This window comes from Ranitomeya variabilis, chromosome 5, assembly GCF_051348905.1.
Source record: "Ranitomeya variabilis isolate aRanVar5 chromosome 5, aRanVar5.hap1, whole genome shotgun sequence".
NCBI lineage: Eukaryota > Metazoa > Chordata > Amphibia > Anura > Dendrobatidae > Ranitomeya > Ranitomeya variabilis.
Window position 1 is genome coordinate 545,290,926 of NC_135236.1, and position 144,179 is coordinate 545,435,104.

Sequence of the window (144,179 nt, forward strand, 5' to 3'; positions counted from 1 at the left end):
GTAATGAACCAGGCAGGGAGTTTTTAAAAGCCTCAGGTATCTTTTGCATGTGTTTAGAGTTAATTAGTTGATTCAGAAGATTAGGGTAATAGGTCGTTTAGAGAACCTTTTCTTGATATGCTAATTTATTGAGACAGGTTTTTTGGGTTATCAGGAGTTGTATGCCAAAATCATCAGTATTAAAACAATAAAAGACCTGACAAATTTCAGTTGGTGGATAATGAATCTATAATATATGAAAGTTTAATTGTAATCATTACATTATGGTAAATAATGAAATTTAACACTATATGCTAATTTTTTGAGAAGGACCTGTATAAGGCACAGAGAACCACACAGTAGATGCGGTAATAGGGACACACCCCAATGCTGAGCCGCTGCTGCTGCTGCCATATATTAGCAGGATGAGGAGCTTGTGCAGGGTGGGAAAAACCATTGGGGACAGTGCTGAAAATCTGAGGCGTGAAAGGTGTCTTTGTTGTAATCGCTGCAGCCGAGTCCTGGCTGGAAGAAGTTGTCATGTCGGTCTGGGCCAGATGGAAAAGACAGGAAAAGCGAACGACTCCATCAGGAAGAACATAATCTGTAAGTCACCATATATAATGGCTGTAATCACTTATATGTTCTATAGTACTGCTATTTACCACTGACCATAAGGTGGTAATATCAATATTGGTCTTTATATAGATTATTTTCAGTAACAGCGCGATCATCTGCTGTGGTTCTCCTACATCCACTATTAGGGGGAGCCACCCAGTTGTAATCAGGGTGACCTGGTTAGGGGCCCACTGGGAAGTTTCGCAACCCCCCCCCCCCCACACCCGAACCAAAACCCTAGCTACGCCTCTGCATTGAACACATGTGGAGAGATTTTAATGTTGGGAGAAGGCACCCTTCAAATATGAGAGACTTGGAGCAGTTTGTAAAAGTAGAATGGTCTAAGATTCCATTTGAGACATGTAAGAAACTTGTTGGTGGTTATAGGAAGCGATTGATTGCAGTTTTTATTCCTAAGAGTGTGCAACCAAATATTAGGTTAAGGGTGCCAACAATTTTGTGTGGCCCATTTTTGTGGTGTGGTGTGAAATTATGTCCAATTTGCCTTTTTTTATTTTTTTTTTGTATTGTTCCAGTACACACAAAGGAAATAGATGTGTGTATAACAAAACACGTGTAATTGCAGTAATTTTCTGGGAGAAACTTAATTTCTGGAACAATTTCAAGGGTGCCAACACTATTGCCCATAACTGTATAATTTTGTGAGCAAAGACTAAGTATAAAGGTGGAGTCAGACGGCTGTATAAATCGGACCGGAATGAATGGACTGGCCATCAGCTCTGCCGACCTGAGCGTGACCGTTTCATATATTTGTCACCGACCAGTCCATGCATTGCTGTCTGACTGCCCTTACTTGTATTTCATGCAATGAAGTCCCTGATCTTTCTGCAGACTCCGGTCCAATAAGCAACAGTTTTCCCTGTGTAAAGGTTTGTTACAAAACCTGGTTCTTGACAATGCAAGTCCTGTCTATCCCTTGGTCTCTTCTCAAATTGCCCCATTTATTCCCTTTTTTTCTTTCCTCTGCCCTCTTAATACACCTTATTGAATTCCCCTGACATCATCTACTGCCACCCTCTAATGTCCTCTATCGTGCCCCAGTGATTCAACATTAATCATCCCAATAAGCCACTATGCATGCACGGGCTTCCCCCGCAACCATGACACACTGTGCCAGCAGTCCCTCGAACGTCATGTCACCACCCGCGTGAAGCATCTTCCCGGAGTGAGGGAAGAGTCCCAGGTGACACCCTTCTGATCTGGTATCCACCGCTAACTTCACGACCCTGGAACATACCTCTATTCCCGCCTGACGCAACTGACTACACACAGGCAATTAGATACCCGGGCACTGCCATTTTTCTGTCTCACTACTATACCACATATCCCATGTGACTATGATTCTCCTGCTCAAACCCTGTGTACTCTATGTCTTGCATGTATTCCTTCTCCACACAACTTCTTGGTTCCTCGGTTAATGTATACTACGAGCTTAACCCTAAGCCCTTTTCCATGGCTATCTATACACTGTGATTGTAGACTGTAGATATTCCTACATTCTGCTTCCATTACAGGTGTGTAACCATGCTGTCTTACCATCATGGTGAGGTTGGCACACTTTGTAATTTTGGAAAACATACACCATGGACATATAACTATTGTTAACACTAAAAGGTAATCATAAAACAAGCCTTCCTAGTAATACTCAGTTGTGATTATTTTGCAGAATAATGGACCTTCAGTGTGCAGCCTGCTGTCAATCACTGATTAAGACCGCCCACTTGACCTGAGGAAGAGCAGGGATTTAATTGTATGAAGCACAGGTGATACTGAGTCTTTACCCACAAAATTAGACACTGCTCAAAAATATAAAGGAAACACTCAAATTACACACCCTAGATCTGAATTAATTAAATATTCTCATTGAATACTTTGTTCTGTACAAAGTTGAATGTGCTGACAACAAAATCATCAATGGAAATCAAAATGTATTAACCAATGAGGTCTGGATTTGGAATGATACTCAAAATCAAAGTGGAAAATCCAATTACAGGCTGATCCATCTTCAATGGAAATGCCTAATGCAAGGAAATGATGCTCAGAAGTGTGAGTGGCCTCCACGTGCCTGTATGACCTCCCTACAATGCCTGGGAATGCTCCTGATGAGGCGGTGGATGGTCTTCTGAGGGATCTCCTCCCAGATCTCTTTGTGCAGACACATGCACATTTGTGGCCTGCTGGAGGTCATTTTGCAGGGCTCTGCAGTGTTCCTCCTTGCACAAAGGCTGAGGTAGCGGTCCTGCTGCTGGGTGGTTGCCCTCCTATGGCCGCCTCCACGTCTCCTGGTAGCGCCTCCAGCCTCTGGCCACTACGCTGACAGACACAGCAAACCTTCTTGCCACAGCTCGCATTGATGTGCCATCCTGGATGAGCTGCACTACCTGAGCCACTTGTGTGGGTTGTAGAGTCCATCTCATGCTACCACGAGTGTGAAAGCACAACAAACATTCAAAAGTGACCAAAACATCAGCCAGAAAGAATTGGTACTGAGATGTGGCCTGTGGTCCCCACCTGCAGAACCACTGCTTGAGTGCGTCTTGATAATTGCCAATAATTTCCATCTCTTGTTTATTTCATTTGCACAACAGCAAGTGAAATTGTCAATCAGTGTTGATTCCTAAGTGGACAGCTTGATTTCACAGAAGTTTAGTTTACTTGGAGTTATATTCTGTTTAAGTGTTCCCTTTATTTTTTTGAGCAGTGTATATCACTCTGTTAGCTCAATCTGTGACTGGTAAGTGCTCTTTCAGCAAGGTAGGTTTTTTTTACTTGCCCACTACAGTTTAGCAAGTGGCAGACAGCCATCGTTGTTTTGGAACAGTTTTTTTTTAAATAATTCAACTCCACTCCAATAAATTGACCCCTATCTATTCTTTACCTTTATTTGCTTCCTTTTTAAACAAAAGGGTGGGAAACCTCGAGCCTGCACTGTCATTTTATCCGGCGCTCTGGCAGATGCCTTGACCCACCGGCCCTTTCATTTTTCTGTAGAGCGTACGCTCATGCATGTAGCGTTCACTAGTAAACACCATTGCGGCAGACGCAACCTTCAATTAAATCTGATGCTGGCTAGTACCACAACATTTTATGAGTTGAGGTAGGCTTTCCTGCGTTTTATGCAATGTATATACAGTCACAATGTTTCCTTTGCAAATTAAATGGTACAATCTAAGTCACCTATATTTTATGTAGACAGCAGGCTGTGTCTCCTTTGTGATAAATATACAATTTCAGTGCACACTACGTGATGTTCATCAGGTAGAAGTCAAACTGCTGTATATACATCAGGTAGGATACACAGACTGTTGTATATACATCATATAACAGATACAATCTCTGTTTCCTATGTGATGTATTTACAGCACAGTCTCAGTGTACCCTATGTGATGTACACACAGCGATCTCTGTGGGTCCTATATGATATACAGATGGGAAAATAAGTACGGTATTTGATACACTGCCAATTCAAAGTTTTCCACCTACAAAAAATGGAGAGGTCTGTAATTTTTATCATAGGTACACTTCAACTGTGAGAGACAATCTAAAAATAATCAGAAAATCACATTGTATGATTTTTAAATAATTACATTGCATTTTGTTGCATGAAATAAGTATTTGATCACCTGCCAACCAGCAAGAATTCAGGCTCTCTAAGACCTGTGTCTTTAATAAACCTTCCTTCTCTGCACTCATTACCTGTATTATTTGCACCTGTTTGAACTTAACTGTATAAAAGACATCTGTCCACACACTGAATCACACTCCAACCGCTAGACCATGGCCAAGACCAAAGAGCTGTCTAAGGACACCAGTCACAAAATTGTATACCTGCACAAGACTGGGATGGGTTACAGGACAATAGGCAAGCAAGCTTGGTGAGAAGGCAACAACTGGTGGCACAACTATTAGAAAATTGACAGTCATTTTGGGTTTCTTCTGTCTGGGGCTCCATGCAAGATCTCACCTTGTTGGGTAAGGAGGATTCTCAGAAAGGTCAGGATTTCACCCAGAGCTTCAAGGTAGGACCTGGTCAATAACCTATAGAGAGCTGGGACTACAGTCTCAAGTATTAGTAACACATTACGCAGTCATGGATTAAAATCATGCAGGGTATGCAAGGTCCACCTGCTCACGCCAGTACATGTCTAGGCCCGTTTGAAGTTAACTAATGGCCATCTGGATGATCCAGATGAGATTAAAATAGAACTTTCTGGTATCAACTCCACTCGCCGTGTTTGGAGGAAGAAGGAGTACAACCCAAAGAACACCATCCCAACCATGACCCATGGTGGGGGGAACATCATACTTTCAGGTTGCTTTTCTGCAAAATGGACAGGACGATTACACTGTGTTGAAGGAAGGATGGATGGGGTCATGTATCAAGAGATTTTGCCTAACAACCTCCTTCCCTCAGTAAGAGCATTGAAGACCCGTTGTGGCTGGGTGTTCCAGCATGACAATGATCCAAACCACATAGCCAGGGCTCCGTTAGAAGCATTTCAAGGTCCTGGAGTGGCGTAGCCAGTCTCCAGACGTGTGTAGAAAAGCCGCGGAGACACCATCACGTGTTTCTCAACGCAAGCAATGAATAGCCAGGTCTTTCACCGGGAAGGAACAACCACGGGAAGGGCAGCATCCAATAAAGGAAAACCACCTATGCCAAACCATGGTATCCATCCACAGACAGCTGTTTCAGGGTATTTCCCCTCATCAGTGTGGAGTAGGAAACTGGCTATTAGGAGCAGTGCCTGGTGAAAAGACTATAAACATAAGGATGAATGACCTCGGGGAGATCAAAACATCAACACCGCGGAGACACCATCACATGTTTCACAACGCAGTGATCACCCTTATGTTTATAGTCTTTTCACTAGGCACTGCTCCTAATAGCCAGTTTCCTACTCCCCACTGATGAGGGGCAAATACCCCGAAACAGCTGTCTGTGGATGGATACCATGTTTTGGCATAGGTGGTTTCCTTTATGGGATGCTGCCCTTCTCGTGGTTGTTCCTTCCCGGTGAAAGACCTGGCTATTCATTGCTTGCGTTGAGAAACACGTGATGGTGTCTCCGCAGCTTTTCTACACGCATTTGCATATTTCCCATAAGGGATGGGGGCAGTGTTCTGGATCACTGCGTTGAGAAACACGTGATGGGGTCTCCGCGGTGTTGGATGTTTTGATCTCCCCGAGGTCATTCATCCTTATGTTTATAGTCTCCAGACGTGAACCCAATAGAAAATCTTTGGAGGGAGCTGAAACTCAATGTTGCCCAGAATATTTTTTAATATTCTTTTACAATTGAAGTGTACTTACGATAACAATTACAGACCTCCCCATTCTTTGTAGGTGGGAAAACTTGCAAAATCAGCAGTGTATCAAATACTTATTTTCCCCACTGTATACTGAAAACCTCCACCTGCTTAAGTTCTATATATGTTACGTAATAAGTGATGAATTTCCCACTTTGAGGAGACCGGCATAGAAATACATCTGTGTTAGGAATTAGTCAGCAGCCACTAGAGGGAGCTTGCAGCACTATCACTGTGTATGCAGTATGCGGATAGCAGCTGCAAGTATCTGCGTTCTCACGTGTCGGAATGGCTTTCAATGCGTGCACTCTAACACATTGACTACAATGATGGTGCGAATATGTGCAATCAGTGTGAATGCAGATTCACTATCCCTTGCCTTACGGATTTAACTACTTGACCCAATAAAAGGTGACCTGGGTCATTGGGATAAAATCAGCAGAGTGTTTCTACTAAGTGACAAATAAATGTATGGAGCCAAGCGTGCCCGAAAGAAACCTAACTTATACCAGAAAAGTGGTGTAAATGTCAAACTGTAATGAAAGATGCACCAGATTCACTAAAGAGAATGAATTAGGCACATCCTCATAAGCAGAAATGACAAGTCCGGAGGCGCTCACCGCCAACTCTTCACAGCAGGTCTCTCGGCACGTAAATAGGAGGGACTGACCTGTCAATCACCTGTCGCTGGGCAGAGCCCGACGGAGGTGGCACTGGAATAGTCTGGTCCCCGGCCAGATCTGATAACTAGATTCTCTCTGAAATGGCAGGCAGCTCAGAGAAAATAAATGAGCAGCCAGGCTGCGATTCATGCTCCTGTGCTTAGGGCAACCTGAATCGGATAACAGGTTGCCTCTAGGCTGGTGTACAAGAAGCCAGTCTTCGTGTATCAGGGTCTATAGGTCTCCGCAAAGATGGCCACAAACCACTCATTATGAAAGCAGCAGCTATAAAACATAACCTAGCCACCAGTCTAGATTCTGGCCAGCAGAGAGCATAGCTGTGCCAGTGGTCACTGCATGGGCAAAATGTCTGCTATAAGTGGGAATAAACCACTTAATGGTGGTCTAGATAGATGGAAAACAAGGAGGTGGTGACGGTGTATATAAATGACGGCCCCCGCCACCGAGTGCATTACTATGTCGGCACAGAATGACTTGTCCCTTGAAGGCATGGCTGCGCCGACGGGGCCTGTGGCTTCTTTATGTAGCTGGTTTTCACTTACAAACATCAACCCTTTGAATCTTAGGATTCCTCAAACCACTCCTGAAAACTTCTGATGGTGTGGCAGTCACTGCCATTAGGGGTACAGTTGCAATGGGTGTTATCTGCAACCAACTATAGGTAGGTGATGTATACCAGAGGAAAACCCACACGTGCAAGGAAATGTCATGTCAAATCCTGTTCTGATGCTGATGTGCCCAGTGCAGAACGGCAGTACAGGAGTCAGCGTGGGAACGGACCCATCCGCAGTGACACCGCTAGCGTGCTTACAACTACCATTGCCAGCATTACCCACATGCCATGGGACCACACGGGATGGGTCAGTCTTTGCCTTCAACATTGTCTGCTCATCTAGAGCGTTTCCTTGGACCACTTTATGTTGGTTCTAACCATCGCATACAGGGACCACCCAATGAGATCCCAGCCTAGTCAGGCTGCAGGGTATTTAATCATTAGGTTTCTGGCTTTGTTTTTTGTTTTTCAGTTAGCGTGCATGTAGCCAAGGTGTACGTAGCATTAATGTGAATACTATGGAGTTATTCTGTCCAGCCATTCAGAGTCATGACAGTCTATTCACAAACACTATATGAATGAATTTAAATAAAACACAAACACAATGCAAAATAAAAGTGACATTTAATAAAAAGAAACAAACAAAAAAAAAAGTACAAGGAGAGGTGAATCTCCAAAAATAAAATACAAATTCACAATGGCAATAATAACAAAGCAAACCTTAATGTATTGTCTTACAAGTGAGGTTTGGCCACTGTAAAGTGAGTAAAACAATGTTATATAACACAATATACACCTCAATAAACACAAGTAAGGAAGAAAGTTGTCAACGGATCCAGCACCATAAATTGCAAGATAGACAAACTGGATGGGAAGAAGTACCTTAAGCTACAGGAACAATGTGCAGGAAATTATTGACCCAGTAAAAGGGGAATAAAACAAACAAAAAAAAAAAACACCGAAAAGTAAAATTATATCATTGTGTCTGGATGTGGCAGTGTTTGTTGTGGTTGCTTTGAGTATAGTGTATGTAATTCAGGCCCATCTGCAGTTTAAATTGTTCACCATAGGCTCCATCTTGGCCTAGTAGAACTATAGGGTGTTGCATCCTAAATATACAGTTAAAGGGAGCAAAAAAAAAAAAAAAATGTAAATTACCTGCATCCATAGTGGTAATCTGCAGGTAAATGACGTTTTAAACTTGTGCCACAGTTTAATTGGAAACGCAGCTGTAGGGAGAAAAGGAAGTGATATTCTCCCTGCAGCTGTTCAGAGTCATCAGGGCGGAGCTTCACATAGTACACTTTAACCACGCCCACCGCTCTGTGACTGACAGCCTGCTCTGCAGTTTTCATTTCTTGAAGACAGTGCCTTTATGTGCAGTGCCTTGGGCTCCCCGCAGTGAGCATATTCCATGCCCTCTTCTCTGATCTGTGGCCTGGGGTCCTACACATGAAGGGGCCACTTTTCGGGCACTTGCAACCACTGTGATTTGGACTGAAACAACAACGTCTTAGTCTTGCTGATGCTAAATATACACAAAAGGGATCTAGATTAGTGAAGAGAGAATGTGCTCGGATAACGAGCGTCTTCGGCGTGCTTGAATAATATGTTCAAGTCCTCTCGGCTGCATGTCTCACTGCTGTTAGACTGCTGCAACACATTGTCTAGCAAACAGGCTATCCCTGCATGTGCTGTGGCTGTCTAACAGCTGCTGTGGGGACTCGAACATTTTTCAAGCACGCCAAAGGCACTCAGCATGCTTAGATAATACCTTATCAGAGCACATTCACTCATCACTAATCCTTACCCTGTTTTGTGGGTCTACTAACTAGTATAGTCCGGCAGATTTGACCCTGCAAAACTACTATGTGTTGTCCAGGACCAAAAAAATCTTAAGATTTTTTTTGGGGTTTTAAATTAAAAAAAAATAAAAAAATTGTCAACTGTTTTTTTTCCAAATCCAACACAAGTGGTTTGTGGTACTGTATCTGCTGTAGTAGAATGTAGTCAAGCTGTAGTACAAGACAAACCATGCAGTGATGTGGCGCTATTTTTCAGGAAAAAAAAAAAAAAAAAAAGAAAAGCAGCCAGCCTTTGTAACCCTGGACAACGCCTTCAACATGGGAACAATACGTCCAGTATAAATGAGGTCTTAGGCCTCTTTCACACTTCAGTTGTTTGGCGTCAGTCTAAAACCGCCATTTTCCTCAAATAGCGGATCCGTCATTTTTTTTGGGCGGATCCGCTATTTTCCCATAGACTTGCATTAGCGACGGATTGTGGCGGATGGTCGTCCGTTCCATCCGCCATGCGACGGATCCGTCGAAATTTGGCGGACGTTGTCTAGACATAGACAGACATTGAAACTTTTTTTTGTCAACGCCGAAATGGCGGTTCGCGGCGGATCCGTCGCGTCCGCCATTCCATAGAATGGCCGCCTATGGGCGACGGATCCGTCGCGACCGTCATTTCGGCGGATCCGTCACCCCAATCCGCTTTTTCAATTGCGCATGCTCCAAAAAGTAGATAATTTTCCTAGACAACCCCCAACTAACGGATCCGTCAAAAAAACGGATCCGTTAGAACCGTTTTCTCAACAATTGTGACGGATTCGTCACTAGGTCGGAAGTGACTGACGCCAAACAACTGAAGTGTGAAAGAAGCCTTACTTGAAAGCGATCTGTTAAGCATAGAAACTTGGCAGCAAGAAAATCAAAGCCATTAGCAGGCAATGTATATATATTTTTGGGGGTTGGGTTTACTTTATTTGCGTGGCCAAGCCGAAAAATATTTATTTTACTGTCATTTTGTTGCTCCGTTATAACAGCATGATCCAAGTGATATTTCAGACATTTCCAGATAAAATTGCTGCTGTCTCAGTCTGGCATTTAAGGGTCTATAAACATTTGACAGACACAGATTAGATATGGAGTAGAAGTCTCTTTAAATTAAAAGATACAAGCAGTAAAAAGATTCCAACCTTAGATATACATCAGCTGATGTTATCACACATGGTATCTAAGGGTACCGTCACACAGTGAAATTTCCATCGCTGCGACAGCACGATTCGTGACGTCGCAGCGTCGTATGAATATCGCTCCAGCGTCGTAGACTGCGGTCACACGTTGCAATCACGGCGCTGGAGCGATGCCGAAGTCCCCGGGTAACCAGGGTAAACATCGGGTAACTAAGCGCAGGGCCGCGCTTAGTAACCCGATGTTTACCCTGGTTACAAGCGTAAACGTAAAAAAAACAAACAGTACATACTTACATTCCGGTGTCTGTCCCCGGCGTCTCAGCTTCTCTGCACTGTGTAAGCGCCATAGCCGGAAAGCAGAGCGGTGACGTCACCGCGTCACCGCTGTGCTCGCTTTCCGGCCAGCAGGCGCTCACACAGTGCAGAGAAGCTGAGACGCCGGAGGACAGACACCGGAATGTGAGTATGTACTGTAAGTTTTTTTAACGTTTACGCTGGTAACCAGGGTAAACATCGGGTTACTAAGCGCGGCCCTGCGCTTAGTTACCCGATGTTTACCCTGGTTACAAGCGAACACATCGCTGGATCGCTGTCACACACAACGATCCAGCGATGTCAGCGGGTGATCAAGCGACGAAAGAAAGTTCCAAACGATGTGCTACGACGTACGATTCTCAGCAGGGTCCCTGATCGCTGCTGCGTGTCAGACACTGCGATATCGTAACGATATCGCTAGAACGTCACGAATCGTACCGTCGTAGCGATGGAAATTTCACTGTGTGACGGTACCCTAAGCACGGACTAATCAGGCAATCGCAGTAACCATCGTTCTTTGCCCAAACAGTCGTCATCCTGTATGAACTGGATCATAAACGATCGCCAATCAAATAGCAGGTCAAAGCTCATTTACGGGCAGAAATCAGCCTGTCTAAATAGGTATTTATACAGCCAGTGAAATCGCTTTTCTGTACATTCTGGTTGCTAATGTGTGTACTTTCCCCTCGTCTCTGATCATGTATGCTCTGCCTTCCCTTAAGATTGAATGCTTTCCTCCCTCTCCGCACTCTGATCTGCCATGTATCTGCCTGTAGCCTTAATATCAGTGGGATCTGCCTGCTTAGGTGTTTGGACACTAAAATAATCATTTGCAATTTAGGGAAATAACAATGCAACCATGTTGAAGGTTGTTGATAATTCTCTATTGTTTCCTGCTGGAAGGAAATGTGCTTAACAACGGTTAAGGTACCGTCACATTAAGCGACGCTGCAGCGATAGCGACAACGATGCCGATCGCTGCAGCGTCGCTGTTTGATCGCTGGAGAGCTGTCACACAGACTGCTCTCCAGCGACCAACGATGCCGAGGTCCCCGGGTAACCAGGGTAAACATCGGGTTGCTAAGCGCAGGGCCGCGCTTAGTAACCCGATGTTTACCCTGGTTACCAGCGTAAAAGTAAAAAAAACAAACAGTACATGCTCACCTGCGCGTCCCCCAGCGTCTGCTTCCTGACACTGACTGAGCTCCGGCCCTAACAGCACAGCGGTGACGTCACCGCTGTGCTTTCACTTTCACTTTAGGGCCGGATCTCAGTCAGAGCAGGAAGCAGACGCTGGGGGACGCGCAGGTGAGTATGTGCTGTTTGTTTTTTTTACTTTTACGCTGGTAACCAGGGTAAACATCGGGTTACTAAGCGCGGCCCTGCGCTTAGTAACCCGATGTTTACCCTGGTTACCAGTGTAAAATATCGCTGGTATCGTTGCTTTTGGTGTCAAACACAACGATACACGGCGATCGGACGACCAAATAAAGTTCTGGACTTTATTCAGCGACCAGCGACATCACAGCAGGATCCTGATCGCTGCTGCGTGTCAAACTAAACGATATCGCTAGCGAGGACGCTGCAACGTCACGGATCGCTAGCGATGTCGTTTCGTGTGACGGTACCTTTAGTCACTACTACCTACCTTTAAATAAATGCCCTTAGTGGATGGTAACAAATAGAAGAGAAACTCTGCTGCCTTCCTCGTAAATAATTACAGAAGGTAACAGCATAAAAAAGCAGTCATGTATCACGTACAGGACTAGAAGCTTTACAAAAAAATGTATTTACCCCGACACTGGAGTGGCATTGGATGCAAAATGTATAAAATACATTACTTACAAAAAAAAGAAAGAAAAAAAAAAAAAAAAGTTTTTTGTACCCCCCTCTAAATTATAGCAAATGTCACAAGATAACTACTGTCCATGGAAATGTATATATTATAAAATAGTATAAATGTCAGCCAAAATATATAAAACTAAAAAGTTATACAGGATTAATTTAGTCACTAAGAGCTTAAATATTTTATACAATTAATGTATAGAAGCATAGATTAAAAAAAACAACAAACATCTCGATAGTTCTGTACACGGTGACATCAACTGCAGCTGATGTATTCTTCCGATTGTCGTCGTTTATAGAGAAGTGTTTTGGGGAGAAACGTAGAATGTGTGACTATTGGGGGTCTGAGCACCACTGTACCTACAGATAGGCAAAACCACTTAAAGGGAATCTGTCAGCAGATTTTTGCCATGTAATCTGAAACCAGCAGGAGCTAGTGGTTAAAACACAGATTTCAGGGATGCCTCACTTATCAAGCTCAGTGGTTTTGTTTGCTTACAATGATTGCTTATCACTGCTGGGACCGAGCAGTGCCTCCTGGTCTAGCCACACCCCCTCCTGTGATGAGCACCTCACTGCCTACAGACAAAAGTACAAGCAGAGCCTGGCGTGGGCGGGGTTAGCTGTGGTGTGGGTGGGGTTAGCTTTCTCAGCTATGCTTCATTACCAAATCAAAAAACTGATTGTGTGAGAATGGCTGCACCCAGTAAACTAAATGACACATCGTTGGATTCAGCGTCTCTTTGCCTACATCATGCTGCTCTCAGAGGAGTTAGCCAAAACCTGCTGACAAATTCCCTTTAATGGGGCCGAGTTGGAGTACCATGCACAGTCGCAGGTAGATGAAAGAAGAGGGCTGTGACATTCCCTTTTTTATTGCTAAACTCAAGGTCTTAAGGGTCATATGCCCATTAATCAACATTTGACTCCCTATAACAAAAGAAACCATCGATTTTCTTTCCCAGAATACCGCTTTTAAAATACATGTTTTGCTCATAATAGCGAAATTATCCCTCATCAAAAAAATACATAAAATGTTAATAATAGTGGGTGAATGCAACTTGTCACAATCACATCAGAAGTTGGCGATGAGGAGTTAAGCACGGTGTTCTAGACACTTCAGGATCTTTTTTTTTGGTATGAATACAGAATCACAGTATATAGACTGCCAAATGAGCTCACTGTAAATCAGTCAGTAAGCTCTGAGAAAGGGTTACAAAGCAAAACCTTCTCTTTCTTCCAAACTTTGTTCTACTGGATTATAACCATATGCATGTTTAACATGTGTTCATAAATCAGCAAAGAAACTTCAAAGTGTTACATACCCTTGCCATCAGAACGAGCTCCCTGACACATTCACAGTTAACTCATTATGGGACACAGAGACTAATTATTTTCTGATCATGTTAGCTTCCAAAATATTCGTATGTGATACAACATGAACCATTTTAGAGATTCCTTGCACTCATTTTTAGTTACAATATCCGGTCAATAGGTTTATTATGGATAAGGGGAGTAAAACACTTACTATTACTTACCAGGCAGGTAAAGGCTCTCAGAATTCAAGGTTTATACTCAAATATTGCTTTCTCAGGAATGGTCACGATAACAATATAAAAGGAAATTTCTACCCTCTGTGAATATTATCTACAGCCAGACATGAGTAGAGTAACACATCCCAGAGGTCTCGTATTATGCACATAGTAGACGGGCAGGTGAGACCTTTAAATACACTTTCGGTGTTGCATAGATATTAGAAAGCTTCAAGCTTCTAGAATTCATAGGACTCACATTATTCCTGCACATATTACAATGACTGGGTGCGATGTAAACTGCAGTATCCAGGTAGTCTGTCTGCTTTGGTCCACTCATACAATGTTAGGATGGATGGGAAGAATTCATGCAATGTAATGACATGAAACCTGTAAGTCCAATCTTGACATGTAAGTCTGTGCGTCTCAACTGAAAAGAAGAAAATGAAAGCAAAATAAATATAGGAGGAAACAGTCAATGTCAAAACTGAACAAAAAACAAAAAGGAATCAAAAGGAAGTGGCCAACTCATAAAAGCAAATGGTAATGTAATATTGGACCTGATGGCAAAGACTAATGGGTTTCTGTCTTGTTGCCTACGTGTACTGCACATTTAGTAGGCATGTTCTAGTTTTAAATTAAAAGAAAAAAACCTGCCTGTCCTGCCCGACATCGATCTCTACTGACCGCTCCTGCCAGTGATTCAGCTGCTCCCTGCTGCCTAAGGCTAAGTGCACACGTCGCAGAATTGCCGCGGAAATTTCCGAGGCAATTCTGCAACTCCTGCCGTGGGTATTATCGCATGCGGAATTGGCATGCATATTCCTGCTAAAAACTAGCATTTTACAAGCATAATTAGCTTGCAGAATGCTAGCGTTTTCCAAGCAATCTGTAGCATTGCTTGGAAAACTGATTGACAGGTTGGTCACACTTGTCAAACATAGTGTTTGACAAGTGTGACCAACTTTTTACTATTGATCCTGCCTATGCAGCATCAATAGTAAAAGATATCATGTTAAAAATAATAAAAAAAAATAAAAATATATGGTTATTCTCATCTTCCGAAGGCAGCCGATCTCCTCAGCGGCTTCCGTTCCTATAGATGCTTTGTGTGCAGGACCTGCGATGACGTCACGGTCACGTATGTAATCGCAGGTCCTTCACACAAAGCATCCATGGGAACGGAAGCGGCCGCGTGCAGCGCTGAGGCGCGGGAAGACTCCGGGGCCATCTGAAGGTGAGTATATCACGATTTTTTATTTTAATTCTTTTTTTTTTTTTTTTAACAATTATATGGTGCCCAGTCCGTGGAGGAGAGTCTCCTCTCCTCCACCCTGGTACCAACCGCACATGATCCGCTTACTTCCCGCATGGTGTGCATAGCCCCATGCGGGAAGTAAGCAGATCAATGCATTCCTAGGTGTGCGGAATCCCCATGATTCCGCAAATTTAATGAACATGCTGCGTTTTTTTCTGGAATGCGATTCCGCTCAGGAAAACAACACAGCATGTGCACAAAAAATGCAGATTGCATTCTTTTAAATAGGATGCTTAATGTGAGCGTTTTTTTTGCGGTTTTATAGTGCAAAATCTGCTACGTGTGCACACAGCCTTACTGCGGGGATCCAACAGTCAATCAGCATGATGTCGGCAGTGATGCCCGGTCAACAGAGAATAGTGGAACAGAAGAGTTCCTCTGCTGATAAGAGGTAATTAGAAACTACCAAGAGCTTGTAAGGTCTAAAGGTACCTTCACACTGACCAACTTTCCAACGATAACGATAGCGATCCGTGACGTTGCAGCGTCCTGGATAGCGATATCGTTGTGTTTGACACGCAGCAGCGATCTGGATCCTGCTGTGATATCGCTGGTCGTTGCTGAAAATCCAGAACTTTATTTGGTCGTCAGATCTGCGTGTATCGTCGTGTTTGACAGCAAAAGCAACGATGCCAGCAATGTTTTACAATGGTAACTAGGGTAAATATCGGGTTACTAAGCGCAGGGCCGCGCTTAGTAACCCGATATTTACCCTGGTTACCATTGTAAAAGTAAAAAAAAAAAAAACAGTACATACTCACCCTCTGCTGTCTGTCACGTCCCCCGGCGTCCGCGCTGCTGCTCAGAGCTTCCTGCACTGAGTGTGTCAGTGCCGGTCGTAAAGCAGAGCACAGAAGTGACGTCACCGCTCTGCTTTAGGGCCGGCGCTTACACAGTGCAGGGAAGCGGACGCCGGGGGACGCGACAGGCACCGAAATGTAAGTATGTACTGTTTGGTTTTTTTTACATTTACACTGGTAACCAGGGTAAATATCGGGTTACTAAGCGCGGCCCTGCGCTTAGTAACCCGATGTTTACCCTGGTTACCCGGGGACTTCGGCATCGTTATTCGCTCTCCAGCGACCACACAACGATGAAACAGCGACGCTGCAGGGATCGGCATCGTTGTCTATATCGCTGCAGCGTCGCTAAATGTGATGGTACCTTTAGCCTCATAGAAAAAAAATAAACAAATTCCTGAATAACCCCCCTCTAAGCCAGTGACCTGGATTCCCCTTTTTCTCTCCATTCATTTACCTGAACGATCGAAAAATTGCAGATCAAGCGCTCACGAAAACATGACAAAAATATACTGTGGCATGTTGCATGCAGAATGGAGATATAAAAACGTGAGATTACAAGCTAGGCTCACATCAGCCCTCATATTTCTAGTTTACTGCTCTGAGATGGGAACAAAAAGAAAAAACTCAAATCATGACGCACATGAGAAGCGAGATCCTGATGGCCATTAGGAAGCGAGACCTAAAGATCTGGAGAAACCACCTCCTTGTGGTGAAATCTGGCCCATCAGCACCTATAAAGCATGCCGTACACTATGTATACAAGTGAACATCATTCCCATCAAAACTTCTGGAGGAGTAAGAAAAAGTTTAAAACCCACATAGACATCTGCACCTCGACCGCTTCGAATACGGACACCGTAATGCTTATACAGCATACAGGCTTATAGGTATGGTCTTATTAGTAAAATATCATTTGGGCCAAGTGAATTGTGGAGAACTTTAATCTGAGCAGAAGGCACAAAATTCCACCACAGCCCCATAAAGCTGATAAAAGGGTTTACCTCCAATCTGAGAGTACATTCCCCAGAACAGGAGAGTTTAGATCTGACCGTGAGGACCATGTGGTTACTGAGTATACCACAATGTGCACAGAAAAGACCCCTATGAAGTCGGAGGCTTACAGGGGTACAGTGAGGCTGCGTGCACTTATATAGCAGCCCCATCCCAGTCACTGACAACATGTGATACCGCTGTGTGAAGGAGGCCCAAGTCGTAGAAATGCTTTGGCTTCAAGCACTCCTGTAGGCCAGTGCTCCTCACCTCCAGTCCTCAAGACCCACCAGCAGGTCATGTATTCAGGATTTCCTTAGTACTGCACAGGTGATAATTTCATTACCTGCTCAAGCATGAATTCCATCAGCTGTCCAATACTAAGGAAATCCTGAGAACATGAGCTGTTGGTGGCTCTTGGGTTGGGAAACACTGCTGTAGAGGATTCTGTATGAGACCACCACGAGATGATGTTTGTTAGCAGCTTTTAAGAACATCTTAAAAATTGTCAATTTTATTAGATATATTTAAAAATGGAAATAAATGCAAAGTAAACCCACAAACACCACATTGAGTTCCTCCTGGATTAAGAGGAAGTCACCTTCTATCCCCCTTCTTCTATTTAGTATGCAGGGCAGCCCTGATGTATTGAATGACCGATTTTTTCCCTGCTATCTCCAACCCCAATGACTCACAGGGACACACGGGGACTGCCGTCGCGGAGCGGGGGCGCCATTTCTAGCTATATTTAGGGTGCCAACCTCCGCTGCAAGGTAGACCCAGTTAGAGGGTCACTTAGGGCATCTGTAGGGTGGGTATTAGTGATCTACTATAGCTTGCTGCTGTTTTGTGGGTTTACTTTGGATTTATTTCCATTTTTAAATATATCTAATTAAATAGACAAGTTTTAAGGTTTCTTGATATTTGATGACCTTCCATTACATATAAAATATATTTTTGTTAGCAGCTTTCGTCTCATTGAGGAGGGTCCCCAAAAAGGTGACCCTTAGTAGTGTCCAGTGGTCATCTTTAACCCTTTTATGAACAGGGCTGTGTTGCTGAGCAGCTTCCCTACACACAATGGAGAACAGAACATGCTTATAGCCAGAAGGGCGGGCGGAGGTTCATTACAGGCACTTACTTTTTCCTGTCCTTGTCCTTCTTTAGAGGCTGCTGAGAAGTTGCTTGGAATGACTGGGACTGCAGCGACTCCACGGCCATTTTCCGTCTGTTGAATGAATTCATCTCTTCTTCTAAATCCTTCCTTTTATCTTCCAGCTTTTTGTTCTCATCATGGTGGATCTTCTTTAGATGTGCAAACTTCTCTTGTAGCTGGAAGAGTTGTGTTTATTACAATTAGATCACACTTTTCCCATTGATTTATTAAGTATTGACCAATCAAGGGGAAAACATGAGGCTAAAATCCACAGCGATTCATGGTAGGGCCAGATGGCATCACCTCTACACATAAAGCAATCAAATTATACAGCTTCTCATTTTTTGTCAAGTTACCATTTTTTAAAGGGAATCTTTCATCAGGTCAGGCAATGTAATCAGAGCAATATGATGTAGGGGTAGAGACCCAGATTCCAGCAACGAGCCACTTACTGGACTTTAGTGTAGTATTTATAAAACCATTTTATTAGCAGCTTACTAGTAAACCTTCGACCATGTAGTCCTACATATTGAAAAGCTATGTAAGCCCTAGCAATGATTGACAACTTCTTGCCTATGCACAGCGTACACTGAAAGCTGTCAATTAGTGGTGTCGGTGGGGTTATACACAGCTCAGCATAAAGGCGCAGTCAGAAGGACGTATAACATGGATGACGATCGTATCACAATGCTCGGACTGGCCGGCGGCTCTCCTGAGCCTGTATTTCTATGTAGCTGTCACGCTCTGTCAGGAGAGCTGCCGGCCAGTCCAAGCATTGCGATGCGATCGTCATCCATGTTATCTGACTGCGCCCTTAAAAAACTGGTAGATCTACAGTAGATTAAAAGGGATTTTATCAACACTGCAGCAAGCAGCCGCGTACCGGAATCAGGGTTTCTGCCTCTATATTATGCTGCTCTCAGATGGCGTAGCAAAAACCTGCTGACAGATTCCATCTAACCTCCGTTTTTAATGTTTAGAAATACTGGCATTAGATTGACAAAGTAAAAAATTTAAGGCTGTCCACTACTAGGACAACCATTTCTGAATCCCCATGTTTCAGCCAGAAAAATACTTAAAGTCCCCGCCGGAGCCAGCGCTAAACTTCTAAACTTTTCCAAAATTCCTATCAGCCGCTAATAAATTAATCCTACAATATTAATAACATGTAACATGGAAATGCGCCTTTGGAGACTTCCCCCAGTCAGGGACAATACGTTTCTAAATGTCTAAATTCTTCATACACATTGTACCCACAAGGATGGAAGTAGGAAGACGGTCACCAACCTCACGCTCCTTCTCCTTTAGTTCGGCCTCCGTTTCCTTGACTCTGTTCACAAACATCTGCCGCATTTCTTCCTCTTTCCGATGCAGGTCCTCAAGAAATTCTTTCCTTTTGGCTTCATACGTCTCTTGCAGACTAACCACAGCAGACAGAACAGTATTTCATGTGACTGCGGTTGGTAAAGCCTCATTACGTCATTATACCGCTATACTACACGAGACTGGGGCGGCCACAGTTTACATGGCGGCACCCCTGCAGTTACACGGAGATCTCTGCAGAAAACCAGCTAAAGAGGGCAGAAGTGTACAGTCTCTGCTCTCGCTTCATTCCTCCGGCTTCCCGCAGTATTGGGTTTTTTTTTCTTTAAATCTGCCATATGGTTACACAGATCTAGACTTTTATTTAGTGCCAATTTTAATGTTCTTTGCCAAAGGGGCGTGGCTCACCATATTCTCTGGTGGCTTCTTTTGTCTGATCTGCATTACCCCCCTGTATTACTCCCCCCATACCAACCTGAATGGCTGACTGTCGGGGTCCGTGTCTTTGAAGCCCATCTCTTCCAGCTTGCAGCGCCTGTACAGCTCATAGTGGCGAGTGTGCGTCTGCTCTCTCAGGTCCTCCATGTTCACCCGGATCAGCATTTCTCGCAGTTTTACAAAGTCACAGTGGCTCTCGTTTTCAACTATAGATCAACAGGAAGAGACATTTTTAAGATTTCTATCAATAACCTTCAAAGAGAAGCAAAGATGGCGTAAAATATACCGGAGGAGCTCCAGCTTGTACTACGGTAGAAGGATTATTTCTTAAAGACGACCTGCCGCTTGCTCCAAAAAAGTTGAGTTAAATCCGAGACCGCCAAATCAGATGCTGAGCTGTGATGGGCAGCGGTGAAAGCACACGCCCCCAGAGAAGATTGGAAGGTAACGCCCAGTTAGACTGGAAAGCAGAGATTTCCCATACTGCTCTCCAGAAAAAAAAAACAAAAACAAATGGCGATGACTATTTTAAGTCATGTTATAACACCCACAGGGACGTGATAACTTGATAAGTGGGCCGACTAGTCTGGGGACACTAACGCCCCATAGACTAGCAGGGGATTTATATATGCAAACAACTCCTGGTGGTTCTGGGGCCACGGGGGGCCTGACAGGTTTCCTATAAGACAATATTAGACAGATAAACCAATAAACACAACTGGTTACATACCTTGTACAACGCCCCATGGGTACTGTCTGGCCCTAACCAGCTTATTCCCAACTTTCACCTCCTCTGTGCTCCCCACTACCGCAAAGGGAAGGTGAGCCTAAGAACACAAAGGAAAATGAGACCTCCATGAGTGAGCAGTCAGTTAGTAGCGCCAGTGTTAAAGGGAAACTATCAGCAGGATCAACACTCCTAAGCCGTCTATATGGGCATGTAGGTCATAGGGGGCTGAATAACATGATAAATTGATATCTGCAATCCCAAGTCTTATTCCAGAGAAACCCGATCTGCATGACAATCTGCCAGACCGGATTTTAAATGTTTTTGTGAGATATGTAGATCAGGAGAGCAGACTGTCAGTAACTACATGTCTCACACTGGTAACGTTCCTTCCATTTAAAATAAGCTCTGGAGGCAGATTCTCAGGGAGATCTATGTACAGCCCATAGAGCTTACATTTTGAAAAAAACATCTTATTCCAGAGAAATCCACATCAGATCACAAATATCAAGATATACCTTTATTAAAATTCCTAGGACCTACATGGCCAAATACACTGCTCAAAAAAATAAAGGGGACACAAACAACAGAATATAACTCCAAGTAAATCAAACTTCTGTGAAATCAAACTGTCCACTTAGGAAGCAACACTGATTGAAAATCAATTTCACATGCTGTTGTGCAAATGGAATAGACAACAGATGGAAATTATTGGCAATTATCAAGACACCGTCAATAAAGGAGTGGTTCTGCAGGTGGGGGCCACAGACCACATCTCAGTACCAATGCTTTCTGGCTGATGTTTTGGTCACTTTTGAATGTTGGTTGTGCTTTCACACTCGTGGTAGCATGAGACGGACTCTACAACCCACACAAGTGGCTCAGGTAGTGCAGCTCATCCAGGATGGCACATCAATGCGAGCGGTGGCAAGAAGGTTTGCCATGTCTGTCAGTGTAGTGTCCAGAGGCTGGAGAAGCTACCAGGAGACAGGCCAGTACACCAGGAGACATGGAGGGGGCCGTAGGAGGGCAACAACCCGGCAGCAGGACCGCTACCTCAGCCTTTGTGCAAGGAGGAACAGGAGGAGCACTACCAGAGCCCTGCAAAATGACCTCCAGCAGGCCACAAATGTGCATGTGTCTGCACAAACTGTTAGAAACAGACTCCATGAGGATGGTCTGAGTGCCCGACATCCACAGATGGGGGTTGTGCTCACAGCCCAACACCATGCAGGACGCTTGGCATTTGCCACAGAACACCAGGATTGGCAAATTCACCACTGCCGCCCTGTGCTCTTCACAGATAAAAGCAGGTTCACACTGAGCACATGTGACAGACGTGACAGAGTCTAGAGACGCCGTGGAGAGCTATCTGCTGCCTGCAAAATCCTTCAGCATGACCGGTTTTGGCAGTGGGTCAGTAATGGTGTGGGGTGGCATTTCTTTGGAGGGCTGCACAGCCCTCCATGTGCTCGCCAGAGGTAGCCTGACTGCCAATAGGTACAGAGATGAGATTCTCAGACCCTTGTGAGACCATATGCTGGTGCGGTTGGCCCTGGGTTCCTCCTAATGCAGGTCAATGCCAGACCTCATGTGGCTTGGAGTGCGTCAGCAGTTCCTGCAATATGAAGGTATTGAAGCTATGGACTGGCCCGCCCGTTCCCCAGACCTGAATCCGATTGAACACATCTGGGACATCATGTCTCAAACCATCCACCAACGTCACGTTGCACCACAGACTGTCCAGGAGTTGGTAGATGCTTTAGTCCAGGTCTGGGAGGAGATCCCTTAGGAGACCATCCTCCACCTCATCAGGAGCATGCCCAAGTGTTGCAGGGAGGTCATACAGGCACGTGGAGGCCACACACACTACTGAACCTCATTTCCTTGTCTTGAGGCATTTCCACTGAAGTTGGATCAGCCTGTAACTTCCATTTTCCACTTTGATTTTAAGCATCATTCCAACTCCAGACCTCTGTGGGATATTAGTTGTGATTTACGTTGATAGTTTTTAGGTTTTATTGTTCTCAACACATTCCACTATGTAATGAATACAACCGAAATATTTCATTCAGTGATATCTAGGATGTGGGATTTTAGTGTTCCCTTTATTTTTTTGAGCAGTGTATATAAAGCTTAGGAGGTTTGATCCTACTGACAAGATTCCCTTTAAATAAATAAAACTGTTTTGCCCCATGAGAGCACAATAAATGGTGTCGTAATTACCAATATACAGATAGCTTTTCATAGCGAGTGCTTACCTATGCTCACACTTCACACGATGACGATAAGTGGCGAATAGAGGGGTTAGATCTCACAATCAGATGATCAACTAATATTGTCCATTACAACAAAGGTGATCATGCTCGATTTTAGAAATTGGATGCTATGTGGAGATGGGCCAATAGCAATTACATCAGGAATTACTGGGAATCTGCAAATATTACACCAGGTAGATAAGTGGTATTGGAAACTTTCATTCCTTGGCGGAAGGGGGGGGGGGGGGCAGGGAATGCAGAAACATAACCAGTAGATGGCACCAGAGAGATGCAGGAGAAATGCACTGGGAGATACAAGAGGTCCAGCTAAGAAAGTCCATCACTGGGGATTGTAAGGAAGTGGGACATGCTATCTGGACTTGATTAATGTCGGTCGCAATTTACTATTTAAAGTCCAAGCTTCAAATTTCTGTTGGGCAAGTGCCGTCATGAAGACCTTGTATGCGTCCCCACATACACACCCAAAACTACTATGTATGGAGAAGATATAGGTGTATCAGAGGCACTGAACACAAACATTTTGTGCTAAAGCAGCACCAAATTGCGAGAATCAGGGAAAGTTGTCAATCGGTACATGACTACTGGTATGCAAATAGCATATGTGCCATATGGAACTAACAAAGGAGCAGAATCCTGACAGTGTGCATATTGCAGTGAGGATTCAGCTGTCTGCAGTTATCTAGAGGCACAGCACAAATTTACATTTAGCCCAGAATATCCCTTTAACTTCATACACAATGAACAAGACAAGTCACCTCAGCAGTGTCAAACACTGACCCATTCAGGATCATTAGTGGGGGATACAGATGTATAAAATGAAAAACGTCACATCCAGGCATTATGACAAGTGCAGTGTTAATCACATCCAGGCTGTTTTTCACGATACTCACGTTCATCACAGAGTTAATCTCGGCCACAGCATCATCATCGGTTGGAAACTGGTAGATCTGGACCCCATTGCTGACGAGCTCGCTCATGATTTTGATCTTGAACTTGTGGAGCTCACTCTTGGAAATGGTGTCAGCTTTAGCGATTATTGGAATGATATTAACCTGAAGAGAGAGAAGAGTGGCATCTAAAGTTTTGATCTAGAAATTAGGAAACAAAGTTCTGACTTTTTGCCACCTTTTACTGTTGACGTGCCACAATGAAAGGTTTCGGATGTTGGAGGATCTGACAATGAGAGTTTAATTTTTTTTTTACCATCACTTATAGAGGGTGCCATGGACTAGAGGGTCAGACCTCTTATCATTAGTATTATTTCAGGCTTTTCTGGTCCCTCAGACCTGGATGCTATTGGATACAAGCGATTAGCGAGGGTTTGAGCTGTCCGCCCTAAAGAGCTAACATTTATCTCAAATCCTAAGACTGGATTCACACAGCTGTGGTCCGAGTGCGGACTTGCCTCATATTTCCCAACCAGAACTCAGCAGCTTCATATATGACTATGAAGATGTCGAGTTTGGGTCAGAAGACCGGCATCCAGTGAGTGCTCTCATCGCAAACTGGAAATGCAGCCTAAATATGTGAAAATACCTTAAAAGTTACAATTCCCATCTCAAACACTTATGGCATAGCCACAGTACATCTGATAGAGGCAGGCGTCCTCTCCAGAACGTGGGCAGCCATTTCCAGAACTCCGATAGAAGTGATGTGGACAGCAACCGTTCCATTCACTTTCTTTCTGGGAGCAACAGGCACCTCACCAAGTGAGGGGTGGAAGCGTGGCTAGAGATGGTGGTCCTAGAGGTGGGACTTGAAGACATTTAGTGCATATCCATAAATGTCTAGGGTGGAAACACCACCTTTAGCTGCTGATGAACTTTGCCCGACTTATGATTGGTTGTTATGGGGAACAGTTTTTTTTTTAGACTGTTTTGATAAATGAGGCCCATATGTGTTTGGACATAGATATTGCCCACCCTTTAGATTATTTGAGGTGTTGCTGCCGCACGCTGTCAGTGTTCTCCTAACAATCCCTTTAAATTTTGGCCATACACAAAGAATAAAAAAAAATGCACATGGCTGGATGGCTAAATATCAGCTGCTGGTGTAATAGATGGTTCTGTACAGCCGTGGGTTAGTCATGTGAAGGCAATGTGACTGTGGAGACTGGTCAGGCAAGATCTTCACATTCCAACTAAATCCACAAGAGTTCATGAAGAAAATGAAATATCATCAAGAATGATCAGAAACAACTTTTAGAATGGATGATGAAACTTACACCAGAAATCTTACTCCAGTCAGGGAGTGGGGCAAGATCTGTCACATGTGGTTTATTCATGAAGAAGTCAGTGCCTTTTTAAATGAATCTGGTGCATGTGCCTCCACCATATTTATCAAGACTGGGAAGAACATGGCTGCTTGCTTGCAGAAACCACATGACATTGGTCTACGAGCTGTGTCTGGTATTGTGGGTCAGGTCTACTTTAAGGAGCTTAGTTGCAATGCCACACACAACCAGAGCACAGCTGTGGCGCTGTTTTTGGAAGAAAGCAGCCATCTCCTTTCAATCCTATGGAACCCCTCTATTGCTTGCAGCTCCTGGAGTTTACAGAACTGTGCAAGAACCTGACTCCGATCTCGGAATACCGGGGCTATTACATTCCTGTGGTTTGCACGAGTGGTTCGCTACAGGTGCTTACTGGATCTTCTATTACCTGGTCTGTGTACTTCAGAACTGCTTGGCTTTAGATCCTACTATGGCTCCCCACAATGTAATCTGGGGATCATTAATTGTAGATGCTAGTGCTCCATTGTCTCCACAGTACATAATTGCCAGCTCCCATCAGCAGAAGTACAGGGTAAGGGGCGCACTCATGTGCAATAAGGAATGGACATGTGAGAATCCGCCCCATGCCAGCTGCTCTCTAATGCTACAATGCATCATTCTTTCTAGCACAATAAGCGCTCACTGTTAGACTGTTTATCTTATGCATGCTTCCACTAGACACCTCCTCACCCCAATATGTTGTGGGTCCGATCACAAATTGACCCAGATCTCCGTATGGATCAAATTAATGGCAGGGGAGTTGGATAAATGTGTCACTGCCACAGAGGCTAAAAAATAACCCAGAAGTAAAACATTTACACAGCTCCAAATGTCCTATCTCCCGGCCCTCTCCTTATTTGAGGCAACCATTAAACTGTCCGTACACATCAGCTGATAGCCCTCTCTCCTGCCCTCATTACATGCACATTTACATGCACACTGAGCATGCATATGTTCTGAATGGGGAGATGAGAGTAAGTCACTGCCCGACATCTCTGAACAGAAGGATTGTCAGCAAAATTCAATTCTGCCCTGGACATCTATTGGAGAACTGTTGAAAGTTCTGGGAGATTAGAGAAAAGATGTACAACACCTTCCAGTTAGTCAGTCAATTTAGGGAGGGGGAGAGGCAATACAGCAGAGCTGACAGTGCTATAAAAGGAAGGAAATGTGATAGATGGGTTTGTAATGTGACACAACTAAACTCAGCTGTCCTTTCCAACCATGCAGAAGGTTAGACTAGGAGATCAGAGCTGAATTCTTACAGTTCACACACTGAGAAACGTAAGCCATTATGGGGGATTATTCTTTTCCTGTTGTGTTACTGTCGACTTCTGATTGGGCAACCAATACAGGGAGAATTACACGCCCCCAATCAAAAACAATCTGATAAAACTCACTTGGACTTAACAAAAGTTATGCCATTAGGTTCCAAATACTTGGTAGTATCTCCGCAACAGAGGCAATTTTTTTTTTTTTTAAAGAAGGTTTTGTTCCACCCTCCAGCCACCATTATATAGCGTGCCCAATTCAACATGAAAATTTTGCTGTACGGTTATCTTCAACTAACACAGCTATAGCTGTATAAGTGCAATGTTTCAAGCAGAGCTTCAGGAAAATAGTTTTGTTTGTAGTTCTTTTTCTAGATTCACAAAAGCGTATGTTGTACCAGTCTGATTAGTGCCAAGTGATCTATTTAATAATGCAGTTTGAATAGTAAAAAGCGGTGACAGATCCACAGTATGGGGTACTCTGGGGAGAGAAAACAAAATGTTTGTACAGTGCCTGCCCTTAAACCATAAAGATGAGATGCCCAGTGCACTTCCAATATCTTTTGGAACACTTCCAAATTCAGTGTGACAGGAGCTGCCCCTCACTGCTAACCCCTCCCGTCTGGGACGTTACATCACACAGCAGTGTGAAGCGCTGTGCTGTAACTGCCAGTCCGATAACGCGGGGGGGGGGGGGGGGAGCTGTGGCCTGCTTCTGGCTTTTAGTGGCAGACGCCAACCCCCTGATGTCTCCTTCACTGCAGCAGTAGGTGAAGGGCTGTGACAGGGGCGTGACCTGCCACTGGCTTCTAGTCTTAGCCATTCCCCATCACCTCAGACTACAGTCAGGGAGACATTATCAGGGGGCTGGCATGACAGGAAGTTCTATGTGGTTACTATCAGCCAGTCTCCAGATAGTGGTGTCTCTGCAGATACCAAGGGGTATGGCCAAACCCACACTTCTCAAACTCAAGGTTACTCACGGTGGGGAGCTTCACGCTGCTGTGTGATCCAACACTAGACATGAGGGGGTGGGGGAGCAGTGAGGAGCAGCTCCTGTCTCACTTAATTACAATTGTTCTCAAGATAATTGAAGTGCTATGGGCATCTCATCATTATAATTTATGAGGGCAGGGACAGTAAAACTATTTTTTTTTAATCTCCCCACAGTTCCCTTTTAAAAACCTCAAATTGCAAAATCACTTCTAGCCAACATTATAGGATACTAATCTAATGAAGTGTTATCTATTACTGAGTCATTTATGTCTTTTCAACATCTAAAAGCATCATCAGAAGTGAGGTGTGGGTCGTCACAGCTGCCCGCTGAACATTCAATACACATTTTAGTAAATTATTAAGCAGAACTGACATTTAGAGCAAACATTAAAAAGAAACCTTCAGTTATTATCAGGAACAGCTGTACAGTACAGCCCATCCAGTCTCTTAGGCAATAAAGGCTAAGGTATACCGCCATAACACAGATTCATCCTGCCCATGCATATTAGCTGAATGTTGGCCAAAGTCAAACTATTTAGTGTATGGGGGTGTACCTGCTCCTAACATTGGAGAATTTAACTAGGGAGATTATAAAACTGCGCTGCAAATGGTCCAAAGTGTGATGAGAGACCGAAATGGTGTAGATGCGGTTTTTGTCAACGCGTTTCGAGGTGTTTAAACCTTTTTATCAGGACAAACCACAATGATCACTGCGATTTGTCCTGATGAAGAGAAATTAACACCTCGAAACACGGGCAAATAAAAACTGCATCCAAACCAATTCTGTCTCTCATCGTACTTTGGACCACTGGCAGAGCAGTTTTATACCCACTTCTGTTGCAGATTCACCTTTTTTTTTTTTTAGGTTAGTGAGGGAGGAGGCAACTATTTTATTTCAACAGAGACGTTTCCAAAAATATACTATACGCAGAGCGGTCACATCTATAATGGACGCCACAGCCTTTATGAAAGCTTCCTCTTTTTAAAGACTAATTTGTGTTACTAAGCAAAAAGCAAAAACTTCCTTTCAGAAGATAAAGAAAACGAAGGAAATGGTTAAGTAAATGTAAGGTGTCTAATGTTTCTCTTTTACCTTACTGTCCAGCTTCTTCATGGTCACCAGATCCAGGGATTTCAGGGAGTGACCCGTTGGGGTGATAAAGTATAGGCAGACATGTATCCTGGAGTCATGAAAGTTGAAGAGGGAACGTCGGATTTTCAGTTCTTCTTGTAGATAATTCTCAAACTGAGTATCAATATAGTCAACGACTGACCTGTAACTGCACAAAAATACCATGTAAATGGTGGTTACTCTACCATTACAGAAAGTGACAGAATCAGGGGATAAATGTTCACTGAAAAAGATGAATTGTTGTCATCTGGCACAACAAAGCCACAAGTCCCAAGAGGTGGAGTGGGCCAGATTGTTCTCCACCGCTGGACAAAGCCACGTCTGTCTTCTAACCAGAAGCACTCAGTCGGAGCTGTCCTCCAGAGGCGTGATAGGAGTAAGAATGGCAGCCGGCACACGCATGGACGAGTTCAGCCAAGGTTGTGCTTTGAAGGAACATAGTGGTGTTGAAAGATGAAAGTTTCACAGAACGCTGCAAGGACAAACTGCAGTTTTCTGGTTTCTAAGCTATGACAATTCCATATCAGTTATTCTGTCCTTTATTTAACCCGTCATAATAAACATATGGTCACCAGGACCCCCACTGATCACAAGAACAGCCCCCAAAGCTCCCTAGTAAGTATCTGCGACCACTGCTCCAGTAACAGTCTACAGCTATATAGCATAAATCTGCTCCCTGCACTTGTAACTTCCCAAAGGCGTTAATTTAAAAAACGGACTAAAATCTATATTGTTCAGAGCATAACTCCAATCATGAGTACAGCCACGACTGCTATTGGAAAAGTGACAGAGGGAGAAGTAGTCAGGCGGACCGGCTGCAGGGTAACCCTACAATGCTGGAACTAGCGTCACACAGAAGCCTGGGAGACCAGACCCCTCATGTTCTCCTCTTGGAGCCTCTGGCCAGACACGTACTCACAGAGGAACGTGTCATGGTTCCCAATGGCAGGGACATAGGCAAAAACAGGACTAGCTCTAGGAAGATGGAATCTAAGCTGACCGCGATGCTGAACCTCACGCACAACTACCAGTGGCCGGGGAACGTACCTGCGTTTTATCCCTAGACGTCTCGCACCAGCCGGAGATCTAGCTACCCCTAGTAGAGGAAACACAGACCTGGCTTGCCTCTAGAGAAAACCCCAAAGTGATAGTAGCCCCCAACATATAATGACGGTTAGTTAAGAAGAAAACACATACGTAGTATGAATACAGGTTCAGCAAAGAGAGGCCCACTAACTAGATAGCAGAAAATACAAAAGTGGACTGCGCGGTCAACTCAAAACCCTACAAAATACCATCCTGAAATAACTTTAAACTCCGGTATCAACTCATGACACCGGAGTGGTCATATCAGTTCACTAGAGCTTCCAGCAGCAAGATTCATATAAATGCACGCTGGACAAAAGATACAAATGATCCAAATAAGCGCTGGACAAAACTTTCACCAAAGGTACAGATGATCCAACTTATCTGAATCAGCAGACTTGGAGCAGGTAGCAAGTAACAGAGGAGCTCTGGTAACATTGATAGCCGGCAAGTAAATGACTGAGAAGCCAGACTATATAGGAAACTCCCATTTCCTGATGGGAACAGGTGTACTGGAGATAAAGGACAGAAGTCAACCAGTACCACCAGTCGCCACCAGGGGGAGCCCACAAACAGAATTCACAAAAGTACCCCCCCCTTGAGGAGGGGGCACCGAACCCTCATGAGAACCACCAGGGCTATCTGGATGAGCCCTATGAAAGGCGCGAACCAAATCAGAGGCATGAACATCAGAGGCAGTCACCCAAGAATTATCCTCCTGACCGTATCCCTTCCATTTAACCAAATATTGAAGTCTCCGTCTGGAAATGCGAGAGTCCAAAATCTTCTCCACAACATACTCCAATTCACCCTGCACCAGCACAGGAGCAGGAGGCTCAACAGAAGGAACAACCGGTATCTCGTACCTCCGCAACAAAGACCGATGGAAGACATTATGAATAGTGAAAGATGCTGGTAGGTCCAAACGAAACGATACAGGATTAAGAATCTCCAAAATCTTATAAGGACCTATGAACCGAGGTTTAAACTTAGGAGAAGAGACCTTCATAGGGACAAAACGAGAAGATAACCACACCAAGTCCCCAACACGAAGACGATTACCAGCACGACGACGACGACGACGATTAGCAAACTGCTGAGTCTTCTCCTGGGACAACTTCAAGTTGTCCACCACATTACTCCAAATCTGGTGCAATCTATCCACCATAGTGTCCACTCCAGGACAATCCGAAGATTCCACCTGGCCAGATGAAAAACGAGGGTGAAACCCCGAATTGCAAAAGAAAGGAGAAACCAGAGTGGCAGAACTAGCCCGATTATTAAGGGCAAACTCCGCCAACGGCAAAAAGGCGACCCAGTCATCCTGATCAGCAGACACAAAACACCTCAAATAAGTCTCCAAGGTCTGATTAGTTCGCTCTGTCTGGCCATTCGTCTGAGGATGGAAGGCAGACGAAAAAGACAAATCAATGCCCATCCTGGCACAGAACGCCCGCCAAAATCTAGACACAAATTGGGATCCCCTGTCAGAAACGATGTTTTCCGGGATACCATGTAAACGAACCACATTATGAAAAAACAGAGGAACCAACTCAGATGAAGAAGGCAACTTGGGCAAGGGTACCAAATGAACCATTTTAGAAAAACGGTCACACACCACCCAGATGACGGTCATTTTCTGAGAAACCGGGAGATCCGAAATAAAGTCCATAGAGATGTGCGTCCAAGGCCTCTTCGGAATAGGCAAGGGCAACAACAATCCACTAGCCCGAGAACAGCAAGGCTTGGCCCGAGCACAAACATCACAAGACTGTACAAAAGTACGCACATCCCGAGACAAGGAAGGCCACCAGAAGGACCTGGCCACCAAATCTCTGGTACCAAAGATTCCAGGGTGGCCTGCCAACACAGAAGAATGAACTTCCAAGATGACTCTACTGGTGCACTCATCTGGAACAAACAGTCTCCCAGGCGGACAACGATCAGGCCTATCCACTTGAAACTCCTGCAAAGCACGTCGCAAGTCTGGAGAGACAGCAGACAATATCACCCCATCCTTAAGGATACCCGTAGGCTCAGAATCACCAGGGGAGTCAGGCTCAAAACTCCTAGAAAGGGCATCTGCCTTCACATTTTTTGAACCCGGCAGATACGAGACTACGAAATTAAACCGGGAGAAAAACAACGACCAGCGCGCCTGTCTAGGATTCAGACGCCTGGCTGACTCAAGATAAATCAGATTCTTGTGATCAGTCAAGACCACCACCTGATGCCTAGCACCCTCAAGCCAATGACGCCACTCCTCAAAGGCCCACTTCGTAGCCAATAGCTCCCGATTACCAACATCATAATTTCGCTCGGCGGGCGAAAATTTTCGAGAAAAGAACGCACATGGTCTCATCACCGAGCAATCAGAACTTCTCTGCGACAAAACCGCCCCCGCTCCGATCTCTGAAGCATCAACTTCAACCTGAAAAGGAAGTGAAACATCAGGCTGGCGCAACACAGGAGCAGAAGAAAAGCGGCGCTTAAGCTCCCGAAAGGCCTCCACAGCCACTGAGGACCAATTGGAAACATCAGCACCCTTCTTAGTCAAATCCATTAGAGGCTTAACAACACTTGAAAAACCAGTTATAAATCGACGATAGAAATTAGCAAAGCCCAAGAATTTCTGAAGACTCTTAAGGGAAGTCGGTTGCGTCCAATCACAAATAGCCCGAACCTTGACAGGATCCATCTCAATAGAAGAAGGGGAAAAAATGTACCCCAAAAAAGATCTTCTGAACCCCAAAAATACACTTTGAACCCTTTACAAACAAAGAATTGGCCCGCAAAACCTGAAAAACCTTCCTGACCTGTTGAACATGCGACTCCCAGTCATCGGAAAAAATCAAAACATCATCCAAATACACAATCATAAAACCATCCAGATAATCACGGAAAATATTGTGCATAAAGGACTGAAAGACTGAAGGAGCATTAGAAAGACCAAAAGGCATTACCAGATACTCAAAATGGCCCTCGGGCGTATTAAATGCAGTTTTCCACTCATCTCCCTGCTTAATCCGCACCAAATTATACGCACCCCGAAGGTCAATCTTAGAGAACCACCTTGCCCCCTTAATACGAGCAAACAAATCAGTCAACAGTGGCAAAGGATACTGATATTTGACTGTAATCTTATTCAACAGCCGATAATCATACAAGGCCTCAGGGAACCATCTTTTTTACCCACGAAAAAAAAACCTGCTCCTAAAGGGGATGAGGATGGACGGATATGTCCCTTTTCCAAGGACTCCTTAATATACTCTCGCATAGCAGCATGCTCTGGCACAGACAGATTGAACAAACGACCTTTAGGAAACTTACTGCCAGGAATCAAATCTATAGCACAATCGCAATCCCTGTGAGGAGGGAGCGAACTAAGTTTAGGCTCCTCAAAAACATCACAGTAGTCAGACAAAAATGCCGGAACCTCAGAGGGAGTAGATGAAGCAATGGAAACCAAAAGGTACTTCCCCATGAGCCCCCTGACATCCCCAGCTTAATACGGACATTGTTTTCCAGTCAAGAACTGGGTTGTGAGTTTGTAACCATGGCAATCCAAGCACCAAGACATCATGCAAATTATGCAACACAAGGAATCGAATCACCTCCTGATGGTCTGGAGTCATACACATAGTCACTTGTGTCCAGTATTGAGGTTTATTCCTAGCCAATGGTGTGGAGTCAATACCCTTCAAAGGAATAGGGACCTCCAGAGACTCTAGACTAAACCCACAGCGCCTGGCAAAGGACCAATCCATAAGACTCAGGGCGGCGCCAGAGTCCACATAGGCATTCACGGTAATAGATGATAACGAACAAATCAAAGTCACAGACAAAAGGAACTTAGACTGCAAAGTGCTAACTGCAAAAGACTTAACCCTTTTTGTGCGTTTAGAGCATGCTGATATAACATGAGCAGAATCGCCACAATAGAAGCACAACCCATTTTTATGCCTATAATTCTGCCGTTCACTTCTGGACAGAATTCTATCACATTGCATATTCTCCGGTGCCTGCTCAGAAGACACCGCCAAATGGTGCACAGGTTTGCGCTCCCGTAAACGCCGGTCAATCTGAATAGCCATTGTCATGGACTCATTCAGACCTGTGGGCGTAGGAAACCCCACCATGACATCTTTAACGGCGTCAGAGAGACCCTCTCTGAAATTCGCCGCCAGGGCGCACTCATTCCACTGAGTAAGCACAGACCATTTTCGAAATTTTTGACAATATACTTCAGCTTCATCATGCCCTTGAGAGAGGGCTATCAAGGCTTTTTCAGCCTGAATCTCCAAATTAGGTTCCTCATAGAGCAACCCCAGCGCCAAAAAAAACGCATCCACATTGAGCAGCGCAGGGTCCCCTGGCGCCAATGCAAATGCCCAATTCTGGGGGTCACCCCGCAGCAAGGAAATAACAATCTTAACCTACTGAGCGGGGTCTCCAGCGGAGTAAGATCTCAGAGAAAGATACAATTTACAATTGTGCTTAAAATTCAAAAAACAAGATCTATCTCCAGAAAAAAACTCTGGTATAGGAATTTTAGGTTCAGACATAGGAGCATGTATGTCAAAGTCTTGTATATTTTGAACCTTAGAAGCCAGATTATTCAGATTTGAAGCTAAACTCTGGATATCCATTTCTCAGCAGCTGAGATCTGAGCCATTCAGGGATTAAGAGGAGGGGAAAGAAGCAGACTGCAATTATGGCTAGACAGACTTCAGAGTAAAAAAAAAAAAAAAAAGGTGTCAAAGACTTCTTTTCTCTCCTTCAGCCAATACTTAACACAGTGGGGCCGGCTATACTGTCATGGTTCCCAATGGCAGGGACATAGGCAAAAACAGGACTAGCTCTAGGAAGATGGAATCTAAGCTGACCGCGATGCTGAACCTCACGCACAACTACCAGTAGCCGGGGAACGTGCCTGCGTTTTATCCCTAGACGTCTCGCACCAGCCGGAGATCTAGCTACCCCTAATAGAGGAAACACAGACCTGGCTTGCCTCTAGAGAAAACCCCAAAGTGATAGTAGCACCCAACATATAATGACGGTTAGTTAAGAAGAAAACACATACGTAGTATGAATACAGGTTCAGCAAAGAGAGGCCCACTAACTAGATAGCAGAAAATACAAAAGTGGACTGCGCAGTCAACTCAAAACCCTACAAAATACCATCCTGAAATAACTTTAAACTCCGGTATCAACTCATGACACCGGAGTGGTCATATCAGTTCACTAGAGCTTCCAGCAGCAAGATTCATATAAATGCACGCTGGACAAAAGATACAAATGATCCAAATGAGCGCTGGACAAAACTTTCACCAAAGGTACAGATGATCCAACTTATCTGAATCAGCAGACTTGGAGCAGGTAGCAAGTAACAGAGGAGCTCTGGTAACATTGATAGCCGGCAAGTAAATGACTGAGAAGCCAGACTATATAGGAAACTCCCATTTCCTGATGGGAACAGGTGTACTGGAGATAAAAGACAGAAGTCAACCAGTACCACCAGTCGCCACCAGGGGGAGCCCACAAACAGAATTCACAACAGGAACGCTCTCTGTAATGGGCATGCCTCAGTGACGTCACCACCTGCATTCTCAGGATCTGCTAAATACAGCATATGGCCCCCATCGTTGTGCATTTTTGCACTCTCGATAATGATTCAAACAGCTTGTGGTGAAGGATCTGTGTTTGGAGAATATTTGATTCCAATATTTTCCACCTGCCAAGACCGTTTTGTTTAATTCAGCACTGCATGTCACCTGGAAATCAGCAGTGTTCTACTAAACCGGAGCAGCCAACAGATATAACATATAAACTTCAGAAAATAGATCTTACACCGGATAAGGCTGGTGTCCTTAGAGTAACAGCTTTATACGTTTTGAAAGTTTGAGCTTAATCTTCGCTCAGCTACTCTGATTGACAACTCCTCATGGTCACTCCTCCCTGCTGCTGCTGAATTTTTTCACCCACCTACCCTGATTGACTACTCCTCAGTTTTCCTTCTGCTGCTGAGATCTCACAATGCTCAGTACAAGCGGCCGCAGTCAGACAGGCTGAGAAGGACGAACACACGTGGACTCAAACAGCCGTGAGACATGCAGCCACGGCAACTCAAACATAGCATTCGAGCATGCCGAAATACTCTGCTCTCCAGCCTGCTTGGATAGCACCTTATGTGAGCACTCTCACTCATCACCATCTATGATGCATTATTGGACAGGTCCTCTAACGAACACTGTTCTGCCCTTCTGATCACATGATAACACATGTGCCGATTCCCACTGAAAAGTGGCAATGTTTTCCGTCATCCAGGGAGGAGATCACCACATCACAGAAACCTCCAGCTTCTTGGCCTGAAACATCAAGTAAGTAATTTCATGTATGCTAAATCTCTTTTAAAAATGTTATAGTTCTCCTTTAAAAGCTTCTTGAACATAAAAGAACGCCTGCCTACACCAACATGGAGGCCGTGAGCGAGCTCTGCAGCTGGCGGCCCAATTTACAGTAAATGCTCACTTCAGCACGCGGTCTACACTTTGCCTCCTGGCGCTGTCACGTCAGTTTGACAGCAGAATTATATGTACGAGTGCACTCCAAGTTGTTAATAAAAGGAGAAAACCACAGACTTATCGCCAATGCCAAGAGTTACTGGAAAGTGTGTGATACAGACGGGATCCATGATTTATGAAGCTGCTGTCGACTGATCATGTATTTCTGAAGCGGATGCTCCTCAATTACCTTAATTATAGGCTACGCCAGTAACTTGGGATATAGCGGTGTATGGAGGAGTCACCTGGTTTGCTAGACATATCATGGAGTCTGCACGAAGCAAAGTCATGACATACCAATATTTATGTTAAGGGGTCTTCACTGAATTGCTCCTGTGGGGGGTATTTAAAGGGATTGTCTGGTCTAAAATGAAAAGTCTGCAGACTTCTGAATCCCTGAGCGTACGCACTGTGTGCTGGAAGGATTCGCCGGGAATGGCGTCTGATGTATGCGATATGAATTCTCCTGGGCAGAAGCCGTCTACAGGGCACGACAAGTGTATAGAGGGAGGCCGGGCCCGCTAGATGATCATGCCCACTGGATGGCCGCCCCCTCGCACCATACACTTGCATGTAGTGAAGGTGCACCCACTAGATGGCTCCTGCTCGGGAGTATGCCACAGAGTGACTGCAAACTTCATTTTAGATCTGCATGTGGTCAAAAACCATTGCCACCTGTAAAGGCCAACAAGTGCAAAACTTATCAGCAACAACAAGGCGTTACCTCTGAAGTCGTGTGATCATTTACCCCCCCCTCTGCTAAAGGGCCTGGTCTTCATCAACCTACAGCAGCCCTCTTCTATATCTCCTCTCTGAGGGTAGGTGGTACTAATGGAAACTGCCCTGGTGGAAACAGCAATAAATGGTCATATTGGTTAGAACCTCTTCTGAGAAAGCTGAGAAATAACTAACTAAAATGGAAGACATTTATCTTTTAACGGTCCCATTTATGCTGTCTGTACAGGAGCATCATGAATCAGACAAGCTCACTAGTTACAAACACGTACATTTTATGCTTCGAAAAGCATAGATTAAAACTGGGCCAGAAAAGAGGGGACTAGGCACGGAGGAGTGTCCTCACCCGCTCAGGTCTCTCCCTGTGTGTACACGGTGACGCGACAGTCTAGCGGATGCATGGGGAGAACACAGCAGGGACCTGCCTTTTGGACTAGTCCCAGTTTTGAACAGTTTATCTCCGAAATGTGGCAGCATCTCAGGGCAACATGTACGTGTTAGTAATGCAGGAGCCGTCTCGGATTCATGCTGCCCGTGGACTGGGCAGGATGGATCACGTGACAGGCACTCTTTAAATCTTGAGAAAAAAAAACATATCGTTAAAACCCTCTCCTGATCAATGCAGTGTTCTAAGCATGTCCAAAGCCACCATGAAAGAAACCATCTGAGGACAGCACCCTATAATTAGGCAGTCACATTAGCATATATAAAGCCTCACAACAAAGCACTGATGTTAAGGTGTACAACATTGCGCCTGGGACCAAACACACTCGTAAATGGTTCTTTTAAATTTTGTACATGAATTTCAGAAATGCCATAGAAAAACCTGTGGAAAAAAAGCATGAAAAAAAAAGAAATCCAAAAGTAAAACAATTTGTATGTAGGCTTTAAAGAAGCAACAGGCCAGGCTTTTTAGAAGAAAAAACCCCATGGCAAAACGATCTATGTAGCCTAAAGACGCACTTCCAGCTATGAGACATGCAACACCCCATAATAAGTGTCTAGAAGACATTATGCCACATAAGATGATGGCACTATAAGCCTTGGTCGTGCTCCACCATCTGGGATTGCTCAGCACAGTATCCATAGACATTTGGCTGACCTCACGTAAGTTAAGCATTAATCCTCTGTGCCGCTGATCACCAGGATGGTCGCAAGGTTATCTATAGGTTTATTATCCATGTCTCAGAACATTCTCAGGAACACAGGGGCCAAAGCTTTTTCCTTTTAAGTGCAATGTTGCATAATTACCACCATAGGCAGGCAGTGATGTCATTTACTGTCATCACCCCATCAACGTAAGGATTGATGTGGGATTTCCCCTGAGGCCACCATAGTGTTAGGAGGTCCTTCACAGGTTCTATGACATGGTGCTGCTCACCAGAAGAGTCATCTTTCTTCAGTCACATCTATAAGATTTACACAGACAGCCTTGTAATCGTTCTTGACATAAGTGCAGGTTCTCGTACAAAACCAATAACCCCTGTAAAAGCACTTATTTCTCAGCAAGGGTACCTGGAGATCCTCTTTACCATGACCAAGGTGGTGCCACGACAAGTTCTGCCAGAGAGTGCAGTGGAGGACTGCGGCACAACCTAATAAGCGCGGGTTGTGTAGTAACCCACCCAAGAACCAGAGGAATTAAATAATTATAGCACGTGGTAATGCTTGCCTGTCATCTTTGTTGATCTGGTCTCCAAATCCGACTGTGTCCACAATTGTCAGTTTCAGGTGCACGCTGCTCTCTAGAAGCTCGTATGTTCTGGGTCTTAATCGCACGCCATTCTCATAATGGCTGGCCTCTTCGGTTTCAAATGTGGTGTTAAAGAGGGTGTTCATTAACGTAGACTTTCCAATACCAGTTTCACCTAGACGATAAATCACACCATTATATTAATGAGGAGCGCAGAATGCATTAGGGTATGGCCGAAAAATAACTTACTTTTATTTAATTAAAACGGAAAAAAAATATCTCAGACTGCAAATGAAAAATAAGATTTTCTAATGCAAACCTCTTACTGGGCAGGACTATGTTCTGACTGAAAAGGCCTAGAGGCTATGGCAAGCCCAGCACTATGTGATAAGACAAACCCCAGGATGTAAATTAATAGTGGATATGGGTAACTAAGAACAGTAATGTTTTTTACTGTATGCCTACTCAGCCATATTCCATGAGCAAACCTTCTCCTAGTACATAGACCAGTCTAAGGTAGGTATTTAGAAGGCAGTGCAGGCAGGCGATTGGCTAAACTCGTGTGGGGCAGTACAGGATTTCCAAAGCATTCCTTATTATTTCAGGGCATTATACATCAGCAATGACAAAACAGATTGGACCTATATTGCTTCTACCAGAATGGCTCTTTAGACTAAAGAGATTTACAAAAAAGAAGAAGTGGATTTGCAGCGCTCATGGGGCTACATTCACACTTCCTTTAACGCTTCCACTCTGTCCTGTTTTGAGGAAGAGAAAAAAACGGAATGTCAAAAAATGGATTGATACATACAGAAGTCAAGGGACCCCAATGATTATTATAGTGTCCGTCTGGGCTCCACTACAGGTATATTTTTTTTTCAGCAGTTCTAAGATGGAAACAACCCAGATGGATCCCATAATAATCAGAGGGCTCCTTCCATTATTCCTAAAGTAAGAAGTGTGAACATAGTCTAACTTTGTGAAAGACGAATAGGTCAACTGTAGATCATTGACAGATAAATGCAGTTCCTCCACACTTGTAACTGTGCCCCAACATCCAGAAGGGTGTCATGTGGCCACTGCAGCCAATCAAAAGTCAGATGTAATGCTAAGGCTGCATCCGATCAGCAGCCGGTAGAGGTCAGGAGAAACCCCTACAGATGTTGATAGGTGACACAGTAGTGAGGGCAGAGGAGTGGTGTTCGTATAGGTGAAATGTATAGGATTCCTTCCCACCCATACCTAACCCTGGACTTAGATACAATAACTTTTAAAGTTGGGGAGAAAACCCTCTTAAGTACTATAAGATTGAGTAGGTAGAGAATTATGGCTGGCACAATTTTATTGGCACTGCCGAGTGACACCCTTCGAGGGGTGGATAACACAACTTGCCATATCATACCATGGCCACTGTTATGTGAGCCAGCCATCAGATCTTGATAAACCTACAAACTCTCCAGGTTTGGAGATAAAAACCAAGTCTAAATGAGCTTGTGAAAATAGCTTCAAGGAAATATTTCAGACTTTGAGATTTGTTTAGGGCAGGTCTTAAATAAAAAAAAATATTCAGCACACGTCAAACAGTCATATATCATAAAGTAGGAAAGACACGTACAGCAATTGCATGCGAGTCACCCCAATGACCTGACATCTACATAGCAATCAGGCATTTACCAACATGTCTGACAGCTCAGGAAATGCCTTTGTTCTGCTGACAAGGAGATTCCCATCTCTGAACGAGCCAAATATACAGGTTGGATTTGCTAGTCTGCATTCCACGTCTTCTGCCGAGATCTTGTGTGAATAATACTAGCTCACCACCAATGTGATAGGACCTAATATGTCTGGCATAGGCGCTGTATACACAGAACCTTACAACTTATTTTATTGCTCCAGTGCATGGAAACTTTACAAATGATTTTGCTTTGCAAGGTCTATAGCCATGCACAAAGGTCACCAGCTCCCGTAGATTGGCCGTGAAGATCCTCGGCACAGAAAGTAAAAGCCCCTGCTTCGCTGGAGATGCAGACAAAGCAAATGAAATGGATATAAAACGCCACCAATTTATTAGTGCAGCATAAAAAGTTCCAGGTACATAAAAAATGGGCATCAAGGCAAAAACTGACGCGTTTCAGACTTTAGTCACGGTATGAGTACAGTGTTACAGACACAAGGCACCCAAATGACTGGGTAATTCGAAAACCAGCAAGTATGAACCGTTGACTAAAACATGAAGCACCACCTGAGTATGTTTCTTAAAGCACCACTCCGCGCTTTTTATTTTATTTTATTGCTGGAGTGGTGCAACTAATCAGTTTCCTGACCCTAGTGATATATTTTTTAGCCACCATGTTCATCTACAACTCCTGGCAAAAATTGTGGAATCACCGGCCTTGGAGGATGTTCATTCAGTTGTTTAATTTTGTAGAAAAAAAGCAGATCACAGACATGGCACAAAACTAAAGGCATTTCAAATGGCTACTTTCTGACTTTAAGAAACACTAAAAGAAATCAAGAACAAAAATGTGGTAGTCAGTAATGGTTACTTTTTTTAACCAAGCATAGGGTAAAATTATGTACAGTAATCACTCAATTATGAGGAAAAAATTATGTATTTACCCCGTAAATTTTCATATCCAAAAACAACACCTGCACCAAATTAGATCTGCTCATTAGTCTGCATCTAAAAAGGAGTGATCACACCTTGGAGAGCTGTTGCACCAAGTGGACTGACATGAATCATGGCTCCAACACGAGAGATGTCAATTGAAACAAAGGAGAGGATTATCAAAACTCTTAAAAGAGGGTAAATCACGCAATGTTGCAAAAGATGTTGGCTGTTCACAGTCAGCTGTATCTAAAATCTGGACCAAATACAAACAACATAGGATGGTTGTTAAAGGCAAACATACTGGTAGACCAAGGAAGACATCAAAGCGTCAAGACCAGAAACTTAAAGCAATAGGTCTCCAAAACAGGAAATGCACAAAAAAACAAATGAGGAACGAATGGGTGGAAACTGGAGTCAACGTCTGTGACCGAACTGTAAGAAACCGTCTAAAGGAAATGGGATTTACACACAGAAAAGCTAAATGAAAGCCATCATTAACACCTAAACAGAAAAAAACAAGGTTACAATGGGCTAAGGAAAAGCAATCGTGGACTGTGGATGACTGGATGAAAGTCATATTCAGTGATGAATCACAAATCTACATTGGACAAGGTGATGATGCTGGAACTTTTGTTTGGTGCCATTCCAATGAGATTTATAAAGATGACTGCCCGAAGAGAACATGCAAATTTCCACAGTCATTGATGATATGGGGCTGCATGTCAGGTAAAGGCACTGGGGAGATGGCTGTCATTATATCTTCAAAAAATGCACAAGTTTATGTTGATATTTTGGACACTTTTCTGATCCCATCAATTGAAAGGATGTTTGGGGATGATGAAATCATTTTTCAAGATGATACTTTGTTTCTCCTGCGGGGGATTTTTGTATGTACCTATTCTTTTATTGCTAATAAAAAGTTAATTGGTTAAAAAAAAAAAAAAAAAAAAAAAAATGATGATAATGCAACCTGCCATAGAGCAAAAACTGTGAAAACATTCCTTGAAAAAAGACACATAAGGTCAATGTCATGGCTGCAAATAGTCCGGATCTCAATCCAATTGAAAATCTTTGGTGGAAGTTGAAGAAAATGGTCCATGACAAGGATCCAACCTGCAAAGCTGATCTGGCAACAACAATCAGAGAAAGTTGGAGCCAGATTGAGAAGAGTACTGTTTGGCACTCATTAAGTTCCTGCCTCAGAGACTGCAAGCTGTTATAAAAGCCAGAGGTGGTGCAACAAAATGCTAGTGATGTTTTGGAGAGTTTTTTTGTTTGTTTTTCATGATTCCATAATTTTTTCCCTCCGCTTGGTTAGGAGAAGTAACCATTAATGACTACTACATTTTTTGTTCTTGATTTCTTTTACTGTTTCTTAAAGCCAGAAAGTTGCCATTCAAAGTGACTTTAGTTTGTGATCTGCTTTTTTTTCTACAAAATTAAATAACTGAATGAACATCCTCCAAGGCCGGTGATTCCATAATTTTTGCCAGGGGTTGTATCATCAGTGCTGCTCTTCTTCCGATCTTCCATCTTGTGATCACAACTTCTGATTGACCAGAAGTCAGAGGTAACAAATCACAAACTCTCCATGCAATCAAGAAAACATGGGCAGCTGGCAGCACTCAGTTTGGGGGGGGGGGGGGGGGGGGACGACGCACAGTCCAATTCCTAGAGGTACCCTCTTGGAAATAGTCCAAAGTATTCGCAATAGACAGCGTCCAAACCCAAGGGTTTCAATTAAAACATAATTTAATGTGCCATAAACTTGAACAACGTTTCGACCTACAATAGGCCTTTACCAAGTACCTCTAAGTAAGCATAAGAGGTTCTTTCTGAGTCTCATAGACTTACACCGAGCTGTGACCTCCAGCTCACCCCACAAACACTGGAGTGTTCCAGTAGGTCACAGCCTACAGAAGACGACCGGAACAGTGCAGATAAAAGATGAAGACGTCTGGTAGGTAACATGCTAAGGACAGGGATCTTAAATTAGTTGCAGCACTCCAGCGATACAATAAAAAAAACGAAAAAACAAAACAAAACCTGAAGTGGTGCTTTAACAGATGGTTATGTTAATGGTATATACACCATAGAAAAGGATAAAAAACTTATTTTATTTTAGATCTACAGGCTAGTCAATGAAGAACACCGCTCTCCATTATACTGGGCTGACAGTATACAACAGCAAATGAAGACCACCGATATAATTACTGCACGGATTAAAAAACACATTACTGTGTAACTTACCTACACATAGGATGTTGAAACAGAAACCTTGAGTAACCGATTTACTAACAAGCTGATCTGGAAGGCTGTCAAATCCCACATGGCCACCGAGCGAGAGGCTGCGCTTCTCTTCATTCTGTCACAAGAAAATAATAATTACGGTAGCTAGGAATTAATGCATCCCAGACTTATATTTGATTGCCAATTTATTAATATGACCATCCCAGAGATCTTGGAAAACACATCTAAAGACTTCTACTATAATAAATTAAAAAAAATATATATCTTTGCTCCTGATTCTGCTCTTCTTTTTAGTTCATTGCAGAGATATTCACATTTGTTGCTTTTGTATTGCATATGTGAAATCTCTTTTTGCAGACCAACTGGACTTTTCTTCCGTCTTTTCTGGGGGTGTGCGCTTTAACTCTTCCCAAGCGGAGATTGGCAGTGTCTGGGAGGGAGGGATGAACGTGCACGCCCCAGTGAAGACTATGAACAAACACCCAGTTTGTGTGCAAAAAGGAATTTCACATATTGTCCTCCTAAAGCAATAAATGTGAATATCTTTGCAGAGGACTGATGTAGCGCAAGATGAAAAAGAGCAGTAGAATCAGGAGAGCTCGGGATTTTTTACAAGATTTGTTTTTCCCTTTGGAGCAAGTGACAGGTTTTCAGTAATTCAATTTACAGATAGAAATGTACATTCAATACATAGCTACCTTACAGAACATTCAGAGAGATCAACAGAATATTTTACATGCCAAGAAAGTAAGAAAAAGAAGCCATGCATATAGGGCGCACACCCAAAATACAATTTGGTTACAAGATTGCAAAATTTATTGGAATAAAGACAGAAGACACAAATAAAACCGGATTAAAATACAACTAAACACACCACTGGTCCCATAATAAATGGAGATGTAAGAACGACCCAAGGTACAATAATGTATGACAGAAGGCACACAAATACCAATACGACCTAGGGTGCAAAAAGTCAAACTTCAAAAGCACTATAGGGGCGTGGCTATGTAAGCTGTGAGGGAAGACGCACCTTCTGGAGGCTCCTGCTATCCTGGTTCTAATCCTGCCTTTAATCCCCCTGATTTGTGGTCTGCACCGGCTGGAGCGGTGCCTCTGGACCTCGGGAGCCCGGTAACCCCCTTGAACGGCGACTTTGGAGCCCCAGGACGCCGGTGGCAGCGGCGCCCTGAACGAGCGACGGAGTCTCTGAGCTGCGGCGGCCATCTTTGAGTGCGGCTCCGGCGGGAAAGACACAGCGCCGGCGGGAGAGACACAGCGCCGGCGGCGGCTGTGGCCGGGTGCATTCCCCGAACATCAGCACACAGCGGGGACGCAGTGAGTCACTGAGGAGAAGAGCAGGTGCCGGGTCCGGGCGGCGGGCGGTCCCAAAAAAGGCTGCAGCCATTATTACAGCACGCACTCCAACAGCAAGGAGAGCGGCGCTACACTATACAGTTGCGGTGCAGCTCAGGAGGTGAGCTAACACCCTGCATTAATAGAGGGGTGGTGCGGCGTGTGCCCTGGAAAATTGGGCCCTGCACCCACCTTGTTGGACGAGCTCTTGTCTGCACCATAACTTTGGAGGGATTATCCCCCCTCCCTGCTGTTTTGCCTGTGGGGGCTGTGGGCTGCTCTGAGACTCTGTGCCTGATAAATTCTTAGCTGCTGCTCCTGTTCATACTTGGTGATTCCCTGCCTAGCTGCCTCTTTGAGGTATATCCTAGTTTGACTCTGCCCTGCTGTTGGGGAATAGACTGCCATAACCATAAGCTTGGTCCTTTTGTGGGGACCTTCTGTTAATCGCCATGCAATCTTCTAAAGGAGGGGGGGCTGCTGAAAAGTTAAAGAAATATGCCAGAGATGATACTCCTGACAGTGTACGTACCCTCAGAAATAACTCCTCACAGAATCAACGCAAAAATCGCCCTTCTGACAGTAATGAGGAAAGGGAACAAGGCGAACTAACTCTTAAGCAAGCATCTGAGCAATTGATGCAAGCTATATCCCTCACTAGGTCCTCTCTCACTGAGAAAATAGAAGACGTACATACTGAGGTGGGCCGCCTGCGACATGATATGCAGGCTATGAGAGGGCGTATCTCTGAGGTTGAAACAAGAGTGTCTCAGATAGAGGACACCATTACCCCAATGGAGGCTAAGCTCTCGAAAGCCGTCGGCTCTGTGAATGCTTGGAAGCAAAAAGCAGATGACCTGGAAAACAGACTGCGCCGCAATAACATTCGCATTATTGGCCTACCAGAACGCTCGGAGGGTCAGCAACCTGAGCAATTTATAGAGGACTGGCTTAGAACCTCTTTGGGAGATGGATTCTCCTCAACATTTTCCGTGGAGAGGGCCCATCGGGTCCCAACGAGACCTCTACCCCCCGGAACCCCACCTCGGCCCTTCTTGGCGCGTCTCCTCAACTGCAGAGACAGAGATGCGATCCTTCGCTTGGCGAGGCAGAAGAGCCCCATTAAATTTAATAATGCTACTATCTCAATCTTCCCGGACTTTTCTATGGAACTTCAAAAGCAGCGAGTCCGATTTGTGGAAGTTAAAAAGCAGCTCAGGGATAAGAACATCATCTACTCCATGCTTTATCCGGCTCGGCTCCGCATTGTCCATGAAGGCTCCTCCCTGTTCTTTACTGATCCGGCGGAGGCAGCCGAATGGTTGCGGTCATATAAGGGGTCCAGTGTGCCGAACTCCTAAGCTACTCTCCTTACTCCATGGCAACATAAATTGGAGCTCTCCGTATTGGTGCTGAGCTAATCTACAATACCGGACGCTGGTTCCAGTGAGGGTATCCCCTTTTCTATCTGACTGTAGGAGTGTAAGATTATACTCCTCCACTGTTCGAGTTTTGTTTTGTTTGAGTTTTTACACCAGTTTTGACTGTTTGATATGTTTGCTAGTCGCCAATGATAATTTTGTGCTCTACGTGATGTTCCTGATCCCTGCCCGAATTGCGATGTATGTTATTCTTTTTTTTAGGCGTGGATATGGGGTCTGAGATTATATTTATGACATGGAATATACGGGGTATTAAAACCCCCCGTAAGAAAATCAAGGTATTCTCTCAGATTAAAAAGTATCATCCCCATATTGTAGCCCTTGTAGAGACACATCTGACCAGGGACACAGTTAAATGTATACAAAAGCCGTGGGTGCAGTGGTCCCTTCATGCATTCCATACCAGTTACTCCAGAGGGGTCTCTCTGTTGATACATAGAAATGTTAGGTGGGAGGCTAGGGAAGCACGACGTGATCCCGAAGGTCGCTTTGTTTTGGACATGCCTTTATTAATACGCGAGAATATGTGATACTATGTGTTTATAACCCACCCCCGGCTAGTATATCGATTCTCCGCATGGCAATGGGTTTCTCCCTAAATTATCCTAATGCTAGTGTTATTTGTATGGGAGATTTTAACTTGGTTATGGATAATTTTAAAGACAGATTGAGACTAGACGGGGGGACGTTTGGAGGACCTTCTCCTCAATCCCCCTCTCAATTGGCGCTATTTATGAGTAATAGCGGATGGCTGGATTTATGGAGGGCACGCCACCCTGAAATAAAAGAATATACCTGTCATTCGTCAACTAGACAGTCTCTATCTCGCATAGATTACATATTTGGATCTAGTGACCTGGCACTGTGGGTAGATAGTATCGAACATGGTAATAGGGGGATATCAGATCATAGTCCAATCATTCTCAAATTTAAATACGGTCAGCCAAACAACTATATACCTTGGAAATTGAATCCCTTCTGGTTGAAGCTGATAGATTCTAGTGATAGAACGGTTGATCAGTTGAGCTGTTTTGTCTCTACTCACCCAGACCCCTCGAATCTTAATCTGTTCTGGGACACTCTAAAGGCATACTTACGGGGATGTCTGTCTTCCACAATTTCCTACATTAAAAGGGTGACGGCGGGGGAAGATGATGAGATGGAGCGGCGGCTGAGGGATACGGAGGCCGCCTATGTGGCCAATCAGACCAGTGGTAACAGGGTGGAATGGCTTACTTCCCAAAGATTATACACCCAACATATAGACACTAAATCGAAACGCAAACTATTTTTTACCCGTCAATCCTATTTCGAATTGGGGAATCAGGCCAGTACACTCCTAGCCTTTTTAGTACGCCAACATAATACCTCCAATACAGTATTACAGATTCGGGCACCTGATGGTTCGTTGGTATCCTCAACTGAAGAGATTCTTCAATGTTTTTGTAATTACTATAAGTCATTGTACAAATCTGATGGTGGTTTTGGTGTCCCTGAATGTGTGGACTATTTATCAGACATAGCGTTCCCCTCACTGAGTCCAACCCAACAGGCCTTTATGGAGGCCGAGTTTTCTCTAGAGGAAGTGGAACATGCTATAATGGACATGGCTTCCGGGAAGGCCCCTGGACCTGACGGGTTTCCCGCTGAGTTCTATAAAAAATATCGGAGCCATCTAGCACCACATTTATTGAAGGTGCTCCGGGGTATATGGGAGGGAGAGTTTATGCCTGAAACCTTTTACGATGCAAATATTATTGTACTTAAGAAGGAGGGAAAGGACCCCCTGGAATGTGGGTCATATCGCCCCATATCATTGGTGAATGTAGATTATAAGATCTTCACTAAAATCTTGGCCACCAGACTAAATACAATCATACTAGACCTTATACACCCAGATCAAACTGGCTTTATGCCCGGGAAGAGTACCTCCATCAATATTAGACGGGTCCAATCAGTGATTCAATATAGCTCTTTAGAATTGGACAATAACTGGGCATTGGCGTCACTAGATACAGCCAAAGCATTTGACTCTCTTGAATGGTCTTTCCTTTCCGCATGCCTACGGAGATACGGTTTTGGGGATAAATTTATTAGAGGGATAGATACACTATATAGGAATCCTAGGGCACGGGTAATTGTGAATAACTCTATCTCTGATTCTTTTACTTTGCACAGAGGAACCCGTCAAGGATGTCCTCTATCCCCGGCTCTCTTTGCCCTCGCGATAGAAGCGTTAGCAATACGTATAAGGTCCTCTATAGATATCAAAGGAATTAATATTGCGGATCGTGTGGATACCATTGGTCTTTATGCCGATGACATGATTATATTTATGGATAAAATAGAAGAAACGTTACCGCAAGTAATAACGACCATCGATAAATTTAGTAAAGTCTCTGGTCTCTATATAAATTGGGACAAATCTACCCTAATGCCTCTGTCTCATGCTCCGATGCCCTGTCTCGAAAACCTCTCATCGTTACCTGTAGTCTCCAGTTTCAAGTATCTAGGTATTCATATGTCCCAATATAGTCGGCTAGACCTACAACTTAACATTTATCCACTATTGGACCTGGTCAAATCTAAATTTATAGCCTGGAGCAAACTCCCCCTCTCTGTTGCAGGCCGCATTAATCTAATTAAAATGATATTACTCCCCAAACTTAATTATTGCTTCCAACACAGTGCAGTGCCAATACCCAAGTCTTTCTTCGCAAATTTAAATTCCCTAACCACATCCTTTATATGGGGAAAGACTAGACCCAAACTTAAACTATCTACTTTACAGAGACCAAAAAGGGGGGGTGGGGCGGCTTTACCAGACTTTTATCTGTACTATCTTGCCGGACAGGCCAGGGCATTAAGCAAATGGATGCCTAATAACTCTATACCTAATTCAGAGAGCCATTTACTTCACTCTGCCCGGATTGACTGTCCATTGGGATTTCTGGAAACAGAGAGAGTCAATGCTCCTCGTTTGCTGCCTTTGCTTCGACTGGCGAGATTGATATGGAGACAGATCAAAAAAGTTATCATATTTGCAGATGTAATAGCTGAAATGCCACTATGGCATAATAGTTATTTCCCAGAACTACTGAATCACCCATCTACTGAGTTCTGGATCTCATACGGTGTTCTTTCAGTGGGCAATGTACATGACCAAGGGGTTTTTGTATCTTTCGAACAATTACGGGATACTTACAATATTCCAAGATCCCAATTCTTCCGTTATTTACAGCTAAGGTCAGCTTTCCAATCACATATGCGAAATGTGGGTGCGGGTCAAGCGATCTCATCTCTACCTCTAATAGGCATTCTCAACTCACAAGGCCCTCAGGGACTCATTTCCTCTTTATATACATATTTGTTGTCCGTGGGAGATGGGTTCACTATTAGCTCTCTTAAAAAGAAATGGGAGGGACTTCTTCCCGATACAATGGGAGAGGAATGGGAAGATATTCTAGAATCTCCAACTAAAGTTTCTCCTTCAGTTAATAACAGGATGACCCAGCTATATATTATATATCAGACCTATTTGACCCCAACGCGGCTCTTTAAAATGGGTCGCCTCCATTCGTCAGATTGCTTGCGATGTCATGCACAAGATGCAGATTTTATCCATATGATTTGGAGGTGCCCGGTAATCTCGCACTATTGGAAAGAGGTCATGACATTATTAACATCTTTATTGTCAATCCCTGTTCCACTTGAGCCATTGACCTGCTTATTCGGGGTGTGGGATGCAGAGGCCTGGGATCACTATACTGGGATCTTTCTTAGAGAGACGCTCTTCTTGGCACGGAAGGTACTGGCGCTGAGATGGATGGGTGGTTCCTCCCCGTCTCTCAGAGCTTGGATCGATTTGGTGAACTCGGTCGTCCCATATGAGAAAACACTGTACCAAAATAGAGGATGCCGAGGTAAATTCGAAAAAATCTGGGGTAGATGGAACTCCTCTCATCATACTCTGTAGTCTGCGCTGATTAGATACATGCACGGGAGGATGGGCTTGTGGTTCTGGGACATCGCTGGTGGAGTAGGATTCAACTCTTTTTTTTTTTTTCCTTTTGGCGACTTACTGTTTAATGTTAACGGTTAAAGTTGTATAATAGGTAGATTTTAGATGCTAGTGATTTAACATGCACAGTTTATCACCTCTGTAAGTTCTGGATATGATGATATTCTATGACCTTTTATATCTGATGATGTAACTGATGATGATACATGCTAATGTGTGCATTATTTGTTTATTCTGAAATTAATAAACGAATTTAAAAAAAAAAAACTTCAAAAGCACTACACACGTAAGGGTAAGACATGGCTCAATTCAAATATGTATAAAACATGACATAATATATGAGCATACAAGTGAACTCTGGCCGTCCCCAGAGAACCAAGCAAGAAAAGGAGTGCCCCTATATGAATAAGGAGGCTAGTACTAGCTGTGGGGCCCCAATAAGCCTATACCAAAGCAGTAAGGGATGAGTATGATTTTCCCCAAAAAAGCATATATCGAACAAGAGCGCCTACTGATAGAAAGTAGCGCAACCAGAACAATAAAAGAGATGCATATATGAAGATTTTAGAGCCTCTTAAGTAATATCGACAACCTTAAGGGTACATGCGCCCATGCGTGCCAGTGAGGTAAAAGCTCATGGCACAGGGATAGGCCAAAGGGCTAAAGATATATCACCCAGTTAGGTCGTCCAGTGAGAGGCATCAGTCATCAGGAGGTCGACAGGGGGAGAAAATAGTCCCGGGACCATAAGAAGTGTGGGGAAGAGTCCCACGCGTATCGCTGCTGAAAGCAGCTTCGTCAGGGGAAGTATTTTGGGTGTGCGCCCTATATGCATAGCTTCTGTTTCTTACTTTCTTTACATGTCTCTCTGCTATGCACTGAGTGGCACCCCTGACCATATTTGTCGTCTTTGAATAGTTTTTTTTGCCCGGTTGTAGTGCTCCCTGGCTCAAATCCTCCCCTCACATAGTATTTTACACACCGACATTCCAGTAATCTTTTACAGGCTTTGTGTGATTCTTTGCCAAAGTGCATAGCACTGCAGGCCAAACAGTAAAAACCCTCACGATGAGGAGAACAAGCACAGCAGCCATCATCATATAGTAGACAATCCCATGAAAGCCAGTAACCTCCATTAGAAAGGCTAGTGGGAAACCGAAAGGTTGGCTGTAAAATGATCACGAAATGACAGCAAATCCAATCCAAATGTAAACATTTCAGACAACCCTCTAAGCTGGTCACAAGAAAAACCATTACTACCACTATTAAGCAGTGTGCCTACTGAGAAAACCATTAGATGCACAATTGACTATTAGTAATGTTGTCTGACAGTATTACCACTAGACAGACTAGGTGAAAATCATAGTTGACGACACCATCGTTGCAATCAGTGGAAATATATATAAAAAAGACAGAGCAAAAGGCGGACATTCGACATATGTTGCGAGAATTAAGAACAATACATGATTAACACAAAATCATGGCATGACTGCAGCCCCAGGGGGGCCAATTTGTGCCCATTGCTATAGCTGAAGCAGGGGACATATTTTAGAGGACACTTGCTGTAGAATTACTGTAAACTTGTGGAGGAGTACTTTAGTCACAGTTTTTGCACTTCCCCCACCCCTCCCTTCTTACCAGAATCACAAGTATTTTTTTTTTCTGTGAACAGAGACATCAGATTTATTTTTTGCGGGACAGAATGACATCATGCATCTTACAATACAATTTACTGAAAAAAAAAACAGGCAAAAAGAAACCCTAAACTCATACTGGGATGAAAAAAAAATGCAAATCTAAAGTTTTTGTTTTTATTTAGTTTTCATGGAGTTCATTAGGGTATGTGTCCACGTTCAGGAAACGCTGCATTTTTGATGCAGCGTTGAGCCGCAGCGTCAAAAACGCAGCGTCCAGATGTTACAGCATAGTGGAGGGGATTTAATGAAATCATGTATCCACTGTGCATTAAAAAAACGCATGCGTTTTTCCCGCAAAAACGCACATGCGGTGCGTTTTTTCAGAACGCAGCATGTTGCTACAATGAGCAAAACACGCAGGAACACCGCAGGTGACCTCAGGTGCATTTTTGGTCAGGATTTTACCTGCATAAAATCCTGACCAAAGCCTGAAGCAAACCTGAACGTGGACACATACCCTTAGATAGTAAAAATCCCTTACATATATTCAGAGTCCACTATGTAGGCTAGACGGCAGGTTGTGTGTGGCGTTTCCAATACAAAATGGTTAGCATCTACCAAAAACGCCCCAAAGAAGGACAAGTGGTGAACTGGCGATAGGATCTTGTGCTTACTTGGGAAGTGAGGTTCGACAAGCTGATTCAATCCAACTGAAGAGCTACTGGAATATAAATAGCCGTCTAACTTTTTCAGCAATAATAAAAAGGTGTGTAGTCAGAGTGGACAAAGGCCATGCTCTTCTCATCCACTGCCAAAAGAGCTTACGACGGGTATGTGACGAGAACTGATCCATGAAGCAAGAAGGTTGCAAGCTCTGGTAAAACCCATGTTCTTCATGTGGATGGCAGAGGGCGAGTGTCATTCACTAGTAAGGATATGGCACCAGGATGCACTACAGCAAGAAAGCAAGTCAGGACATGCTGTACGATGACCTGGGCAACGATTGCTGGTAAACCATAAGTCAAAATAGAAGAAAAGAGTGAATGGCACTGAGATTAGATGTAAAGAGTTACTTACTGGTATGGAGGGGTACACTCTGAATCATTGGCACATTGTGGGAGAGAAGTCACTAGGTGGAGGGTGCTTGCCAGGAATAAACATGTAGATAAATCCAAATGAAGATGAAAGCAGCAACACTTCCGTTATGTGACGAAGAAACCTTAGTCCTTTATTTCCAATATAAATTCATGGACAAGGTAATCCGAGCAGGGACAGTGCAAGTAAAAGGACGACGGCCGTTTCGCGTTAAACACGCTTCCACCTGCTTTAAAATTGTTGAAGTAAAAGCCCATCTCTTTATTGTAAATGCATTTAATAATGGCAGTGGCCTCTTTCAGCAGGATAGTGTGCCCCACCACACTGAAAAGGGTTAGGAATCTAACAAAACGTTAAAGAGTTCAAGTTGGTGACATGGCCTCAAAATTCCCCAGATCTCACTCCAATCAAGCATCTGTGGGACATGCTGGAAAAACAGGGGCCATCCAACTTACAAGGCTTGAAGCGGTTTTCCAGGATTTCGTTTTTTTTTTTTTTGTCTTGCCTACAGAGCGAATAATAAACTTTCAACTGCAGCTCAAGCACTGCCTCTCCGCTGTCGCTCCAGTCTTTGCTGACAATCTGGAGCTTTCCGAATACCACAAAACACCATAGATCAGTGCATCTCTAAAGATGTTCTTTGGGGTGGACCCCACTTAGCAGGGGTCCTCATCCACTTCCTAGGCTATGTGCCCACGATCAGGATCTAGCAGCATTTCAGATGCAGCGTATTTACCCTGCATCCAAAACGCTGCGTTCTAATCACGCAAGTAAATCAGCACGTGTCCAATGAACCGGATGTGTGATTACAGCATAACTCTTACTCCCACTTTATAATGTACCATTTCACGGTTCCAAACATCACAGAGGTGCCGCATTTCCATCACAACCACATCAGCATCACTGCTGAGCACACTGATTGACTGCAGTGTTCACAAGCACTATAGACTTTGTGTCAGTGCTTGTCAAAAAATACTGGGAGGTAGCAGCGGAGAGGCAACACTGGAGCTGATACTAAAGATTATTTTATTATTCTTAGAGGGCACGCCAATGAAATTGAAAAATAAATCCCTTTAAAAGATCTGCTGCTAACATCATGATAGCACAGAACACCTCCAGAGCTTTTGCTCGTGTCTCCACGAGTCAGCCATCTTGGTGGCACAATGTAATGGCCGATCAGCGTATGAGTCTCATTTCCGATTTACAATAAATCCTTAATAGACACAAAGTGTGATTTACCGCTATAAGAAAATCCTTTTCGATTCAAGATCTATGGGTTTAATCTCGAGGCATCATCGTCACTATTAGGTATAGAGTATACATTCTTTGCAAGGAATTTTAGTTTCCAAATAAAATCTCAACAAATCTGAAAATAATCACAAAGCGAGATGTAGAGAAGAGAAGGAAACTGCCGTTTTATATGGCTACGCTTTATCTCAAAATAGCTCAGTACATCATAATTCGACCAGAAAATGTGCAGCGTGAAAAAGTCACACGCAGCAGGACGTATGTGAATAAAGCCCAGAACTGGGACACGCTGAGCACAGCGCACGTACAAAGCCCATTTATCACCACACAAACGTATTAAATAGGAGGCATAAATATATAATTTTATGTGGTTATAGTAAAATATTTCCCTGGTTGTGCTGCTCATACCATCCAGATTTCAGATGGTGGGAGGACGTTGGAAGACATCTATGCAAGCACAGGGAGGGCTGCCCTTCATCAGATGTAACGGGATGGTGCCTGGGACGGGACAATGCTACTTCCATGTGTTTTCTAACGTTGAATGCATTGGAAGGTTTCCAATCCGTGCAATTCATGACGGCCCAATAAAATTACTCAAATGGCCTAAGACCTCCAACTCCTGAATTATTAAGGGAAAGGAGATACAAGGTTGTGACACAAATCCCAAGAGATTGTGTATAAATCTGCTTCACACTGTCCGTTTCCAATTAAGACGCCATGGATGTTTGGATTAGTTTTAATTGCTATGGCCAGATGTTCCACTATTACTACGTAAAAGATGGAAGTAGGGGCACTTCTGGCTTGTACCATTGTAGAGAGACATTGGAGAAGATAGTCGGATTCTTTCTTTGTAAATAGCTGCACGGAGATCGAGCAGCTGCAGGAGAGGGCTCTGACAGACACAACCAGACTCCCCATACGGAAGGCAAAGCTGGTGTACTACAATCTCTGTCTTCTTAAACTCTATGGTATACACAGCAATGAGCTAGCGCTTCCTCCTCCACACCAAGCGATCATGAGATCTCTAGGTGCAAGGGAATATGCAATAATAAAATGTAAATTTTTAAATGCCCAAATGTCTTTTATGAACTTAAGTGTGGCACATTGAAGTAAATAAAAAAAGGAAATAACTAGGAAAAAAATATCACAACCTTGAGATGTGAAAAAAAAAAATTGGCGCCGCTTCAAATTATTGTTTCCAGGGCTGTGGAGTTGGAGTCGTCATAAAATGAACCAACGCCTAAAATATATAATAAATTGGTATAGTAGTACAGTGCAGGATGTGCTTGAAAGGTTTCCATAATAATTTGGGAAAGTTATGCAATGTCCCATAAATGTCTGTTCTATTCCTGACAATGGGCCTGGTCAGAATGGGGGTAAATAACCCATTCTTGTCCTGGCTAAGGAAACCCCTGGCTGACAGCAGTGTTTCTACAAGCACAACTTTGCATGTAATTCTGCACAAGAGAATGAAGAAGGTATGTCTATATCACTTGTTTCTTGCCAAAGGATTGTACCCCTAATGTTTATATATGGTCGTATTGAATATCAGATTTCTTTCATCAAATTCCAGAACATGCTAAAATATGTGAAAAAAACACAAAGCCCAGCAAATTCACAAGCTTCCCAATTCCCATCTAAGCTGTTGACTTAGAAGCTGCCAGTGGATCGTGTGACAGGTCTAATCTGGATGCATGAGATCCCTATATAGGAGGTTTTATATATTCGGGCAGTACAGTGGCTCAGTGGTTAGCATTGTAGCCTTGCAGTGCTGGGGTCCTGGGTTTATAACCCATCAAGGACAAAATATGCAAGGAAATTGAATGTTCTCGTGTTTGCGTTGGTTTCCTCCAGGTTCTCTTCCACACTCACAGGACATCCCGATAGGGAATGTAGATTGTGAGCCCCACTGGGCTCCGTGATGTAGATTGTGAGCCCCAATGGGCACCGTGATGTAGATTGTGAGCCCCACTGGGCACCGTGATGTAGATGGTGAGCCCCACTGGGCACCGTGATGTAGATTGTGAGCCCCACTGGGCACCACGATGTAGATTGTGAGCCCCACTGGGCACCGTGATGTAGATGGTGAGCCCCACTGGGCACCGTGATGTAGATGGTGAGCCCCACTGGGCACCGTGATGTAGATGGTGAGCCCCACTGGGCACCGTGATGTAGATTGTGAGCCCCACTGGGCTCCGTGATGTAGATTGTGAGCCCCAATGGGCACCGTGATGTAGATTGTGAGCCCCACTGGGCACCGTGATGTAGATGGTGAGCCCCACTGGGCACCGTGATGTAGATTGTGAGCCCCACTGGGCACCATGATGTAGATTGTGAGCCCCACTGGGCACCGTGATGTAGATGGTGAGCCCCACTGGGCACCGTGATGTAGATGGTGAGCCCCACTGGGCACCGTGATGTAGATTGTGAGCCCCACTGGGCACCGTGATGTAGATTGTGAGCCCCACTGGGCACCGTGATGTAGATTGTGAGCCCCACTGGGCACCATGATGTAGATTGTAAGCCCCACTGGGCACCATGATGTAGATTGTAAGCCCCACTGGGCACCATGATGTAGATTGTGAGCCCCACTGGGCACCATGATGTAGATTGTGAGCCCCACTGGGCACCGTGATGACCATTTCCGTAAAGCGCTGTGGAATTAATGGTGCTATATTAGTAAAATTAATAAAATATATATACACCACTTTGCCTCTCACATTTTGCAGCATGTGAAGTAAATTCTGGGTCCCAAATAATGTTGGGTATGTTATCGGGTAACAGAAATTGTGCACAGCGCCAATATTTATATATAGGGCTATGTATAACTACATGCGTAAAGGTGAAAAGGGGTTAGGCTAAGTTCACACTTGTGTGTGGCTGGTCTGCGTCGTTCCTCCCTTAAGATCCACCTACTTCCGTATGCGTCGTCCTGCGTACCTATCTTTAACATTGGGTACGCAGGGACATGCGTTCTATGTGGATGCATTGTTTTGACGTTCCCGTGCGGACATCGGGCACGTCAAAACGCTGCATCCGCATACAATGCATGTCCCTGCGTACCCAATGTTAAAGATAGGTACGCAGGATGACATGCGGAAGTAGGCGGAGCTTAAGGGAGGATGTACGCAGCCATACGCAGACCAGCCACACGCAAAGTGTGAACCCAGCCTTAGACTGGCATACCTGCCAAAAGTAACAATCAAAGAGCTGAACTGCAGCAGCGGCAGGACATCTGCTACCCCTGTCCAAGTGTGTGCATTTCAGAGTTGTTCTTGGGTGGACCAGAATGTTGCCGCTTTGGGCAATAAAATGCTGGTGCTTACGGTTTGGTTTGGAGGAAACCTGTCTTATCAGGGTTATAGATGAGCAAATAAATACGCAGTAGCCAGTATTCCGTAGCCCCTGGCCGGGAGCCCTGCGGAACATCTTTTGATTACATGGGCTGATACGATGTATTGGTGTATGTCTCACACTGCCCTGGTGACCGCGCCAGCAATGATGAAATTGCACTATAGCAAAAGAGGAGCCAGGGATGTCAGTAGGTAGGAGGATGGTTACAACTACCGGTATATAGAATCGAACGGTAAGCTTTTTTCAGGTGGCTGCACAATTGAGTTTTCCAAGCTGAAGTCAGACAGTCTCATGTCTGCCAAACCAGACACCCATCTGTTGACCGCTCGGTACAAAGAAACTTTCATTCAGGCCACCCAGTATCTTACCATGTACTGATGAGGGGCAAAACCCTCATAACAGTGCCATCTACAGGTGGGTGCAAGTGCCAGCTTTAGCTGGCATGAATTGCTTGGCATTTTTATTTTGGTCTTAAAAAGTATTGCCTTCAAAATAAGTCTCCATACATAGATGAGCCCCCAATAAGAGACAGTGCCAGGTGAAGTAGCTGAAGCTCGGGATTGTAAAGGCATTGAACAAACACGTTTTTTTGGTGCAAGAGAAGAAACCTATACAAACTTTATAAAAGATGCCTCCAAGCTAAAACAAAACCACCACCCAACACCATACCAGAAAATGACTTGGACAAACATGTCAGTGAAAGGAATCCCTCATAATTATGGTAGAATGTAAGGATTTAGAAGGTTCTACCCTTCTGGTGGTCCTACAGCTCAGATTTCTTACTGCATCTTAGAAGAACACAAAAAACAAGTCCCCCATCCCAACATAGAAATGAAAAGTCAGAGACTGGAGAAAGACAGAAGGTTATGGGAATCAACTGCAGGAATGATAATACTGTTATCCCAGCTGGGAAGTTTCTTTTACTGGTCGAGGTCATTACTGGGATGCCGAGGAGGGAGCCAAAATTCAATGAGAAAATCCATGCTGGGGTTTAGAGTTAAATTAATAGGATCAGAAGGCAGAGGGTAAAATCCCTTTGAAATAACCCTTTGTGCTAGTAATAATACACTGAGAAGTATTAACCTACACTCAGCCATTCCCAGCATACAGAATGCTCCAGAGATCAGAGGCTGAAGAGTCAGAGGATTGCCTTATAGGCCATATCATGTTAATGTAGTACATTGCCATCACAAGTTATTGTCTCTGGTCGCCCCCACACTCAAGCAAAGGCATCACTGCTCACTGACTATAAAATGTGACAAGCTGCCAAAATGACTTACAACAAAATGTCTGCTTCTAACACAAAAATAGCAAATACACAAGTGCCCACCTCATACTGACCTGCAATGTTACAATGCACCAACAATGGATATTACTATTGTGGACTACAATGCACTAGGTTTAGGAAAGACAAAAATGAAGGAGGGGGGAGTCAAGATTAATCACAGCCCATGAAGGTCACGCAGAACCCCCTGTTCCGATCTTTGTTGCAAACAGCTCTTTGCTGCTCCCTATCATTAAAACAATTACACAACTGGCCAACAATTAACGCCTGTCGTTTCTTATTATACAAAGGCTGACTGAAGGCCTGGTATGGTTTTGAGGTGTGGCTTACAGAACAAAAGGAACAGAACTATTAAATTTTATATTTAATCCAAAGGGAGGCAGTGTTTATGAAAAATATACAAAAGATTTTACTTAGGGGACACTTGGTTTGGGGCCATTCAGTAAACAGGATTCATGCATGCACAATGTGCATCTCTCTACAGGAACCAAGATCATAATTTGGCTTGATCTTATATTAGCACTGAGTTATGTCCACATCCCCTTCGCCACCACGTGATGACCTCACGTGGGCTGGATTGTCAGACGTCCTCAGCTCTTCAGGAGTTTATGAAAAAGCCACCTTATGCGATAATTCCTCTCCGGGTGACCACAGAAGTTTGAGATCGCTGCCATATTATTTATTGGGATTTTACGGTTACCTGGACACCAAACATGACATGGCTGCTGTAAGTGATTTGAAAGTTATGGATTTGGGGCTTATAAGCTGGGGCTACAGTTATGAGAAAATATGCATTTTCTTCCCCTATCAGCCCTGAGGCTGAAAATGCATGTCCCATTACTATTGGATGCATAGAAACTTTGATATTCCATATTTTCCTTCAGAGACATGTCTGCCAAAGATGCAATATTTCCCTTGTAGGGACAAAAAGCGTCTAGTGTAAAGGTAGAACATTTCCTTTGAAGGGACATTGCATTTCTTGGGGACAAAAGGGGTCTTCCACTTTTATCTGTCCACTCTAACTCTCAATCTCTCTCACAAAAGGCACCTTCTTTCAGTCACCTGAGCTCCAAAAAGGATTTTCTGCATGCTAATTATGTATAGATGCTTCCCATATATACACACACATCACAGTCACTCATTTCCCATATGCTAAACTGTGTAATTCACAGAGGCAGCCAGATTGCTAGCTCTGGTCTCGTACTGCAACAGAGAGAATAGGAAGAGGGAGAATACCCCTTTAAGTCAGAGCTTTTAATACTTGTTCCTATGACAGGGGGGAATGTTGGATAAAAATCTATCTCACAATAAAGCTCCAAGAATCAGATTGGGCTGTGCCATGATGGGCCTAGTATCCAGCTGAAAAGGACAGTTAGCCGTGTTGCCTTTGCCATCTCCTTTGAACTCCATATCCAAGAACCAGAACTCCCAAACAAAAAGCTGACATTCAGCTGCATAGTAAAAAACAAAACAACTTATCAAACATGCTGGATGTCCTTTCGACACACATTTACTAGTTGATCACATTCCCTCCATTATACTGAAATGTATTAAACCATGAAATAAATGTGCAGGAACATGATCTGATCATAGCAGAGCTCCTCGGCAGGGGAGGGAAAAAAAAAAAAAAAGAGTTTACGGACAGGACAGCAGGGGATCACAGTGGATTTAGTCTTGGATGTAAAACATTGCTTAAAAACGAGTAGTGAAATGTTTCGCCTCACAAAAAATATAATTTGTGATCCAATGCTATAATATCTATATACTCTTACTTCCTTCCCTGCCCAAGAGCTGTGGTATGATGAGACCATGTTCCTGCACGGTCAGACACAGCCATTACAGTACACAGTAGGGGCACATTTATAAGATTATCTCAGCACAGGAACACAGCAACTAACAGAATGGTTTTTTAAACAGGGAAAAATGCAAAGTGCTACATCATGGCAAAAATGAAAAAAGCATATACAGAATGGGAGGAATAGGGCTAAGCAACAGAACATGTGAAAAAAAACTTGGTTATACTAATAGATCACAGACTGAACATGAGTCAACAGCGTGATGCAGCAGCAAAAAAGGCAAATACAATTCTGGGATGTATTAACTGAAGCTTAAAGTCTAGATCACATGAAGTCATTATTTCCCTCTACTCCTCTTTGGTCAGACCTCATCTGGAATACTGTGTCCAGTTTTGGGCACCACATTTAAAAAAACACACATCAACAAACTGGAGCAAGTTCAGAAAAGAGCTACCAGGATGGTGACCAGTCTGCAAACCATGTCCTATGAGGAACGGTTACAAGATTTGGGAATGTTCAGCTTGCAAAAAAGACGACAGAGGACACTTAATAGCTGTCTACAAATATCTCAAGGGTTGTCACATTGTACAAGGATCATCTTTATTCTTATTTGAACAAGGAAAGACTAGAAGCAATGGGATGAAACTGAAAGAGAGGAGACATATTAGAAAAAAAAAAAAACTTTTTGACAGTTAGGGTCATCAATGAGTGGAACAGGCTGCCATGAGAGGCGGTGAGTTCTCCTTCAATGCAAGTCTTCAAACAGAGGCTGGACAGACACCTGATGATTTAGCGAATCCTGCTTTGAGCAGGGGGTAGGACCAGATGACCCAGGAGGTCCCTTCTGACTCTACCATTCTATGATTTTATTTTTTGTAACACATCTCATCTACTTGCGGACATTTTAAATTCCAGCATCCATTAATTAAAAGGTACTTTGTGGGAAAACCCCTTTAACCCTCTTAGGCCATTAGGACATGCCTTTACAGCCTTTAGCAAAATTTAATAGGATCCAGAGGATATGAAATTCACACCAAAATCACGATATACATAAAAACCTAGCTAAAATAAATCAAGCAAAATCACACTTCTCACATTGTATGGATGAAAAAGAAAATTTACACACACACACACAAAAAAAAAAAAAAAAAACACGCACACAACACATTCCACACATGATCTGGCTATCCCAGTAATGAGTCCCCAAACCATGAAGCTTTATTTTGCTTTTCAGCTGATCACCCCCTCCAGCCATCCTAGTGGTTTACATTCTGAGAGTCATGCCAGCTTTCCCTCCATGCCACAAACTACATTGCCCAAAAGGGCAGCTGGGTCTGGCTTCTCTTTAAAAGCTGTAGCTTATCCACAGCTCACAGTGTCACCACCTTTAGTGCCCTTCCACTCCACCTAAAAAGCACCACTTTGAGACTCCCATACAGTCTCAGGATGGACACATTGCTGCATGGTCTCATAGCATGCCTGTCCGGAGACTTTTCGGCACTTAATAATGGGCTCAGTGTACTGCAGCGTAGCAGCGAGTCATAATGTATTTATTAAGTTATAAATCCGATCTTATTGCACACATTGCGATGCGGAATCATGATTGAAAATAAAAAGTCTTCTTTCGTTTATTGCTATCCCACTTGTTGTTCTTAGCAGCTCATGAAAGCTCATGGTTATCTGTTTAGTATGGCGTCTATCATAGACATCCAATAGACGCCGGACAGAATAGCACAGTCTATTACAGTGGCTTGTGAAATAATTCACCCCCTTTAAACCTGTGTTTAAATATTTTGTAATCCGATTTGTGTGTGATGCATGTGCTGTTAGTGAAGCGAGAAAAATATAGGCATAAATTAAATTTATGGGATCAAATAAAGACTAGCATGTGCATATTTATTCACCCTTTTGCTATTAAATCTCTAAAAATATCTGGTGCAATTACCTTCGTAAGTCACATCCTTAGTGAAAGGACGTCCCCCTGTGTGCAATCTAAGTGTCCCATGGTCTGTCAGTATCTACACACCTTTTCTGAAAGGCCACAAAAGGATACAACACTATTAAGCAAGAGGCACCACTACCGGGGGTAGCCGAGACCCCAGAGAACACGACCTGGCCGGACTATCTGGTCCTTAATCATGTGATCGTCGTCGTTAAATGAATAACGGTGATCAAGTAAAAAAAAAAAGAAAAAAGTGTGCCCGCTACGAAAATAATTTCTCTCTTTTGACATGATATACACATCAGAGGAGAGAGAAATTATGTCTCAACCTATCACAGTGATGAAAAGCCAATAATCAGTAAATCGTCCTCCAGTGTCGTCCACTTGGATTCATTATTTTTTTTATTATATAATTTTTTTTTTCCATTCTTTCCTGTAAGGGTAACGCTTTTTTCAAAAGTTAAGAGAAAAAAAAAAACAAAGTTGAATTTGCATCAGGTACCGTATTTTTCGGACTATAAAACGCACCATACCATAAGATGCACCCCAAATTTGGGGTGAAAATTGCTGAAAAAAGATTTTTATAAGATGGGGGTCCGTCTTATTCTCCGAATTTAAGATCTCTTACCTGAGGGCAGGCAGTGGCAGAGCAGGATCACAGGAGGCATGGTGTCTGCAGAGGTGCGGTGATGCTGAGGCGCAGTGGGCGGTACGGCGTGCACCTGAGCAGGGTCCCTTCCTGCTTAGGTGGGCAACGCCATGGCCTGGTGTCCATAGGGAGGTTGTGGCAGTGCTGTGGCGGCGGCAGATGTGCAGTCACTTCCTCAGGTGGCGGCGGCCAGGGTCCCTTCCACATTTGAGGTGACGCCACGGCGGTATTGAAGGAGAGCAGCAGAGCTGGGCGAGTCACGGTTTTCCTGGTGGCGGCGGCCATCTTCCTGAGGCCGTGCTTGCGCAGATTCAGTACTCTGCTTCCCAGGGCTTCAGGAAAATGGCCGCAGGAGGCCGCGCGTGCGCAGATGGAGATCGCGGTGGCCATTTTCCTGAAGCCGAGATCTCAATCTGCAAACTCGGCTTCAGGAAAATGGCTGCCGCGATCTCCATCTGCGCACGCGCGGCCTCAGGAAGATGGCCACCGCCACCGGGAAAGCCGTGACTCACCCAGCTCTGCTGCTCTCCTTCAATACCGGGCTGCGGCGTCACCTCAAATGTGGAAGGGACCCTGCTCACGCCATACTGCTCACCGTGCCACATCATCCCCGCACCTCTGCTGGCGCCACACTTCCGGTAAGCCTGCATTCCAACTTTAAGACGCACCCCCCATTTTTCTCACAATTTTTTTGGGGAAAGTGTGTCTTATAGTCAGAAAAATACGGTATGTAACGAGTAACACGGGTGCTCGAGTCCTGACATGCATATTTCGCGGCTGTTAAGAAAGCCCCAAAAAAGCCATGGGGAATTGCCTGCTATACACGGGCAATCCCTGGATGTTTTTTGTGTGTGTCTAACAGCCACAAAACATGCGAGGTGGGGACTCGAGCACCCACGATACTCTGAGCATATCCGAACACCCGATGCAAACTCGAGTGGCGAGCACTTGCACTCAACACTAACGATGTCGACCTAATGTTATCAAATTTTGTGTCCCGTCCTTGGGATCAAAATGATCAATACGAGTATACCTCTGGATAAAATCCTTGAGGGGGGCGAGTCCCAAACTGTGGTCAATTTTCAGGGGATGGGGATTTTTTAGAGGTGAAAATGTAAATATTCCTTTTTCACCCCCAAATTTCTGTGAGGCACATGTGGTGTCAACATGCTCACTGTAACCCTAGATGAATTCATTGAGTGGTGCATGGTGCCTCAAAAGTAGTTTTTGACCACATATGGCGCATCGGTGAACTGAAGAGAAATTGCACAACAAATTGTATGGCCATATTGCTCAGTTAACCTTGAGAAAATTAAAAATTTGGGGCAAAACCAACATTTTTGAGGGAATTTTTTTTTTTCATTTTCACAGTTCAACCTCAAACTTCTGTAAAGCAGCTATGGTTCAAGGGGCTCACCACACAGAAACATTTCTTGAGAGGTCTAGTTTCTAAAATGGGGTCCCTCGTGTGGGGAATCCCACTATTTAGGCACATCAGAGGCTCTCCAAACGAGACATGACATCCACTAATGATTCCAACCATTTTTGCGTTCTAAAAGTCAAATGGCACTGCATCCCTTCCGAGCGCCCAAATTGTTGTTTCTCCCCCCCCCCCCACCATACAGGGTATCTGTGTACTCAGGAGAAATGTCACTACAAATTTTAGGTTTAATTTTCTCCTTTTACCGTTGTGAAAGTAAGAAATTTGGGGCTAAAGTAAAATTTTTGTTAAAAAAAAGTTAATTTGTTCCTTACACATTCCATTCATTTCTGTGAACACCTGAAGGGTTAATAAACTTCTTGAATGTGGTTTTGAGCACCTTGAGGGGTGTAGTTTTTAGAATGGTGTCACTTTTGGGTATTTTCTGTCATATAAGCTCCCCAAAGTCACTTCAAATGGGAGGCAGTCCCTAAAAAAAATGGTTTTGCAAATTTTGTTGGAAAAATGAGAAATTGCTGATTAACTTTGAACCCTTCTAACTTCCTAATGAAAAAAAAAAACAGAACGTTTAAAAATAATGCAGATGTAAAATAGACATGTGAGAAATGTTATTTGTTAATTCTTTTGGTACAACTCTCCGATATATAAGCATAACAATTTAAAATTGCAAAATTTTCAAACTGTAAAAATGTTAGATATTTTTCATAAATATATGCAAATCATATGGAATCAAAATTTGCTACCAACATTAAGAACAATAGGTCACGGGAAAAACTATTTCAGAATCACTGGGATACGTTGTGTTCCAGAGTTATTACCACATAAAACGACACTGGTCAGATTTCTAAAATTTGGTCTGGTAATTAAGGTCAAAATTAGCTCCGTTGCTAAGGGGTTAAATAAACTAGAATAGATGCTCGGCTTTGATCTGATCTTTTGTAATTAGCCAATGAGCAGCCAGGGGGCTAGTGGGGCATCAGTGACCATTATATGGCGAGCTGCGAGTTGGTATTCAAGAGCAATACTCGCAGACATGAGGTACGTGCCTCTCATGTCAATGTACCGGGGGATCGTGGTTCGTCTACAGGAACAAGAATCTGAGAAATAAAGTGTTTATTTGAAGCTGCCAAGAGAAACCCAGATTATAAATGGAAACCTTCGGGTGGTTGGTGCCAATCATTAACTCATTCTTTTCAGCACTGTCAAGAGCGAGGAAACAAAAAAAAGCAGCAGCCAGGCCTCAAACAAGGCAACATATACAGCAACATATGCTGTAGAAAATAGAAAAGTGTAGCTTTAGCCAGACGACGCATCATGTAGGCCCAATAAGGGGTCAGACTAAACCAAACGGTTAGAAGATGAAAGTATCTGGTGAGCGCCATTCCATGAGGTGAGGAATGTGAGGAGGAAATGAAGCTTTGTTACTCCGCACCCTGCCCAGCAAGCGACACAAGCTCCCCCAGCCATGTTTAAAATGTTATTAAATTAAAGAAATAATCGAAATGTCAGTCATGAGGATCTGCAATGTGAGCCGCAGGCCTTGGGGAAAGAACAAGTAAATTGAAGCAGACATCTCCTAGATCGTAGTCAATACCACCCTGGGTGGGAGGGCTATTACATAAGGCTACACTGCTCTGAAGAGCAGCTGCAATGACCACAACTAGCTACTACCACATAGGGGGGAAAAGGGTTAATAATCCAGAGCTCCATAATTCATCAATACGGATACAGAGGGTAGCAGTAAGCACAATTATCATGCTAGGCTGCCTGCAATAACAGGCCAACTCACCCGATCCATGGAGTATTAGGTCCCATCTGACTCCAGAACTCCTGGGTGCCCGTGACTGCCCAGCGTGCCAATTACCTATTCTGCCACAACTGCTCTGCACTACATCTTGGTGAGGGGTCTGGTTCACTGTCTGAATTAATTTAGGATATGTGCACACATTGCAGATTTGCTGCGGATCCGCAGCGTTTTTTGAGGTGCAGAAACGCTGCAGATCCGCAATTGATTTACAGTACAACGTAAATCAATGAGAAAAAAAAAAAAAAGGTTGCGCACAAATCCGCAAGAAAACCGCAGCAAAAACGCACAAAAAAACGCAGGTGCGTTTTCTGCCAGGAGAGGCAGAATCCGCACCAGAAATTCCTAAGCCTAATCCGCAACGTGTGCACATAGCCTTAGAGGTCGGGTGTTCGGACTAATTTAGTTTGGTCCGTTAGAATTAAGACCCCCAGAACCAAATGCCTATATCACAGAATATGGGACCAACGATAAGAGCCAAGGATCTATCACTTAGAGGTGACATAGGCTCATCAAGTCTTGGTGAAGGGTGCAATTGTGTTGTACGTCAGAAACATACGTCAGCGATTGGCATAGACCTCTGCCATATTTGTGGCTTAAAGGCGAACAAAGTAGATTTTAATCAAAAGATCTTGGAATAATAATAAGTTCCACAATTGGATGTGTATAAATACAATGTTCCTGTGCTGAGATAATCTTATAAATGTGCCCCTGCTGTGTACTGTGTAATGGCCGTGTCTGACATGCAGGAACATGGTCTGATTAGGCAAGAAAACTTGCATAAACTACTTCATGAATCAGCCCCATATTGTAGCATTTAACACATACACTTCAGGAACATCTCATTCATACCTAGGAAGTTTTAGGAAGCTGAACAAATAAAAACACAAAATAAAAAGGAGTTTTCACCTATTGGATGAAAACACCATAAAACAAAAGAACATATCTCCCATCACGCGGTGCTCCACTCCAGTCACTGTTGACTGTGTTATCCACCAACGTCAAAGGCTGCTGCCAGTGATCGACGGTAGGGGCACTTTGGTAGATTGGCAACGTTGTAAACAAGAAGAGGCTTTGTCACATAATGTCTCTTATTGTAAGTCTTCTGTAGATTTACAGCACACAAGGTCTAAATGCTTTCAGGTTGACCAAGATGGAGAACAATTTATACTGAATTTGTGAGATAAATGGAAGGAGAGTGCGATAGACTAAGCCCTTACCCACGCGGGGTCTGAAGAGGTGGGCAATTCCCACGCAGCAGAATGAAGCCCTCATTAAAAATGAGGTGAGTAGTGAGATAGCTAGTCTATGGACCCCTCCACATGCCATGCAATGGCAGATGGCACTGAGGGCAGCTAGGTATTATGTTCTGAGATTAATAACGAGGGTCATATCTCCCCTAATTATTACATGCCAGTATCAGTGGTAGGAGGCCGGAACGGAAACCTGATAAATGAGCAGGTAGTCTGAGCCTGCAGGAAATGTAAAGTGTTCTGGCATGCTTCTCCCCCAGCAACAGATGTCTGCTCTGCGATAAGAGACCTCTCTGCTTCACTGTAAGCCCATTAATCAGTCTGGTCAGGAGCGCACTGCGCAGGGGAGCCTGGAATCAGTCTGGTCAGGAGCGCACTGCGCAGGGGAGCCTGGAGCTACAGTCCCTCTAATATCTACTGCCCAAAGATACCAAAGCCATACCTCCTGGCAAACCTCCCACGCACAGGCTGGCTGCCCATTGTACTATTCTTCTTTACCTCTATGGGCGTTAAAAGAAAACCACACACAAGGAATACATGTGTCTACATGTGTGAGGACTGTGCGCCCCGCCATCACCCCACCCTTGACACTAACACATAAAGGTGACCTTGCAGGCCGAGCAAGTTCCTTAGAGAATGCAGTCATTCTAGTTACACCGCGGCACAGGAACCATTATATAAGCAGAGGCAGCCAGACCACAAGTCAACTCTACCGACCACAACCGCTTATCTATAGGGCCTACAATAGCAATATTGTCACCTACAAGACACAAAATGGAACGTCTGGATTACAAAGATGTTGAGTAGGATTTGGCTCGTCTCCCGTCAGGACTGTTTTAGTAAATAATTGTATTCTCCATGATCTAACCATTCTGGATTATCTTTTCTTTTAACTATGATGTGCCGTTACCGTTATTCCTCCTAGAAATATAGGAACAAATTGATAACTAGATGATACGTCCATATATACCGGTAGGCCTGACACTACCCAATCAGTGCTGCCTGTCACACACTCCACTTTGCCTAGGAAGACATTGCCACCCAGTTGTCAAGTTATTCAAATATCAAAAGGAATGGCACAGCGCTGTAATAACATGCTTGAGTCTAGCAAGTTACACTTTAGGGCATACAAGCATTAACTAAGGCTATGTTCACACAGATTTTTGCTTCATTGAAAAAAAAACATGAGTTTTTTTTCAAGAGGAAACAGCTTGAGGAAACACCTTTTTGGGGGCTTTCAGAGGGGTTTTTCCTTTTCTGAAACCGTTTTGAAAGACTTTCTGGAAACACTCTACAGCCTTGGGATTGGACAGTACCCAATCTGCTGAGGTTTAATTCAGGACTTATTTCAGAGAAGGTGACATACTCCACCCACCAATCAGGTGTTTTTTGAAACTTTTTCAATAAAAATAAAAAAATATCGCCAAAGTAGTCCTTAAAAAGGAGTCTGTCAGGTGATTCCTTTTAACCGGCTGAAACACCATTTTTTTTGTAGCCACCGATTTCAGCTTTGATTGCGAGTGTGCACGAGTGACCAAAGGCCTTGAGAAGTTTCAGTAGCCCAAGGCACCATTCTCCAGCTGTCACTTTACTATGGTTGAAAGGTAAAAAATAAGAAAAACTCCCTAACAATCTATTCCAAAATTACGCATGCAGTGATATATCCACAGAAAAATAAGTGGCAGATGATTCCAGTGCCATAGATATTGTTCAACTTGAGCCAAGGATTGACCTCAATGTGCTGGTTAGGATAAGATATGGACGCACAAGATAGAGCTGTCAAGTTGTCACAGGACAGACAAGTCCCATCACAATCTAGCCACCGATGGGTCATATGGTCGGAAATACCATTCTGTCAAGTAGTAGATACAGTACGAAACAGAAAGGCTTAAGAGCAGAATTTTACAGTCATACACTCCCGGGGAAGAATTCTGCAAATGATGGGAAAATGGAAGCATTATTTGCAAAACATCTTGATTAATCCAAAGTATGAGTATTCACACACACAGTAATACACACTAAACCATTAATAACCAAGGAGTGAATCTGAGGAATGTTCCGCCATGCGAAATGCACTTGAGGACTCAAATCATCAAGATCCGCTGCAGGCAGCTCTCATCATTGGCCGGCCAATGACGTCTCAGATATGCTCGATGGGCCACACATGCTGCTCACATGTAGCAAGAGCATCATGTGGCCTGGTGTTTTGGGACACGGCGGGGAAATGACAGTACCATTATTTCTAGCACCAAATTAATATAAAGCTGAGGTGCACTGACCTCATCGCGCCCACTGCTGCACGACATAGAAGAGGAGAGGGACGGGGAGCTAAATTAGGCGAGTAAGCTTTTTTTCTTTTTTACTATGTATGGGGGGCTGTGGTGGTGACCATACTATATACACTGCTTAAAAAAAATAAAGGGAACACTTAAACAACAGAATATAACTCCAAGTAAATCAAACTTCTGTGAAATCAAACTGTCCACTTAGAAGCAACACTGATTGACAATCAATTTCACATGCTGTTGTGCAAATGGAATAGACAACAGATGGAAATTATTGGCAATTATCAAGACACACTCAATAAAAGGAGTGGTTCTGCAGGTGGGGACCACAGACCACATCTCAGTACCAATGCTTTTTGGCTGATGTTTTGGTTACTTTGAAAGTTGGTTATGCTTTCACACTCATGGATGGTAGCATGAGATGGAGTCTACAACCCACACAAGTGGCTCAGGCAGTGCAGCTCATTCAGGATGGCACATCAATGCGAGCTGTGGCAAGGTTTGCTGTGCCTGTCAGCGTAGTCTCAAGAGGATGGAGGCGCTACCAGGAGACAGGCCAGTACACCAGGAGACGTGGAGGGGGCCATAAGAGGACAACAACAGAACAGCAGGACCGCTACCTCAGCCTTTGTGTAAGGATGAACAGGAGGAGCACTGCCAGAGCCCTGCAAAATGACCTCCAGCAGGCCACAAATGTGCATGTGTCTGCACAAACAGTTAGAAACAGACTCCATTAGGATGGTCTGAGTGCCCGACGTCCACAGATGGGGGGTTGTGCTCAGAGCCCAACACCGTGTGCAGGACGATTGGCATTTGCCACAGAAAACCAGGATTGGCAAATTCACCACTGGTGCCCTGTGCTCTTCACAGATGAAAGCAGGTTCACACTGAGCACATGTGACAGACATGACAGAGTCTGGAGACGCCGTGGGGAGCGATCTGCTGCCTGCAACATCCTTCAGCATGACAGGTTTGGCAGTGGGTCAGTAATGGTGTGGGGTGGCATTTCTTTGGAGGGCCACACAGCCCTCCATGTGCTCACCAGAGGTAGCCTGACTGCCATTAGGTACTGAGATGAGATCCTCAGACCCCTTGTGAGACCATATGCTGGTGCGGTTGGCCCTGGGTTCCTCCTAATGCAGGACAATGCCAGACCTCATGTGGATGGAGTGTGTCAACATCCCTGCAAGATGAAGGCATTGAAGCTATGGACTGGCCCGCCCGTTGCCCAGACCTGAATCCGATTGAACACATCTGTGTCATCATGTCTCGCACCATTCACCAACGTCACGTTGCACCACAGACTGTCCAGGAGTTGGCGGATGCTTTAGTCCAGGTCTGGGAGGAGATCCCTCAGGAGACCATCGCCGCCTCATCAGGAGCATGCCCAGGCATTGCAGGGAGATCAGACAGGCATGTGGAGGCCACACACACTACTGAGCATCATTTCCTTGTTTTGAGGCATTTCCACTGAAGTTGGATCAGCCTGTAACTTCATTTTCCACTTTGATTTTGAGCATCATTCCAACTCCAGACTTCCGTGGGATATTAGTTGTGATTTACCTTGATAATTTTTAGGTTTTACTGTTCTCAACACATTCCACTATGTAATGAATAAAGATTTACAACTGGAATATTTAATTCAGTGATATCTAGGAAGTGGGATTTTAGTGTTCCCTTTATTTTTTTGAGCAGTGTATATTGGCAGCTTTCTGTGGTTTCTTATGGGTGCCTGTAGTGACTATCATGGTGTGCATGAGGACAGTGTGAGGAGTGGTTACAGTTTAAAGAGGGCAGCGTGGTGGGCAATTTGAGGGCATAGTGTGAATAGGGGGCACAGTATGGATATGGAGGGGACAGCGTGAAATGTGAGTACAATATGGAGAAGAGTTAGCATGGCAAGGTGACAGTGTGGAGATAAAGAAAGTGTTATTAAAAATTAGAGAAGATACAGCTATTGTATAGGCTGTGGTTTATAAGGGCAGATGGAGAGGCGGCTATAGCTGATAATGGTAGGCAGAGTGGAGGTCATAGTCTTATTTAGAGTACAGTACGGATGGACTTTATGCAGAGCATTTTAACAATACTTATTTTTAAGGGCACCGTGTTGGGATATGCTGCAAAAGATCAGAGAAGAGGGAGGTCTACAAAGACGAGCTGTGGACGTGAAAAGCCCTAATGGCATATACACAAGATGGAGATGAAAAGAAAAACAACTCCAGAGAAGAGGTCTTCTATAAGGTTAACTGGATGTAAATGTTTATTTATTTGTGATACTGACCATCTCATCAGTACTGTAGTTCTTGCATGGTCCGCAGTCTAATGATGGATGTTAACTCCCAGTATCTCATTACCATTGTTAAGGACATACTGGGAGTGTAGGTACAAGCAATACAATTGTTTATGGTGCTGACTTGACATTAAAATTGATTGCTGTACTAAGCGTGGTTCTTGTATTAAAGTACTTTTGGTTCTGTTGACACAGTCATGTACTGATAGTGGGTCTGGTGACCTATATTCATGTGCTATTGATCGTTCTGGTGCTCTAATTATGTACCGATTATGGTTCTGGTGATGAATATATTACCAGAATCATCAGCACTACATGTAAACAGCACCAGTACCGGAATATGTCATCAGAACCACTATCAGTACATGAATACATCACCAGAACTACCATCAGTTTTGTGCAAGCTGTATTTGTTGCATGACGGATGCAAAAACCTTCAGACTTAGCACTTTATCTAGAATGGGGGCTGTTTATTTTCCATTATGGTATCTGTCAAATGCTGAACACCTTAATTGAAACCAAAACGTCCCCATTATAGTTATGCTATATTAGTTTCCTTCCTTTGATTTGATAAAATATAGGACGTCAGGGATGAATATCACTATTTTTTCCCCTGTATTGTGTAAATGGTCCACCAAAAATGGTTGATTCTGTATGCAACTTTGAAATTGCACTCCCCGTTAAGTCACCTCCCTAAAGTAAACTACTATTTCTATTTTTGCTCATATTGTTTTGTGAAAAAGTTAACATTTCTAGTGGAAGTGGTCATCAGAGCTTGTTACCCAACACATCGGAGAGGGGGTTGCGGGCATTAAGGGTCCTGCTACCTTATCCTCTGACCCATTCTTTAGCTTCGGGTTGGGGAGGGCATTTGCCTCATCTACCTAGGGCACTAAAATACCCAAGCTGGCAGCAATAGATCTTGATGAATTTGGTGCCCAACTGCATTCAGCGAGGCATAAAATTCCTCAAAAACCACCATCAATTTACTATCTATTTTCATTCAGATATTGACTGCAAATTGCACAATTTCTTTTACACTGAACTCTGTGGTTTTTCATTTTTTTAAATTGTTGATCTGCATTGATATAAGTAACAAAATAAAATAAAAAATAAATAATCAGCTGTAAGACCGATCCTTTACTGATCATTCTGCAGAACAACTCAGAAGACAAGTGCACTGTAAATCTGCAGAGCCTTCTGTAATTCCCAGTACTCTGCAGAACGTTTGTCACAAAGGAATACCAAGATTTTTTACCTCATTCATGATACCCTAAATGATAAAAAAAAAAAAAATTGCGACATGTCGAGCATATGCTTCCTTGTATTCCAACGAGAAGAGAGACATTCAGTACAGTAGTCTAAGATCGTCAGGTCCCAAGTATTTGAGGGGTTGTTCAAGAAACCTGGAGAATATTACAAGAAGCTGGGGAAGGACATGCAGAAAGAGTGAAAGAATTGAATGGCACTGTTAGATTGATCGCACGAATGAAATCACCTGTTATCCCCGATCCTCAAACCGATAGACATTAAGATCGATCTCGAAGCCATGCCAAAAAGTCAGCTACCAGCAGCAAGTGTGTGCCCAGCTCCCGGGATCTGGTGTCTCCGCAGTAACATTTACTCTGGATGGAGCCTACGTCTGTGGAATGTACGGCTTTTTACAGCGTTCATAGGAATGTGTGAGTGCAGAAGGCGAAGCGCTTTACCCTACATTTCTAATGCCTAAGCTCCTCTTTATCATGGACGCAAAGCGTGACATAAAATCACTGCTCTAGGCAAATCTTTCCAGAACGAGAAATTCAGTTTACAATTTAAGCTACAATGGAAATGACACAGATACACGAAAATCACCCATCTGGGGCCTTAAGATGCAAAGCCATCAAGAACAATCATGTGAACGCAGTTTACCAGGAGCCCCGAGCAACGCAGCGCGGCCGACCAGAGCAGGGCGACGCGGCCGACCAGAGCAGGGCGACGCGGCCGACCAGAGCAGGGCGACGCGGCCGACCAGAGCAGGGCGACGCGGCCGACCAGAGCAGGGCGACGCGGCCGACCAGAGCAGGGCGACGCGGCCGACCAGAGCAGGGCGACGCGGCCGACCAGAGCAGGGCGACGCGGCCGACCAGAGCAGGGCGACGCGGCCGACCAGAGCAGGGCGACGCGGCCGACCAGAGCAGGGCGACGCGGCCGACCAGAGCAACGCAGCACCCATCATCATTAACTGGAAAGTGAAATGAGCATTATTTCTAATTTCATGGACAATGACCCGCATCCACATGTAAAGCAGTGATCCCCAGCCAGGGGCTCGCACCCTACATGCCGTCCTCAGGCACTTCTATTGTGGCTGTGAGGGCTTGTTCATACATGACATTTTCCATGGGTTTAAGAGAGTTTCCATGTGGACAAATACCCCAACTTACAGTAATAGCAAAATAAATGAGATTTCTAAAGTCTTTCACAATGGACATTATATTTTGCGGCACGTCACTTTTTTAGTGGAAGCAGTTTCTAGGGAAGCTTTATGAGTGGCCTATGGATCTTGAGGGTACGTGTCCACTTTCAGGAAACGCTGCGTGTTTGACGCAGATGTTACAGCATAGTGGAGGGGATTTTATCAAATCCCGTCTACCACGCACCCGGCGGCCCTGCGATTACGGACATGCTGCGCGTCTTTTTAGATCGCAGCATGTCCGTGTACCTTGCGGCGCCGCTGCGCCGCCGCAGGGTATATCACAGGGCACTATGTGTGGGGTGCGATGATGCCGGATGTGTGCAATGAACACATCCGGCATCATGGCGTCACAGAAGGGGACGGAGTTGAGGGCGGAGCGGGTTTGCCGCTCCGTCCAAACCGCCGGCCATCCTGAAAGTGGACACATACCCTAACAGCTCGGAAATAAGATATCAGATCGCAGATATCACTTTATTCAAATTTTTATGGCCTGCATGCCGGTTTATTGCCAGCTTTGAAGAAAGCTAGCCAAACATTAGGTATGAAAGCTTCACACCATGGCACAATGGCACTTTTGGAGCCAATTGGAACAATCCAGACACCTGTCTGACAAGACCTGGTACAAGATTCAGGGTCGTTGGCACCGGCTGCTGGACTAAATAAACATTATAAAGAGATTACAGGAGCCCAACCCCGATTATACTGATTCTTGTAACTCAGCCACAGGGCATTGTTATTTTATATCTGTTGCCTAATCCCATGAAACAAGGGCTTGTACCGACCACAGTACAAGGAGGTGACAGAGGAGCCATTGTTGTCATCGGCGGCTAGAAAGTAAAGTACATCTGTATGGAGCTCGCGTACAGCACGAACAATGTAGAACATGTGAATCTCTTGTTAAAAGGGTCCAACGCAGACATAGTCTGTAGTGCAGCCTCTCATTGGCTTCCTAACGCCTATAAAAACTTAAGAGGAGAATCTGTAAACTTAAATATCCCTCCCGAGTCAGCTGGCCCTGATCTAAGGAGCTGTCTGCACTGAAGGGCTGATTGTGGTTCAGGACAGTCCATCAATGCTCAATCTCTAGAGAACCTCCTTACACAGAATCTGTCAGCAGGAGGACCACATGAGGTAGGGGTTAAAAAAAAACAAACAGATTTCAATGATGTGTCACTTATAAGGCTGTGTGCTGCTTACTTACAATGAAGGTTTTATCACCTGGTGGTTATCCTAGTCTGGACCACAGCAGGGCGTGCATGCTAGTCCAACTCCGCCCCCTCCCGTGATAAGAAGCTCACTGTCTATAGCTATGTACATATGGAGCCTGGTGTGGGCAGGGGGAGCTTTCCCAGCTTTGCTAATTCTAAGACTGTGTCAGAACCCAGTAAAGTGATACCTTGTTGGATTCAGGGTGTCTTTGCCTATATCAGGCTGCTCTCAGATGAAGTAGCAAAAACCTGCTGACAGATTCCCTTCAAGGAAAACTTTCGCTCCCCCAATATGTCTAGTTTAGTACCGGTATTCCCCATAATAGAACATTCCTGGAGAATATTTCCTTGATACTATGTTGTGCTGTTCCTCCTAAAAATATATGAAGAAATAACTGGGCGTTACTATTTTCCTCAAAGGAGTGAATTGCAGATTTGGTCGTAAGTCTGCAATAAATCTGAATGTGCCACCTGTGAATTTGGATGTGGATTTTACCCTACTACATTACCAAGCATTGTAATCTGCAAGTCCTGAAATGGGGTAGACAGCCATAACGTAGACATTCTGAGTACAGACGGCCGTGGGCGTCCTGACCCGAACTCGACAGCCTCATAGGTATACGTTCAAGAGACCCCCAGCCGTGCACAACTCCACAATCTGCTTAAAGGGTGAATTGACAGATTTGTGTGAGGCCTTCTGCAGTTTCACGCATGAGAGCAGCGAGGTTCTGCAGCAGGTCCATGGAATTCTGCACAACATTCAGACACTGACCTGCCATCTATCATAAAGTAGTGCCCACATCTTCGCCACCTAATGGGGAGTGTACGGGGTCACAGACCAGAGATCTGCTGCGCAGAGGGTCCCACACCCACCACCAGTGCTGAGCACAGCAGGGGGGAGATTAGCGCCCATGGGCACAATAGGCAGCAGAGTTCAAACAGCTGGCGGGCACAGACACCCTGACATCCCCTGTGCATTAACCCTTCACAGTCATTATAAACTCCAAGCACAAAGTGTCCTCATACTCTCTGGATGGCCATAGGTAGCCAGTCAGACAAATCTGGAAGCCAGGGAAAGTCTAGGTGCAGCGGCAACCCAGAGTCCTGCCAGGGGCCATGTCTGTAGGATTTGCCCCTCCAAGCTCAATGCCAAGGAGCCCCCTGTAGGGCAGCCCGCCATGGGAACGGCTGGCCCGCTTCTCTATTACGCATTTTCTCATCTCCCCCCCATGGACGACCTATTAGGATAGACACTTGGCCACTGTGATTAATGGTTGCCCATTCATCTGACTGGTGCCTGGCAAACATGGCTCTGTAGGGTTTCTGCTGGCATATCTCTCGCTCGCGAAGAAAACCCAGGCCGCCAACAGTGCCAAATATACACTACAGCCCACCAGAGTGCCCGCTGCCAGCATGTCAGTCTCATTGACACCTATGGGGAGAAAGAAGCGGTGCCCAGAGGCTCACCATGCCAAGAAAGGTGCCCTGTGGCTCAGCACCAGCCTGTGTGCAATGACAGCCGTGGAACCTGCGTGCCCACACTGCACCCACTGTGCCCAGGACACAGCACCGAGTGCACAACTTGCGCCGGTGATGGAAACTTTCCACTGCTGGTGCCCAGCTGATCGCAGTGACTGGCACCCGTGCCCACGTACTCACATTTGCCCGCTCTACATCAGTGGCGGCCATGCTGGCTGTTCCCGGCGTCTCCCGAGCTCAGGTCGTCTGATTGATGCAATCCCAGCTCTCAATGGGATCCAATATGGCCACTGCACTTCCTGGAAACTCCCCTCTGCATTACAGACGGCTGTCACCTCCCCCGGGCCGCACACCAGCCGGGAGTCAGGCCGCCTGCTGCCCGCACAGCCGAGCCGAGCACAGCCTGGCGGGGCCCAGCACCGCCCTCTCTCCGCAAGGCATGCTGGCCCTTGTAGTCCCCGCAGAGGGCTGATACTGGGAGCCGGCGGTCGTGCACAGCACAGACTATGGTGGCAGGAATGCAATGCTGTCTGCATATATACATACATACTATGGACATATATAGCAGTAGGACTGCGAAACTATGTGGGACGCTACTATGGCGCCCTCTGTTGTACGACTGATGACATGATAGCTAAAAATAATCTCTACTTGTGGTGGTATACCACCCTCTATACACATGGGGTACACTTCACCCTGTACACATGGGGTACACCTCACCCTGTACACATGGGGTACCGTACACGACACCCTGTACACATGAGGTACACCACACCCTGTACACATGGGGTACCGTACACCACACCCTGTACACATGAGGTACACTTCACCCTCTATACACATGGGGTACACCACACCCTGTACACATGGGGTACCGTACACCACACCCTGTACACATGGGGTACACTTCACCCTCTATACACATGGGGTACACTTCACCCTGTACACATGGGGTTCCGTACACCACACCCTGTACACCACACCCTGTACACATGGGGTACCGTACACCACACCCTGTACACATGGGGTACACTTCACCCTCTATACACATGGGGTACACTTCACCCTGTACACATGGGGTACCGTACACCACACCCTGTACACCACACCCTGTACACATGGGGTACCGTACACCACACCCTGTACACATGGGGTACACTTCACCCTCTATACACATGGGGTACACTTCACCCTGTACACATGGGGTACACCTCACCCTGTACACATGGGGTACCGTACACCACACCCTGTACACATGGGGTACACTTCACCCTCTATACACATGGGGTACACCACACCCTGTACACATGGGGTACCGTACACCACACCCTGTACACATGGGGTACACTTCACCCTCTATACACATGGGGTACACTTCACCCTGTACACGTGGGGTACCGTACACCACACCCTGTACACATGGGGTACACTTCACCCTCTATACACATGGGGTACACCACACCCTGTACACATAGGGTACCGTACACCATACCTCCCAACTTTCGAGGAAGGGAAAGAGGGACAAAGTCAGCTGCGCGCATAGCGCGCCGCGGCAAATTTTAGGCCACACCACTGACCACACCCATTTCACAACTAGCCACGCCCAACCACACCCATTTAGCACTTCTGATCACAATGTTTCGTAAACAATAATTATAAACAAAAAAAATATGGCCACACACGACGCTCCATAGTGTACAATGGCCACACACGACGCTTCATACTGTATAATGGCCACACACGACGCTCCATAGTGTACAATGGCCACACACGACGCTCCATACTGTACAATGGCCACACACGACGCTCCATAGTGTACAATGGCCACACACGACGCTCCATACTGTATAATGGCCACACACGACGCTCCATAGTGTACAATGGCCACACACGACGCTCCATAGTGTACAATGGCCACACACGACGCTCCATACTGTAAAATGGCCACACACGACGCTCTATACTGTACAATGGCCACACACGACGCTCCATAGTGTACAATGGCCACACACGACGCTCCATACTGTACAATGGCCACACACGATGCTCCATACTGTACAATGGCCACACACGACGCTCCATACTGTACAATGGCCACACACGACACTCGATACCCTATAATGGCCACACACGACGCTCCATACCGTACAATGGCCACACACGACGCTCCATAGTGTACAATGGCCACACACGACGCTCCATACTGTACAATGGCCACACACGACGCTCCATAGTGTACAATGGCCACACACGACGCTCCATAGTGTACAATGGCCACACACGACGCTCCATACTGTATAATGGCCACACACGACGCTCCATACTGTACAATGGCCACCCACGACGCTCCATACTGTACAATGGCCACCCACGACGCTCCATACTGTACAATAGCCACCCACGACACTCCATTCTGTACAATGGCCACATACGACGCTCCATACTGTACAATGGCCACCCACGACGCTCCATACTGTACAATGGCCACCCACGACGCTCCATACTGTACAATGGCCACACACGACGCTCCATACTGCACAATGGCCACCCATGACGCTCCATACTGTACAATGGCCACACACGACGCTCCATACTGTACAATGGCCACACACGACGCTCCATACTGTACAATGGCCACACACGACGCTCCATACTGTATAATGGCCACACACGACGCTCCATACTGTACAATGGCCACACACGACGCTCCATACTGTACAATGGCCACACATGACGCTCCATAGTGTACAATGGCCACACACGACGCTCCATACTGTACAATGGCCACACGCGTCGCTCCATACTGTGTAATGGCCAAACACGACGCTCCATACTGTACAATGGCCACCCACGACGCTCCATACTGTACAATGGCCACACACGACGCTCCATACTGTACAATGGCCACACACGACGCTCCATACTGTATAATGGCCACACATGACGCTCCATACTGTACAATGGCCATTGGCCACATTATGCTCCATACTGTATAATGGCCCCACATGATGGTCCATACAGTATTATGGCGCCACATGATGCTTTGTACAGTATAATGGCCCCACACGATGCTGGGTATAGTATAATGGCCACACATAATGCTGGGTACAGTATAATGGCCCCTCACGATGCTCCATACAGTATAATGGCCCCACACAATGCTGGGTGCAGTATAATGGCCACACATGGTTACTCCACCCCCATCATTGCCTTCTCCATCACTACACATAGACACCTTTCACCGCGCTCCCTCGCAGCAGCTGGCAGCTTCCACTCCCACGGCGCTGAATGGTGTCATCCAGCTGCGCCGCTGACTGCTCATGTCGCTGCAGCTGTGATACGCCACTGATAAAGACCTCCGTGTCTCCTGTGCCAGTCAGTGTCAGAGCGAGGAGCAATATCTGCTCCGATCCGAGACAGCCAGCGTCTGCTCCGTACACCTCGTACACATGCGACTCCGCTCCATACACCTCGTACACACACGAATCAGCTCCATACACCTTGCACATGCGGCTCCGCTCCGTACACACACGGCTCCGCTCCGTACACCTCATACACACACGGCTCCTCCCCATACACCTTTTACACACACGGCTCCACTCCATACACTTCGTACACACACGACTCCGCTCCATACACCTTATACACACACGGCTCCGCTCCGTACACCTCATACACACACGGCTCCTCTCCATACATCTCGTACACACACGGCTCCACTCCGTACACCTCGTACACACATGGCTCCGCTCCATACACCTCGTACACACACGACTGCGCTCCATACACCTCGTACACACACGACTGCGCTCCATACACCTCGTACACACACGACTGCGCTCCATACACCTTGCACATGCTGCTCCGCTCCATACACCTCGTACACACACAGCTCCGCTCCGTACATCTCATACACCCACAACTGCGCTCCATACACCTTGCACATCCGGCTCCGCTCCATACACCTCGTACACACACGACTGCGCTCCATACACCTAGCACATGCGGCTCCGCTCCGTACACCTCATACACACACGGCTCCACTCCGTACACCTCATACACACACGGCTCCACTCCGTACACCTCATACACACACGGCTCCACTCCGTACACCTCGTACACACACGGCTCCGCTCCGTACACATTGCACACGCTGCTCCGCTCCATATACCTTGCACACACACGGCTCCGCTCCATACACCTCATACACATACAGCTCCTCTCCATACATCTTGTACACACACGGCACCACTCTGTACACCTCGTACACACACGACTCCGCTCCATACACCTTGCACATGCGGCTCCGCTCTGTACACATCATACACACACGGCTCCACTCCGTACACCTCATACACACACGGCTCCACTCCGTACACCTCATACACACACGGCTCCACTCCGTACACCTCGCACACACACGGCTCCACTCCGTACACCTCGTACACACACGGCTCCGCTCCGTACACATTGCACACGCTGCTCCGCTCCATATACCTTGCACACACATGGCTCAGCTCCATACACCTTATACACACACGGCTCCGCTCCGTACACCTCGTACACACACGGCTCCGCTCCGTACACCTCATACACACACGGCTCCGCTCCATACACATTGCACACGCTGCTCCACTCCGTATACCTTGTACACACATGGCTCTGCTCCGCACACCTCGTACACACGCTGCTCCGCTCCGTACACCTCGTACACATGGCTCCGTACACGTCTTACACACACGACTCTGCTACATACACCTTTCACACGCTGCTCCGATCCATACACCTTGTACACACACGGCTTTGCTACATCCACACTGTAAACACCTCCTGACTTCACACATATGCTTACCTTCCTGCAGCATCATGACAACCAGCAAGGTCCTGTACACGGAGGTCCTCCCGATCATGTGACCCCCTGACTCCTCCCATCCTGTGACTTCATCACAGGTCCTGAGCCTGTGCGCACAGAGCAGCCAATATGCTGCAGTTCTCTGCGGGTGGGCGCAGGGGCTCAGGGACTGACCGGGTGATATACACACCTCCCAACCAGTGCGGGACAACTAATGTCCCGCCCGGGATCGCGGGGCTGACTGTCAAAATCGGAACAGTCCCGCTGTTTCCGGGATGGTTGGGAGGTATGCGTACACCACACCCTGTACACATGGGGTACATTTCACCCTCTATACACATAGGGTACACCACACCCTGTACACATGGGGTACACCTCACCCTGTACACATGGGGTACGCCTCACCCTCTATACACATGGGGTGCACTTCACCCTCTATACACATGGGGTACACCACACCCTGCACTCATGGGGTACACCTCACCCTGTACGCAAGGGGTACGCCTCACCCTCTATTCACATGGGGTACACTTCACCCTCTATACACATGGGGTACACCACACCCTGTACACATGCGGTACACTTCACCCGCTATACACATGGGGTACACCACACCTTGTACACATGGGGTACACATCACCCGCTATACACATGGGGTACACCACACCCTGTACACATGGGGTACACTTCACCCGCTATACACATGGGGTACACCACACCCTGTACACATGGGGTACACTTCACCTGCTATACACATGGCCCCTTGAAAAAGTATTCATGCCGTGTGAATGTTTCCACATTTTTCGATGTTACACCCACAAACGTAAATGTATTTTATTTCGATTTTGTATGATATACCAACACAAAGTAGCAAGTATCTGTGAGGTGTAAGGGAAATGATACAAGGTTTTCTAAATATTTAAAAAATATAAATCTTAAAATTGTGACGCGCTTTTTCTTTCAGCCCCCTGAATCAATACTTTGTAGGACCACCTTTCCATGTGATTCTAGACATCTAGAGGCTGACATTTTTGCCATTCTTCTCTGTAAACGCGCTCAGGGAGATTGGATGGAGACGTCGGTGACCAGTAATTTTCAGATCTTGCCACAGATTCTCAGTGGGATTCAGGTCTGGACACATGAATATGCTTTGCGGGGTTCAGCGTGAGGCTGCGGTACGTGCCTTTCAGTACACATCTATTGTCGGGGTACACTCTCATATTACCATAATGCTCCAGAATTCTATAAAATGTCAGTCTGACATTGTACAGAGTCACAGATATCCCAAGCTCCAGAACAACAACTATAAGATGATTCCAAAAGTAGAGTATCCAGAATAATAGTAATATACAGGGAACATAAAAATAAGATAATCCTAACTGTATTTAGCCACCTTCAGGGCCCTGTGCTCCGCCGATGCTGCAGAGGATACCATGCCTCATATAGCTGCAATGGAGAGAGCACAGTAAGGGCCAGGGCGGCCACCACGCCACATCCAAGCACTGATATCACAATGAATACTGCTTACATTATTATACAAGTCTTTTAGACCAGAGGAGGCTGGTGTACTTGTCAAAATCCACATCAGGATGGCTGGATAATCCTTTGTGACACTTTTCCTTTATGACATTAAAATGAGGATAAAATGCTCACCTTAACATCAGGATTACCCAGCCATGCTGATGTGAATTATTTTCAGGGTAAGTACATCAGATCTACGGTACTAATTACTAATCTATTTAAACTTTGCTTTGTAAAATCTGGTCACATAGCCATTGAAAGTGTGAGTGCTGAGCTGTAAGAGACTGAGCCTGAGTCGCGGCTGTGGAGCCTTCCAGAGGGTTGTGTAAAGTTTGAAATATGGAAGCTCAGGATTCATGTTTTTGCCAATCACCTCCCTGTGTTGGAGTCGTTACTGTATTTAACAGTATGTGTAATTACGAGGCATGTTTTGGCCTAAGACTCTGTAACCAGTAAGCTGGGTGCCTCTAATGAGTAACATTACCCTAAACTGTCTCCAGTGCACGACTGAATGACTTCTGCCAACCTTGGGTGGTGACGCCAGATACCAGTTTGCCACCAATGTCATTGTGTCCTATAAAAATGGTAAAAAGGATTACCACGCCATATACACCCGCCTGCAGGCATATAGTATTATCTACTATATAATTGTCTAAGGGTCACTTCCGTCTGTCTGTCTGTCCTTCTGTCTGTCTGTCACGGATATTCATTGGTCGCGGCCTCTGTCTGTCATGGAAATCCAAGTCGCTGATTGGTCGCGGCAAAACGGCCGCTCCTTCCTCCCCGCAGTCAGTGCCCGCTCCATACTCCCCTCCACTCAGCGCTCACACAGGGTTTATGGCAGCGGTAACGGGCCGCGGGTAACGCACTCCGTTACCGCTGCTATTAACCCTGTGTGACCAACTTTTTACTATTGATGCTGCCTATGCGGCATCAATAGTAAAAAGATCTAATGTTAAAAATAATAACAAAAATAAAAAATCGTTATATACTCACCGTCCGCCCTCAGATCCAGAACCGGCCTTTCCTGCTCCTCGCAACGCTCCGGTGGCCGCTACATGCATTGCGATCTCGCGAGATGATGACATAGCGGTCTCGCGAGACCACCACGTCCGCGAGACCACCACGTCATCATCTCGCGAGACCGCAATGCACTCTTGGGACCGCAGCGCGCGAGGAGCATCGGTAAACGCTTCGCCTGGATCCGGGGCCAACGGAAGGTGAGTATATAACTATCTTTTATTTTAATTCTTTTTTTTAACAGGGATATGATGCCCACATTGCCATATACTGCGTGGGCTGTGCAATATACTATGTGGACTGTGCAATGTACTGAGTGGGCTGTGCAATGTACTGCGTGGGCTGTGCAATATACTATGTGGGCTGTGCAATATACTATGTGGGCTGTGCAATGTACTACGTAGGCTGTGCAATGTACTACGTGGGCTGTGCAATATACACTCACCGGCCACTTTATTAGGTACACCATGCTAGTAACGGGTTGGACCCCCTTTTGCCTTCAGAACTGCCTCAATTCTTCGTGGCATAGATTCAACAAGGTGCTGGAAGCATTCCTCAGAGATTTTGGTCCATATTGACATGATGGCATCACACAGTTGCCGCAGATTTGTCGGCTGCACATCCCAAAGATGCTCCATACAAGGCAGGATGGATCCATGCTTTCATGTTGTTTACGCCAAATTCTGACCCTACCATCCGAATGTCGCAGCAGAAATCGAGACTCATCAGACCAAGCAACGTTTTTCCAATCTTCTACTGTCCAATTTCAATGAGCTTGTACAAATTGTAGCCTCAGTTTCCTGTTCTTAGCTGAAAGGAGTGGTACCCGGTGTGGTCTTCTGCTGCTGTAGCCCATCTGCCTCAAAGTTCGACGCACTGTGCGTTCAGAGATGCTCTTAGGCCTACCTTGGTTGTAACGGGTGGCGATTTGAGTCACTGTTGCCTTTCTATCAGCTCGAACCAGTCTGCCCATTCTCCTCTGACCTCTGGCATCAACAAGGCATTTCCGCCCACAGAACTGCCGCTCACTGGATTTTTTTTCTTTTTCGGACCATTCTCTGTAAACCCTAGAGATGGTTGTGCGTGAAAATCCCAGTAGATCAGCAGTTTCTGAAATACTCAGACCAGCCCTTCTGGCACCAACAACCATGCTACGTTCAAAGGCACTCAAATCACCTTTCTTCCCCATACTGATGCTCGGTTTGAACTGCAGGAGATTGTCTTGACCATGTCTACATGCCTAAATGCACTGAGTTGCCGCCATGTGATTGGCTGATTAGAAATTAAGTGTTAACAAGAAGTTGGACAGGTGTACCTAATAAAGTGGCCAGTGAGTGTACTACGTGAGCTGTGCAATATACTACGTGGGCTGTGTTATACACTAAATGGCCTGTGTTATACACTACTTGGCCTGTGTTATACACTACTTGGGCTGTGTTATACACTACTTGGGCTGTGTTATACACTACTTGGGCTGTGTTATACACTACGTGGGCTGTGTTATACACTACGTGGGCTGTGTTATACACTACGTGGGCTGTGTTATACACTACGTGGGCTGTGTTATACACTACGCGGGCTGTGTTATACACTATGTGGGCTGTGTTATACACTGCATGCATGGGCTGTTATATACTACGTGAGCTGTGTTATATGCTATGTGGGCTGTTATACACTCCGTCGGCTGTGCTATATACTCCGTGGGCTGTGTTATATACTACGTGGCTGTGCTATATACTCCGTGGGCTGTGCTATATACTCCGTGGGCTGTGCTATATACTCCGTGGGCTGTGCTATATACTACGTGGCTGTGCAATATACTACGTGGCGGTGCTATTTACTACGTGGGCTGTTATATACTACGTGGCCACGAACAATCAGCAACAGGCGCAGTCTGGCCGCGAATTGGCGCGGGATTTGAACCACGCTTCGCTAAATGGTCGCGGCCAGCTGAATCCCGTGTATTCAATGTATTATTCTAAAATCTTCATAAATAAACTACATACATATTCTAGAATACCTGATGCATTAGAATCTGGCTACCATCTAGTTATACATATTCATAGAGAGGGTTCTCTACTCTGGACCAATGTCTATCATGAAGCTTCATGTGAAGAGCATCTGTCCCTTCTGGAAACCCAGTTTTTCTATGCATTACAGCTAAATAGTGAAAAAGCAGACATGTAATTCCACATTGAAAGCTCTGGCCAGAAGTGTCATTCTAGGTCAATTAAAAAATGACTGTGTTCTTGAAAGAATCGCAAAAAAAATGTTCTTACAAAACATTGAGATAAAATTTAGCACAATTTTTTTTGCAGTAAAATTGTACTAATTTTTTTTTAACTCAAAGTAAAATGTGTAAAATGTATAATAAAAAAGCATAAATGAAAAGGATATCGGACTCTCCAATATCGAGATATAGCAGAATTTTTTAAATTATTTGGCCACTGTTCTGCAAGAAAGTGACATTTCCGTCTACCTGATCTTTATCAAACATGCACTGTGAAAAGTAATAATGTGACATAGGAAAAAAATAGGAAAAAATCCAATATACATACATGATAAAATGTATGATCTAGGATGAAGTGAATAAGTGAATACTATGGACAATATTATCAAGTATAAGCAAATAATCTCTATTACTGATAATATGCTGAGACATTAATCTTGGTTTCATCATAAACAATCTGTATCCAGTAAATTTGGACTTAAATTACAAATAGCTCCAGTCCATACACTGATAACACAATATATCACAAGAAAATAGTAATGTACAGACCAAAAGTTTGGACACACCTTTTCATTTAAAGATTTTTCTGTATTTTCATGACTATGAAAATTGTACATTCACACTGAAGGCATCAAAACTATGAATTAACACATGTGGAATTATATACTTGACAAAAAAGTGTGAGACAACTGAAATTATGTCTTATATTCTAGGTTCTTCAAAGTAGCCATTTTTGATTTGATGAATGCTTTGCACACTCTTGGCATTCTCTTGATGAGCTTCAAGAGGTAGTCACCGGGAATGGTCTTCCAACAATCTTGAAGGAGTTCCCAGAGATGCTTAACACTCTGCGGTTCAGCTAACCCCAAACCATCTCGATTGGGTTAGGGTCTGGTGACTGTGGAGGCCAGGTCATCTGGCGTAGCACCCCATCACACTACTTCTTGGTCAAATAACCCTTACACAGCCTGGAGGTGTGTTGGGGTCATTGTCCTGTTGAAAAATAAATGATGGTCCAACTAAACGCAAACCGGATGGAATAGCATGCCGCTGCAAGATGCTGTGGTAGCCATGCTGGTTCAGTATGTCTTCAATTTTTAATAAATCCCCAACAGTGTCACCACCAAAGCACCCCCACACCATCACACCTCATCCATGCTTCACAGTGGGAACCAGGCATGTGGAGTCCATCCGTTTACCTTTCTGCGTCTCACAAAGACACGATGGTTGGAACCAAAGATCTCAAATTTGGACTCATCAGACCAAAGCACAGATTTCCACTGGTCTAATGTTCATTCCTTGTGTTCTTTAGCCCAAACAAGTCTCTTCTGCTTGTTGCCTGTCCTTAGCAGTGGTTCCCAGCAGCTATTTTACCATGAAGGCCTGCTGCACAAAGTCTCCTCTTAACAGTTGTAGAGATGTCTGCTGCTAGAACTCTGTGTGGCATTGACCTGGTCTTTAATCTGAGCTGCTGTTAGCCTGCAATTTCTGGGGCTGGTGACTTGGATAAACTTATCCTCAGAAGCAGAGGTGACTCTTGGTCTTCCTTTCCTATGGCTGCCCTCATGTGAGCCAGTTTCTTTGTAGCACTTGATGGTTTTTGCAACTGCACTTGGGGACACTTTCAAAGTTTGCCCAATTTTTCGGACTGACTGACCTTCATTTCTTGAAGTAATGATGGCCACTTGTTTTTCTTTACTTAGAGTCTGTTTTCTTGCCATAATACAAATTCTAACAGTCTATTCAGTAGGACTATCAGCTGTGTATCCACCAGACTTCTGCACAACACAACTGATGGTCCCAACCCCATTTATAGGGCAAGAAATCTCACTTATTAAACCTGACAGGGCACACCTGTGAATTGAAAACCATTCCCGGTGACTACCTCTTGAAGCTCATCAAGAGAATGCCAAGAGTGTCATCAAAGCAAAAGGTGGCTACTTTGAAAAACCTAGAATATAAGACATAATTTCAGTTGTTTCACACTTTTTTGTTAAGTATATAATTCCACATGTGTTAATTCATATTTTTGATGCGTTCAGTGTGAATGTACAATTTTTCCTATCGCCACGATAGCACCCACAACGAGAGAGGGGATCCGCCCACCTTCCGGACAGGAACCTACAGGTTTAAAAGGGGCGGTCCCCCTCGCCTTCCAGTTTGGGTTCCTGTCCGGACGGCGGGAGCCTACAGGTTTTTTCGTTCACTTACCCGGGTCCGCCAAGCCTCTGTGCGGTGTCCAGGTGAGAACGGCAGAGTCGGGGGCCCGGAAGCAGCGTCGGGGGAAGTCCTGTTTCCAGCTTCCCCCCTCGTCTGGCAAGGAGCGGCAGGACCAAGCGGTCGAGGTGGCGTTCCCGGGGGAAGGCGCGCCGCCCCGGGTCGTCCACGCGCGCGACACTGCGGGAGCAGGTCGGCGCTTATGACCCGGAAGTGATCTAACGACTTCCGGAGGAGGCCGGGAGGAGGAGCGCGGGACCTTTGAAAATAGGCAGCGCTTGGTGAGTGGTGTGCGGCAACATGTCTTCCACAGGAGACGCCGAACACCGACAGTTAGGAGAAAGGAGCAGCAGCAGATCTCGTAGTGGAGATGTGGCACGTGCACAGCAGGACCCTGGCACGTCACATCTAACCTCACCCCCTCAGAAACCGGTACTCTAAGGTCATCAGCAGTGGTGAGTTTAAAATCTGAACCATTGACTGATGCAACTGTCTTCTATACTATGCTTTGTTATAGGGGAAGAAGGTCTCAAAGTCTAAACATAAGCAGTGTGCGTTATGCACAGAACCACTACCTGACACCTATTTAAAGAGATTATGTCAGACGTGTATATGCCATACGTTAGAAGAAGAGGCCCCCCTCCGTGTATCGGATTTTAGGGAAGAAATTAAATCGTCCCTTAGATCTAGACGGCATGAGAAGAGTAGTGTGGAAATAGTATCCGATTCCAGCCCTTCGTTGCAAGAGGGCGAGTGCTCGGAGAGCCCATCACCATCTTCCTCAGATGAGGAGGGAAGGCCTTGCTTTTCCACCGACAATATGGAGACTTTAATTAAGGCTGTCCGTGCAACTATGGGTATGGCAGAGAGTAAAGAACCGAAAACAACCCAAGAGATCATGTTCGCAGGGCTCAGCCAGAGAAATCGGAAAGCTTTCCCGGTGGTAGATACCATTAAGGATCTGGTCAAACGGGAGTGGGACAAGCTGGATAAAGGGTTCTTACCTTCGGCCGCAAAAAGAAGGTACCCCTTTGAGGATGACACCTTATCCCAGTGGATGAAGATCCCAAAAGTAGATGCGGCAGTAGCCTCTACCTCGAAAACAGCCTCGCTACCATTAGAGGATGTAGGACTCCTTAAAGATCCTTCAGACAGAAAGGCTGACATGCTTCTTAAAAAGTTGTGGGAAGCATCATCTGGAGCCTTTAAACCTGCAATCGCAGGCACCTGTACGGCGAGATCTGTTATGGCCTGGGTAACTCAGCTGGAAGAACAGCTTAAAGCTAAAGTACCCAGGGATAAATTGTTAAACTCCCTGTCTCAGATCAGAGAAGGAGCGGCTTATCTAGCAGATGCCTCAATTGATTCCCTGAAATTGGCTGCAAGATCGGCGGGTCTCTCGAATGCAGCCCGACGGGCAATTTGGCTAAAGACCTGGAAGGGTGATGCTCAGGCAAAAGCCAAATTGTGCTCCACTCCGTGTAGGGATGAGTACCTATTCGGCCCGGTGCTGGATGACATCCTTGCAAAAGCAGAAGACAGAAAAAAGGGATTTCCTAAAATATTTAATCCCACTTTTAGGAATGCCTTCCGGAGGCGCATGCCCTTCAGGAAATTCCAGTCGGACCAGCAGGGATATAATCGTGACTGGGAGACGCCGGATCAAAAGAAGAAAGGTGGATACTATAAGAACCCTTCATCTTTCTCAAGACGTAGACGTAATTACAAATAAAACAGATCTACCAGTAGGGGGAAGACTAAGGTTCTTCTCAGCGGAATGGAAAAGGATAACTTCTAGTGCCTGGATAATGGGGGTAGTCGAGTCAGGATTAAAATTAGAATTTTTGAGAACTCCCCCAAATCATTTTGTTGTAACATCGCTGGACACTCCGGCCCAACAACAGGCCTTAGAATTAGAGATTCAACAATTGCTTACAAAGCGAGTTATTGAAGAGGTACCAAAACATCAGGAGAAAACGGGTTTTTATTCTCCTCTATTCTTAATCTCTAAACCTGATGGGTCCTTTAGGACTATCATAAATTTGCGTAAATTGAATAAATATCTTCAGTACCACGCTTTTAAGATGGAATCCATTAAATCAACAACTAAGCTTTTATTTCCTAGGTGCTACATGTCGGTTTTGGATCTAAAAGATGCGTACTACCATCTTCCAGTTCACAGAAATCACCAGCAATTCCTCAGGATGGCAGTATTGGTAAACCATCAGATTAAACATTTCCAATTTTTAGCAATGCCCTTTGGCCTGTCCATGGCTCCTAGAGTTTTTACAAAGGTTGTTTCGGAAGTAATGGCCCATATCAGGGAAAAGGAAACCCTTGTAGTGCCCTATCTAGACGATTTTTTAATAGTTGGAAATTCAATTGCTCAGTGTACATCTAGGGTAAATGCCATAATATCATCCTTACAGGAACTCGGATGGATAATCAACTGTAAAAAGTCAAAACTGGAACCCACAAGACGTCAAATGTTCCTAGGAGTTCTTCTAGACTCAGAAAATCAGTCATCCTTCCTACCAGAAGAGAAGAAGCAGAAAATCATTCAAAGAGTCACGGCCGTAAGGAAAGCTCCAAACTTAAGTTTAAGAGACGCAATGTCTCTGCTAGGATCTTTGACTGCATGTATATCGGCGGTGAGATGGGCTCAGGCTCATACCCGAATGCTTCAATACGAAGTTCTTCAGGCAGAAAAAGATCTTCACAGTGCTCTGAGCAGAAGGTTCAGTCTATCAACCGCCACTCTTCACGATCTGAGATGGTGGCTCAATCTAGCACATTTATCAAAAGGAGTTCTCTGGACCATCACTCCGGACAACATAGTTACAACAGATGCCAGTCCGTTCGGTTGGGGAGCCCATATGGGAGACAGTCTAACCCAGGGGCGTTGGTCGACTCAAGAGTCCCAGAATTCCTCAAATCTAAGAGAGCTTGCTGCAGTCAATCAGGCTCTTCTTTGCTTACTACCATCTCTGAGGAATTCGCATGTACAAATACAAACAGACAATATGACTGTGGTGGCCTACATCAATCATCAGGGGGGGACAAGATCACGATCCCTAATGATCACTACAGCACAGATATTGTCTCTGGCCGAGAATCACTTACAATCCCTGTCGGCGGTTCATATAAAAGGGGAGCTCAATATAGAGGCGGACTACCTCAGTCGCCATTCCCTTCGTCAGGGAGAGTGGTCCCTAAACCAACACATATTCGATCAAATAGTCAATCTGTGGGGATTACCGATAATAGATCTGTTTGCCACCAGGGAGAACAGGAAGGTCAGGAGGTTCGCGTCCTTACACATAGCAGACCAACCATTCATAGTGGATTCCCTTCATGTCCGTTGTGACTTCCAGCTGTCATACGCCTTTCCCCCTATGTGTCTAATTCCGATAGTTCTCAGGAAGATCCGGGAGGAAAGAGCCAGAGTTATTTTAATCGCCCCCTTCTGGCCCAGGAGGCCTTGGTTTTCTCTCCTCAGGACAATGTCTGTGACCGATCCCTGGGTATTGCCAGTGGTTCCGGAACTCCTTTCTCAAGGTCCATTTCGTCATCCAAATTTGGAGACTCTTCACTTAACGGCTTGGAACTTGAGAGGGAGCTTCTGAAGGAGAGGGGGTTCTCTAGTGCTTTAATAGCTACCTTATTGAAAAGCAGGAAGGAGGTTACTACAAAGATTTATACAAAAATTTGGAAAAAATTCCTTATGTTTTATCAGCAACCATTAGGAGATAATGCTCCAATTTCAGCTATTTTAGAATTTCTTCAGAAAGGCTGGGAATTGGGTTTAGCAGTCAACACTCTGAGAGTTCATGTTTCAGCCTTGGGAGCTCTATATAACAGTGATATAGCTGGTAATAGATGGGTTGCTAGGTTTATTAAGGCATGTCAGCGTTCTAACCCAATCCATATTACAAGAGTACCCCCTTGGGACCTAAATTTGGTGCTTGAGGCATTGACCGAACCTCCTTTTGAGCCATTAGGTTCTATTTCGATAAAAAATTTAACCTTAAAGACAGCCCTACTCTTAGCATTAACGTCTGCCAGGAGGGTCAGTGATATACATGCGTTATCAGTAGATCCTCCCTATCTAATAATTCTCCAGGATAAGATTGTCTTAAAACCTGATCCTGCATACTTGCCAAAAGTAGCAACTAAATTTCATAGAAGTCAGGAGATTTATTTACCATCTTTCTATGAAAATCCAGGTTCAGAAGAGGAGAAGAAATATCATACCCTAGATGTTAGGAGGGCAATATTAGAGTACCTGGATAGGACACAAAGCTGGAGACAGAGTAGGGCTCTGTTTATTTCTTTCCAGAATCGGAAAAAGGGTTCTGGTGTCACGAAGAACTCTATCGCTAGATGGATTAGAGAAGCGATATGTCTTGCCTACTCTGCCAGGGGAATAACACCACCAAAAGGCATCAGGGCGCACTCCACTCGGGCCATGGCATCATCCTGGGCGGAGAAGGCAGATGTCCCCTGTTGTGAAATTGGATTCTGGGCTCCCCCGGTGGCCACTTGTGGAATTGAACTTGTGTGCATCATCCCCTCTGTTCACCTGCTCGTATCAGGATGTGGGAGTCGCTATATAACCTTGCTCCTCTGTCAGTTTCATGCCGGTCAACAATGTAATCAGAAGCCTTTTTGTGCATGTTCCTGCTACCAGACAACTCCCAGCTAAGTTGGACTTTTGTCCTTGTGTGTTTTTGCATTTTGTTCCTGTTCACAGCTGCTGTTTCGTTACTGTGTCTGGAAAGCTCTTGTGATCGGAAATTGCCACTCTGGTGTTATGAGTTAATGCTAGAGTCTTAAAGTAATTTCTGGATGGTGTTTTGATAGGGTTTTCTGCTGACCATGAAAGTGCCCTTTCTGTCTTCCTGCTATCTAGTAAGCGGACCTCGATTTTGCTAAACCTATTTTCATACTACATTTGTCATTTCATCTAAAATCACCGCCAATATATGTGGGGGCCTCTGTCTGCCTTTTGGGGAAATTTCTCTAGAGGTGAGCCAGGACTGTCTTTTCCTCTGCTAGGATTAGGTAGTTCTCCGGCTGGCGCTGGGCATCTAGGGATAAAAAAACGTAGGCATGCTACCCGGCCACTTCTAGTTGTGCGGCAGGTTTAGTTCATGGTCAGTATAGTTTCCATCTTCCAAGAGCTAGTTCTCATATATGCTGGGCTATGTTCTCTCGCCATTGAGAATCATGACAGTTTGACCGGCCCAAAAAAGGGGTTAAATTTCTGGCTGAGAAAGGAGAGAAAAAAGAAGTCTGCTACAATTTTTTTTTTTTTCCTCTAGTTCTGAGTGTGCTCTTAATTGAATCACTTGCTAGTTTGCCTATGCTGCAGCCTTCCTCTCTTTCTCTCCTTCTAATCCTTGAATGGCTCTGTGTTCACCTGTTTCAAATGGATCTTCAGAGTGTAGCTACAGGTTTGAATAATCTCGCCACAAAGGTACAAAATTTGCAAGATTTTGTTGTTCATGCACCTATGTCTGAGCCTAGAATTCCTTTGCCTGAATTCTTCTCGGGGAATAGATCTCACTTTCAAAATTTTAAAAATAATTGCAAATTGTTTTTGTCCCTGAAGTCTCGCTCTGCCGGAGACCCTGCACAGCAGGTCAGGATTGTAATTTCCTTGCTCCGGGGCGACCCTCAAGACTGGGCTTTTGCATTGGCACCAGGGGATCCTGCGTTGCTCAATGTGGATGCGTTTTTTCTGGCCTTGGGGTTGCTTTATGAGGAACCTCATTTAGAGCTTCAGGCGGAAAAGGCCTTGATGTCCTTGTCTCAGGGGCAAGATGAAGCTGAAATATACTGCCAAAAATTCCGCAAATGGTCTGTGCTTACTCAGTGGAATGAGTGCGCCCTGGCGGCGATTTTCAGAGAAGGTCTCTCTGATGCCATTAAGGATGTTATGGTGGGGTTCCCTGTGCCTGCGAGTCTGAATGAGTCCATGACGATGGCTATTCAGATCGATAGGCGTCTGCGGGAGCGCAAACCTGTGCACCATTTGGCGGTGTCTACTGAGAAAACGCCAGAAAATATGCAATGTGATAGAATTCTGTCCAGAAGCGAGAGGCAGAATTTTAGACGAAAAAATGGGTTGTGCTTCTATTGTGGTGATTCAACTCATGTTATATCAGCATGCTTTAAGCGTACTAAGAAGCCTGACAAGTCTGTTTCAATTAGCACTTTACAGTCTAAGTTTATTCTATCTGTGACCCTGATTTGTTCTTTGTCATCTATTACCGCGGACGCCTATGTCGACTCTGGCGCTGCTTTGAGTCTTATGGATTGGTCCTTTGCCAAACGCTGTGGGTATGATTTGGAGCCATTGGAGGCTCCGATACCTCTGAAAGGGATTGACTCCACCCCATTGGCTAGTAATAAACCACAATACTGGACACAAGTGACTATGCGTGTTAATCCGGATCACCAGGAGGTTATTCGCTTTCTGGTGCTGTATAATCTACATGATGTTTTGGTGCTGGGATTGCCATGGCTGCAATCTCATAACCCAGTCCTCGACTGGAGAGCTATGTCTGTGTTAAGCTGGGGATGTAAAGGAACTCATGGGGACGTACCTTTGGTTTCCATTTCATCATCTATTCCCTCTGAGATTCCTGAATTCTTGTCTGACTTTCGTGACGTTTTTGAAGAACCCAAGGTTGGTTCACTACCTCCGCACCGGGAGTGCGATTGTGCCATAGACTTGATCCCGGGTAGTAAATACCCTAAGGGTCGTTTATTTAATCTGTCTGTGCCTGAACACGCTGCTATGCGAGAATATATAAAGGAGTCCTTGGAAAAGGGACATATTCGTCCTTCGTCATCTCCCTTAGGAGCCGGTTTTTTCTTTGTGTCTAAGAAAGACGGCTCTTTGAGGCCGTGTATTGATTATCGACTTTTGAATAAAATCACGGTTAAATATCAATATCCGTTACCACTGCTTACTGATTTGTTTGCTCGTATAAAGGGGGCCAAGTGGTTCTCTAAGATTGATCTCCGTGGGGCGTATAATTTGGTGCGAATCAAGCAGGGGGATGAGTGGAAAACCGCATTTAATACGCCCGAGGGCCATTTTGAGTATTTGGTGATGCCTTTTGGTCTTTCTAATGCCCCTTCAGTCTTCCAGTCCTTTATGCATGACATTTTCCGCGATTATTTGGATAAATTTATGATTGTGTATCTGGATGATATTCTGATTTTTTCGGATGACTGGGACTCTCATGTCCAGCTGGTCAGGAGGGTTTTTCAGGTTTTGCGGTCTAATTCCTTGTGTGTGAAGGGTTCTAAGTGTGTTTTTGGGGTTCAAAAGATTTCCTTCTTGGGATACATTTTTTCCCCCTCTTCCATCGAGATGGATCCTGTCAAGGTTCAGGCTATTGGTGATTGGACGCAACCCTCTTCTCTTAAGAGTCTTCAGAAATTTTTGGGCTTTGCTAACTTTTATCGTCGATTTATTGCTGGTTTTTCTGATGTTGTAAAACCATTGACTGATTTGACTAAGAAGGGTGCTGATGTTGCTGATTGGTCCCCTGATGCTGTGGAGGCCTTTCGGGAGCTCAAGCGCCGCTTTTCTTCCGCCCCAGTGTTGCGTCAGCCTGATGTTGCTCTTCCTTTTCAGGTTGAGGTCGACGCTTCTGAAATCGGAGCTGGGGCGGTGTTGTCGCAGAGAAGTTCCGACTGCTCCGTGATGAGACCTTGTGCTTTTTTTTCCCGTAAATTTTCGCCCGCCGAGCGGAATTATGATATTGGGAATCGGGAGCTTTTGGCCATGAAGTGGGCTTTTGAGGAGTGGCGTCACTGGCTTGAGGGGGCCAGACATCAGGTGGTGGTATTGACTGACCACAAAAATTTAATTTACCTTGAGTCTGCCAGGCGCCTGAATCCTAGACAGGCGCGCTGGTCGTTGTTTTTCTCTCGGTTTAATTTTGTGGTGTCGTACCTACCGGGTTCTAAGAATGTTAAGGCGGATGCCCTTTCTAGGAGTTTTGAGCCTGACTCCCCTGGTAATTCTGAGCCCACAGGTATCCTTAAAGATGGAGTGATATTGTCTGCCGTTTCTCCAGACCTGCGGCGGGCCTTGCAGGAGTTTCAGGCGGATAGACCTGATCGTTGCCCACCTGGTAGACTGTTTGTTCCTGATGATTGGACCAGTAGAGTCATCTCTGAGGTTCATTCTTCTGCGTTGGCAGGTCATCCTGGAATCTTTGGTACCAGGGATTTGGTGGCAAGGTCCTTCTGGTGGCCTTCCCTGTCACGAGATGTGCGAGGCTTTGTGCAGTCTTGTGACGTTTGTGCTCGGGCCAAGCCTTGTTGTTCTCGGGCTAGTGGATTGTTGTTACCCTTGCCTATCCCGAAGAGGACTTGGACGCACATCTCGATGGATTTTATTTCGGATCTGCCTGTTTCTCAGAAGATGTCTGTCATCTGGGTGGTGTGTGACCGTTTCTCTAAGATGGTCCATCTGGTTCCCTTGCCTAAGTTGCCTTCTTCTTCCGAGTTGGTTCCTCTGTTTTTTCAAAATGTTGTTCGTTTGCATGGTATTCCGGAGAATATCGTTTCTGACAGAGGGACCCAATTCGTGTCTAGATTTTGGCGGGCATTCTGTGCTAGGATGGGCATAGATTTGTCTTTTTCGTCTGCTTTCCATCCTCAGACTAATGGCCAGACCGAGCGGACTAATCAGACCTTGGAGACATATTTGAGGTGTTTTGTGTCTGCGGATCAGGATGATTGGGTTGCTTTTTTGCCTTTGGCGGAGTTCGCCCTCAATAATCGGGCCAGCTCTGCCACCTTGGTGTCCCCGTTTTTCTGTAATTCGGGGTTTCATCCTCGATTTTCCTCCGGTCAAGTGGAATCTTCGGATTGTCCTGGAGTGGATGCTGTGGTGGAGAGGTTGCATCAGATTTGGGGGCAGGTGGTGGACAATTTGAAGTTGTCCCAGGAGAAGACTCAGCTTTTTGCCAACCGCCGTCGTCGTGTTGGTCCTCGGCTTTGTGTTGGGGACTTGGTGTGGTTGTCTTCTCATTTTGTCCCTATGAGGGTTTCTTCTCCTAAGTTTAAGCCTCGGTTCATCGGCCCGTACAAGATATTGGAGATTCTTAACCCTGTGTCCTTCCGTTTGGACCTCCCTGCATCCTTTTCGATTCATAATGTTTTTCATCGGTCATTGTTGCGCAGGTATGAGGTACCGGTTGTGCCTTCCATTGAGCCTCCTGCTCCGGTGTTGGTTGAGGGTGAGTTGGAGTACGTTGTGGAAAAGATCTTGGACTCTCGTGTTTCCAGACGGAAACTCCAGTATCTGGTCAAATGGAAGGGATACGGTCAGGAGGATAATTCTTGGGTCACTGCCTCTGATGTTCATGCCTCCGATCTTGTCCGTGCCTTTCATAGGGCTCATCCTGATCGCCCTGGTGGTTCTGGTGAGGGTTCGGTGCCCCCTCCTTGAGGGGGGGGTACTGTTGTGAAATTGGATTCTGGGCTCCCCCGGTGGCCACTTGTGGAATTGAACTTGTGTGCATCATCCCCTCTGTTCACCTGCTCCTATCAGGATGTGGGAGTCGCTATATAACCTTGCTCCTCTGTCAGTTTCATGCCGGTCAACAATGTAATCAGAAGCCTTTCTGTGCATGTTCCTGCTACCAGACAACTCCCAGCTAAGTTGGACTTTTGTCCTTGTGTGTTTTTGCATTTTGTTCCTGTTCACAGCTGCTGTTTCGTTACTGTGTCTGGAAAGCTCTTGTGATCGGAAATTGCCACTCTGGTGTTATGAGTTAATGCTAGAGTCTTAAAGTAATTTCTGGATGGTGTTTTGATAGGGTTTTCTGCTGACCATGAAAGTGCCCTTTCTGTCTTCCTGCTATCTAGTAAGCGGACCTCGATTTTGCTAAACCTATTTTCATACTACGTTTGTCATTTCATCTAAAATCACCGCCAATATATGTGGGGGCCTCTGTCTGCCTTTTGGGGAAATTTCTCTAGAGGTGAGCCAGGACTGTCTTTTCCTCTGCTAGGATTAGGTAGTTCTCCGGCTGGCGCTGGGCATCTAGGGATAAAAAAACGTAGGCATGCTACCCGGCCACTTCTAGTTGTGCGGCAGGTTTAGTTCATGGTCAGTATAGTTTCCATCTTCCAAGAGCTAGTTCTCATATATGCTGGGCTATGTTCTCTCGCCATTGAGAATCATGACAGTCCCCATTGAAATGATATGTAAGGCGGCAACTTGGTCATCACCTTCCACCTTTTATAAACACTATCGCCTTGATCTATCTGCAAATTCCAGCTTACAGTTTGGCCGTTCGGTACTTAGTGCTGTGGTCCCTCCCAGTTAAATAGTCTTTGAAAGTCTCTCGTTGTGAGTGCTGTCGTGGCGATAGGAAAACCGGTTTTTACGTACCGGTAATAGGATTTTACAGAGTCCACGACAGCACCCATACATTCCCCCCCGTATTTAGTTACTTATTCCTGCACTCTGTTGGAAGGGGTGCCTTAGAGATCACTCTATAGAGGTGGTGGTATTTAGTAGTGTTTAAGATAATATTGTCATGTACTGATTCATTGGCGGTATCCCTTGTACTCTGGAACACAAACTGGAGGGCGAGGGGGACCGCCCCTTTTTAACCTGTAGGTTCCTGTCCGGAAGGTGGGCGGATCCCCTCTCTCGTTGTGGGTGCTGTCGTGGACTCTGTAAAATCCTATTACCGGTACGTAAAAACCGGTTTCATAGTCATGAAAATACAGAAAAATCTTTAAATGAGAAGGTGTGTCCAAACTTTTGGTCTGTACTATATATGTGAAAAAAGTACGTACTATAGTGCAGAAAATATAGGCCATGAATATTATTGCTGAGTTTTGCAATTGGCCATATAAAATCGTGCTCGTTGCCTTGTCATTTTCTATAGTATTAGAACCAGAAGGAGTAGCTACAGCGGCATTTTAAGTTCAGACTTAAATTATTTTTGATGAACTAGAAGCCAAGGGCATGTTCACATGTTGCATTTTTGCTGCATTTTTCCTGGGTTACTTTCTCACATTTTTCCATAAAAATGCACTGTTTTAAAGTAGCAGGAAAATGTGATTTCCTAAATCTCTTCTACATGCTGCTTATTTCTCCCTTGCAGATTTGAAGAAGTTTCAAATGTGCCACATGTCAATTGTTTAAGTGTTTTTGTTGCATTTTTCACCCAAATAAAAGAAAACCCATCAAAAACGCACATGTTTTAGGGACCATTTTACCTGCAAACACTCTATTTGCAGAATTTTTCTGCTGCAAACAATGAACGTTTGCACATACAATAAAGGCTGCAAAACAGCATCAGAAAGAAAATGGTGGCAAAAAGCGTTCCTCAAAACAGCTACAGTAACTCATACTTGTGGCTTTTCTAAAACTCAATTCTAGTAACTAGAAATTATTCTTTAGAAACATATAGTTGTAACATTACATGTAAATATTACTATTGAGATTACTATAAAATATGATTAATTCTTAACCCGCAAATGTGAAAAAGATCTGGATATCAGAGTGTTTCTACAGAAAAAAAAGGCAGCAGAATAGCCAAAGTAACCTCCATGTGTGAGATTGTCCTAATTCTATGTGATATGATAAGGAAAAAACAGAACAACACAAATATCTGTATAATTCATATATATGACTGCTTATGGTCAATTACTGATCACATGACCAGTGGCATGAGGACATTGGAATGTTGCCTGGTGGCAGTTGGAGAGTGACAGTTGGCGTGGATGCGGATGAGGAGGAGCTGCCTACAGCAGAGCGACATTATGGAGAGAAAAGAGGAGGTCTTTAAGGAGAGAGGGAAGAAAAGGAGAAGAATTGTTTTGGACTCATCGGATGATGAGAAGCCATCCATCAAGAAGAGCCACCGGAGAGGAGAGAAGAGAAATGGCTCAGATTTGGAGATCGTCTCCCAGAAGATTGATCACCAAGGCCAGAAAGAAGAACAGGAATGACATCAGGAGGTCCTAGTTAGAAGAAGTGGAGCCAAGAGGAGAAGACAAATCTTGGGCTCACCACAGGAAAACTCTTCAATCAAGAAAGAAGAGCACAAGAACACCAAGGGCACAGGTAAATCATACTATACATCAATTTACCACAGGGAGCACCATGAAGTGTAGCTTCTCATGTCCACACTTACAGATCAGGGCAATGTTGTCACCTTACCCAAGTTACTGGCACATATTTTAAATCTGACAGGTGAGGGGTGTGATACATAAGCAATTACATGAAGCAGTTGAGTGTTTTCTTCATTACTCCTTTGCCCTCATTTCAAGCTGAGTGTTATATTGTGATTTCTACATGTTAACCCCCACGCATATCATAGGGGATTCCCACTGAAGTGCTTTAATGTTACTGAATACTCTGCATTCCTTCCCAAATGATCTATCATGATTGATTTTGTCTATTCTGATGTACTTTAGTTACCTCTTTTAATTAATTATCTTATGTTATAGTACACTGAGGAAGGTCTAAATGACCGAAACGTCTGTATTTTGTACTATGTGTCTTCTGCATAAAAGCGTTCTTCTGATGATCATCCATTTTGAGCGCCAAATTCATTCTCCTTATACATAAGCAACATCTGAAGCTGGAGTGTTATATATCTGATCCCCAGTCTATTTCTTTATATATTCGGACCTTTGTTAAACCACTTAAAGACCAGGCAATGTTTCCCCATTCTTGTCAAGGCCCCATTTTGTTAATTTTCATACATATGGTTTAAAAAAACTGGAATTAAATTTATTGTTCCGATATTTAAATATTTCTTTTGTGAAACATGAAGTCTAAATTTTACATTATTTTAATACTATTTTATTTTATTTTTCTTACAAAATCAGTAGTAAATAAAGGATTTATGTGTCTGTTAACATTTTTGTTTTGTGTTTTTTATTTTTTTTATTTTTTATTGAGTTTTTTATCATTTATTTTACACAGCGTTTGTCTAACTTTGGAAACATTTGTCTTTTTCTTGCTTGAATGCATGAAAAAATGCAATTGGGTTTCATTAAAAACATGTGAGATTTTTGCCTCCTATAATCTTTGTGTTGCACTGTTTATTGCTGGTGGCAGAAGTAGTTAAATTTGAGCATTTTATCTTCACTTTATCCAATGTGTTGGGCACTTGATTTTGTGGCATTCACTATTACATAGATATGACAGATTCTTATATAATAGTAATTGTGCACACATCCATGTCCCAAATACATCTCTTAAAGTAAAATTAAGGACAAACTCTTTAACTACTTTTTTTAAAAAAAATCTTATGTCTCTAGTACTAGTGCTAGTATATTCACTAGTTACAGGGGAAATTCAACCTATTGCCTGCATAGGTTCTCTCCCAGAACCCATCACCTCCTGCTCTTCCTACAACCGGCCATCACATGATCACGGTATGTAGGAGGAAGTGCTATCTGCGCTTTCTATACTGAATATCCAGCACTTCCAGATGCGAATATATCTTAACACTATTACCAGGACTGGGGTAGAGCAGCGCTCAACAGTCCCAGCCCCAGCGAGCAGCGGTGTGATGAGGCCAGCGTGCTGCTGACACCATCACACTACTACCGGCACCGATGCGCCGCACCGCAGAGAAGGAGAGATATCATAGCCAATAGTAAGCACTCCAACAGGGAGCTGAAGATGAAATGAATTACCGTATATACTCGAGTATAAGCCGAGATTTTCAGCCCACTTTTTGGGGGCTGAAAGTGACCCTCTCGGCTTATACTCGAGTCATTGTCGGCGTGGGGTCGGCGGGTGAGGGGGAGCGGTGGCTGTGATATACTCACCTGTTCCTGGTGCGGTCCCTGCATGTCCGATGGTCTCCGGGCAGCTCTTCCTGTGTTCAGCAGTCACGTGGTACCACTCATTACAGTAATGCATATGCACGCATATTCATTACTGTAATGAGCGGTACGTGACCGCTGAACACAGGAAGACGCTGCCGGCTCCTGGAGACCATCTGACAGTGAGACGCTGCCAGGGACCGCGCCGGGAGCAGGTGAGTATATCAGGGGAGGTGAGCATTGCGCGATGGTCACCTGTCCCCTGTAACAACTCTGCTGGCATCACGTCATGGCCTTCCATCTCTCACACTATCTTACCCACTGCTCCAGGTCATGATGTGGTTTCTGTTTCTTGCCAGCTCCATGTTCTGTGTCTCTGCTCTCTGCATGCTTCATGGTTCTGTGTATAGAGGGGCGGCGCCTGAACTCTCTGGTTCTTATAGCAATCAGGTGCATCTGTCCAATCTGTTCCTGACCAATTACCAAGAGGCCTCCAGTATATAGTGCAGCTTCACCCAGTGTTCTGGGCCTGTGCAATGTGTTAGCTCAGTTAGTGTCTTGCTTCTGAGTTTGCCTGGCCTTGCTCTGAGTTACTCCCTCTCTGGAGGATTCTCTGTGTTATTTCCTTGGTCTTGTTGTCCGCCCACCAGGAGGCAGTATATCCTGGTCCCAGTGTCTTTGTCCGTGTGTCTTGTTCCATTGCCTTGTCTGTACTTAGTCTTACCTCGGTCTCCTAGTCTTTGGCTTCCTTCCCTGTTGTCTTTCCTTGTATTCTCAGTCTGCTTACACTCCGCACTCTTGCAGCTCTGCCTGCTCTGAACCTTTGTGACTTTACCTCTGCTCCTCCCTTCTGCGTTTCTGCTCCTTTCTACTCAGCTTATCTTCTGCTGTTGCAGTTATCCCTTGCTGCAGCTTCTCTCCACTTTCCTTGTGGCTCTGCTCAGCTTTGCTGCAGAGACCCCTCCCGCAGCTCCTCTCCGCTCCTTGCGGTTCTACCTGGCTCCGCTCCTTGCGGTTCTACCTGGCTCCGCTCCTTGCGGTTCTACCTGGCTCCGCTCCTTGCGGTTCTACCTGTCTCCGCTCCTTGCGGTTCTACCTGGCTCCGCTCCTTGCGGTTCTACCTGGCTCCGCTCCTTGCGGTTCTACCTGGCTCCGCTCCTTGCGGTTCTACTTCTCCTGCACTTGGCTCCGCCGCCAGCTCTTGGCTCCGCCTCCTGCCTGTCTGCACTTGGCTCCGCCTCCAGCTCTTGGCTCCGCCTCCTGCCTGTTTGCACTTGGCTCCGCCTCCAGCTCTTGGCTCCGCCTCCTGCGGTTTCGCACTTGGCTCCGCCTCCTGCTCTTGGCTCCGCCTCCTGCATTTCTGTTCTTGGCTCTAGCTCCTGTGCTTTCGCTCTGCATCCGCTCTTGCGGTCTTTATCTACTTATTCCTAGGTCCTCGTGTCTGAACAGGTTCTTACCCGTTCTATATACCTGCCTGCAGACCGGTCCCTACCGGTTCTTCCAGTGTACCAGTCTTGTCCACCAGTCCTGCCAGTGAGCCAGCCGTGCCCGCCTGCCTTTCCAGAGAGCCAGCCGTGCCCGCCTGCCTACCAGAGAGCCAGCCGTGCCCGCCTGCCTGACAGTGTTCCTGTTGTACCCGTCTGCCTGCCTATGTGCCAGCCGTGCCCGCTTGCTTGTCTATGTTCCGTTCCCCGGTGGGATCAGCAGCCACAACCAGACTCCACCCTGGAGTGGTACCTGGTAGCTTCCTATTGCACAAGTCTGACCTCACCATCAGAGGCTCCAGCGAACACCTAGGAAGCTACTTAGTTACGCCCCTTCCAGGGAGGTTTGGTCTGTGGCACAGTGGGGCCACACACCTCCGCACGCCCGCGTCAACCAGTCTGGGCGCGAGCATGACAGTTTGCACAGGCCATGGCCTCCGCTGTATCCCATGTCCTACCGCTCGCAGAGCATGATGAACTTTTTTCCTGCCCGTATGAGCAACCTGAAAAATTTGTTCCACCAAGGGTGGTTCAGATTGAAGAGACCTCTGACCCAATTATTGTCTCTAATGCTCTCTTCAAGCAACTTCTGGCCTATGAGGAGGAGCACTACCCAGCTGACCCACCTAGGTTCTATGGGAATCCTGAAGAATGCCAGGGGTTCCTGAAGCAGTGCTTACGCTACATCCTGCAGAATGCAGCTTGTTTCCCCTCTGACTGGGTCAAGGTGGGTTACATCATGTCCTACCTGGCCGAAGATGCTCTAACATGGATAACTCCCCTCTGGGAAGCAGGGGATCCTATTGTCATGAACCTGGGGGCCTTCCTGGTGGCCTTCCGTAAAGTCTTTGACAAGCCTTGTCCTGCTGCTCCTGTTAAGTCTTCCCCATCTAGATCCGAGAGGCGCTCCAGACGGGCGAAACCCGTGAAGAAACCCCCACGTCAAGCCATGACCGTCTGTGACCCTCCTGTTCCTCTACCCGTTAAAGCAGCAACCTGTGTGAAGCCTAAGAAGGTTGATGAGAGTGGGCTGGCAAAGCAGCAGCCTGAAATCAGCCATAAGAAGGGCATACAATGTCACTGCTGTTGTGAGGAACACCTGGATGGCCTCTGTCCAGGGGATCTTAAGCTCCAAAACCTCGGGCCAGTTGGAGAGGCTGCCACTGGTGAGAGTACTTCCTCTCCATCTAAGTTAATGACTGTTTCTCTGCCTTCTGGGAGCTTTGGTGTATCTAAGCCGCCTGTCATACGGAGTCGGTGTATGGTCTCCGTTCTTCAGCTCCAGAACCCAGTGTGGGCGTTGCCTGATAATGGCCAAACCCTGCTAAAGAGCAGTCTAGTCCTGCAAGGACAACTACAGCTCCAAGTTGGAGCCTTATACACAAAGAATTTTGTTTTCCATATGCTGTCTGTTATGCCCATGGGTCATTCTAAGCCAAGGACTCTACCACCCGCTCTGGTCAAGAGTTGCAGTAAGGTGCTTCGTTTGAACTTACCCAGTCTTGAGAAGTGTCTGGTTCCCATGCGTCAAAGACACTCAGCAGTGACATCTTCTTCTGCTGGTCTGCTAGTCGTCGAGTCAAGCTGTGCTGACGTCACCGAAGATGGGGAAACGGTGACTATGTCTCCACACATCTCCAGCGACTATACCAGTAAACACTTAGTCGTCGAGTCAAGATGTGCTAATGTCACCGAAGATGGGGAAGCGGTGACTATCTCTCCACACATCTCCAACGACTTTACCTGTATTCCATTCCTAGGAACATCCCCGCCGCTTGGACGATTTCTTCTGGATAACGGGCAGAAGATGGTTCCTATGTTTATACCTTCTGCGTCCTTGTGGCCGGCTGGTGAAGATTTCAAAACAGAAGTTTGTTCACCTCAATTCTTCTCTGACCCGGTGGAGCTGATGCTCTCCACATTCATCTCTAGTGACTTTTCCTGTGTTCAGTACTCTAGAACAGAGGTCCCCAACCGCCGGTCCGCGGACCGGGACCGGGCCGTTGGGGTTTTTCAGCCGGTCCGCGGCGCCGCAGCTCTTCCCCTGTTCAGCGGTCACGTGGGACCGCTGATTAGAGAAATGAATAGGCTGCTCCACCTCCCATAGGGGCGGAGCCGCCTATTCATTTCTCTAATGAAGCGGTGCCGGTGACCGCTGATAGAGGAAGAGGCTGCGGCACCGAAGAGCAGCTGTCCGGGGGAAGGAGCGGGACGCCGGGAGCAGGTAAGTATGTCATATTCACCTGTCCTGGTTCCACACACCGGGCGCCGCTGTCTCCATCTTCCCGGCGTCTCTCTCTCCTCACTGACTGTGCAGGCAGAGGGCGCGATGACGCATATAGTGTGCGCGCCGCCCTCTGCCTGATCAGTCAGTGCAGGGAGACGCCGGGAAGATGGCGCCGAGGAGCTGCAAGAGAGGTGAGTATGTGTTTTATTATTTTTATTGCAGCAGCAGCAGCACAGCTATGGGGCAATAATAAACAGTGCAGAGCACTGTATGGCACAGCTATGGGGCAATTATGAACGGTGCAGAGCACTATATGGCACAGCTATGGGGCAATAATGGTGCAGAGCACTATATGGCACAGCTATGGGGCAATAATAAACAGTGCAGAGCACTATATGGCACAGCTATGGGGCAATTATGAACGGTGCAGAGCACTGTATGGCACAGCTATGGGGCAATAATGGTGCAGAGCACTATATGGCACAGCTATGGGGCAATAATGGTGCAGAGCACTGTATGGCACAGCTATGGGGCAATAATGGTGCAGAGCACTATATGGCACAGCTATGGGGCAATTATGAACGGTGCAGAGCACTGTATGGCACAGCTATGGGGCAATAATGGTGCAGAGCACTGTATGGCACAGCTATGGGGCAATTATGAACGGTGCAGAGCACTATATGGCACAGCTATGGGGCAATTATGAACGGTGCAGAGCACTGTATGGCACAGCTATGGGGCAATAATGGTGCAGAGCACTATATGGCACAGCTATGGGGCAATAATGGTGCAGAGCACCAGGGAAACAAGCATGGTGCTCCCACTCATTCTGAACCTATGGTAAGTTGAATCGCATTCTCATTATAAATGTCATAATTATATGATAAGTATGCACTAAGCTCCATCCCTCCATAACCCCACCCCCATATGACCAAAGCCCCGCCCCTGCCCCACCCCCACCGGGCCATGGAAAACTGGTCTGGCTTAAAGCCGGTCCCTGGTGCAAAAAAGGTTGGGGACCTCTGCTCTAGAACATCTCTGCTATCTGAAAGTTTGTCTCTGGATATCGGGCAGAAGGTGTATCCTGTCAGTATTCCTTCAGCTTCCATGTGGCCGGCTGGTGAAGATAACAAATCGGTATCTTCCAAGTCCCTGCTTCTTGTCTACCCTGAGGAAATGGTCCAGTCCTTTGAGAAAGCTAACCCTATTGGGTACAATGAGACTTTCCTATCCGAGATTTCTGATGAAGCTAACCCTGCAGAGCACAAAGAGACTTTGTTTTCTGAGATACCTGGTGACTCTCCTGCCGCCTTCTACCCTGAAGATGTCATGTTGGCCTGGACTATGTGTGCTCCCATCCTTCTTCTACAAGTTATTCTGGCGGGCTTGAAGAAGAGGGGCCGTAAAGGGGGGGGTACTGTAACAACTCTGCTGGCATCACGTCATGGCCTCGCATCTCTCACACTATCTTACCCACTGCTCCAGGTCATGATGTGGTTTCTGTTTCTTGCCAGCTCCATGTTCTGTGTCTCTGCTCTCTGCATGCTTCATGGTTCTGTGTATAGAGGGGCGGCGCCTGAACTCTCTGGTTCTTATAGCAATCAGGTGCATCTGTCCAATCTGTTCCTGACCAATTACCAAGAGGCCTCCAGTATATAGTGCAGCTTCACCCAGTGTTCTGGGCCTGTGCAATGTGTTAGCTCAGTTAGTGTCTTGCTTCTGAGTTTGCCTGGCCTTGCTCTGAGTTACTCCCTCTCTGGAGGATTCTCTGTGTTATTTCCTTGGTCTTGTTGTCCGCCCACCAGGAGGCAGTATATCCTGGTCCCAGTGTCTTTGTCCGTGTGTCTTGTTCCATTGCCTTGTCTGTACTTAGTCTTACCTCGGTCTCCTAGTCTTTGGCTTCCTTCCCTGTTGTCTTTCCTTGTATTCTCAGTCTGCTTACACTCCGCACTCTTGCAGCTCTGCCTGCTCTGAACCTTTGTGACTTTACCTCTGCTCCTCCCTTCTGCGTTTCTGCTCCTTTCTACTCAGCTTATCTTCTGCTGTTGCAGTTATCCCTTGCTGCAGCTTCTCTCCACTTTCCTTGTGGCTCTGCTCAGCTTTGCTGCAGAGACCCCTCCCGCAGCTCCTCTCCGCTCCTTGCGGTTCTACCTGGCTCCGCTCCTTGCGGTTCTACCTGGCTCCGCTCCTTGCGGTTCTACCTGGCTCCGCTCCTTGCGGTTCTACCTGTCTCCGCTCCTTGCGGTTCTACCTGGCTCCGCTCCTTGCGGTTCTACCTGGCTCCGCTCCTTGCGGTTCTACTTCTCCTGCACTTGGCTCCGCCGCCAGCTCTTGGCTCCGCCTCCTGCCTGTCTGCACTTGGCTCCGCCTCCAGCTCTTGGCTCCGCCTCCTGCCTGTTTGCACTTGGCTCCGCCTCCAGCTCTTGGCTCCGCCTCCTGCGGTTTCGCACTTGGCTCCGCCTCCTGCTCTTGGCTCCGCCTCCTGCATTTCTGTTCTTGGCTCTAGCTCCTGTGCTTTCGCTCTGCATCCGCTCTTGCGGTCTTTATCTACTTATTCCTAGGTCCTCGTGTCTGAACAGGTTCTTACCCGTTCTATATACCTGCCTGCAGACCGGTCCCTACCGGTTCTTCCAGTGTACCAGTCTTGTCCACCAGTCCTGCCAGTGAGCCAGCCGTGCCCGCCTGCCTTTCCAGAGAGCCAGCCGTGCCCGCCTGCCTACCAGAGAGCCAGCCGTGCCCGCCTGCCTGACAGTGTTCCTGTTGTACCCGTCTGCCTGCCTATGTGCCAGCCGTGCCCGCTTGCTTGTCTATGTTCCGTTCCCCGGTGGGATCAGCAGCCACAACCAGACTCCACCCTGGAGTGGTACCTGGTAGCTTCCTATTGCACAAGTCTGACCTCACCATCAGAGGCTCCAGCGAACACCTAGGAAGCTACTTAGTTACGCCCCTTCCAGGGAGGTTTGGTCTGTGGCACAGTGGGGCCACACACCTCCGCACGCCCGCGCCAACCAGTCTGGGCGCGAGCATGACAGTTTGCACAGGCCATGGCCTCCGCTGTATCCCATGTCCTACCGCTCGCAGAGCATGATGAACTTTTTTCCTGCCCGTATGAGCAACCTGAAAAATTTGTTCCACCAAGGGTGGTTCAGATTGAAGAGACCTCTGACCCAATTATTGTCTCTAATGCTCTCTTCAAGCAACTTCTGGCCTATGAGGAGGAGCACTACCCAGCTGACCCACCTAGGTTCTATGGGAATCCTGAAGAATGCCAGGGGTTCCTGAAGCAGTGCTTACGCTACATCCTGCAGAATGCAGCTTGTTTCCCCTCTGACTGGGTCAAGGTGGGTTACATCATGTCCTACCTGGCCGAAGATGCTCTAACATGGATAACTCCCCTCTGGGAAGCAGGGGATCCTATTGTCATGAACCTGGGGGCCTTCCTGGTGGCCTTCCGTAAAGTCTTTGACAAGCCTTGTCCTGCTGCTCCTGTTAAGTCTTCCCCATCTAGATCCGAGAGGCGCTCCAGACGGGCGAAACCCGTGAAGAAACCCCCACGTCAAGCCATGACCGTCTGTGACCCTCCTGTTCCTCTACCCGTTAAAGCAGCAACCTGTGTGAAGCCTAAGAAGGTTGATGAGAGTGGGCTGGCAAAGCAGCAGCCTGAAATCAGCCATAAGAAGGGCATACAATGTCACTGCTGTTGTGAGGAACACCTGGATGGCCTCTGTCCAGGGGATCTTAAGCTCCAAAACCTCGGGCCAGTTGGAGAGGCTGCCACTGGTGAGAGTACTTCCTCTCCATCTAAGTTAATGACTGTTTCTCTGCCTTCTGGGAGCTTTGGTGTATCTAAGCCGCCTGTCATACGGAGTCGGTGTATGGTCTCCGTTCTTCAGCTCCAGAACCCAGTGTGGGCGTTGCCTGATAATGGCCAAACCCTGCTAAAGAGCAGTCTAGTCCTGCAAGGACAACTACAGCTCCAAGTTGGAGCCTTATACACAAAGAATTTTGTTTTCCATATGCTGTCTGTTATGCCCATGGGTCATTCTAAGCCAAGGACTCTACCACCCGCTCTGGTCAAGAGTTGCAGTAAGGTGCTTCGTTTGAACTTACCCAGTCTTGAGAAGTGTCTGGTTCCCATGCGTCAAAGACACTCAGCAGTGACATCTTCTTCTGCTGGTCTGCTAGTCGTCGAGTCAAGCTGTGCTGACGTCACCGAAGATGGGGAAACGGTGACTATGTCTCCACACATCTCCAGCGACTATACCAGTAAACACTTAGTCGTCGAGTCAAGATGTGCTAATGTCACCGAAGATGGGGAAGCGGTGACTATCTCTCCACACATCTCCAACGACTTTACCTGTATTCCATTCCTAGGAACATCCCCGCCGCTTGGACGATTTCTTCTGGATAACGGGCAGAAGATGGTTCCTATGTTTATACCTTCTGCGTCCTTGTGGCCGGCTGGTGAAGATTTCAAAACAGAAGTTTGTTCACCTCAATTCTTCTCTGACCCGGTGGAGCTGATGCTCTCCACATTCATCTCTAGTGACTTTTCCTGTGTTCAGTACTCTAGAACAGAGGTCCCCAACCGCCGGTCCGCGGACCGGGACCGGGCCGTTGGGGTTTTTCAGCCGGTCCGCGGCGCCGCAGCTCTTCCCCTGTTCAGCGGTCACGTGGGACCGCTGATTAGAGAAATGAATAGGCTGCTCCACCTCCCATAGGGGCGGAGCCGCCTATTCATTTCTCTAATGAAGCGGTGCCGGTGACCGCTGATAGAGGAAGAGGCTGCGGCACCGAAGAGCAGCTGTCCGGGGGAAGGAGCGGGACGCCGGGAGCAGGTAAGTATGTCATATTCACCTGTCCTGGTTCCACACGCCGGGCGCCGCTGTCTCCATCTTCCCGGCGTCTCTCTCTCCTCACTGACTGTGCAGGCAGAGGGCGCGATGACGCATATAGTGTGCGCGCCGCCCTCTGCCTGATCAGTCAGTGCAGGGAGACGCCGGGAAGATGGCGCCGAGGAGCTGCAAGAGAGGTGAGTATGTGTTTTATTATTTTTATTGCAGCAGCAGCAGCACAGCTATGGGGCAATAATAAACAGTGCAGAGCACTGTATGGCACAGCTATGGGGCAATTATGAACGGTGCAGAGCACTATATGGCACAGCTATGGGGCAATAATGGTGCAGAGCACTATATGGCACAGCTATGGGGCAATAATAAACAGTGCAGAGCACTATATGGCACAGCTATGGGGCAATTATGAACGGTGCAGAGCACTGTATGGCACAGCTATGGGGCAATAATGGTGCAGAGCACTATATGGCACAGCTATGGGGCAATAATGGTGCAGAGCACTGTATGGCACAGCTATGGGGCAATAATGGTGCAGAGCACTATATGGCACAGCTATGGGGCAATTATGAACGGTGCAGAGCACTGTATGGCACAGCTATGGGGCAATAATGGTGCAGAGCACTGTATGGCACAGCTATGGGGCAATTATGAACGGTGCAGAGCACTATATGGCACAGCTATGGGGCAATTATGAACGGTGCAGAGCACTGTATGGCACAGCTATGGGGCAATAATGGTGCAGAGCACTATATGGCACAGCTATGGGGCAATAATGGTGCAGAGCACCAGGGAAACAAGCATGGTGCTCCCACTCATTCTGAACCTATGGTAAGTTGAATCGCATTCTCATTATAAATGTCATAATTATATGATAAGTATGCACTAAGCTCCATCCCTCCATAACCCCACCCCCATATGACCAAAGCCCCGCCCCTGCCCCACCCCCACCGGGCCATGGAAAACTGGTCTGGCTTAAAGCCGGTCCCTGGTGCAAAAAAGGTTGGGGACCTCTGCTCTAGAACATCTCTGCTATCTGAAAGTTTGTCTCTGGATATCGGGCAGAAGGTGTATCCTGTCAGTATTCCTTCAGCTTCCATGTGGCCGGCTGGTGAAGATAACAAATCGGTATCTTCCAAGTCCCTGCTTCTTGTCTACCCTGAGGAAATGGTCCAGTCCTTTGAGAAAGCTAACCCTATTGGGTACAATGAGACTTTCCTATCCGAGATTTCTGATGAAGCTAACCCTGCAGAGCACAAAGAGACTTTGTTTTCTGAGATACCTGGTGACTCTCCTGCCGCCTTCTACCCTGAAGATGTCATGTTGGCCTGGACTATGTGTGCTCCCATCCTTCTTCTACAAGTTATTCTGGCGGGCTTGAAGAAGAGGGGCCGTAAAGGGGGGGGTACTGTAACAACTCTGCTGGCATCACGTCATGGCCTCGCATCTCTCACACTATCTTACCCACTGCTCCAGGTCATGATGTGGTTTCTGTTTCTTGCCAGCTCCATGTTCTGTGTCTCTGCTCTCTGCATGCTTCATGGTTCTGTGTATAGAGGGGCGGCGCCTGAACTCTCTGGTTCTTATAGCAATCAGGTGCATCTGTCCAATCTGTTCCTGACCAATTACCAAGAGGCCTCCAGTATATAGTGCAGCTTCACCCAGTGTTCTGGGCCTGTGCAATGTGTTAGCTCAGTTAGTGTCTTGCTTCTGAGTTTGCCTGGCCTTGCTCTGAGTTACTCCCTCTCTGGAGGATTCTCTGTGTTATTTCCTTGGTCTTGTTGTCCGCCCACCAGGAGGCAGAATATCCTGGTCCCAGTGTCTTTGTCCGTGTGTCTTGTTCCATTGCCTTGTCTGTACTTAGTCTTACCTCGGTCTCCTAGTCTTTGGCTTCCTTCCCTGTTGTCTTTCCTTGTATTCTCAGTCTGCTTACACTCCGCACTCTTGCAGCTCTGCCTGCTCTGAACCTTTGTGACTTTACCTCTGCTCCTCCCTTCTGCGTTTCTGCTCCTTTCTACTCAGCTTATCTTCTGCTGTTGCAGTTATCCCTTGCTGCAGCTTCTCTCCACTTTCCTTGTGGCTCTGCTCAGCTTTGCTGCAGAGACCCCTCCCGCAGCTCCTCTCCGCTCCTTGCGGTTCTACCTGGCTCCGCTCCTTGCGGTTCTACCTGGCTCCGCTCCTTGCGGTTCTACCTGTCTCCGCTCCTTGCGGTTCTACCTGTCTCCGCTCCTTGCGGTTCTACCTGGCTCCGCTCCTTGCGGTTCTACCTGGCTCCGCTCCTTGCGGTTCTACCTGGCTCCGCTCCTTGCGGTTCTACCTGGCTCCGCTCCTTGCGGTTCTACTTCTCCTGCACTTGGCTCCGCCGCCAGCTCTTGGCTCCGCCTCCTGCCTGTCTGCACTTGGCTCCGCCTCCAGCTCTTGGCTCCGCCTCCTGCCTGTTTGCACTTGGCCCCGCCTCCAGCTCTTGGCTCCGCCTCCTGCGGTTTCGCACTTGGCTCCGCCTCCTGCTCTTGGCTCCGCCTCCTGCATTTCTGTTCTTGGCTCTAGCTCCTGTGCTTTCGCTCTGCATCCGCTCTTGCGGTCTTTATCTACTTATTCCTAGGTCCTCGTGTCTGAACAGGTTCTTACCCGTTCTATATACCTGCCTGCAGACCGGTCCCTACCGGTTCTTCCAGTGTACCAGTCTTGTCCACCAGTCCTGCCAGTGAGCCAGCCGTGCCCGCCTGCCTTTCCAGAGAGCCAGCCGTGCCCGCCTGCCTACCAGAGAGCCAGCCGTGCCCGCCTGCCTGACAGTGTTCCTGTTGTACCCGTCTGCCTGCCTATGTGCCAGCCGTGCCCGCTTGCTTGTCTATGTTCCGTTCCCCGGTGGGATCAGCAGCCACAACCAGACTCCACCCTGGAGTGGTACCTGGTAGCTTCCTATTGCACAAGTCTGACCTCACCATCAGAGGCTCCAGCGAACACCTAGGAAGCTACTTAGTTACGCCCCTTCCAGGGAGGTTTGGTCTGTGGCACAGTGGGGCCACACACCTCCGCACGCCCGCGCCAACCAGTCTGGGCGCGAGCATGACATCCCCATTCCACCGCTGCGCGCTGCTCTGTCTTCCATCCTCTGGCTGTGACTGTTCAGGTCAGAGGGCGCGATGACGCGATTAGTGTGCACGCCGCCCTCTGACTGAACAGTCAGTGCAGCGATGGAACGTGGAAGGTGACTATCGCAAGTGCCGGGGGCCTGAGCGAAGAGAGGTGAGTATGTGTTTTTTTTATTTTAATTGCAGCAACAGCAAATGGGGCAAATGTATGGAGCATCTTATGGGGCATATATGAGGAGCATCTTATGGGGCATATATGAGGAGCATCTTATGGGGCATATATGAGGAGCATCTTATGGGGCATATATGAGGAGCATCTTATGGGGCATATATGAGGAGCATCTTATGGGGCATAATGTGTGGAGCATCTCATGGGGCCACAATGTATGGAGCATCGTATGGGGCCATAATGTGTGGAGCATCTCATGGGGCCAAAATGTGTGGAGCATCTCATGGGGCCCCTAATGTGTGGAGGATCTCATGGAGCCATAATGTATGGAGCATCTCATGGGGACATAATGTGTGGAACATCTTATAGGGCCATAATGTGTGGAGCATCTTATGGGGCCATAATGTGTGGAGCATCTTATGGGGCCATCAACCTTTATGCAGCATTGTATGGGACAAATGTTTCTATGGAGCATCTTATGGGGCCATTATTAACCTTTGTGCAGCATTATATGGGGTATATTTTAATATGGAGCATCTTATGGGGCCCATCATGATCTGTATGGAACATTATATGGGGCTCCTGATTCAATATGGATATTCAAAAACACTTAACCTACTGATGTCTCAATTAATTTTACTTTTATTGGTATCTATTTTTATTTTTGACATTAACCAGTAGCTGCTGCATTTCCCACCCTAGGCTTATACTCGAGTCAATAAGTTTTCCCAGTTTTTTGTGGCAAAATTAGGGGGGTCGGCTTATACTCAGGTCGACTTATACGAGAATATATACGGTGTATCATTGTGGTTGAAGGAGGTGGTTAATGTTACTATATGGGCACATAATGTGGGTGACAATTGGGAAAGGGGAAGTGTGTGGGGTGGGTATTTTGGAGAAAGGCAGTGTGTGCAAATATTTTGCCGAAGGGCAGTTTGTGGGGGACATTTTGCAGAGATGCCGTGTGGTGGGGATATATTGCTTGCAAAAGGGCAGTGTGCGGAGGACATTTTGCCGCGGTGCTATGTGGGAGGGATATTTTCCTTGGAGAGGTGCAGTGTGTGGGGAACATTTTGCAGTATGGCAGTGTGTGGAGATATTTTTCAGAGGGGCATTGTGCGGTGGATTTTTTTGCAGTGGGGCAGTGAGTGGGGACATTTTTCAGAGGGGCAGTGTGCGTGGGACATTTTGCAGAGGGGCAGTGTGCAGAGCACATTTTACAGAAGTGAAGTGTGGAAGAGATATTTTGCAGCGGGGAAGTGTACAGAGGGCGTTTTGCAGACGGGCAGTATGCAGAGGGCATATTGCAGAGGGGCAGTGTGCGGGGGACATTTGGCCGCGGGGCAGTGTGCTGAGGGCATTTAGCAGAGGGACAGTGGGCGTTGGATATTTGGCAGAGTGACAGTGTGGGGGGGAATATTTTGTGCAGGAAGCATGGGCACCATGTCAGGGAGTGCTGCTGAAGCCAAAGAAGATGGAAATCTGCAGAGATGAGCTCTGGGAGTGAAATCTCATTATGGGGTCTGCACTATATGGAGACAAAAAGGGATGGGAACTACTTCAATCAAGGAAGATGATAAATATAAGGTACCTGGATGTATACGTTTATATGTGATCCTTCCTGCTTTTCTTCAGTGATGTGGTTCTTGTAAGTTTCACAGTCTGATGATGACTGTTAACAAATTCCAGTATCTCTTTACTATTGTTAAAGACACACTGGGAGTTGTAGGTGCGTACAATGCAATTATACATAGGGGTGACCAGACATTGCAAATGATCGCTGTACTATCCTTGGTGATTTATACATGAACTGACAGTGGTTCTGATCTTGTGCACATGTAGTAATCAAAAATGTGCTTCATGGCTATGTTAATAATTAGAAATCCTCAAAACTTAGAGTTTTTAGATTAAGAGGAGGATTTGACAAGCTTTTGCTCAGTTTGTGCTCCAAAAACTCAGTGTCAGTGAGTGCATGAACATACTTATTTTTTTTTAGCAGAAACTGAGCAGAACCTCTCTAAATCCTCCTCAAATGCTCAAAACTTAGTTTTGGTGATGTATTAATGTACTAATGGACCATTAGTAATGGCGGTTCTAGTGATGTATTTTTCTAAGTACCACTTTACATTTTTTGTGGCTCTTGGGATTGGCTCAGTATGACATTGTGGCCCTTGGACCAAAACATGTTGTGTATTCCAGTTTTAGAATATATTACTGATTCCATATCGATATAGTTCTTGAAATTTTGAAAATATTTCAGAATGTGAAATATACTATATCATTATCAGACCACTCTCTAGCGATAACACAAGTTACTGTATATATTCGACTATATGTCGGCCCGAGTATAAGCCGAGATACCTAATTTTGCCATGAAAAATTGGGAAAACGTATTGACTTGAGTATAAGCCGGGTATGCATTGTCCCCTCATCCCTATCGTGTTATGCATGGCTCCCCATCCGTGTCCTTGTATGCATGGCTTCCCATCCCTGTTCTTGTATGCATGGCACCCCGTCTCCATCCTTGTATGCATGGCTCCCCATTCCCAAATACATGGCTCCCTGTTTTTGTTTGCATGGCTCCCCGTCCCATCCTTGTATGCATGGCTCCCCTTCCCTGTATGCATGGCTCCTTATCCCCATCCTTGCATGCATAGCTCCTTATCCCCTATCCTTGTATACATAGTTCCTATAAAAACACATCCTGCTTACCTTCCCTGCGCACCCTTGCTGCATCTCGTTCCGGCACCACCGGCCCTGCCAGTCGAGCAATCACGTGTCCCTGCTCATTAAAGTAATGAATATTTACTCCACGCCCATGGAAGTGGAGAGGGGTGAATATTCATTACCCTAATGAGCGGGAGACACGTGATCGCTCGGCTGGAAAACTGTCACTGGAAGGAGATGCAGTGAGGGCACACAGGGAAGGTTAGTAGGATGTGTGCTGGAAGACGGCGGCTGCGGCTGTAACTACTGTGCGCTCTATAAATGAAATGAATATTCACTGCCAGCGCAGTGAATTGTCATTTCTCTTTAGCAGCGAGCACAGTTACAGCCGCCAGCTCCTGCCTCTGAAACCCGATGCTCCGCCGCTCCCCTCCACCGTACTTCTGGGACAATGACTCGTGTATAAGCCGAGGTGGGCATTTTCAGCACTAAAAAAGTGCTGAAAAACTCGGCTTATACACGAGTATATACGGTAATTTACAGAGAGAAAAGATTCATAGGTTACACAATCTGTTGAATCTAAATTAAAACAAATAAACCCCCCAAAATAATAAAACAGAAATAAAAGCAGCTATGCAAATGAATTAATAGTGTGGATTTAACAAAGGGTCTTAAAAATAATATTCGGCAAGAGGAAGCAAGAGCGGCTTAAGGAGTTACTCTTGAAAAAAAATCCAAACTTCATGTAGCGCCCCCACTGCCGCAAGCCGAGGGGTACCCGGTACCGGGCCTCTGGGTCTCTGCTCTGGGATTGTCACGGTGGCTAGACCCGGTCTGTGACCCTGCTGAGGGGCGTACAATGAAGGTGGTGGTATGGGATGTCGTTATGGTGTGGTGAAGTGCCGGTCGCGGTAAATAATGAGGACACCAGGTTGCAGTCTCTTTACCTCTTTACTGAAGGCTTCAGGGTCCTCAGTCCGGAATACGGTTAACCAGGCTGCGCAAGTCCGGCCGGTCCGATGGCACCTCCAGAGTTCCCTTTGCAGGTGGAAATCTGTGCCTACCTTCTAGCGCTGTGTGTTGCGGTCCTCCCCTGCTGTGCTCACGGGATAGTCCCCACAACTGTTGTGTCTGTTTCTCGTGTTCCCTCACAACTCGATTCTGATGTTCTTCCACGTCCCCCAGATCTTATGGATAGGACGCACTCGTATGACGGGGAGGCTCGGAGCTCTTCCGGGACTCTAGCGTCGCCCCACTCCTGTTGTTACCCCCCCTGTATCTTCCTAGGTCAATTGGGTGAGACAGCCCGCCTATAACTGACTGTACTGCCGTAGGTTTGAAGTTTGGCCTGGAGCTCTATACTTCCTCGGCGTTCCGGCCACCGGTTATGCGCCTCAGTAGGATGTTGCCTCGTCTTACAGCGCGACTCCTACTGGTATTCTCCTTGTTGCGTTGATTTCGTTTCTCACTCAGCACAATAAACCTCGCTTCTTGTCCTTTCTTGGGGTACCGCCGCTATATCGTGCAGGCGCGGTCCCGTAACGTTCTCTCTGGTTGCTAGGCCTCTGTCAGGATCCCACCCCTGACAGGGATCCCTCCGAATCTTCCCCTACAACACCCTCTGCCACAAGGTGTTGCCTGGTTCCAACCCAGTCAGCTTTCTGTCCTAACTTCCTGCCTAACCCCCAGTTTTACCAGATTGTGAGGAGTGGCCTAATACATAGAACCCTTAGCTCCCCCTGGAGGCCAGACTGTGAAGTGTATTGGTGTCTGTGATACCTGGTCAGATGAACTCCTTCAGTGCCATCAGACGTACCATAGCCCCCCTTAGCGGCGGAGCAACAGTACTGCAACGACCAGGACTCTGGGGCGCTGCACTCCCCCCCCCCCCCCAGTTAAATCCAGTACTCCTGGACTGGGAAGAAAACAACAATACATGTCAGCAAAAAGACATACAATTTTGAAAATGCAAGTACAAGTAAACTTTTTAACAGAGCTTCCCTTTATGGGAGGTGAGGACACTTGAACGTTACAAACATGGTTAAATACTTTAAATACCATACTATAAATACCTTTCTTACCCAACCGGGTATTCTACTAAGTGCAAAATTTTTGAACAATAATTTAACATTGCCTTTAAGGACGTACTCGCTGAATCCACTAAAGACCTTCTTATAAAACATTATAAGGCTAATCAACTTTTCTGCATTCTCCTTCTTTACATCTGCAGGACCGCCTGTCCTAACTGCTCCAGGCCTACTGCCTCTCCTTTCTGTTACAGGACCGCCCCTTTCCGCCCGGGCCTACTGCCTTTCTACTACTATACACGGTATAGAACTTATCATCCATCTTTCAGTTCGGATTACTGAGCCATCTCTGTATGGCTCCTAGGAGGACTCACTGACTAACCCCGTATGGGTTCACTTTCTGTCCTCATTCTTCTATCAACATCATTAAACATTTCTCACAATTAACTAGTTAGCTACATTTAACTTCTTTCAAGACATTATTGCCATTTAACCATCTTAAGGCAACACGGTTCATAAGTGCAATATGTGAACATTCCCTTTAAGAGGGGACCAAGGCTCTATGAGGTAGTGCAACTTCTCAAGCTGCAAGTCTGTTCGCAGTAAGGACTCCGGTGCTGGTTCCAAAACCAGTGTCTTCGCAAAGAGTCCTTTCCTTGTGTAAAACCAGTAGAGAGCACCTTTAAGAAGGTGCAAACTATTTACAAGAAGTTTGTAATCATGCATTGTTCATGATTCAGCAGTTCTTTCAATGATGAATAAACAGGAAACAAAAACAAAAAGCAGAAGAAGGGATCCCAGGTAAACAAAGGGATCCCTTTAAGAGTTAACCCTGATCGGGTTGTAGCAGCAAAAACATCAGAAGAACAAACGGTTAACTATTTACATGTTCAGGTTTCCGAGGTTTAGTTGGACGGCTTCCAGGGCTGCACCTGGCACTTAACCCCTCTTGGCCTGGGAAAAGTGAGGTCTAGGGTCACACCCAGTGCTGGACAAACGCCGTTAATCCGTCTTTCAAGTACGGTGAAATCATGCGCAGCGATGGAGGTCTGCGCAGCTTGAGTATGGGCATTTGCTGCAGCAGAGGTAGCAGCTGCTGCAAGATCAGTCACTGGAACGGAGTCAGCAGCTGTGGCACTAGCAGTCACTGCAGTGGTGTCGGTCGTCGGGGCAGGGTCGTCCTTCATACCTGCTTCAGATGCGGTTCCTCCGGTGCCGATCTGCTCTGTCTCTGCTGGGATCTGGAGCGCTGGTTGCAGGGCCCTGCGCTGCGGGATTGTCATCTCCGTTTGCAGCATCTCGCTTTCCGGCAGGGCCTTGCTTTCTGGCTTCGGAGCGCTGGAACTTCTTTCTTGCTCCGGACCAGATGAGGCTGCCAACAGACGTCTGATGAGGCTCCCGATGAAGGTCTTCTTCCATCCGGTCTCAGTGCTCAGCTGCGTCCGCCAGAGATGGTCGCTGAGCTCATCCACTCCGGCCTGCAGGAAGTCAATATCAGTGGTGGAGGCCTGGTTCCGGTGCCCCTCCGGGTAGCTGGGGGAGTCCTCTGCTCCTACCCCACGCTCCGGCTCCGGGTGGCTCGCCATGGCGTCCTCCATGTCGCTGACTTCTTCTTCCTGGTCCTTTTCCCGCTCTCTCCTTCGTGGGCGGTTTCGCTTTCTTTGTCTCTGCCCACCATCGAGGATCAGTAGGCGGATCTCGGCTGCTGACGGACACGTCCTCAAGGGGCAGAAATATTTAGACTGGGCGGCCATTGTCTTTCGCGCTCTTCAGCTTGTCTACACCCACTCCACGCCCCTCTTCTTCTCCTGCGCTCTCCTCAGCGCTGTAGTGGCGGCGGTTTTGGCGGGAACTTCTGGCGGCAAGTGGCAATACACAGTCTTTGCAATAAGTCACAGTCCAAGCACAATAAATCGCAGTTCCAAGACACACATGACCTGATTCTTCAGGCTTAAGTAGATCCTGTTCGTGACGCCAAGTTGTAGCGCCCCCACTGCCGCAGGGCCGAGGGGTACCCGGTACCGGGCCTCTGGGTCTCTGCTCTGGGATTGTCACGGTGGCTAGACCCGGTCCGTGACCCTGCTGAGGGGCGTACAATGAAGGTGGTGGTATGGGATGTCGTTATGGTGTGGTGAAGTGCCGGTCGCGGTAAATAATGAGGACACCAGGTTGCAGTCTCTTTACCTCTTTACTGAAGGCTTCAGGGTCCTCAGTCCGGAATATGGTTAACCAGGCTGCGCAAGTCCGGCCGGTCCGATGGCATCTCCAGAGTTCCCTTTGCAGGTGGAAATCTGTGCCTACCTTCTAGCGCTGTGTGTTGCGGTCCTCCCCTGCTGTGCTCACGGGATAGTCCCCACAACTGTTGTGTCTGTTTCTCGTGTTCCCTCACAACTCGATTCTGATGTTCTTCCACGTCCCCCAGATCTTATGGATAGGACACACCTGTATGACGGGGAGGCTCGGAGCTCTTCCGGGACTCTAGCGTCGCCCCACTCCTGTTGTTACCCCCCCTGTGTCTTCCTAGGTCAATTGGGTGAGACAGCCCGCCTATAACTGACTGTCCTGCTGTAGGTTTGAAGTTTGGCCTGGAGCTCTATACTTCCTCGGCGTTCCGGCCACCGGTTATGCGCCTCAGTAGGATGTTGCCTCGTCTTACAGCACGACTCCTACTGGTATTCTCCTTGTTGCGTTGATCTCGTTTCTCACTCAGCACAATAAACCTCGCTTCTTGTCCTTTCTTGGGGTACCGCCGCTATATCGTGCCGGCGCGGTCCCGTAACGTTCTCTCTGGTTGCTAGGCCTCTGTCAGGATCCCACCCCTGACAGGGACCCCTCCGACTCTTCCCCTACAACACTCTCTGCCACAAGGTGTTGCCTGGTTCCAACCCAGTCAGCTTTCTGTCCTAACTTCCTGCCTAACCCCCAGTTTTACCAGATTGTGAGGAGTGGCCTAATACATAGAACCCTTAGCTCCCCCTGGAGGCCAGACTGTGAAGTGTATTGGTGTCTGTGATACCTGGTCAGATGAACTCCTTCAGTGCCATCAGACGTACCATAGCCCCCCTTAGCGGCGGAGCAACAGTACTGCAACGACCAGGACTCTGGGGCGCTGCATTCACTCTTCTTTTTGAATGCTAAGAAACTTTCAGTCCAAAAATTATTGATTTAATACAATTAACAACCTTTTTTTAGAACATACAGTACAATTTCCAAATCTTACAGAAGAGGAAAGGGTAGCCTTGGATATATTTGTGATAAGGAGCGTACTGCCAGCACTTACTTCTGTGATTATCACAGCTGTGATTGAAAATCTACTTGTGTGTTAGCTGAACACCAGATAACTATAGGAATACGGGTGCACACCAAAAAGATAAATCCAATATAGTCCAAAAAAATGAAAAAAGGTGGCACTCACCATCCAATTAAGACAGTCCTTTATTTAATCCATAAAACAGGTACAGCTGGGAGAGGAGCGGAAACCCTCTGTGGACAATGGCCGTTTTGCACTGATTGCGCTTCAAGGGGTCTTGTCCTGTGGTGGAAGGGGGTATGTCTTGGCCTTTCACCCTTTTTGGGTGCACAAGACATGGATTTCCTAATCCACACTGTTCTTTGCTCGACCTATTGACCATATATAAGGGGTTGTAAACGAATAAGAGGTTTTCAGTTGGGGAGTCGGTGGGAAACGTTAGTGATGTACTCAGGTCATGTGTTATTATTTTTAGGCAATGTAAGGGAACATCTAAGGACAGTTATTAAATAGAATCGGGCCACCATCTAGTCAAACGCATCGGGTATTTTAGAATATGTATGTATGTATGTATATATGTCGCGCTTAGCACAGCCACGTAGTATATAGCACAGCCACGTAGTATATAGCACAGCCACGTAGTATATAGCACAGCCACGTAGTATAACACAGCCACATAGTATATAGCACAGCCACGTAGTATAACACAGCCACGTAGTATATAGCACAGCCACGTAGTATAACACAGACAGCCACATAGTATATAGCACAGTCGCGTAGTATATAGCACAGCCACATGGTATATAGCAGCCACGTAGTATATAGCAGCCACATAGTATATAGCAGCCGCATAGTATATAGCAGCCGCATAGTATATAGCACATGCCACATAGTATATAGCACAGCCACGTAGTATATAGCACAGCCATGTAGTATATAGCACAGCCACATAGTATATAGCAGCCACGTAGTATATAACACAGCCCACGTAATATATAGCACAGCCCATGTAATATATAGCACAGCCCACACAGTATATAACACAGGCCACATAGTATATAACACTGCCCACGTAGTATATAGCAGCCAGGCAGTATATAACACAGCCCATGTAAGATAGCACAGCCCATGTAGTACCGGTATATAACAAAGGTCACGCAGTATATAACACAGCCCACATAGTATATAGCAGTGTGGGCACCATATCCCTGTAAAAAAAATTTTTTTTATAAAAAATAGTTATTTACTAACCTTCCGCCATCCACCGAAGCTGTTCCGATGCACGCGATGCTGCCGCAAGCTTCCATTCCCAGTGATGCATTGCGAAATTACCCAGATGAATTAGCAGTCTCGCGAGACCGCTAAGTCATCTGGGTAATTTTGCAATGCATCTCTGGGAACGGAAGCTGCCGAGAGCATCGGGAGGAGCGGGAAAGCCGCGGAGGCGATGGAAGGTGAGAATAGCATGATTTTTTATTTCTTTATTATTTTTACCATTATATCTTTTTTACTATTGATGCTGCCTAGGCTGGCCATGACCAATCAGCGATGCGGGATTTAGGTTACAGACAGACAGACAAACAGACGGAAGTACCCCTTAGACGATTATATAGATAGATGAAAGAATTTGGTATTTTCTCTAGATTTAATATTAATTGGGATAAGTCACATATTGTGATTGGACAAGAATTTAGAAGTTATAGAGGTTGTTATACATATTATTCCCGAGTGCAACAGCTTAAAACATTTGGCATTAAATATATCATGTGGAACTATATAGAAGTGAATGTGAAATCGTCGTTGAGTCGATTTAGCAGAATGGTAAAAATTTGGAGGGACAAGAAAAAATCAATCTGATTAAAATGTATTTGTTTTTTATATTTATTTAAAAAATTTCACTTTTTGCTACTTAATGACTGATTGTAGCAAGAAATGTATACAAATAGACCTTCCACCCTGAGACTGAAAAGTAACTACACTTGATAAATGTACGGTCCGTTCATCCTACCTCCAAGATGGCGGTCACATTGGTAAATCTAAACCACATCTTCCCTGTCTTTTCTGTGCTGTGAGATGGAAAGGAAAGGCAGGAGAGGTGTGGATTAGATTTACAATGCACAGGACAATATTAGCTGTAATTGCTTTCTAAGGCAGGACGATTAGTATAGGACAATCACTGTGGTAGTATGGGACAATCCAGCATTATTCTGCACATAGATGAGACTGAGTTTCCATTTTTTGTAAGAAAATAAATAACCCTTTGTTCTTGTTGTGAATTAGACTTTTTGGCTCCCTCTTGTGGTCACTAGTGATATGACTCTGGGATTGTCTTTCCTCAGTTTGGCACCCACCTGGGTCGTTAGTCCAGGGGTGTTGCTATATAAACTTCCTGGATCCTTAGTCCTGTGCCTGGCATCGTTGTAATCAGATCCTTTCTGTTTGCTCCTGTCTGCTGGTCCCGGTTCGTGCAAAATTAAGCTAAGTCCTGCTTCTTTGTTTTTTGGTTATTTGCTTTGCTCTTATTTTTGTCCAGCTTGTACTAAATGTGATTCCTGACTTTGCTGGAAGCTCTAGGGGGCTGGTGTTCTCCCCCCGGGCCGTTAGACGGTTCGGGGGTTCTTGAATATCCAGCGTGGATATTTTGTTAGGGTTTTTGCTGACCATATAAGTCATCTTACTATATTCTGCTATTAGCTAGTGGGCCTCTCTTTGCTAAATCCTAGCTCATTCTTACGTTTGTCTTTTCCTCTTACATCACCGTTATTATTTGTTGGGGGCTTGTATCCAACTTTTGGGGTCTTTTCTCTGGAGGCAAGAAAGGTCTTTCTTTTCCCTTCCAGGGTTAGTTAGTTCTCCGGCTGGCGCGAGACGTCTAGAACCAACGTAGGCACGTTCCCCGGCTGCTGCTATTTGTGGTGCTAGGATTAGATATATGGTCAGCTCAGTTACCACTGCCCTATGAGCTGGTTTTTTGTGTTTGCAGACTTAGTAATTATTTCTGAGACCCTCTGCCATTGGGGTCATAACAGTTCTAGAGTGAACAGCAAGTATAGTCTGTTTTTCAAATAACAACATAGTTGAATATATGTCTACAAAGATGCATGCTCCAATACTGAAAAATCTGAGTCCTCTGCTAAGATCACACACATTATAAATGGAGAGTAAATTGTTTTTCTAATTTCTTATATTATTTCTGTTTCCCTGTTTAGGAGACAGCGGTGTGAGGCCATCCCTCCCAGGCAGCACAATCTCTGATAACATCAACAGATTAGATTTCCATCAGGTGCTTGGCCGGGGACCTTTTGGAAAGGTAAGAACCTGACTCCTTGAAAAAGCCATTACCATGCGAAACGTGCGTTGGAGGAAACATGAAATTATTGGGTATGGACTTTATAATGCTATAAGATATTTCCTTTATCCTATTACTGTTGCCTTATTGACTTTTAAATGCAGGTCTGCAAATATATATTGGCTATATGTTAAAGGGTTCTCTTGATAAATATATTAGTTTATGACTGTGTCCATGTACCCACCCCAATTATTGCACTGGGGGTTTATCTTATTCTGTTGTTTGGTTGTCCCCCTTTTTTAAGCTATACTGTATATGTATTTTAATATTATTAATAAAATTTCATATTTTTATTATATTATTTTTGTATTGGTATTTTTTCACCCTATTCTTTGGAGAAGGTTAAGGTAAGAACCTACAACATTAGGAGCGCAGATTGTACATTGTTTGCCGTACAACACTTTAATAACCATATTAGATCCCCAGATTCAGGTGTTTCTGACAGGGCGGTTTCCAAAAGTGTTGCTACCTTTATTAATACAATGCTACGGTCACACTTTCAGTATTTGGTCAGTATTTCCCATCAGTGTTTGTAAACCAAAACCAGGAGTGGGTGATTTGTACAGAAGTGGTGACGTATTTCTATTATACTTTTGCTCTGATTGTTCCTCAGCTGGTTTTGGCTTACAAATACTGAGGTAAAATACTGATCGAATACTGATAGTGTGACGGTTAGGCCGGCGTCACACTGGCGAGTTTTACGGACGTAAGAGCGCAGAAACTACGTCCGTAAAACTCGCATAACATACGGCACAATTATTCTCAATGGGGCTGCTCCTATTAGCCGTATATTACGGTTCAGTATTATACGGCTTTCTACGGCCGTACAAAATCGCAGCATGCTGCGTTTGTCAGCGTACTGCGCAAAAAAATCGCCAATGAAAGTCTATGGGGGCGAGAAAAATACGGATTCCACACGGACCAGCAGTGTGACTTGCGAGAAATACGCAGCGCTGTTAGTGAAAAGTCGGTAATTCAATTGCCGGCTTTTCATTTCTCCTGCACAAACCCGACAGGATATGAGACATGGTTTACATACAGTAAACCATCTCATATCCCCCTTTTTTTTGCATATTCCACACTACTAATGTTAGTAGTGTGTATGTGCAAAATTTCAGCGCTGTAGCTGCTAAAATAAAGGGTTAAATGGCGGAAAAAATTGGCGTGGGCTCCCGCGCAATTTTCTCCGCCAGAGCGGTAAAGCCAGTGACTGAGGGCAGATATTAATAGCCAGGAGAGGGTCCATGGTTTTTGGCCCCCCCGTGGCTAAAAACATCTGCCCCCAGCCACCCCAGAAAAGGCACATCTGGAAGATGTGCCTATTCTGGCACTTGGCCACTCTCTTCCCACTCCCTGTAGCGGTGGGATATGGGGTAATGAAGGGTTAATGCCACCTTGCTATTGGAAGGTGACATTAAGCCAGATTAATAATGGAGAGGCGTCAATTATGACACCTATCCATTATTAATCCAATTGTTGGAAAGGGTTAAAAAACACACACACACATGATTAAAAAGGATTTTAATGAAATAAACACAGCGGTTGTTGTAATAATTTATTGTTCTCTCAAATCCATTTGCAGTCCCTCGCTTGGCAACATAATAAACGCACAAGATACATACCTTCTGATGTACTGTCAGGTCCAACGATGTAATCCATCTGAAGGGGTTAACTAATATTACAGGCAGGAGCCCTGCTAAATGCAGCTGTGCTCCGTGCTTGTAGTTCCCCTGCGAATGAATGAAATGTAGGTCATTGACCTACATTTCATTCAGTCGCGGTGATGCGCCCCCTGGTGGATGTCCTCATATGACCTGGAGCGTGGGAAAAAGTTCCCAGGCTGCAGTTCATGAGAACATCCACCAGAGGGCGCCTCACCGCGAATGAATGAAATGTAGGTCAATGACCTACATTTCCTTCATTCGCAGGGGAACTACAAGCACGGAGCACAGCTGCATTATAGCAGGGCTCCTGCTTGTAATATTAGTTAACCCCTTCAGATGGATTACATCGTTGGACCTGACAGTACATCAGAAGGTATGTATCTTGTGCGTTTATTATGTTGCCAAGCGAGGGACTGCAAATGGATTTGAGAGAACAATAAATTATTACAACAACCGCTGTGTTTATTTCATTAAAATCCTTTTTAATCATGTGTGTGTGTGTTTTTTAACCCTTTCCAACAATTGGATTAATAATGGATAGGTGTCATAATTGACGCCTCTCCATTATTAATCTGGCTTAATGTCACCTTCCAATAGCAAGGTGGCATTAACCCTTCATTACCCCATATCCCACCGCTACAGGGAGTGGGAAGAGAGTGGCCAAGTGCCAGAATAGGCACATCTTCCAGATGTGCCTTTTCTGGGGTGGCTGGGGGCAGATGTTTTTAGCCACAGGGGGGCCAAAAACCATGGACCCTCTCCTGGCTATTAATATCTGCCCTCAGTCACTGGCTTTACCGCTCTGGCGGAGAAAATTGCGCGGGAGCCCACGCCAATTTTTTCCGCCATTTAACCCTTTATTTTAGCAGCTACAGCGCTGAAATTTTGCACATACACACTACTAACATTAGTAGTGTGGAATATGCAAAAAAAAGGGGGATATGAGATGGTTTACTGTATGTAAACCATGTCTCATATCCTGTCGGGTTTGTGCAGGAGAAATGAAAAGCCGGCAATTGAATTACCGGCTGTTCACAGATATCACGCTGAATGAAATCTAAATACAGAATATATATATATGTGTCTCAATGACATATATATATATATATACTGTATATATGTTTTAATGAACATTTGAGCACATAAATCCATTAGATGTTGGTTTTGCAAGCCTGCGCGAAAATCTCGCAGTACGGATGCCATACGGATTACATACGGAGGATGCCATGCGCAAAATACGCTGACACACCCTGCCTACGGATCACTATTTTGGGAACATTTCACCGTATTTCGGCCGTATTACGGCCGTAAAATACGGACCGTATTGTCTTACGCCGAGTGTGACGCCGGCCTTATAGTGTTTTCAGGTGGTCCACAGTGGGTTAAAGTGTTTTTCTGGTGGCTCTGACTTCTGCACCAGGCATTTGTAGGCGCTGCTGATGTTGTCCTCACAGGTGCCTACGCCTTGGGAACTTGGATGGGAAAAAGATAACAGCACGTATTTTTCATTTTAGTTGCTTGATCCGGTTTTCTGTGTAAGTGTGGGCCAGACACATATCTACACAACATCATGCAGAAGTGAGAGCTGCTGAAGAGGATGTCTCTATTTATTGGACAAAACCATTAGGACCAGTCATTGGTCAGCAATCAGGAGAATGTATGAGACGTCACCATTGCCGCAGGGTAAGCAAAGATCATTGGATAATGCAGGAATTTAAACATTGGTCATATATTTTTAAACTAATCCTGCTAGAATTTTTTTAATTATTATTATTTTTAATTGTGTGCAATATCTTCCACAGGCCAACAAAAAACAACTTTTTTTATGTTTCTTTGATGAAAATAGGCAAATATTACTAATTTTGGGTCGAGAAACTCAAATATACCCACAGAATTGTTTAATTAGCTCTCGTTTTTTAGATACACGCCATGGAAGTATGTGCTGTAGGTAGCGAGAAGAATTCATTACAAGAGTATAAATTGCACAGTACAGTACACATATTTAGTATCGCCGCGTCCGTAACGACCCAACCTATAAAACTGTCCCACTAGTTAACCCCTTCAGTAAACACCGTAAGAAAAAAAAAAAAAAAACGAGGCAAAAAACAACGCTTTATTACCATACCGCCGAACAAAAAGTGGAATAACACGCGATCAAAAAGATGGATATAAATAACCATGGTACCGCTGAAAACGTCATCTTGTCCCGCAAAAAACAAGCTGCCATACAGCATCATCAGCAAAAAAATAAAAAAGTTATAGTCCTCAGAATAAAGCGATGCCAAAATAATTATTTTTTCTATAAAATAGTTTTTATCGTATAAAAGCGCCAAAACATTAAAAAATGATATAAATGAGGTATCGCTGTAATCGTACTGACCCGACGAATAAAACTGCTTTATCAATTTTACCAAACGCAGAACGGTATAAAGAAATTCATGAATAGCTGGTTTTTGGTTATTCTGCCTCACAAAAAACGGAATAAAAAGTGATAAAAAATGGTCACGTGTCCGAAAATGTTACCAATAAAAACGTCAACTCGTCCCGCAAAAAACAAGACCTCACATGACTCTGTGGACCAAAATGTGGAAAAATTATAGGTCTCAAAATGCCACGTATATAAGTGCCACGTATTTAAGTGCCACGTATAAGTGCCACGTATTTAAGTGCCACGTATAAGCAAAGTAATGATGGTAAGCAGTCTTCACAAGTGGAGTAATTGGTCTTCTTTGGTTGGCAAATGTCACATAACCACACACGTAACAAAAATTGTTAACAATATTTGCACATTTACGAGGCATTTTCAAAGTGTAAATTCTCTCCACAAAATTACTGCAACAAGAGAAAGAGACTTCAATTAGTACAAACTATGCAGACACAATTTATAAAATGGCTGACATTGGTTCAACAGGTCTGTAATCAGGTTTACCAATACACATTTGTTGAAAATTCAAAATTTCCCTATTTTCCTGCATAATAATCTTAAATGACCTGTATCTCAGCAACAAGAGCTAATAATGATTTTTAAGTAACATATTCGTTTTTAGGATGCTAAAATTATTACAAACCAGCTATTTTCATTTCAGAAACATTTTCACTGTTGGCCATACCATTCTCAGTACACACACATATTTACACATAGCTATGTACATGCAGATGTATAACATGTACAGTGCGTTGAAAAAGTATTCATACCCTGTAAACTTTTCCACATTTTTTAAGTTACAACCACAAACGTAAATATATTTTATTGGAATTTTACGTGATATGCCAATGCAAGGTAGCAAGTATGCGTGAAGTGTAAAGAAAGTATACATTATATTCTATGTATTTAAAAAAAAAAACATAAATCTGAAAATTGTGACGTGCTTTTGTATTCAGCTTCCTTGAGTTAATACTTTGTAGTACCACCTTTCTCTGCAATAACTACTGCAAGTCTTTTGGGGTATGTCTCTAGGTTATGCTGCAGGATTGCCCTGTATTTAGCTCCATTCATCTTCTGATCAACTCTGAACAGATTCACTGTCCCAGCTGTAGAAAAGCATGCCCACATCATGGTGCTGCCACCAATATTTTTGACGGTGCGGATGGTGTTTTGAGGGTGACCTGCAGTGTTAGATTTCCTCCTCAAATAGTGTTTTGCATTTAGCCCAAAAAGTTCAGCTATTGGTCTCATCCGACCTGAACACCTCCTTCCACATTCCATGAAGGGGACACAGCTAGCATGTGGATGAAGGTGCTCTGGTCAGATATTTACACCTAGAGTCTCAATGCATTCTCTTCAAAATATATTCACCTCTCTGTTTCCTGCAGTCCTTATAACTCCTGGCTTCACTGTAACATAAAACCTGACCCCAGTGGTGCTGTGGGGTGAAAAGGAGTTTAGGAACAGGGCAAAGTGTCTGCGAATGTAGTCTCAGGTCTGTGCTGAAGATTAGGTGTGTAGAGGAGGACCCCACACGTTACGCTACTGCCACGTAGCTTCCTGAAAGGTAAAGTGCTGGTGCATGGTGCGAAGTTGATATATAAAGGATGAAATCTCAGCAGTATATAATCAAACAATAATTACCCATGTCAGCGCAGCCTGAAAAGGAGGAATCACCCAGGGGTCTCTTAGGCCTCTTTCACACTTCAGTTGTTTGGCGTCAGTCTAAATCCGCCATTTTCCTCAAAAAACGGATACGTTTTTTTTTCGACGGATACGGTTTTTTCCCCATAGACTTGCATTAGTGACGGATTGTGACGGATGGTCGTCCGTTCCATCCGTCATGCGACGGATCCGTCAAAATTTGGCGGACGTCATCTAGACATTGACGGTCGTTGCAACGTTTTTTGTCTGCGTTGAAATGGCGGATCGTGACGGATCCGTCGCGTCCGTCATTTCATAGAATGGCCACGTATGGGCGACGGATCCGTCGCGACCGTCATTTCGGCGGATCCGTCGCCCCAATCCGTTTTTTCAATTGCGCATGCTCCAAAAAGTATATACAACCCCCGAATAATGGATCCGTCAGAAAAACGGATCTGTTACATCCGTTTTTTCAACTATTGTGACGGATCCGTCGATCCGTCATTATGTCGGAAGTGACTGACGCCAAAAAACTGAAGTGTGAAAGAAGCCTTATACACCAACTTCACACAATGCACCAGCACTTTACCCTTGAGGAATCTGCATGACAGTAGTGTAATGCGTGGCGTCCACCTCTACTTTCCCTCATGGCGGGTCCCATCACTGGTGGTCTGTAGTTATGTTTTATTTCCTTTTTCTTTGATTGGGTTATCTATTATTCTTTTGTTATGCCTTATACAGCATTCCTGCTTTCCCCTTAGAAAATCATGCTCATCAAAGATATTGTGATTCCTTTAGATTGCGTGTACGATATCTTTGCTTGATCATGTCCTTACGATATTATTGACCATGGTATTTATATGCTACAGTTGATACTTCAAGCACATATCCATATTGTAGCAATTATTCTGTGCACCTTTATTTTTATCCACAGTTTGCATGCAACCCCCATCTGCTCTATACCATTCCTTACCATTCCTTTTCACAGCACTTGGGGGAATAATCTTTTTTGCCGTTATCCCTGTGTATTAGGACAGGGCCAGTGTGCTTTATTTCAGTGGGACACTCTAACTCCCTGTTTTAATTGTTTTTGATGCATGTCTTTGTGTGTCTTTTGGTATCAACAAAATCTTGGATTTTCATACATTTAGCATTCATTGTATTATATTGGTTATTTGGTGCCTTATATGCACCACACTCCTGTTTTGTTCTCATTACAATTTTTGGGTGTATGAAACAATATCCTTATTCATTATTGTTGTGGTGCCAGTTCCTCTTGGCTCCCCATAGCTGCAGGTATACAATTTGCATCCATGTGGTCACGTGCTGACGAGACGTGTACAGCCTCGCTCAATACAAGTGAATTGAGCGAGGCCGGATAAATGACCACCCGCTTCTGATACTGGAGAATCCTCACTAGTCTGCAGTCACATAAAGACACTGCAGACTTGCGCCCCAAGGCCGGACAGTGAAGCTCACCAACTAATGACCATTGTTTTCTAGGTGGTGCTGGCGGTAGATAAATATACCCGCCAGCAATTTGCTGTAAAAGTCATCACAAAGAGGAACCTGCTAGCTGAAGGAGAGGAGCGCACGATGGTGGAGCGGCGTGTGTTACAACTTGCATCTGGCAGCCCCTTCCTTCTTCATGGCACATTCGCCTTTCAGACCAAGGTAAAATTGTGACCGGTTAAATAATAATGGATAAACCATAAAGTGCGCTCATCTATCTGCACAAAACATATCCACATGTACATATGGTGTTTGTTAACATTTCAGCATTGAAAACATTTTAATGTCATGCTCCTTGTATGTGTAGCGTCACCTACTGTGGGAACACTGGACAAACCATGGGAACCAGGCAATGTGCCTACAAATATGATGCTGACGGGTAACTTTTTGGGTATCTTATTGAAGGCTATGGAAAATCTTGGAGTGGTCCAACTGGCTCCCAAAATCTGAAGTCATTTGTCCACCCCTATGGATGTCATTCTTAATGAGCACTTCACAATGGTGAGAAATGCAGAAGTCAACATTACAGTGAAAAGTAATGCTGTACATTTAGCCCATCACATTCTACATATATATAGATAGGTAGATATATCTTCTGTATGTGTATGCTTAGACTAACCAATAAACACATGGTAAAATGAATAAAGTATCTTTATTGCTATTATTATGTAACTATATCTTCATGAGTAAGTGGAATAGAGATCGATCACAAATGCTATGGGATCTAAGGAAAATTCACTGTTAATGGTCATCAGATTGTCCATCACTATGGAGAAGAAATATCTGATTATTGAGAGTTAGTAAATGTATAGATGCTACAATGACTGACTTCTACGTCTTGTCTGACAGGAGCTTGTGCTTCTTGGGATGGAGTATGTCACCTGTGGAGAATTTCACCATCTCCTGATGAGGAAAGGGTGTCTGGACGTCCCCAGTGCACGGTTCAGTAGCCATAGTCTAAGCCATACAGCTATGCATTGTATAAATGAGACTGACTAGATTGATTAGATTGTTGACCCTAAGGTCCCAATAACTTCATATCTTCCATTCACAGGGATGTTACTAGTGAAACACTTAGAAAAATATGGCTCTTTTTTTCCACCATAACTAGCACCACACCTGTCCACAGATTGTGTATGGTATCGCAGCTCATCCTCAATCACTATAGTGATGTGACGCGTTATTTTTTAGGAAAAATTTACACTGTAATAGTAACAGTTGTGTAACCCTAAAGGCAAGAGGAACTTACTGAGGTTGTCCGCTACTTTAACTTTGAAATCCTCCTTAGGATAGGTCATCAATGTCTGATAGGTCTCCGTGCAACACCCGGCACCCCCGACAGTTGAGGAGAGAGGGTCAGGGAGCTTCAAACGTAGCAGCAATTCTGTCCAAATGAGGCTGGGTATGATGAAAACCACAGGTGGGCGCCAATCCCGCTGGTGAGAGCAGCCGTAGTAGAGAGAGAGAAGGATTGTATCTGGCTGGTGTGCCGTATACAATCCTTCCTTCTCTCTCTACCCCCGACTGTCAGCCCTTTATTTACTGTGTCGTCTGTGACTGGATCTGACCAGTTACGGAACTGCACAGCACAGTTTCATCTACTGTATAGTGGCCGCGGTCGGGGGCTGCACATCTGTCACCTATTCAATCAATAGTGGGTAGATGTGTGTAGCGCCCCCCACCGCCGCAGGGCCGAGGGGTTACCCGGTACCGGGCCTCTGAGTCTCTGCTCTGGGATTGTCACGGCGGCTAGGCCCGGTCCGTGACCCTGCCGTGGGGCGCACAGTCTATAATACGTATAAATGACAGTGGTGGTGCGGTGCAGTAAATAACGAGGACACCAGGTTGCAGTCTCTTTACCTCTTTACTGAAGATCTCTGAGTCCACAGTCCAGAATACGGTTCACCAGGCTGCGCAAGTCCGGCCGGTCCAATGGCACCTCCAGAGTTCTCTTCACAGGTGGAAATCGGTGCCTTCCTTCTAGCGCTATGTGTTGCGGTCCTTCCCTGCTGTGCTTACGGAAAGTCCCCACAACCGTTGTGTCTGTTTCTTAAGTTCCCTCACAACTCGATTAAATGATGTTCTTCTAATCCTCCGTCCCTCCCTGATGTTCTGGTTGGGACGGCACCCGTTTGACGGGTAGGCTCGGAGCTCTTCCGGGACCCTAGAGTCGCCCCTCTCCACAAGGTGCCCCCCAAGACTTCATAGGTGATTTGTGTGAGACAGCCCGCCTTAAACTGACTGTCCTGCCGCTGTTTAGAGTATTGCTTGAAGCTGAATGTTATGATACTCCCTCGGCGTTCCGGCCACCGGTAGTGCGCCTCAGTAGGGTGTTGCTCCGGTCTTACAGCACGACCCCTACTGGTATTCTCCTATTGCTTGATCTCGTTTCTCACTCAGCACAATCTATCTCGCTTCTAGTCCTTTCTTGGGCCCCGCCGCTTCCCGGAGCTGGCGCTGACCCGTTACATTCTTTCCAATGCCAAGCCTCTGTCAGGATCCCACCCCTGACAGAGACCCTACTGTCTCTTCCTCCACAACACCCTCTGCCACCAGGTGTTGCTTCGTCCAATCCAGTCAGCTTTCTGATCTAACTTCCTGCCTGACCCCCAGTTTATCCACTATGGTGGGGAGTGGCCTAATGAATAGCACCCTTAGCTCCCCCCGGAGGCCCAGCTGTGAAATGTATTGGTGTCTGTGATACCTGATCAGATGAACTCCTTCAGTGCCATCGGACGCACCGCAGCTCCCCATAGTGGTGGAGCCACAGTACTGCAACGACCAGGACTCTGGGGCGCTGCACTTGCAGTACCCAATCGTGGACACTATACATATGCCAGGCCGCTCTCCATAAAAAAAACAAAAAATAAACAAAATAAATCGAGTTACAAATAAAAAGCTATATACTTGAAGGAGACGAGAAAAAAAGTGATTGGTGAATATGTTGCACTTTTAAGAGTAATTGTTTTTTCTTTAATATTGAGATTGTCCATTGTGCAATATAACCAGTACGATATGTGCGACTGCCCTACAGGACCATAATAATAATAATAATAATAGTAATAGTAATAATAATATAAATATATGCATATATAGTTAACATATGCCAAATTTATTATTATTATTATTATTATTATTATTATTTAATTTTATAATATTTTTACAATTCATAATAAGCATAAAAACCTGAAAAGTTCTGCCTGTCTAGTCTACTGAGCAGTATATATTTCTGAGTTTCTCATTCACTCACTACTATTTTCTCTTCTTTTCTTTGTGCCAGATTCTACGCCGCAGAACTTGTGTGTGGAATCCAACACCTGCATTCTAAGGGCATCATCCACCGGTAACTAGAAATCCATCTAACCCTCCAACCCCAGTGGTGCCTATAACTATACACAGCATTACTGATAATTATAGAGCGCACACTGATAAGAATCCATTTGTCTTCTTCCTCACAGAGATCTCAAACCATCTAACATCTTGGTGGCGGCGACGGGCCATTTAAAGATTGCCGACTTCGGACTGGCACTTGAGAACATCTATGGCGACCGGACAGCCACCGAATATGCTGGGACACCGGGCTTCATTGCTCCTGAGATGCTGGCTGCAGATGAGTACAATGCTGGGGTAGACTGGTACGCATTTGGCATCATTTTGAACATTATGATTACCAGCAGGTCCAAATACCATCGGGGACTCTTCAGTAGTGTTGAGCATTCCGATACCGCAAGTATCGGGTATCGGCCGATACTTATAAACAATGACCCAGGTCCAGAAACCATAATCACAAATGTATCCTAGCAGGATCAACAAGAATCCAATTGGGAACAATACCCTGAGATACTTCCTATACAAATAACAACCACAAAGAATTGAAGTATAAACAAGCTCATAAAAGATGTAATTTAATCAAAGAGGTAAGTTTATTAAATAAAATACAAAACATACAAAACAAATCCATAAAACATGTAAAGAAAATAGTCCGCTACAGAGTGCTTAGAATATTGGGTGCAGGTGCACCAAAAGAACACGCTACGTGTCACAGCATGGAGAGGGAAAGAAAAGAAGGGGATAAAGTCACATGAATACCGCAGCTGGGTCAAAACTAATTTTAGTCCATATGACAATTCCTATCACAAAAGTGAACCACCACTGCACTCGCGCCAATCATAAGCCAACATAGCAGTACAGTGACCAAATTTCCACAAATGCAGGAGGAACACTAAGTCTTAAGTTTCTTACCCTTCTCCCTCTCCATGGTGCAGACACACGCCCCTACGCGCGTTTCGCCCACCGCTTCGTCTGGAGGCTAGCCTCCAGACGAAGCGGTGGGCGAAACGCGCGTAGGGGCGTGTGTCTGCACCATGGAGAGGGAGAAGGGAAGGAAACTTAAGACTTAGTGTTCCTCCTGCATTTGGGGAAATTTGGTCACTGTACTGCTATGTTGGCTTATGATTGGCGCGAGTGCAGTGGTGGTTCACTTTTGTGATAGGAATTGTCATATGGACTAAAATTAGTTTTGACCCAGCTGCGGTATTCATGTGACTTTATCCCCTTCTTTTCTTTCCCTCTCCATGCTGTGACACGTAGCGTGTTCTTTTGGTGCACCTGCACCCAATATTCTAAGCACTCTGTAGCGGACTATTTTCTTTACATGTTTTATGGATTTGTTTTGTATGTTTTGTATTTTATTTAATAAACTTACCTCTTTGATTAAATTACATCTTTTATGAGCTTGTTTATACTTCAATTCTTTGTGGTTGTTATCGACCGATACTTAGCGGTATCGGAATTCCAATACCGAGATCCGATACTTGCCGCGTATCGGATACCGGAATCGGAAGTTCCCAGGATTCAAACTGCACAAATTTGCACGAAATCAGCCAATGAGAATGATTCCAAGTGTGGGCACATCCTGTTCAGCATGGAGGGCATGAAACTACTGGCAAGGCTGTGATTGGCTGCTGAAATGATGTCATGATGCAGTTTAAAAGTCGCTGGCGCCATTTTGCACTCACTCTGCTGTGAATTCAGTTAGTGACAGGACGCTGTTTGCTGACTGAGGGCCAGTTTAGAGATAGCGATTTGCTTCTTTGTGCTTTTCCAAGGCTAATTTAGCAACCGCTGTGTTCACCTACTAATCACCTTGCTTTTGCCTTGCAGCGCTGTTTTCACAGCGATCTGCAAGGTCTGTGTGTGTGTGAGTGCAGCCCACTCTCTAATCTGTGTGCAGCCATAGGCCATCCATAGCTGGTTGTATTCAGTTCAGGGAGGGTGGTTCATTGCCTCATACTGTTCTTTTTTTTTCAAGTAGTGTAGTCTGCTGCTCATTTATTCTAATAATTCCTATTAGTGACTTTCCACCCGTATCCAGCTAACTTGTGGAAAAACACTACATAGGATAAAGTAGAGGAGGGTTTTTGGGCCTTGCAGCGCCGTTTACGGCTGTCTGCACGGTCTCAGTGTGACTGCAGCTCGCCCTGTAGTCTGTGATTAGCCATAGCCTGGTTGTATCCAGCTCAGGGTTGTTCACTGCATCATACCGTAAAATCAATTTTCCTTTTGTTTTAAGTAGTGCAGGCTGCTGCACATTTTTTCAAAAAATTCCTATTAGCGTCTTTCCACCCGTATCCAGCTAACTTGTGGAAAAACACTACATAGGATAAAGTAGAGGAGGTTTTTTGGGCCTTGCAGCGCCGTTTACGGCTGTCTGCACGGTCTCCGTGTGACTGCAGCTCTCTCTGTTGTCAGTTCAGCCCCCCAAAAATAAATAAATAATAAAGTTCACCAAACACACCAGTGACACCACTTTACATTTGTGTAGGCCACATTAGCTCATATTAAAGTCTAGTCCACACTTTAGAAAATTAGTGTTTCTTATACCTGTTAGGAGTTGTTCAGGAATAAGCACACAAAGCCGTTAGTACTTTTCTGCTTATCTTTATCAGTCAACCAAGATGAAGAAGGCAGTGAGTAAGGCACGTGGGCGTGGGCGCGGGCGCGGAGCAGGGAGAGGACGTGGGGATTCTGTGCCTGCTGTGGGCACCGGTGACTCCTCAGCAGCCAGTTTCACCAGGGAACAGTCCTTCATGCGCAGCTTTGTCGCAGAGCGCCGTACACCGCTGCTGCGTGAAGACCAAATTGAAGCCGTTGTTGGATGGATGGCAGCTAACGCATCGACTTCAATTAGTGCCACATCCTCTCAGACACAGAGCACTGGAGAGCAGCCATCTGTCTCTTCACCACCTGCCAAATTGGCCAGGCAGACAGAGAGCCCAGGACAGGAGCCGTCTCTACTTATGTTCTCTGAATCTCTTGGCTTGGAAACAGGGGGCCAGCCACGCAGCATTGGAGAAATGGAAGAAGAGGCAGGGTGCAGTGATGCCCAACAGCTTTTTCTCTCTTCCTCTGAAGAGGCGGGTGGGCCAGTGCCTTCGGTCACCACATCGCAGGCCGCATCCGCTGATGATGACACTCAGGTGCCACTTTCTGGTGCGTGCTCTGCTGCTGAGACTACCCAGGAGGAGCAGTTGGTGGCAGAGGGTAGTGTAGATGATGAGGTCCTTGACCCATCGTGGCGTGAGGGACAGGAAGGTGGTGGGAGCAGCTCCGAGGAAGAGATTCCTAGAACGGGCCAAAGAGGTAGAGGGAGGGGGAAGACTGCGCAGCCTGTAGCTTCCACTTTGGCACCCGTTAGGAGCATGTCTGTTCCAAAAGCCAAAAAGGGCGCTCCCAAGACTTGCAGTGTCTGGCCCTTTTTTGACACAGTTGCAGATGACATTTGCTATGTCAAATGCAAGGTGTGTCATCACAAAGTCAAAAGAGGTCGAAATGTCAGCAACCTCAATACCTCCAACATGTGGAAACATGTGCGCAACAGGCACGCGGCGGAGTTAGAAAAACACACTGAAGAGCTTGGCCAACCAACAGCGGCAGCTACCACCTCTTCAGCTCGTGTTGCCTCTTCCTCCAGCTCACACGCAGCTGGTTCGGCTTCCTCCCAGGATCGCCGTGGAAGAACCTCTGGCCCTGTTGTCCAGAGACCCACTGTAATTCCACCCGCAGCACCACTTTCCCAGTCATCCACACACTCCCAGCCCAGTCTACAGCCATCGGTAGTACAGGCATGGGAGAAAAGGCGGCCTTTTACGTCAAACCACCCATGAGCACAGGCTCTGACTGCAGGCATTGCCAAACTTCTGTCACTGGAAATGCTGTCATTCAGGCTGGTGGAGACTGACAGCTTCCGTGACTTGATGTCATTGGCTGTCCCACAGTACAATGTGCCCAGCCGCTTTTACTTCAGCAGGCAAGCTGTCCCTGCCCTGCACAAGCATGTGGAGGGACACATAAAACATGAGCTACTGAACGCCGTCAGTAGCAAGGTCCACCTCACCACCGATGCGTGGACCAGTCAACATGGACAGGGGCGATACCTTTCCCTCACTGCCCATTGGGTTAATGTCATTGAGCCGGGTACAGATCGTGCGAGTGGCGCAGGACGTGTCCTGCCCACTCCAAGGATTGCAGGAATCCATTCTGTACGCATTGACTCCTCCTCTTACACCAGTTCCTCAGAATCATCGCTGCAGGAGCTGTCACAGTCCACCTCCACATGGACCCGTGATGAACGTTTACCTGTTACGACCGACATGAGCACAGCCGTGGCCAAACGTCAACAGGCCGTCTTGAAATTAATTTCTTTGGGGAATCGAAGCCACACAGCGCAGGAGGTCTGGAATGCCATCAAGCAGGAGAGCGATGTGTGGTTTGTGCCAGCGAATCTCCAGCCAGGCATGGTAGTGTGTGATAATGGCCGAAATCTGGTGGCAGCTCTGGGCCGTGGCAACCTCACTCACATCCCATGTCTGGCACATGTGCTCAATTTCGTCGTGCAGAGTTTTTTGAGGGACTATCCGGATCTTGATGCACTGCTGCACAAGGTCCGCCTAGAGTGTGCTCACTTGCGGCGTTCCAGCACGGCAAAATCGCGCATTGCGGCTCTGCAGCGCCGACACCGCCTGCCGGAACATTGCATCATATGTGACCTACCTACCAGGTGGAATTCCACATTACATATGTTGGAGCGGTTGTGTGAGCAGCAGCAAGCTGTAATGGAGTACCAGCTGCATCAGGCGCAAAGAAGTCGCACTCCGCGCCGTTCAGACTTCACAACCACAGAGTGGGCCACTATGAAGGACGTCTGCCAGGTTTTGCGTCCCTTTGATTATTCCACGCGGATGGCGAGTGCAGATGATGCACTAGTCAGCATGACTGTCCCCCTTATCTGCCTGCTTGAAAAATCACTGCAAGCGCTAAGGGATGATGTTGGAAGAGGTGGAGGATGAGGATTCACCATTTCCATCATTGTTGTGAATTTGGATTCTGGGCTCCCCCGGTGGCTACTGGTGGAATTAACTTGTGACATCATCTTCCCTGTTCACCTGTTCTGATTAGATCTGGGTGTCGCTATATAACCTGGCTTCTCTGTTAGATGCTTGCCGGTCAACAATGTTATCAGAAGCCTCTCTGTGCTTGTTCCTGCTCCCAGACATCTACTAGATAAGTTGGACATTCGTCCATGTTTTGTTTTTGTATTTTGGTTCCAGTTCACAGCTGCAGTTTCGTTACTGTGTCTGGAAAGCTCTTGTTGATCAGGAATTGCCACTCTGGTATTATGAGTTAATGCCAGAGTCCTAAAGTAATTTCTGGATGTGTTTTGTTAGGGTTTTCTACTGACCATGAAAGTATGCTTTCTGTCTTCTGCTATCTAGAAAGCGGACCTCAAATTTGCTAAAACTATTTTCCTGCTGCGTTTGTTGTTTCATCTCATATCACCGCCAATATATGTGGGGGGCCTCTGTCTCCTTTTTGGGCATTTCTCTAGAGGTGAGTCAGGTCTTATATTTCCCTCTGCTAGCATTATTTAGTTCTCCGGCCGGCGCTGGGCATATAGGGATAAAAAGTAGGACATGCTACCTGGCTACTTCTAGATGATGCGGTAGGTTTAGTTCATGGTCAGTATAGTTACATCTTCCAAGAGCTTGTTCCTATAGAGGCTTATGCTAGTTCTCTGGCCATGGAGATCATGATAGCTTGACCGGCCCACTAAAGGGTTAAAATCCTTGGCTGAGAAAGGAGAGAAATAAGAAGTCTGCTGAGAGTTTTTTTTTTTTTTTTTTTTCTCTGTGCTCTTAATTGGATCACTTGCCAGTCTGTCTATGCTGCAGTCTTTCTTTTTTTTCTCTCTCCTTATAATCTTTGAATGGCTTTGTGTTCACCTGTTAATAATGGATCTTCAGAGTGTAACTGCAGGTTTGAATAATCTCACCACGAAAGTACAAAATTTGCAAGATTTTATTATTCATGCTCCGGTATCTGAGCCGAGAATTCCTTTGCCGGAATTCTTCTCAGGGAATAGATCTAGCTTTCAGAATTTTAGAAATAATTGTAAGCTATTTTTGTCCCTGAAATCTCGTTCTGCTGGAGACCCTGCACAGCAGGTTGGGATTGTGATTTCCTTGCTCCGCGGCGACCCTCAAGACTGGGCTTTTGCATTGGCACCAGGGGATCCTGCGTTGCGCAATGTGGATGCGTTTTTTTTGGCCTTGGGCTTGCTGTATGAGGAACCTCATTTGGAACTTCAGGCAGAAAAAACTTTGATGTCCCTATCGCAGGGGCAAGATGAAGCTGAAATTTACTGCCAAAGATTCCGTAAATGGTCTGTGCTTACTCAGTGGAATGAGTGTGCCTTGGCGGCTACTTTCAGAGAGGGTCTCTCTGATGCCATTAAGGATGTTATGGTGGGGTTCCCTGTGCCTGCGGGTCTGAATGAGTCCATGACAATGGCCATTCAGATCGATAGGCGTCTGCGGGAGCGCAAACCAGTGCACCATCTGGCGGTGTCCACTGAGAAGACGCCAGAAAGCATGCAGTGTGATAGAATTCTGTCCAGAAGCGAGCGGCAGAATTTTAGACGGAAAAATGGGTTGTGTTTCTATTGTGGGGATTCTACTCATGTTATATCAGCATGCTCTAAGCGTACTAAAAAGCTTGATAAATCCGTTTCCATTGGCACTTTACAGTCTAAATTTATTTTGTCTGTGACCCTGATTTGCTCTTTGTCATCTATTACTACTGACGCCTATATCGACTCTGGCGCCGCTTTGAGTCTTATGGATTGGTCCTTTGCCAATCGTTGTGGGTATGATTTAGAGCCTTTGGAGACTCTTATTCCTCTGAAGGGGATTGACTCCACCCCATTGGCTAATAATAAACCACAATACTGGACACAAGTGACTATGTGTATTAATCCGGATCACCAGGAGACTATTCGTTTTCTAGTGCTGTATAATCTACATGAGGATTTGGTGCTGGGATTGCCATGGCTGCAGTCTCACAACCCAGTCCTTGACTGGAGAGCTATGTCTGTGTTGAGCTGGGGATGTAAGGGGACTCATGGGGACGTACCTTTGGTGTCCATTTCATCATCTATCCCCTCTGAAATCCCTGAGTTCCTGTCTGACTATCGTGACGTCTTTGAAGAACCCAAGCTTGGTTCACTACCTCCGCACCGTGAGTGCGATTGTGCTATAGATTTAATTCCGGGTAGTAAATACCCAAAGGG

The 144,179-nt window shown here is 45.6% G+C and overlaps 1 protein-coding gene across 2 annotated transcripts; it reads right to left on the reverse strand.

The window, feature by feature from the left end:
• Positions 1-12,343: 12,343 nt before the first annotated feature.
• On the reverse strand, positions 12,344-77,890 carry SEPTIN8 (septin 8). 2 transcript variants are annotated; one of them, XM_077265871.1, is made up of 10 exons: positions 77,697-77,890; positions 43,480-43,594; positions 38,598-38,793; positions 28,503-28,689; positions 23,761-23,922; positions 20,595-20,691; positions 19,902-20,070; positions 19,391-19,523; positions 18,089-18,279; positions 12,344-14,266 (listed from the first exon to the last, which is right to left on the reverse strand). In XM_077265871.1, the coding sequence occupies exons 1-10, from the start codon at positions 77,724-77,726 to the stop codon at positions 14,263-14,265; spliced, it is 1,284 nt and encodes a 427-aa protein (XP_077121986.1). In that variant the 5' UTR covers positions 77,727-77,890; the 3' UTR covers positions 12,344-14,262. The 2 variants fall into 2 exon arrangements, with proteins under 2 accessions (XP_077121986.1, XP_077121987.1); XM_077265872.1 differs by lacking the exon at positions 12,344-14,266 and having other exon boundaries at positions 18,085-18,279; positions 28,503-28,683; positions 77,697-77,865.
• Positions 77,891-144,179: the final 66,289 nt, after the last annotated feature.

Excerpts from the sequence above, each read along its gene's own strand:
- SEPTIN8 (XM_077265871.1), bottom strand. The coding sequence starts at position 77,726 with ATGGCCGCCACTGATGTAGAGCGGGCAAAT. Across the intron at positions 23,923-28,502 it reads TGAAGAAGCTGGACAGTAAG|GTTAATATCATTCCAATAAT; the intron begins GTAAAAGAGAAA and ends CTCTCTCTTCAG. Across the intron at positions 19,524-19,901 it reads CCCGACAGTCAGCCATTCAG|TCTGCAAGAGACGTATGAAG; the intron begins GTTGGTATGGGG and ends TGCTGTGGTTAG.